The sequence below is a fragment of the Leptodactylus fuscus genome, chromosome 5 (assembly GCF_031893055.1).
Source record: "Leptodactylus fuscus isolate aLepFus1 chromosome 5, aLepFus1.hap2, whole genome shotgun sequence".
Taxonomy (NCBI): Eukaryota; Metazoa; Chordata; class Amphibia; order Anura; family Leptodactylidae; genus Leptodactylus; species Leptodactylus fuscus.
Window position 1 is genome coordinate 129,205,038 of NC_134269.1, and position 106,707 is coordinate 129,311,744.

The 106,707-nt window shown below is 40.4% G+C and overlaps 1 protein-coding gene across 2 annotated transcripts; it reads left to right on the forward strand.

Moving 5' to 3' along the window:
* Positions 1–2,035: 2,035 nt before the first annotated feature.
* TSPAN12 (tetraspanin 12) lies at positions 2,036–93,806 on the forward strand. Of its 2 annotated transcripts, none has more exons than XM_075274282.1 (8): positions 2,036–2,181; positions 11,386–11,526; positions 24,309–24,391; positions 28,983–29,118; positions 58,169–58,243; positions 64,027–64,134; positions 80,876–81,019; positions 88,478–93,806. In XM_075274282.1, exons 2-8 carry the CDS (start codon positions 11,461–11,463, stop codon positions 88,775–88,777), a joined length of 912 nt encoding a protein of 303 aa, XP_075130383.1. In that variant the 5' UTR covers positions 2,036–2,181; positions 11,386–11,460; the 3' UTR covers positions 88,778–93,806. The 2 variants fall into 2 exon arrangements, with proteins under 2 accessions (XP_075130383.1, XP_075130384.1); XM_075274283.1 differs by lacking the exon at positions 2,036–2,181 and adding an exon at positions 3,850–4,077.
* The last annotated feature ends 12,901 nt before the right edge of the window (positions 93,807–106,707 follow it).

A 106,707-nucleotide genomic window follows, 5' to 3' on the forward strand; every position in this document is an offset into this window, starting at 1 on the left:
GTGTCCTCAGGCACATGCGGTTTTATATACCTCTAGAAAGCCGACTGAATTTAGCGCACTGTCAGCTTTCCCGTTATGTGTCCCGGTGGAAGAGCTATCGGTGCATTTACTGATAACTCTTTACTTGTCAGAAGGGCGTTCCTGACAGTCTAACTGGGAACCCCCCTCCTGACAGTACTGTGTGTAACACTATACTGTGAGGGGGCATTCCTTACCGGCCAGCAATGACGCTGAGTGGTGAGGAACGCCCCTCCCCCAGTACTAGTCTATGGACGAGTACTGTCAGTAGGGGGGGTCATTGCTGTCTGGTAAGGAATGCTCCCTCTGACACTATAGGGCTACACACAGTACTATCAGGAGGGGTGTTCCCAGTTAGACTGTCAGGAACGCCCTTCTGACAGTAAAGAGCTATCGGTAAATGCACCGATAGCTCTTCCACCGGGACACATAACGGGAAAGCCGACATTGCACTGAATTCATTGGTGCCCACTCTGTTGTGGGTGATGTCATGGACAGTTAGGTCATGTGACTGTATCATCCAGTGGCCCTATGACTGCCAAGGGTAGGCATGGTCACATAGTTTAAAGTTTTTATCCAAAAAGTCTCTGCATTTTAAAGGGTTACATGAAATGAATACTGCAATAAAGTTTTTCCTATTTTACTCTAAATTACCACTACTTTATAGGTTTCTACTGTAGAATAGTTTTATACTAAACTCTCCCCTCTACAATCTATTCGGAATGCAGCGGCCAGGCTCATCTATCAGTCTAGACGCTACAGCGATGCCTCCGATCTGTGTCAGTCACTGCATTGGCTGCCTATTCATTATAGAATAAAATATAAAGTTATCACTCATCCACAAGGCTCTCCATATTGCCCCACCTCCATACATTTCCTCCCTCATCTCTGTCTACCGCCCAACCCGTACTCTCTGTTTACTCAATGATCTAACACTTACATCCTCTATTATCAGAACGTCCCACGCTCGTATACAAGACTTCTCCCGAGTTGCACCACTTCTCTGGAATGCTCTACCCCGGACAATCAGATTAACTCCCAATTTCTACAGTTTCAAACGCAAACTAAAGACGCATCTTTTCAGACAGGCCTATCACAATGTCTAACGTAAACCCTTCCATACTATAATTATAATCCACAAAATTTAACCCTCCTCTGTCCCCGCTCCCACATTTCCCCACATGATATGATGTCATCTCATGCTAATTTTATAGGTCCAAGCTCCATCCATATGTTAAAGGACACGACTGTTGACGGCTCATAAAGTTTTATGTTTGTGTAATGACAGTAACCTCTATTATAAAAGTGTCTGACCTCTGCATAAGCAACACCGCCCCTGCTACGTCTTGTGTCACCCCCTCTACCTCATAAATTGTAAGCTCTTGCAAGCAGGGCCCTCAGTCCCATTGTGTGAAATGACTTTCTTTGTAATGTATCTTTCTGTCTGTATTTGAACCCTACAAATTGTACAGCGCTGCGGAATATGTTCGCGCTATATAAATAAAATTTATTACTATTTATTATTAAAGTTCCCTTTTTAAGGTAGAAACATAGGTGTTCTATTGTATATATAGAGTAGTCTGGAATCACAGATTGCAACATTATTGGTTATTCTTTACACTACTTGTAATACATTTCTCACCCCGTGTTATTTGGCAGTGTGTATTTTTCCCTATATTTCTTATTAATTTCACAATTCGTAGACATGAATTCATGGCCCAGTGTAGCCACAGCATGATACCCCCGGCAAGAAGAAACTTAACAAATTCATTTCCAGTACCAATTTAGAAAGCTATTCCTGGAAGTCTAGTGTCAGTATTGTGAAACATGTGCATGCATGTGAAAATAGTGCTGTGGGAAAACAGTCCTGTGGCCAGTTAGAGGCATGGATTGTGGGGTGAGTTATTCCTAGCAGTTATCAAATGTCTGACAGGACCCAACAATGATAGTGGGAGGGAAGGCTGCGCTTGCGCACTGCACTTCACTCCCCTGCTAGTTGGGACTTGGCAGAGTTCAGAGCAGCTGAGAGCTCTTCAGCAGAACACAGAGAGCTCTGCTACATACAGGAAGAGATCCTGCGCTTCACATGCTAGACATGTTTCTCTCAGCACATGGGGGAGAAGCTCATAGCTCTTGTGACAGTGTCCTCAGCGCTCTTATAAGGTAAAGCAAGTGGAGTTGTCACATAGAACAAAGTGTCAGTGTGTCAGTCACTGTGTGTACATGGTAGCTTGTATCCCTGCTAGTGCCAGTCACTATGTGTACATGGTGCCTTATATCACTGCAAGTGCCAGTCACTGTGTGTACATGGTGGCTTGTATCACTGCTTGTGCCAGTCACTGTGTGTACATGGTGGCTTGTATCACTGCTAGTGCCAGTCACTGTGTACATGGTGGATTGTAGCACCGCTAGTGCCAGTCACTGTGTGTACATGGTGGCTTGTATCCCTGCTAGTGCCAGTCACTATGTGTACATGGTGCCTTGTATCACCACTAGTGCCAGTCACTGTGTATACATGGTGGCTTGTATCACTGCTAGTGCCAGTCACTGTGTGTACAGGGTGGATTGTATCACCGCTAGTTCCAGTCACTGTGTGTACATGGTGGCTTGTATCACTGCTAATGCCAGTCACTGTGTGTACATGGTGGCTTGTATCACTGCTAGTGCCAGTCACTGTGTACATGGTGGATTGTATCACCGCTAGTGCCAGTCACTGTGTGTACAGGGTGGATTGTATCACCGCTAGTTCCAGTCACTGTGTGTACATGGTGGCTTGTATCACTTCTAGTGCCAGTCACTGTGTACATGATGGCTTGTATCACTGCTAGTGCCAGTCACTGTGTACATGGTGGATTGTATCACCGCTAGTGCCAGTCACTGTGTGTACAGGGTGGATTGTATCACCGCTAGTTCCAGTCACTGTGTGTACATGGTGGCTTGTATCACTGCTAGTGCCAGTCACTGTGTACATGATGGCTTGTATCACTGCTAGTGCCAGTCACTATGTGTACATGGTGCCTTGTATCACTGCTAGTGCCAGTCACTGTGTATATGGTGGATTTTATCACTGCTAGTGCTAGTCACTGTGTACATGATGGCTTGTATCACTGCTAGTGCCAGTCACTATGTGTACATGGTGCCGTGTATCACTGCTAGTGCCAGTCACTATGTGTATATGGTGCCTTGTATCACTGCTAGTGCCAATCACTGTGTGTACATGGTGCCTTGTATCACTGCTAGTGCCAGTCACTATGTGTACATGGTGCCTTGTATCACTGCTAGTGCCAGTGACTGTGTATATGGTGGATTGTATCACTGCTAGTGCCAGTCACTGTGTACATGATGGCTAGTATCACTGCTAGTGCCAGTCACTGTGTGTACATGGTGGATTGTATCACTGCTAGTACCAGCCACTGTGTGTACATGGTGGATTGTATCACTGCTAGTGCCAGTCACTGTGTACATGGTGGATTGTATCACTGCTAGTGCCAGTCACTATGTGTACATGGTGGATTGTATCACTGCTAGTGCCAGTCACTATGTGTACATGGTGGATTGTATCATTGCGACTGCCAGTCACTGTGTGTACATGGTGGATTGTATCACTGCTAGTGCCAGCCACTGTGTGTACATGGTGGATTGTATCACTGCTAGTGCCAGTGATGGCTTGTATCACTGCCAGTGCCAGTCACTATGTGTACATGGTGGATTGTATCATTGCGACTGCCAGTCACTGTGTGTACAGGGTGGATTGTATCACTGCTAGTTCCTAGCTGAGGACATCAGCTTATGAATGAGAGCTCAGTGCACACAGTAGAAGTGTCTGAGCTTGTATTCTGACACAGCTGCACAGACACAAATGGCTGCAGGTCACAGCCCCTGGCTGAAGGATCCAGCATTCCTAAAGTGTGCACAGCCCATCTATTCTCACATTCCCAGCACAGGGCTGGACTGTGACAGCAGCAGAAGTAGCAGTGGGCACTCTGCACAAACACCAAGGTAACATGCTGCACACACCCCTGAGCCTCCAGCTGCCTGGACACTTCTGCTCCACTCCAGGTAACTTTAATATGGCTATCATCTTGTGTGTGCACCAATATCACTGTGTAAAATACTTTCTCATGTCTGCCATGGTTGTCAGTTTGATTTATAGTGAGAAATACTGAAGCTTACATGGTGGGAAATGTGAAAAGGTGCATAAAACATTCAATTCTGACAAAAAAAATTGTTGGATAAGTTGTTTATTATACAATATTCAGAAGACATTTGCAAGCTTTCACTGTTGATGTACAGCCTATTTTTTGTATGTTCTGAGAGATTTTCCATTGGTTGATGGAAAACCCCAACATATCCGCAGCACCCTACAGAGGTCGCTACCATGCACATAAGTTATAAGGGGAGACAGAAAAAAAATAAGTGTGCTGTGACACATCTGCGTATACACGTGCGATACCTCAAGTGTTTCTTGAAACTACATATCTGTTTTGCATTTTTAATCAGTATTAGTCATGTTCATTGGTGTAGGAAAAGCAGTGTATGCATTAGTGTGAATAAAAACAGTAAGTGGAATAGTAGCCTCAAGGCAGTGTTTTCAGGATGTTTTTTATTACTTAAAAACCATGTAGTTTTTGATTGACATAATACATTTCTACTATGCTAGTAAACTGGAGGTCTTTGATCTTATTTGCCATTAGAACACCAAGTATTACTACAATTAAAATTGTTTGCTATTCTTAATAAAACAAACAAACAAACAAAAAAACACAGTGTAACCCTTAGGTTAAGAACACACATTCAAGTTTTTTGATGCAGTTTTTAAAGACAAAACCAGGTGTGGATCAGGAAGGGTGAGAATCTATGAAGGACAGGTGACACTGCTTTTTTTCCATCCATTTCCAGTTTTGTCTCTTAAAAACTGCGTCAAAAATCCTGTACGTGTGTCTTTACACTTACAATTCAGAATATGTCTATATTTAATTCTTCTAAATCTAAGGTAAAGTTTGTGTTACTTTAATGTTATATGTAACTAACTGACCGGATCCTTTACTAATGCAAAAAATGTTGAATTATTTATTTTTCAATTTATCATATAGTTACTTTTTTGTGCACTTTTATATTTATATACTCATATATATTAACATTGTGTTAAAGGTTTATTATGAAAAACTAATGTTTAAAATCTCATGGTTTATTAGATTTTTAAGATGGCCACACATATGTCGACTTATGCATAATTTGGCAATTTGTCCATAGTTGGGCAATAAAGGAAAGCATTGATAAACTCTCTGAGGGTGAGGGAGCCATGAATTTGCTGGCAGTGCCTCTAGTGTAGCATTGGTTGTGACAACAAGATGTCATTAAGTCAGTGTCAGCAAGGCATCTCTCCAAGCCTGGCTTTTTTATTTAGCCGCGCTTAAATACAGGAATGACCATTTTCAACTTTCGTTTGTTTATATGTAGATTGGTCAGGTTGTTTTTTATAGTGGTTGAATAAATGATGATTAATATTTATGGTCTTATCTAACACACTGTTTACATCTGCGCTTGGTGAGTACTTAAGGATTCTGTTCCCCATTCCGCTTTAAAAATGCAGAGAGAAAAGTCCTGCAAGCAGCACTTTTCTCTGCATTTTTCCGCATTGTTCAGGTGGAAACCCGGTGGACTCCACTATAGTCTATGAGGCCGTGGTTTTCTGTGGGTAACTGCTTTTTAAGTGGATTAGGTTTGTTTCATGGGTCCCCAAGCGGACCCCAGGAACGGATAGCCAAAAGAGGTGTGAGCCCAACGTTGGTTCATATTTTAGGATCTACATTTAGTTAGTACTAGAGATGAGCAAACACTGTTCGGATCAGCCGATCCGAACAGCACGCACCCATAGAAATGAATGGAAGCACCTGGCACGGCGACCGGCCACTGGCAAAGTGTACATGCCAGGTGCTTCCATTTATTTCTATGGGTGTCTTGCTGTTCGGATCGGCTGATCCGAACAGTGTTCGCTCATCTCTAGTTAGTACATCCAACTGGTGTATACATCTGTACATGAAAGAAAGGTATCGAGAAATTTATCGTGACCTACCAATAGAATTCTATTGTGGAGTTGTGTCTATTGTGACGTTTGGCAGGTGAGGATTCCTTTTTTAATAGGGAATACATAACGCTTCTCTACTAACAAGCAAATTGACATAGATTTTGCCTCCTTTGCTGTCTGTATTTCTTTTTCTGCAGAATTTTTTTGTACAGGTTCCACTAAATAAAAATACATTAAATCATAAAAATTAACACAGGTAATGCATGAATTATTATATTATTTTCTATATTATTAGTAACAATAATAATATAGAAAATATTTCTGTTACAGATATAGCCTGCCATGAGTTTGTGTCTTTTATTCTGTATTTATGCAATAAGAATATTCAGACGCTGCAGATTTGATGAACAAATGTATGTACCTAACCCAGTTACCTGAAGGAGACTTGCAGGATTTCACGCTCTTACTTCCCAGGCAGCCTTATTCACAGGAATAGAAGTGATTGTTAGATACATAAATTATTGCAGCAAACTTACCACATGTGACTATAGCCTTTGTTAGATTTAGTATATCTGCATATATACAGTGTGTGTCACACTGTGCAACTTGTGCAGTCATGTTGACTTTATGGAGCAGAAAGCTTCAGTAGTGAATCTAAGCCAGTGAACTTTATCTTACATGTACTTCCTGTCAAACATAATGGTCTGCTGCAGTGTTCTCTTATGGCATGCATATTACATTCTGGTTTATTGAAAGATTTAATGACAAAAATGCTTATGGTAAAGATTTTGTGACATTGGTGGTCCATGTTGCTGTTTTATATCTTCTAGAGTGACTAAAATGTTTACAAATTAATCATAAAAAGATTTGTTCACACAGCAGAGACCCGTGTATGGGAACTACAGTTATTCTGCTTTCACATATGCAAAAAAAAAAAACACAGCGTGAATGCATTGTGTTGTATTCCGCAGTCTGTAGAGTTTACCTCTGTGGACTTTCTATCCTTATTATACCTATATGGAAAACGCCAGCATTTCTGTAGGTATAATTGACATGCTGTCATTTACAAGAACGGATATATTTCTGCAATCTGTGGATTGGAATAGTCAGAATCCCACCCATTTTGCAGGTAGTGTAAAACGCTGTGTTTTTTTGCAGCAGCATTTTTGCTACATGGGACCTTCGCCTGAGACACTTTCTGCCATAGTTTCCCTTGTGGGTTTGTATGTGCTGGTAAGCCTCAATAGGGTTCCGACACTGAAGTTACAGGATAGGCTATTCTGAAAAAAGAAGCGTCTGTTACTGCCTTGTTATGAAAACAGTAAGAGACAGAATAGGGGCATTTGTTGGAGCAGATTTTGAAGTGGAAAGTGCTTCAAAATCAGCTCCAAAAATTCAGTGTGAACATACCCTTGGGATTGTTGTAATATCAGAGGCATATAGAGGTACAGTATAGGGCTCATACCCCCCTCTAGCAGCTCTATGATGGTCCTGTATAAAATCTAGCCATAATACAACTGTGTACATGTTCCCTGATAAGGTTAAAATACTGTATAAGGATTTATTTAAAGGGAGTCTGCCAGCAAGAAAATCGGTTATCAAACTAATGACATTAAATAGTAGGGCTTCTTCTACACTTTCCAAAGATGTATTTTCTATGCTGCACTGCAGCTCCATTTTCTTTAAAATTAACATGTTATTCTTATGCAAAATTCTAACGGGTGTTTCTTCTTCTGTATTGCTTCACTCCCAACTTATCTGTGTGCTGTCTGTGTTTCATCCATTATCTACAGATTAGTTATTAGGTGGAGTTGAAAAATTAAGCATTTTTTTTTTTGCAGACAAAAAATGTATGACACACGGTTCAGACACAAATCCATTGCTCCTATATATCTCACAGATATGCTTAACCACTATACTCCTCAAGATGCTAGGGGTATAGGGGCTATGAAATTTTAATTGCTCTGAAGTTAGGTTTTAGTTCTATCCTGGGACAATCTGCAGGCATCTCTAGGTAGCTCAAATTTCAGAACTAAGCTGGATCAGAATAATAATGAAAGAAAAATATAATAATATATGAAAAACATAGGTGTCATTTTAGTTAAAGGGATTGTCCAGAAATTACAGAACTCTGGTGAAAAAAAAAACAACTAAAATCCTATACTCGCTTGTCCCCGGCACTGTGGTCTTTCCCTGCCACTGTTCTCTCAAGTGGAGCCCGAGGAATTGTTCTGATGGAAATCCACGCCACACATGACCATTGAGACCAATCAGTGACCTGTGCAGTCATAAGAAAGTACACAGGATGTAATTTGCATATGTCACTCTGGACGCCTGTGATCACTAATTCCTTCATAACACTTTTAAAAGGGTATTCCCATCCTAAAAATCCTATTTAAACTGCTAGTTTATGTAAATTCAAGAGTTTTCCTAAATGCATTGCTTTAGAAATGCTGTTACGTTTACCTTCTATGGGAAATGACTCCTCCCATTGTTTGCACAAAGTTGTCTAGCACCCAACCTAGTATTTTTCCTTATCTAACATTATAGGATGGATGACAGGACTCACAGCTCTCTGTAGTTGAGGGAGCTGAGTTCTTGAGATTACACTTGTGCTTAGAGCTGTTGTCTTCTGCTGTTAAACCCCAAGCAATCAAGTCAACTAATTGCAATTTGCTGATAAGGGCATGGACAGTGTCGGTTATCTCTGTATGTAAATACAAAGATAACATTGAGTACACTGCAAGTGCATTGTCAGCCTGACAGCATGTACTTTGCGGAAAAGCTGCTTTTTTGTTGCAGATTTCTTTTCAGCCAAGTCAGGAGAAAATTTAGCAGAAGGTAGAAGTATAAATGCTTCCTATATATTTCCCATTCCTGGTAAAGCCATTCTTGGCTTGGTTTAAAAGAAAGATGCAGCAAAATGTGCAACAAATAAAAGCAGTTGAGGCCACAGTTTTGGAAAGCAGCATTTTTTGCTGTTCTGAAGCGCAGCAGAAAAAAAGGCTACCTTTTACAATCGCAGCAAAGTGAATGAGATTTTTTCTCATCCACACATTTTGGGAAAAAAACACTGCAGAAAAGCAGATTTTTAAAAAAACCCAGCATGTTAGTTTTATCTGTGGAGATGCTGTTTACCATAGAATTATATGGGGCAGGGAAGCAAAAATGAAAAAAGTTACAGAATAGCAGTGAAAATCACAAGTGTTTCTGCTGTATTTCTGCAGCATCGTCACAGCTGTGTTTCGCTATTTGTGGCCTTAACCTAATACAGTTACTACCTGTCCTGTGGAGTCTAGGCAGGGGTATGCACAACCCTTGTTGAGGTATTTTTATTCTTCAAATGTACATTTACTTAAAAAATAGAAAGAGCAAGAGAAAATATAACTGTCCTTTTTGACCGAGCCCTCTTCTTTCTTTCTTTCTTTCTTTCTTTCTTTCTTTCTTTCTTTCTTTCTTTCTTTCTTTCTTTCTTTCTTTCGTTCGTTCGTTCGTTCGTTCTTTCTTTCTTTCTTTCTTTCTTTCTTTCTTTCTTTCTTTCTCTTTCTTTCTTTTCTTTTCTTTCTTTTTGCTATGGGACCCCATAATTTCCATACACCCACCTATCACTTAAACATCTACATTAAGATAAATGAAACTGATTTTCAGTCAGAGAAATGCAAGAGATATCATAAAGTTAATTTGGTTATTTTACTTAAAGGGGTTGTCTAGGCAAAAATGGACAAAAAGACTATTTTTTAAATCAGTTGAGGGTGGTAACAGAAAAAAAATAATCATGGGGCAACACGGTGAGTAGAGTGAGTGGAGAGTTCTGGGTTCGAGTCCTGCCAAGGACAAACATCTGCAAGGAGTTTGTATGTTCTCCCTGTGCTTGCGTTGATTTCCTCCCAAATTCCAAAAACATACTGATAGGGAAAAATTAACATTGTGAGCCCTATATGGGGCTCACAATCTACATTAAAGAAAAAAAAATCATACTCTATTTCAAAATTGTCTGACCACTGTATAAGTAATGCTTCCTCCAAAGCCGCCCCTTCTACCGCTTGTGTCACCCCCTCTCTCTCATAGATTATAAGCTCTTGGGAGCAGGGTCCTCAGTCCCATTGTGTGAAGTGACTATTTCTTTGTAATCTATCCTTTTATCTTTAGTTGAACCCTACAAACTGTACAGTGCTTCAGAATATGTTGGCGCTATATAAATAAAATGTATTATTATTATTGGGGTCAATGCACACAGAGTTTTTTGTGAGGATTTTGACGCTGAATCCGCATCAGAAGCCGCCTCCAAAAAAAGCCTCACCATAGAGTTCTATGTATTCCGCAAGCTTTTTTTCTGCTAGTGGAGAAAAAGCGACATGACCTTTCTTCAGGCGGATTCCGCCTGAAAAAACCATCAGGAGTCAATGGGAGGCGGAAAAAACACTTTTCGATGCTGTTTTTTATGTGTTTTTTGCAAAAACCGCATCAAAAAACGCCAACGTTTTTTTTCAAGGTCCATACACTGTGCTGGAGGAAAAAAACATTTCCCAATTCCTGAAGCAGATTTTTTCCTCTCCAAAATCCTCACCAAAAAACTGTGTGTGCATTGACCCTTAGGATCCATTCACAAGGAGGAAAATGGTGCTGAAGTGTTGGTGTGGAATTTCAGTGCTGAAAAAAAAGCCCCCTATTGACTTCAGTGGGTTCCTTTTTCTGCTACCAAATTCCTAACCATTTTCCTCCATGTGAATGGACCCGCACTCAGCTTTCCCTGGTGCTCCAGTGCATCCCCGCGTGGTCCGGTCCTCCTGGTCTGTTGTCTTCTGGCAGAAGTCCCCAGTACACGTGACTAGTCAGCGGCTTGAGCAGAGGAGATCTGGGACATCACAACTGGTGAGCAGATTCATTTTGAGAAGGCGCCGGAGCAGCAGATCCGGACCGTGCTGGGAGGACTCTGGAGCACTGAGGATAGGTGAGTATTATTTTTTTTGTTTTCACCTCCCCTGGCAGATTTTAAAAATGTATTTTTTTGCCATGCCAACCTCTTTAAGTAATGACTAGATAAGAGAGATAAAATAACTTTTTACTTCCTCTGCTTAGGAGTGTGAAGGTATTTCTGTACATTGCCATGCACACTTCTTGGTGATGTACCGTAATGAATACATGTGTGTAGAGCAATATATGTAATTAAGTATAACTATATTGTCCGTGTGAGGTATGCAGATGCATTTACACACTGTTACAGATGAAATGATCTTGTCTTTCAAGTACTACAAGTCATAGCTACAGCCTTTAGTTGGGTTTACTTGTACTAAAACTATTTGCAAGCTGATCTCTTTCCTCCTCTTTCCTTTTTGAAGTGCTGTGAATCTGCGGTAGTCCCTGGAGAGGATGAAGTGGTGAAAGGATGGGGCTTTCTCCTGCAAGATTGCACAATGGCCAGAGAGGACTCTGTGAAGTGCCTACGCTGCCTGCTCTACGCCCTCAATTTGCTTTTTTGGGTGAGTCAAGAGGGGCAGGCAGTTCCAGTCTGTCAAGCAGGTGGCAATGCCTCGACTCGGGTTACAGCTGGCCAAGAGAGAAAGCACCAAAGGGCACAGCTAAGCATGAATTCATTTAGCAGGATTACTATGTATTTTCCAAAGATCTAAGGGTTGTCTTCTATTAGCTCCTTTGATCAACATACACTGCTGCCGCATGTGCCATTTCTCTTGCCAGCTTTTTTCTCCTTTATCAAAGAGAGAGGGTGATAAATAACTGCCCTGGAATTAAAGAAGCAGTGTGTTTCTTTCATCGTGCTCCTAAATGGTGCCAGTCATATGCTGTATAGCCATAGCTAGAATTATTCATTAACTTCTTAAGTGTGAAATGAATATTCAGGCTCTGACCTAGCCCTGGACTGCATTCACTTGAAAGTGATAGAGTAAGACTTTCCATTGGCATGTAACATAGTGAATGTCAGTGGCTGCTTCTGGCAGTGTATGCTGGTGCTTGTAGTTCCAAAACAGCTGATTTAACTATGAGTGACTCTTTTATATTGATAATCGTAGATGACAGGACTCAGTTTTTCCCATCATTGCCATTGGTAGGGAACACATAGACACTGGTTTCATGAGGGAAGTGTATTTGGTGCTTGCAGATTTCCTCTTATCTGCAGTGTGCTTGTTTAACCCTGAACTTGAGACTTTGAGGCCAATAATAATAATATGAAAGTTGTTGCAATGTTCCATGGTAAGATACAATTATTCCAAGAAAAATGTTTTCAATGTAAACAATAGTTCACAAGAGCACATGGTATTTATATGTACTCCGACCTTTCCTTCTTCAGTCTTTATCTTGTATATGCAGAAACACTTACTACATGTCACTGATTTCATGAGGTAATAGATTTTAGAAGAACCATTGTAAAAGAAGAAAAAAAGCAGAAATTCACATTGAGAGATTGAGGTTAAATTCATGTGTCTGCCCAGAAACAAGCTCTTTTACTATTGTTGCATGATCCCATTGGATTACAAGTTTCTGATAGCATTGGAAAAAGATGGCTGCTGCAGATCCTCAGAAATCCTGTACAAATAAATGGAAAGATCTGTACTAGAGATGAGCAAGTACTATTCGAAATGGCAGGTCCGAATAGCACGCTCCCATAGGAATGAATGAACGCAGCCGGCATACAGCCGGGTCCGCCGTCCGGACGCTTAACCCCCTGTGCGCCAGCCGCTCCCCTTCATTCCTATGGGAGCATGCTATTCAAAACTGCCGTTTCGAATAGTACTCACTCATCTCTAAATTCTGTACACGCTCAGCTATCTCTCCATATAGTGAGACTGTGAGATGGGGTCATGCGTCACCTGTTGTTGAGAGTTATGCAGGACCCAGAAGTGGAGCCCTCAGCTATCAACCATTCCTCTGAATATAGCCTTAAATGTGCAGAGGGGAATACCCCTTTAAGTTCTTACATCCCAGACATAAACTGCTGTTCTTTCCTCAAATCTTTCTGTGAGTGCTTTTTCCAATAGGACACTGGTGTGGTCTGTGACTACATTGTGAGTGTTTGGTAGTCTGAGACACCCCTCCTGCATTATCATTGATTTGGACTACAGTTCAGGCATTCTACTGCATGAAGAGCTGATTTTCAGTACAGAAAGGATAGAATAACTATAAAGTACATAAAAATGAACATGATAACTGCTGCATATACTGAATATTAAGAGACATGATCCATGGTTAGGGAGAAACTGGGGTGTGTTTAAAGGGGTATTCCCACGTCGCATACTCACCAGTCTTTACTGCTGTAAAATCTTCTTTCTTCCTGGTTTCTTGCATCATTTGGTGGGCGGGGTTTCACAAGCATCCTGCCATTTAGCTCCACCCCCAAATTTGTGTGTAGCCCCGCCCACCCATATTGGACTATGAAGTACAGGCAGCAGCAACTCCATCCTGTGTTACATACAGAGACTGCCTGTCTCTGCCATAATGAACACAATTGAATTAGCTAGCCTGATAACTGGGAGAACAGAAGAAATGAAAGCAGCTCCTCTCCCCTATCTGAATGCAGGACCTAGGTCACGTGGTGTAGACACAGGAATAGCTAGAAACACAGGCTTGGTCCCGTGCACTTAGCCCCTCCTCCCTCCCCCCTGAGAGCAGGCAGATACATCACTTGACTTTTGAGCAGATAAGTCAGGGCTGTGTAAACAATGAATTGAATAAAGTAAGATAATGGACAAACAAAGCAGTTTTGCTGAAGCAGTGTATTTAGGAAAAGTCTTACATCCACATTAACAAGCAGTATAGATAGGATCCTTGTGATGAGACAACCCCTTTAATGTCCATAAATAAGTGTTCATAAGTGGCCCCTTTATTAGGGCTAGAAGCTGGTTGGATCTCTTTTGATCTTCAGAACCTTAGCAATTCATCGTTGAATATTCAGTGGAATATACAGGCATCAGAGTGCCAAGGGTGTTCCAAAAAAAGACAATCCACCAGACACTATTACCTCACCTCCACCATCTTGAACTGTTGACTCTTGACGGGAAGGGCTCATTGATTCATATTGCTTTTGCCAAATTCTGACCCTCATATTAGCATGGTGTAACAGAAATCTTCCAAGCAGGCAATGTTTATCCACTGCTCAGTGATGCATTTTTGTGTGTTCTTTTGCTCAGTAGAGTCATATCTCTGTTTCCCTTAGACGACAGTGGCTCCTGAATTGGTCATCTGCTATTAGAGATCATCCATGCTAAAGATAGCTAAGTTTTTGGGTATATTACGTGTATGTGGAGGACTAGTGTTGTATTTGGCTGTAATTTGTTAGACTACCCACTGTCTGTTCATCAGAACGTTTCTTGACATCTTCCTCTGACTCCTGCTGTTACCTAGTTGTTCACGTCCACAGAATCCCCTTTCACTGGATGTTTATTCTCAGTCACAGTATTCTAAATATAATCTCCACACCATTACATGAGAAACTCCATTGTGGGTAGTCTATGAAATACTGGCCTGGCTAGTGTAGCACCAATGACTATGCTTGGTTTAAAGTTCAGATCACTTCATTTTTTTTCCATTCTAGCCTTCTGTACATGTACGTAGTGGTTTTTACTGTCTGCAAATACTGATCCACAGTCTACAACATACATGTCCACATGTCATCCACAATCACAGATCAGTAAAAAGACTTGTATGTTTCCTGTTAATTTTCTATATCCTTTAAGTGTTGGTGTGCCATTTTTATTTTTTTTTATTTTTTTATAAACCAACATATTATTATATGTTGTGTTCAGTGTTCTTGGACTGTTTCGCAAATGCGGCCAAAAATATGACATGATTCATAATTTGCAGTTCTTGTGTATGGCATGGACACATGGCTGCAAATTAAATGAATGGGTCTATACTTTTATCCGCAATTGTGGATAAAAACTATGGTCGTTTGCAGGAGGTCTAATGTGGGTTCAAACTAAAGCTGATCCTCAGAAAAAAGGCACACTTCACTTTATGCTGCCCTTCTGGGTCACATGTCTCATTTCCATACAAGGAGGCTCCATTTATGAATGAGTAAATGTGACCATTCAGTCATTCATTTGGTGAAACTCTATAAGCTACAGAGTGTATGGGACCATGCACACTACCTGTTCCCTTCTGTGGGAAATGGCCCATGTTTGAGCAGTAGGACCCAGACTGAACTCATCTATGTGCATAGGAGCAACTGCATCAGGTATGATGTAGTGAGCCCCTAAACAGTCCGATTGCTACAGTTGTGAACTGACATATTGCTATCAATTCATTACTGTAGTGATTGCACCATTAAGGGGCTCACTATTTATTTATTTATTTATTTATTTATTTATTTATTTATTATGCTTACTTATATAGCGCCATCATATTCCGCAGCGCTTTACAGATATTGTCAGTCATTGTCCCATATAGGGCTCACAATCTACATTCCCTATCAGTATGTCTTTGGTGTGTGGAAGGAAACCGGAGTACCCGGAGGAAACACACGCAAACACGGGGAGGACACACAAACTCCTTGCAGATGTTGCCCTTGGCAGGATTTGAACCTAGGACTCAGCAAGGCTGCAGTGCTAACCACTGAGCCACCGTGCTGCCCTCACTACATCATAACTGACTATGATGTAAAGGCTCCTATTCACATGGCAGAGTTCAGTCTGGGTCCTACTACCCACACATTGACCATTTTCCATGGATGGAGCTCGGTCGTGTGCAAGGACCCTATAACTTCAGAGTCACTTGAAGTTTACATTGTATGAAATAGAGGGTTTAGATCTTAGCTATGACCATGCATGCCTTTATCTTGTCACCTAAATATGGTTTTGTTGTAAAAATGGTGGTTTTCTGTTGTAGTTTAGTTGAGACAATCTCTTTAAACTAGTTGATGATTTTCTTATATAATGTGATATGATGTATAGTTCTCAATAATTAAACATACTGTATGGTATTGTGTGGGTGTGCTTTTATAAAGTGTGGCATTTTATTATTTAACTGGTGAACATGTACTGTCAGTTTTAATTACGGTATCTTTGAAAGAGAACAACTATGAAAGTGTTGGTGAGATCGATTGACATAATAGGTTAGTTGGCAGCGCTGAATGCTTGTCCTCACAGGTATAGTGTCATTTTTACTTCTGTTTTGTTAGGATTCAGTTTCTGCTATTTAACACATACCACTTTAGAAATACAGCTGTGAATGAGAGGAACAATAGTATATTCTACTTATGAAAATATTACTTATTGTATGGTTTCAGATAATAAAATTGGAGATGGAAAAAACTAACTTAGAGACTACTGATGTACTTTTATAAGGTATGAGATGTACAGGTGAAAAAAACTACAGTCAGTAATTTTACTCAATGAGTGGTCATATCAATTTATGATGAATTTATATAAATTTTCTTAATTTCTTCTTGCTGAAAATTTTTTAACTAAAAATATTTAACCTCTTAGGGGGCATTCACACTACTGTTGTTAATGTCCGTTGCTGTCTTCCGTCATAGGATGACAGCAACGGACATTAAACAGTTGCAGAGCATGGTCACAGACTGATTCTGTGTCTGTTCCAATTGACACTAATGTAAACAAGATGACAGAAGCTATCTTCCATCATGTTTGTTTACCGGTTTCATAGAAGATAAAGTCCCGCATGCATGCATACATTTTAAGCCCTGTAAAAAAAATCTAAAACGTTGAGGAAAAAAATAAATTCTTAGAGCCACCATATTCTGATTCCCGAAACTTTTTTTCATAGTTTCATGTATGGGGCTGCATGAGTCGTCTTTATTTTGTGAGGCCATATGTACTTTTTACGTTTACCATTCTGGGGAATGTCTTTTTTTTTTTTTTTATGATTTTTATTCACATTTTTAAGAGAGACAAAAATGGTGCTTCAGCTCTTATGATTTTTTTTTCCACCTCCAGCGTTCACCAGGAAGAATAATTTTCTATGTTTGTAGCATCTCTGATGTGGAGAGACATAATTTGTTTGTCTGTTTTTGTTTCTATTTATATGAAATCTAGAGAGGGCGGTGAGTTGAACGTTTTTTTTTTTTAATAGATTTTTAAACCTTTTTTTATTAAATTAAATTAAGGCAATTGTTTTTGTGTTCACTCAGATACTGATTAAAATCTTACGTTTCAAAGGGGTGTACTAATTTATGCTGTGCACTGTATATTAGTTGCTACAAGAAGCATATAATGTTATATAATAGTGTCATACCATAAAATAAAATATCCTCATTGGAATCAGCTTCAATATACATAATTCTATAAATAGGTGTATACATTTATCTTTTGCAGCCCTGTCCCTGGTTATTGTCTGACATCTGACATCGCTTGTAAGACTGTTAGCTTGTGATTTGTCATATATTTACTTAATGTCTAGTCTGCAGAGCTTAATTCGGTCTGTATAGAATGTTCTGTAAACTACAGACAATTCATTGAATTATACAGTAATCCAATTTTTTTCACAGATTTTTTTGTAATATAGTCATCTCAAATATAGCAAAACAGCAGGAAATCTGTGCATTGAGGAGACACTTTTATTTATTTACATTGATTTTACTGAAAGGTATTTGGTTCAGCAGATTCCTGCCAAGTATACAGAATCGCTGGAGCGAGAAAGAAAATACTGTACAGGTTAGTGAAATGCAATGAACGTTGTATAATCTGCAAGAGGCAGAGTGACTGGAGTATCTGTTTAATAAAACCTGTTTAGAGACGAGTTCCTGGTGAGAATGTAGTGTGACCCAATTCATATATAAAACACAGGCCCTTGTATAGTTATTTTGCAGCTATATAAATGTGCCCATGCACAATCTTGCAGAATGGCCAGTGTGGGCCTTCCTACACACTGCAATGTAACCACTTAAGGACTTGGCCATTTTTCGTTTTCACATTTTTGTTTTTGCCAACCCACATTTGAACAGCCCTAACTTTTTAATTTTTAGTTCACAGAGTCAAATCATGGTTTACTGTTTGCAGGACAAATTGTACTTTGTAATGGCATCATTGAATATTCTGTATAGTGTACTAGGAAGCTGGAAAAAAATTCATAATGAAGGGCAATTGGAGAAAAAATGCATTTGTGCCAATTTCATATGGGTTTAGTTTTTACGGTGTTCAATATGTGGTAAAATTGACATGTTACCTGTATTCTGTGGATCAGTACGAACACGGCGATACCAAATTTATATAGTATTTGTAATGTAATGTTTTCATACTTTTAAAAAAAAAAATGAAAAACTTTGCAAAATAGAAAATAAAATTATGTCACCATATTGTGACACCTGTAACTTTTTCATATTTATATCTATGGTTTTTTTTAATAGCACCATTACTGAGTCAGATTCTACATGGATTTTCAATTTCTTGGCATTTGGGGAAACCTCAGCATGCACAGAACTTCATATTTTGTATCTTGTCCATCAAGGACAGTTGTTCATCTTTAAGAACCTTCTCCATACAATACTGACAGACACTTTTTTGCTACATTTTCGAGGGGCTTATTTTTACTTTTTGAGTTGAATCTTTATCTCCTGTAAGCCGATGGCTGGTCAGGTAATGGAGGGGGTGTACATCTCACCCAGACTACTCAGGTGGGTGAGATGAGAAAACTCCAGAAAGGATGTTTCTCAGCAGATAACTATTGTCTGCTAAGGGTTATTTCAAAGTTCTGGTTACTGGGCTGGATTTTTAGGATGGCAGGTAGGATTGGTAGTGGGACCTGTCATTCCACCCCCCTCCAGTCCACACTTTGGGGATGTTCCAGCAGCGACTCAGCTGCAGAGAGTCTCCTCGTCAAGGAGGCTTAAAAAGTTGCTCCAGCAGCAACACTTTGGCAGAGCTTGGCTAGAGAGCAAACAGAGAGGTCATATTTTTGGAGCTGTGTCCTGAATGATTTTACTGGCTTTTGATTTCTGTGATTCTAGGTGAGGTAACCTATTCTATGTTTAGTTAGAGCCTAGTCAGGCAGGTATTTATTTTTGTATTGTTTCCTTTTGTTGCTGCACTGCCTTTTTGAGTGAAAATAAACTCTACCTTTGTTTTTGGACTAAAGAATCTGGACTTGTGTGTCTATGCCACCCTACCTAGCAACCCCAGACCCTGACACTCCATAAAAAAGGGAGGGGAAGGCCCCTAAGATATAACATTAATCTTTCCATAATAACTCTCTACCAGCAGACCACAATCAGCAGAACTGGATTTAGAGCTCTGCCTCTTATAATCCATAGTGGAGCCGATGAAGTTGCCTGCAGGTTGCTCCAGAAGAACAGGGATTTAATCATCCGATGATCGTGTGATTGGGAAGTCTTCTAAGAAGCTCACGTCCCTTCCTGCTTGGTCTTCCGATGTCTTTCTGCATGAAAGACATCATAGATCGGGATCATGGGAGTTGCCATCTTGTGCTTTCGTCATAGTGGCACTGGCATCCACCAGAAGAGACTCACGTTTTATTGATTCTGGTGACCCTAGCCTACATATCTGTATTATTTGTTACCAGTATATTGCTTAATGTACAGTCACAGCTTGGTGTTACCAAATAATTTTGTAGGGCAAATAGAAGCTCTGTATATGAAATGAAAAAGACTTGAAATAACTGAAGATCAGCACAAAAATCAGTAAAGCATTTAAAAGTTACAAAAGTGTAAAATGTGTATTTTTTATTTTCATACTTGACATTTTATTTGAATAGGTTTTTTTTGCGTGTTCAGAGTATAATTTTGTTGCGAAAATGGTTAATCAAATGCACTGACCTTGGATTACACTGCTTAAGAAACAAAGTTTCAGATTGTACATTATGAACAGATGAACACCTCTATCCCGAGAGTCTTTGTAGAACAAATCAGAAAAGCTCTACAGTAATCTGTTTAATGAAAAGAAGTGACAGCATTACGTGTAACATGAGTTTCTAAAGTATTCAACCTCATAACAAGAGAAAAAATCTTTAAAATGATTTGCATTATGACTAAAAATAATTACATAGGAAGAAATTGCATTGGGGATCTTGCAGTTGATCCTCTTTCCCTACAGAGCAGAGATATTTAATAAAGCACCACATCATTCTCCTACTGATGACAACTGTCGAGCTGAAATCCTTAGCCAACACTCTGTTCGTGCTGAGCACAGCTGATCATGCTGGTTACATTATTTCTGAACATGGACCAATTTAAGAGTAAACTCAAGGAAATGCATCTAATTATATGATTTCCTGCAAAGAAAAAAAATAATGTCCACCCTGAAGATTTTCTTCTTCCAAAGTCATACATAAACGTGACATAAAATTGGGATCTCAGAAAGTTAGTATTCTCAGAAAGTTAGATAATTATTTTTTTCTTACTTGTACAGCCTCAACATATTCCACAGTGTGCGCGTATGTTGAGGCTGAAGAGCATATTATAATTTGTGGGCCCACTGTGAAGAATTATACTAGGGGGGCCCTCTGTTGAGCGTAATTTACTGGGGGGCAGTGTGGGGAGCCTATTGTACTGTGTGGGGCCACTGTGATTCGTATTATATATGTGTGGGCTTCTCTGGAGCATATTATACTCTGTGGGGCCAGTGTAGAGCATTATACTTGGGAGGGCAATGCGGGAAGCATATTATACTATTTTTGGCCACTGTGGGGCCATTATACTGGGGAAACTCCTCTGGGGAATGTATTATACTGTGTGGAGGTCATTGTAGAACATGTTATACTGTATGGAGCCACTGTGGAGCATTATACTGGGGGAGATGCTCTGGGGAGCATATTATATTATGTGGGGCCACTGTGGAGCAATATACTGTGGGGGGGGCACTGTGAAGCATTGTACTAGAGGGGCCTTCTGTGTAGCATATTATACTATGGGCCACTGTAGAGATTTATATGTGGGTGGGGAGGGGTAGTGTGGGGAGCCTTTTATACTGGAGGGCACTGTGGAGTGTATTATATTGTGCGGGGCTTCTGGAGAGCATATTATACTCTATGGAGCCACAGTAGAGTATTGGGGGGAGCATTTTATATTGTGTGGAACCTTTGTGGAGCATTATACTGGGTAAACCCTCTAGAGAGCGTATTATACTGTGTGGAGGCCATTGTGGAGCATGATATACTGTGTGGGGCCACTAGCCATATAAAGGGGCTATTATAAAGGGAGGTTATATATGGGAAGCTATTAATAGGGGGAACTATTCTTTATAAGATGAGCTATTATTTATAAGGGAACTATTTATAAGGGGGGGGGGCTATAATTGCTAAGTGGACTTATTTATAAAGGGGGCTATTGGTGATAACGTGGACTGTTATTTATAAGGGTAACTATTATTTATGAGAGGCTCATTATTAATAAGGGGGAACTATTTATAAGGAAGCGGTATTATTTTAAAGAGGTGACTGTTACTGATAAGGGAGAACTAGCACGGGGGAAATATTACTGATACAGGGCATTATTTATAAGGGAGCTATTACTGATAAGGTTGTAATATTTATAAACAGGGAATATTTATAAGGATGCGCTATAATAACTGATGATTGGGTCCAAAAATCTATTAGGTGGTGCAAAGATGCTCATTTTGTATTGTGTGTGGGAGAATGGGAATTGTTATTACCGTTTTGCAGGGAGAAAAGAGGCATTATTGAAGGGGTTGCCACTGGAAGACGATAGTGTTGTTTGTATATCAACATTTGGGGCCCCGCTTTTGATTTTTCCCAGGGCCACACTTTGACTAAATCCAGCCCTGAGGGCGTGTCAACTTAAACTGTAATGTTGAGAATTATTTTGTCATGATATTTTATCTTGTCCTACTCCTTTTAAGTCCCCCTTCGATGTAATGTTTTTCAATGCAGTTAAAAAAGTACCTTGAGACATGAACATAGCTATAAGGGGTGCAGATGTAGCAGTCTGCCCCATAACATATACCACTATTCTTTTTTTTTTTCAACTGTGATTTAAAAAAAAAAAAAAATTAAAAAAAAAGAGAACAAATAACCATATACTAGAATCAACCACTAGAACAACAAAAAACAGTCGAAACAAGCAATAATGCCTTTAAACCACTGGTACGGTAGGGCAAAAGGTCAAAAATAATTGACAGAAACATCAGAGAGAGACAGGGAGACACAGGACTAGAGACAGGAGACAAGGAGGAAAGGGAGGGGGGATGGGAGGGATCAGAGACCACGTATAGAATAGTACGCATCCCATGGTGCCCAAATGATTTGAAATTTCTCCACTGTATTATTCAGAGTGGCAGTAAGAAACTCCAGGCACTTCATATACCACTATTCTAAATGACATATGGTAGGTAGGGCGCCCATTACAGATTTTGCATTGGGGCCCTGTAAATTCAAGATACATCTTTGTTCCAATAAATCTGTTCTGCTATTTGCCACAATTTTTCTGTATAAAAATAGTCCTACAAACAAAATAATTTTTTATACAAGCAGTAAAGATCCTGTAATCTAATTCTGTAGTGTAATAATATACATTGAAACAGTTCATACTATAACATATTTGCATTTAGATATACTAAAAGTGTAATATGTACAGTATAGTACAACATTAAGGATTGCATGGCTGACTTTGTTAGTGATTACTAAAGGCAGTCTGTCACCTGAACCCAGACATATGTATACACTGCCTGGCTCTGTCAAGCAGAGAGAGGGCTGGAGGCTGGCACCGAGCAGTGGGAGTCTTCCCAGCTTGCCTTATTGGAGAAATGAGGGTATTGACGTTGCTCCAAAGTGCTCATTTGCAGATTTACAAAAACTGTAATATCTCAGTAACAAAAGCACCAATTCATAAGGGGAAGACAGCATTTGATTCTGGTGACCCCAACCTATCTATCTGCGGGCCTAGGTTGATATTCTGGGTTCTGGTGACTGTAACCTATCTATCTGCAGGCCTGGGTTGATATGCTGGGTCCTGGTGAAACTAACCTATCTATCTGCGGGGCTGGGTTCTGGAGACCCTAACCTATGTATCTGCGGGCCTGGGTTGATATGCTGGGTTCTGGTGACCGTAACCTATCTATCTGCAGGCCTGGGTTTATATGCTGAGTCCTGGTGACAATAACCTATCTATCTGCGGGGCTGGGTTCTGGTGACCCTAACCTATCTATCTGTGGGCCTGGGTTGATATGCTGGGTTCTGGTGACCCTAACCTATCTATCTGCAGGGCTGGGTTGATATGCTGGGTCCTGGTGACACTAACCTATCTATCTGCGGGGCTGGGTTCTGGTGACCCTAACCTATCTATCTGTGGGGCTGGGTTGATATGCTTGGTCCTGGTGACACTAACCTATCTATCTGTGGGGCTGGGTTGATATGCTTGGTCCTGGTGACACTAACCTATCTATCTGTGGGGCTGGGTTAATATGCTGGGTTCTGGTCACCCTAACCAATCTATCTGTGAGGCTGGGTTGATATGCTGGGTTCTGGTGACCCCAACCTATCTATCTACGGGGCTGGGTTGATATGCTGGGTTCTGGTGACCCTAACCAATCTATCTGTGAGGCTGGGTTGATATGCTGGGTTCTGGTGACACTAACCTATCTATCTGCGGTGCTGGGTTGATATGCTGGATTCTGGTCACCCCAACCTATCTATCTGCGGTGCTGGGTTGATATGCTGGATTCTGGTCACCCCAACCTATCTATCTGCGGTGCTGGGTTGATATGCTGGATTCTGGTCACCCTAACCTATCTATCTGCAGGGCTGCGTTGATATGCTGTGTTCTGGTGACAGAATACCTTTAATTCATAAAGTCTAATGACTGGCATTGCCTTGATTCGTCACCTTTCTTATACTATTTAGCACAAATTGTACCTGAAGATAGATAAATGTAAAATAAATTTAAAGCACCTTATAAATAAATACAGACTAGGTTACAGAGTGGAGCAGTTTAGGTTTGTGTATATTAATTACTTTCTAAATCATGTACTTTATATATAAAATCTGAAAATAACTTGACAAGAAGAATAAAGGACCTCTCTTTGTAATTTGAGTTTATTTATGCTGAACATTTGATCTCAAATGATAAATTGATTTTATGCTAATTTAGCCGTTTTGCTGGGTTTAGTTGCCTGCTGTTTTTTTGTCTACTAGGATAAATGCGTTGTTTATCTCTTAATATTGATGGAGTAGAACATAAAACATAGAAGCAGTGCACAAAATGACAAGTGTTTGCATTCACCGCAGGGACACATCCCTGAGGACAGAGCATGTCTGCACACAGCGGTTTGCCTTTGTATGGCACTGTACATGTTAATAACATCTTTTCTGTTTGTTTTAGCTGATGTCGATATGTGTTTTGGGAGTTTCTGCTTGGATGAGAGACTACATAAATAATGTACTTACACTGACTGCTGAAACAAGGTAAGCGCTTATAATCATCTTTACAAGAAGCATCAAATGAGAAAGGGATGGCAACATCAGGGCAATTCAGATACCCCGGGGGAAGTCTTCTGCTTTTTGGTGCTTCTGTAATTTTGTTAAGCATAGCCAATAGTGTAGTTCAGGCAATTTTTGCATGAAATATTTCCTGCTTAGTATAAACTGTCTTTTGCATTGTATTTAGGAAATGCACTGTGATGGTCCACTTCTTTTGATTGTCTCCCATCATCCATGCAGTTGAAAATTGTTTTCTGTGTACTTTTCGACCATAACGTGCAGACTAATTGACTGTATCTAATTGTAGTTTCTATCACGTACTTTTAGCTTCCAGTTATTTGTGTGCTGCAGTAGGAGAATAACAAGTGCACATTTCAGTATTGGATTTGTATGCGGTCAATAGGGTAATATGGTTAATAGAATACTACACACAAGTAAGTTATTGTTACATTTTAAATAATATCACCATTGATATACTGTAGTGTGTATCGTGCAGGTTAATAAATTAGAAAAGAAGTGGGGTAGGGCTGTGTTTACATCTGTATTGGTTATTTCTGTTATTCTCCTCCATCCCAGGAGCATAGAAATAAAAATAATGAAAACTACCGGGTTCCTGACATGATAAATTCCACCAGGCACCATTGACTATAATGGGATCTGTTAGGTTTCTGTCACAGGGCCTGGTATTTTATTTGATAAAATTCTGTAGTATGCTCTGCTATTTATTGTGACTTTTCTGATGGACTTATTAGAATTTCTGATATTTGAGAATTCAGTGGCATGGTGTGACTTGTAAAAAGGGGAGTGTTTTAAAATATTCATTCATTAATCGTAATCAAGGTATAATGTTCAACTAATCGTGATTTTGATTTTGGTTTATAATTAAAGGGATTGTCCAGGATAAACTGATAATCATCTCCTAAACTAAACCCTCCCCACCTAACTTCTAATTTACTTCAATTTAAGAAAAGTTATAATTCCCCATATCCCATATCATATTATGTGACCACTCCAGGGACACTTTCTGATAATCTGGTGATGTTCCATTTCACCACTTCCGAAAGGGAACGTCACATCACTCTTCCCCCTCCCCTATCTTCTGCAATACTTACCAAGCCTTCCTGTGTCCAGGGAATGGGTCCTCTCCTTCTTCCTGTCTTCTGGTGGTAGGTGGAATAGCTTAGTTAGGGAGACAAGGAAAGTGGGAGGGGCTAGTAATGGACTGTTATGACCCAGTCTCAGCAGTCTCGTCCTGTTATCCTGTTAGGTTCAGGCGTAGTGTCCGGACGGCATTCAGCGCGTGAATCACCTGATGCACGGCAGGGGAATGTTCACACCAGATATGCTGTTTCTGCTCTGGCACTCGGGCGTGGATCACGTGGTGAGTTGCCTGGTGGATCAGTGCCTGGTGTGTCTTGGCCTCTGAAGGGGTTAAGTTCTCTGCAGTGCTGAATACTTGACAGGCCATGGGCGAGGCCTTCTCTTTACTATATAAGGCTGTTGCACATGCTATCTGATGCCAGTCTTAAACTTCTGTACCTGTGCTCCAGTATGGTCTGTTGTCTGAAGCTGCTACCATCTGCATCCCGGCCCATCCAGTTTCTTGCTTCTGTTCACACAGGACTGGTTCGTTAAGTGTTGAGCTCCTACCCAGACATAGTGTTCCGGGCGCAGCGAGCCTTAGGTATTTTTTCTGTTTGGAGGTTTGGAATTTTTTTGATAGGGTTTTTTTTATAGTGTGTGATACTCAGTTCAGTTTTTTCCTATCCCTTGCTTAGTTCAGTTATTCTGTGTTTCACGTTTATTTTCTCCCTATGCTTTGCGTTACTCATGTTCACCGTTAGTCCAAGTCTGGACATCCGTAAGGGGCTTGTTCTGTATCTGCCTCTCCTTCGTAAACGTGAAGCTAGACAGGGGCTCTATTTCCCTTTGTAGGTTAGCTACTTCTCCGGCTGTGCTCGTGCCCATTCAAGCAAATTAGTCGGGCCCACGGCTACTTCTAGTTGTGCGAGGCAGGGTGTAGGAGTATCCACACTAGAAGTCCAAACTGCTCATACTTATTATTGTTTTTTATATATGTTTTCCCTTACCGGACTGAGAAGTATCAGTCAGGGGCCAGTCCGTGGTCAGGGATCCCCAGACCATAATATGGACGGGATTGCTAGTCAGTGAGGGTCGGAGAGGCTAGGCATAGCGAGATAGACAGTTTTGTAATGGAGTGAGAGAGGAGGAGGGGGGCTGAGTGAGAGGGAGTTAGTGCAGGAGCTTACACAGGAAGTCTGGACAGCAGGAAGCTATAGCTTGTAAACAAACTCAGAGGATGCAGCAGCTGCCAGAGACACTCCCAAATCACTCCAATATCTGCTAAAGGTACATGGGTGTATTTATTAAGCCATCACTAGCACTAACACACCTTTATATTAAAAAAGATTTTCTGTGCGGAAAACCCCTATAACCAGCTTTAGCTTAAGGTTATATTCACACTTGCGTTGAATGAATTCCACAACACACACAGTATACACTCACCGGCCACTTTATTAGGTACACCTGTCCAACTGCTCGTTAACACTTAATTTCTAATCAGCCAATCACATGGCGGCAACTCAGTGCATTTAGGCATGTAGACATGGTCAAGACAATCTCCTGCAGTTCAAACCGAGCATCAGTATGGGGAAGAAAGGTGATTTGAGTGCCTTTGAACGTGGCATGGTTGTTGGTGCCAGAAGGGCTGGTTTGAGTATTTCAGAAACTGCTGATCTACTGGGATTTTCACGCACAACCATCTCTAGGGTTTACAGAGAATGGTCCGAAAAAGAAAAAACATCCAGTGAGCGGCAGTTCTGTGGGCGGAAATGCGTTGTTGATGCCAGAGGTCAGAGGAGAATGGCCAGACTGGTTCGAGCTGATAGAAAGGCAACAGTGACTCAAATAGCCACCCGTTACAACCAAGGTAGCCAGAAGAGCATCTCTGAACGCACAGTACGTCGAACTTTGAGGCAGATGGGCTACAGCAGCAGAAGACCACACCGGGTGCCACTCCTTTCAGCTAAGAACAGGAAACTGAGGCTACAATTTGCACAAGCTCATCGACATTGGATAATTGAAGATTGGAAAAACGTTGCCTGGTCTGATGAGTCTCGATTTCTGCTGCGACATTCGGATGGTAGGGTCAGAATTTGGCGTCAACAACATGAAAGCATGGATCCATCCTGCCTTGTATCAACGGTTCAGGCTGGTGGTGGTGGTGTCATGGTGTGGGGAATATTTTCTTGGCACTCTTTGGGCCCCTTGGTACCAATTGAGCATCGTTGCAACGCCAAAGCCTACCTGAGTATTGTTGCTGACCATGTCCATCCCTTTATGACCACAATGTACCCAACATCTGATGGCTACTTTCAGCAGGATAATGCGCCATGTCATAAAGCTGGAATCATCTCAGACTGGTTTCTTGAACATGACAATGAGTTCACTGTACTCCAATGGCCTCCACAGTCACCAGATCTCAATCCAATAGAGCATCTTTGGGATGTGGTGGAACGGGAGATTCGCATCATGGATGTGCAGCCGACAAATCTGCGGCAACTGTGTGATGCCATCATGCCAATATGGACCAAAATCTCTGAGGAATACTTCCAGCACCTTGTTGAATCTATGCCACGAAGAATTGAGGCAGTTCTGAAGGCAAAAGGGGGTCCAACCTGTTACTAGCATGGTGTACCTAATAAAGTGGCCAGTGAGTGTATGCTCTGAGTCTCAGTGAAGATCCTGAGTGGAGTTCAAACCAAAATGGAGTTGGCAGTTTGATGTTTTGTATACTGATTCTTAAGTATAACTGCATATGTGTATGAAGACCGCTTAATGTCTAGTCTTTGTAATATTGCTTATTGACTCTCAATATTTGGCACTTCATAAATTTCCACTGTACTATATGTGCTCAATATGGAAGTAGAAATCCTTAGAAATCCTACTTTCTGTGGAGGTAGCAGAGGATGGAAAGTTGAGACTGTGAGAAGCCTCATGTAGTTATCTCTATTCTTTATGTACATCACATACTGAATATGGAAATAGCTAAGGAACACTCAGTTAAGCTACATGAGATGCTATTTCTAATATAGCCATCAGACGTTATTACCATCCCTTTTCCCTACACATTACACAATGAAATGTCACTTACACTTTAAATGTTTCTGCAGGGACTGTAAATGCAAAAGTCAAGCCGACTTCCCAATAAGTAATGTCTCATCTCTCCCTTCTGTCTTTAACCCAAGATTCATGTCAAGAATGAAAAGACAGACAGAAGGGAGTGTAAATGCAGGATCTCACAGCACAGTGCTTGTTTCACTTATATCTGCATAGGAGCTGTACTATTTGCAAGGGTCATTCATGATTTATTTTAGTGGCACCTGAGCAATAAAAGCTGTATATGAAGGTGTACTAAACCTTTACGTGAGAAAAAAGAACTACACAAAGTTGTAGAAAGTTTAGAATAACCTTAATGTAATAATGTGATTGAAGAAGCATTTCATTCTGAATACATTGCTATATATAACCAGATGTATCCTACATGTAATTCTAGAGTGGAGGATGCAGTTCTTCTCATCTACTTCCCTGTGTTCCACCCAGTGATGGTTGCTGTCTGTTGCTTCCTTATCATTGTGGGCATGCTCGGTTACTGTGGAACTGTGAAGAGCAATCTAATACTACTTGTATGGGTAAGTGAATTTTGACTTTTGTATTGATCTTCTATCAACTAATGTTGCTACAACACAATCCCTCTCATATTGTAATGTTATGACCAGGGATGTGGAGTTGGAGTCAAAACCAGTTTTCCCTGGAGTTGGAAAAGTTACCAACTGCATCCTCAAAATAAAATGATTAATTATTTTAATTCTATTATACAATTATTGATATTGCATTTTTAAATAGTTGTATAGTTTGTTATATATTCACTTTTAGAAGAATTCAGTCACTAGCTTTTTAATGACCATGGTTGTCAGCCTTTTGTGATGGAATCTAGTGTATTTCTGCAGGTCAAGTAAAAACCTAACTATAATGATTTTTATATTTAGGAGGGGGAATAAAAAATATGGATGAAAAATGTCTTTCAATGTTTGAAAAATACCTAGGAGTCATTGGCTCCTGAACAGAAACATTTAGGAGCCAAATTAACTTTTAGTCCAACAATATGATGATCCCAAAAGTCCCCCCCCACACACACACACACACGCACACGCACAGTAGAATGCTCTCTAGTGGCACAAACACACTACAATGCTCCACAATGTCCTCTAAGCAGTCTAATGTTCTGTGCCACACACATAGTATAATGCTCCCTACATAGTGTAATGATTACAAGTAGCACCCTACACTCTGTATAATGCTCCTTGGTGGGCCCCCCACACAATATAATGTTCCCAAGAGGCCCTCACATAGTGTAATACTCTCCAGTGACCACACACAGTAATATTTATCAAGTCTGGTTGCAACAAGAATTCTATATATTGTAGATCTCCAGCTTGTCGCAGCAGGCCAGTGCCAAGCTGCAGGCAGTACTAGTGGCGACTTGAATGGTGGAGAAGCGAGCTAAAAGTCTACTTGCTTCACCATTCCACACCACTCTATCTGGATCCTTAGGTTTGGCATTAACAAACAGGGCTGCATATGCTTCATCCACTTCTCTTTCTTAGAGACAGCATGGTGGCAGGAGCCAAGAGTCTTGGCACCATCTGCAAACTCTTAGTTGTGTTGGCAACCATTTTGGTCACCATATCTGGAGACCTGTCTTATACATATTAAAATTCTTTGTGTTATTTAGCTCAGATCTCAATCTGCAGCATTCAAGTGATATAGTGAAGTACAAGTGCAAGATTATTTTTTTACAATGAACTTGGTACGTTAGCAAAATTAGCTGATTATGACCTAAAGCAAAATTGAACATTTTATCTCGGTTATAATTTATGAACAATTATTTTAGGACTTTCTCCTTTTTACATGCCATGTGTCCTATGTATATGCCACAAAATGCCACTGAATTATGGTTACTCACATATCAGCAATCGTGATTGGATATTATAACGTTAGTGACATATCCGTTAGACAATGGCAGTGTGAGACAGGATGCAAAATAACTGAAATAATTGATTCTATGGAACTGACTTTTAGTTTTATTTATTTTTTGATTCATTTCCCAGCCTAACATGTTAGACACTTTTCTATTTGTTATATTAGCAAAGGGCTTGTAGACATTTATACTAATAATTTGCACCAAGAAGGTTCACACCTTCAATAAATAAGCCTTACCTGGTACTGTACAGTGTATACAGTGAGCTGCAAAGAAAGGGTTCCATACTTTGTATAGTGTCCATGCAGTGTTTATGCTCTGACTGAAGTGAATGGGAGCTGAGCTTCAATGGTGCAGCTTGGCCACTATACAATGTATGGAGTCAGCTTATTCTGGCTCCAGAATCTGTATAGTCCTGAACAAAAGCAGTCCTTAACAATTGGGTGTTTGCCCTCCACCAATCACATATTGATAGCCTATTCTAATGATCATCAAAAAGAAAAAATCCCAGAAAACCCCTTTAAGTAGATATAAATTGGTTCTAACAAACTAATAGATATGTGCATATCGTGTACTCCATTGGCGTGAAATTTGCAACTGAATTCAGGTACATTTCTTGCTAAAGTGATGCATTACATTAGTCTATCTTTTGACTTATAATGAGAATGCTTAAAGAGGACCTTTCATGGTTGGGGGCACAGGCAGTTCTATATACTGCTGGAAAGCCGACAGTGCGCTGAATTTAGCGCACTGTCAGCTTTCCCGATCTGTGCCCCGGGTGAAGAGCTAGCGGTGCCGGTACAGTAGTTCTTTACGGTCAGAAGGGAATTCCTGACAGTCTGTCAGGTACGTCCTTCTCCACAGCAGCACCTATCTCTCTGTACAATTTGAGCGGGGAGGAACGCCCCCTCCCCTCCTTATAATACTCGCCTATGGACAAGCACTGTGAGCAGAGGAAGGGGGGCATTCCTCCCCGCTCACACTGTGCAGCATGATAGGCACTGCTGTGGAGAAGGACTTGCCTGACAGACTGTCAGGAACACCCTTCCGACTGTAAAGAGCCAGCACACTGTTGGCTTTCTAGCAGTATATAGAACTGCCTGTGCCCAAATCAATGAAAGGCCCTCTTTAAGTAAAAAACAGGAAATCTAAACCTGCACAACTAGAGTATCATGTCAGAACAGGGCAGAAGTGTGAACCAATAACAATACAGGGGGTGGATTGTAGACTACCTGAGATTTCTATTAGACAAGGCTGGTTGGCACAACCTGCAAACACTGTGAAGTGAAAAGCAGGCAAGTACTGCATACAAGTAATGCCATTTTCAAGCAGGATATCCAGTTTAGGATTATTATCATTAAATTGGAATGAAAGGGAACATGGGGAACAGAAAAGCAAACCAGTGCCAACATTAGTGTCAAAAGAGATAAAATATGTATCTTGCATAGATTATATGAAGTTTCATGTCATGTCTCAGCCATGCGGAAAAAGCCAGACAACTTGGAACAGAACAGGAGATGGTTATTTTCTGTGCATTACAGTGAGATTAACTGGAGTTTTAGAGTTAGCAAATGTCATCCTGCAGAACAGAGATTAGGCAGCTGTGTTAAGCTTCCTTCACTGGGTTTCTGTGACCTTTGCCCAGACGCATCATTAAATTAGTTTATTGTGAGAAGATAAGAACTCATTTATATTTTGTGTTATCTGGCTTCCTTCTCCTGAAGGAAGGAACGAGGAGCCTTCCTCATCTTGTGTATAAGCCTGTATGAAGTGTTTATGTTCCCTGATGCTCTATAGTTGCTTTATAGATGCCCTGTAGTTCCTAAGATTACAGGTTATTCGATTTCAGTAAATTAACAGATTTACAGCTATTGTTTGTGTATTAGGCTGGAATCACACATGCAGTTTTCAATGCAGTTTCAAGTTTATTTTTGTAAACCAAAGCCAGGAATTGCTTAAAAAAGGGAAATGTAAATGAAAAACTTAATCTTCTTCATTATCATTATAATACTGTGTATATATATATATATATATATATATATATATATATATATATATATATACAGTATTATAATATATATATATTTATCTCTCTCATATATGGAATAATAGGATTAAGCCAGATGAACAAAGTATTACTCGTATTTTAATCCAACATCCCTAAGGCTGGTCTTACACGACAGTAAGTTTAGTCCGCAAATGGTCCGCAATTGTGGGTTCTCGATTGCAGACCATTTACGGACACATTGTATTCAGTACGGCCTCTTACACCACCGGATATTTTACCCATGGTGTGCTGTGCCGTGCCATGACCGAGGTCCACACTGAATAGCGCAGGTCCGCAGAGGCCGTGAATTCACGGCACAGCACGGACTTTCCCATAGAACTCTATGGGCGCGTGCAGCTGGTGTGCTGTGCCGTGCCATGACCGAGGTCCACACTGAATAGCGCAGGTCCGCAGAGGCCGTGAATTCACGGCACAGCACGGACTGTCCCATAGAACTCTATGGGCGCGTGCAGCTGGGCACGGACGTCTGCGGAATGACTTTTTGGAGTGTAATAAAGTGTTGCTGATCAGCAAATTGTGGACCGCAAACATCACTACGGTCGTGTAAGACCAGCCTAACACCTGCTATTGGGGAAAGAACCCAGTGACCCTCATACACATTATATGGGCCAACATTAGATTGCTTGATATTTACCTAATGTAGCTTTTTACTGCCTCCTTATCTTTGTATAGGGAAATCGGACGCCTGCACTCAACTTTCTCTTTGGCTAAGGCCCGGTTCACATCTGCATTCGGTCCGCTTAGGTACCTCCCAAACTGAAACATATCCGCATAAAAAAGCAGTTACCTAAGGAAACCAGCGGACCCAATTATAATGGAGTCCGTGTGGTTTCCACACAATAAAATGTAAGAGGAAAGTGCTTGCAGGACTCTTCTCTCCACATATTTGATGCAGATAGGAGAATGGAATGGCTCTAAAGCAGATGTGAACTGGGCCTTAGTTCCAATGTACGAGCATGTTTTAGCAGGACGTCACACTGTTTATATGGAGTTGTAGTGGAGCTAGCTCCATTGCCTCTTTCTATATACATTGTAGTACAATATTACCAGAGTGAAGTGTGTTACTCTTCTTTCCTTAGACACATGTATATCCTTTTGTCTCATAAGACTCTCACCTAGTTAACATAGATCCATGACAATCTTTATTTTCTGCTTAGATGGGATTTGAGAAGCTTTGAGGCCATATTTTCCATAGGGCAATGAATCTGTTTTGCTGCATATAATTCTTGGTGTCTACAAGCACAACCTGCAGACTTGCCTAGAGATAAACCGGCTTTGCAGGCTTTCCAGTACGTCCTAATCAGAGCATTATAATAAGCTTGTGGTATAATGAAATGAAACCTGTCTCCCTGGGAAATAGAATCTGTATACTGAAGCAAGGACAACACCTGCCTGCATCAAATGCCATTATCCCGGCCTCCCATTCAAATGAAAGAGAAGTGGAACGGACAAACACAATTGCATTTTGAAATAAAAGAAAAAAACAAAACAAAGAAAAAAAAAACATCCAGTGATGAGATTTAGCTAGAATTCTGTTAGTGGATCGGTATTGATCCCCGGCAGGTATAATTAACCATTACTAGCACATTGTATTTTCACTTTATAAACAACACAATTAGCCGTTTTCCACCACATTTAGGTGGATATAACAAGTAGTAATTCTAATGCATTACTGTCTTTTATCTGGTGTCTGCGCTTCCAGGATATCAATTTGTACAGTATACTTTGTGTTCTGACTTATTTTACCAAGCAGTATGTTCAGTTTGTGTTTGCACTTTCAAGGAGTGCTGGAAACCTGGGATAAAAGGCACTGGCAATATTAGTTAAATTGTTGCAGACTTTGCTGCAGTTTTTTGAGCCAAAGCCAGGAATTGATTGAGCAAAATGTAGATGCTTCCTATATATTTCCCATTCTTTTTGTAGCCACTCTTGGCTAAGTCTCAGCAAAATATGCAGCAAAAATTTTTAATTCAGATTTGGAAAAAAAGTTGCTGACTCCCACTCAGGTTTCAAATAAAATGCTGAATTAATTAAAATTATATTGTACAATTATTGGTATTGTATTAATAATTAGATGCAGAGTTTGCTGCACATTTACTTTTATACTGGCTGTATTTCTTTTACTACCATTTTGTGGTACAGGTGACTTTTAGATCGCTTTTCTTCCGTTCTTTTGTGGATGAGGTAAAAAAATGCATTAGTTTCTAAGGAAGGGTCGTTGGACATGACAATACCAAATAATTTTTTTTCTCATTCACTTATTTAAAGGGGTTGCCAGGAATAAGAACAGCCAGAGGAGGTGTAAGATAAAAAAGCATGCTCACCTGTCCCTTGCACTCCATTGTCTGCTGCCATTGTCTGTTCTGGTACATTCCAGGACCTCGTTGCTGTGGGTCCTGTGCCCACTGTGACCGCTGGTCTCAACTATCACATGGAGTATTTATGTATGGATTATAATAATAATAATAATAATATTTTACACCTCCCCTGGCCTCCACAGCGGTTGTTCCAATACTTTTATCCATTTAGTATACATAAATAGACCGATACCTTAGCTTTTGGATGGAATAAGTAAATTAATTCTACTCCGTCGTATAGATGTTCGGAATAATAGACTTTAGTATATTTAGTATCTCAATATGCATATATCAGATCTACAGATGTATCCATATGGGTATATGTACTTCTCTTATATAAGAATTAGAGATGAGCGAACAGTGTTCTATCGAACTCATGTTCGATCGGATATTAGGCTGTTCGGCATGTTCGAATCGAATCGAACACCGCGTGGTAAAGTGCGCCATTACTCGATTCCCCTCCCACCTTCCCTGGCGCCTTTTTTGCTCCAATAACAGCGCAGGGTAGGTGGGACAGGAACTACGACACCGGTGACGTTGAGAAAAGTAGGCAAAACCCATTGGCTGCCGAAAACATGTGACCTCTAATTTAAAAGAACAGCGCCGCCCAGGTTCGCGTCATTCTGAGCTTGCAATTCACCGAGGACGGAGGTTTCCGTCCAGCTAGCTAGGGCTTAGATTCTGGGTAGGCAGGGACAGGCTAGGATAGGAAGGAGAAGACAACCACAACAGCTCTTGTAAGAGCTAAATTCCAGGGAGAAGCTTGTCAGTGTAACGTGGCACTGACGGGCTCAATCGCCGCAACCCAGCTTTCCCAGGATCCTGAATGGAATACACTGTCAGTGTATTCCCGTATACCCGATATATACCCCGATACCCGTTCCAACGGTGTGCCCCCCCACCTTCACCCCAGAAATACCCTGCAAGTCCCCTAGCAATAGAATTGGGGCTATATACACCCACAATTTTTACTACTGGTATACAGTGCCATTGTCTGACTGGGAATTCAAAGAATATATTGGGAATACAAATACCCTCATTTCTTGCTACTGCCATATAGTGCCAGTGTCTGACTGGGAATTCAAAGAATATATTGGGGTTACGTGCACCCACAATTTTTACTACTGGTATACAGTGCCATTGTCTGACTGGGAATTCAAAGAATATATTGGGAATACAAATACCCTCATTTCTTGCTACTGCCATATAGTGCCAGTGTCTGACTGGGAATTCAAAGAATATATTGGGGTTACGTGCACCCACAATTTTTACTACTGGTATACAGTGCCATTGTCTGACTGGGAATTCAAAGAATATATTGGGAATACAAATACCCTCATTTCTTGCTACTGCCATATAGTGCCAGTGTCTGACTGGGAATTCAAAGAATATATTGGAGTTACGTGCACCCACAATTTTTACTACTGGTATACAGTGCCATTGTCTGACTGGGAATTCAAAGAATATATTGGGAATACAAATACCCTCATTTCTTGCTACTGCCATATAGTGCCAGTTTCTGACTGGTAATTCAAAGAATATATTGGGGTTACGTGCACCCACAATTTTTACTACTGGTATACAGTGCCATTGTCTGACTGGGAATTCAAAGAATATATTGGGAATACAAATACCCTCATTTCTTGCTACTGCCATATAGTGCCAGTGTCTGACTGGGAATTCAAAGAATATATTGGGGCTACGTGCACCCACAATTTTTACTACTGGTATACAGTGCCATTGTCTGACTGGGAATTCAAAGAATATATTGGGAATACAAATACCCTCATTTCTTGCTACTGCCATATAGTGCCAGTGTCTGACTGGTAATTCAAAGAATATATTGGGGTTACGTGCACCCACAATTTTTACTACTGGTATACAGTGCCATTGTCTGACTGGGAATTCAAAGAATATATTGGGAATACAAATACCCTCATTTCTTGCTACTGCCATATAGTGCCAGTGTCTGACTGGGAATTCAAAGAATATATTGGGGTTACGTGCACCCACAATTTTTACTACTGGTATACAGTGCCATTGTCTGACTGGGAATTCAAAGAATATATTGGGAATACAAATACCCTCATTTCTTGCTACTGCCATATAGTGCCAGTGTCTGACTGGTAATTCAAAGAATATATTGGGGTTACGTGCACCCACAATTTTTACTACTGGTATACAGTGCCATTGTCTGACTGGGAATTCAAAGAATATATTGGGAATACAAATACCCTCATTTCTTGCTACTGCCATATAGTGCCAGTGTCTGACTGGGAATTCAAAGAATATATTGGGGTTACGTGCACCCACAATTTTTACTACTGGTATACAGTGCCATTGTCTGACTGGGAATTCAAAGAATATATTGGGAATACAAATACCCTCATTTCTTGCTACTGCCATATAGTGCCAGTGTCTGACTGGGAATTCAAAGAATATATTGGGGTTACGTGCACCCACAATTTTTACTACTGGTATACAGTGCCATTGTCTGACTGGGAATTCAAAGAATATATTGGGAATACAAATACCCTCATTTCTTGCTACTGCCATATAGTGCCAGTGTCTGACTGGGAATTCAAAGAATATATTGGGGTTACGTGCACCCACAATTTTTACTACTGGTATACAGTGCCATTGTCTGACTGGGAATTCAAAGAATATATTGGGAATACAAATACCCTCATTTCTTGCTACTGCCATATAGTGCCAGTGTCTGACTGGTAATTCAAAGAATATATTGGGGTTACGTGCACCCACAATTTTTACTACTGGTATACAGTGCCATTGTCTGACTGGGAATTCAAAGAATATATTGGGAATACAAATACCCTCATTTCTTGCTACTGCCATATAGTGCCAGTGTCTGACTGGGAATTCAAAGAATATATTGGGGTTACGTGCACCCACAATTTTTACTACTGGTATACAGTGCCATTGTCTGACTGGGAATTCAAAGAATATATTGGGAATACAAATACCCTCATTTCTTGCTACTGCCATATAGTGCCAGTGTCTGACTGGTAATTCAAAGAATATATTGGGGTTACGTGCACCCACAATTTTTACTACTGGTATACAGTGCCATTGTCTGACTGGGAATTCAAAGAATATATTGGGAATACAAATACCCTCATTTCTTGCTACTGCCATATAGTGCCAGTGTCTGACTGGGAATTCAAAGAATATATTGGGGTTACGTGCACCCACAATTTTTACTACTGGTATACAGTGCCATTGTCTGACTGGGAATTCAAAGAATATATTGGGAATACAAATACCCTCATTTCTTGCTACTGCCATATAGTGCCAGTGTCTGACTGGGAATTCAAAGAATATATTGGGGTTACGTGCACCCACAATTTTTACTACTGGTATACAGTGCCATTGTCTGACTGGGAATTCAAAGAATATATTGGGAATACAAATACCCTCATTTCTTGCTACTGCCATATAGTGCCAGTTTCTGACTGGTAATTCAAAGAATATATTGGGGTTACGTGCACCCACAATTTTTACTACTGGTATACAGTGCCATTGTCTGACTGGGAATTCAAAGAGTATATTGGGAATACAAATACCCTCATTTCTTGCTACTGCCATATAGTGCCAGTGTCTGACTGGGAATTCAAAGAATATATTGGGGTTACGTGCACCCACAATTTTTACTACTGGTATACAGTGCCATTGTCTGACTGGGAATTCAAAGAATATATTGGGGTTATAAATACCCTCATTTCTTGCTACTGCCATATAGTGCCAGTTTCTGACTGGTAATTCAAAGAATATATTGGGGTTACGTGCACCCACAATTTTTACTACTGGTATACAGTGCCATTGTCTGACTGGGAATTCAAAGAGTATATTGGGAATACAAATACCCTCATTTCTTGCTACTGCCATATAGTGCCAGTGTCTGACTGGGAATTCAAAGAATATATTGGGGTTACGTGCACCCACAATTTTTACTACTGGTATACAGTGCCATTGTCTGACTGGGAATTCAAAGAATATATTGGGAATACAAATACCCTCATTTCTTGCTACTGCCATATAGTGCCAGTTTCTGACTGGTAATTCAAAGAATATATTGGGGTTACGTGCACCCACAATTTTTACTACTGGTATACAGTGCCATTGTCTGACTGGGAATTCAAAGAATATATTGGGAATACAAATACCCTCATTTCTTGCTACTGCCATATAATGCCAGTGTCTGACTGGGAATTCAAAGAATATATTGGGGTTACGTGCGCCCACAATTTTTACTACTGGTATACAGTGCCATTGTCTGACTGGGAATTCAAAGAATATATTGGGAATACAAATACCCTCATTTCTTGCTACTGCCATATAGTGCCAGTGTCTGACTGGGAATTCAAAGAATATATTGGGGTTACGTGCACCCACAATTTTTACTACTGGTATACAGTGCCATTGTCTGACTGGGAATTCAAAGAATATATTGGGAATACAAATACCCTCATTTCTTGCTACTGCCATATAGTGCCAGTTTCTGACTGGTAATTCAAAGAATATATTGGGGTTACGTGCACCCATAATTTTTACTACTGGTATACAGTGCCATTGTCTGACTGGGAATTCAAAGAGTATATTGGGAATACAAATACCCTCATTTCTTGCTACTGCCATATAGTGCCAGTGTCTGACTGGGAATTCAAAGAATATATTGGGGTTACGTGCACCCACAATTTTTACTACTGGTATACAGTGCCATTGTCTGACTGGGAATTCAAAGAATATATTGGGGTTATAAATACCCTCATTTCTTGCTACTGCCATATAGTGCCAGTTTCTGACTGGTAATTCAAAGAATATATTGGGGTTACGTGCACCCACAATTTTTACTACTGGTATACAGTGCCATTGTCTGACTGGGAATTCAAAGAGTATATTGGGAATACAAATACCCTCATTTCTTGCTACTGCCATATAGTGCCAGTGTCTGACTGGGAATTCAAAGAATATATTGGGGTTACGTGCACCCACAATTTTTACTACTGGTATACAGTGCCATTGTCTGACTGGGAATTCAAAGAATATATTGGGAATACAAATACCCTCATTTCTTGCTACTGCCATATAGTGCCAGTTTCTGACTGGTAATTCAAAGAATATATTGGGGTTACGTGCACCCACAATTTTTACTACTGGTATACAGTGCCATTGTCTGACTGGGAATTCAAAGAATATATTGGGAATACAAATACCCTCATTTCTTGCTACTGCCATATAGTGCCAGTGTCTGACTGGGAATTCAAAGAATATATTGGGGTTACGTGCACCCACAATTTTTACTACTGGTATACAGTGCCATTGTCTGACTGGGAATTCAAAGAATATATTGGGAATACAAATACCCTCATTTCTTGCTACTGCCATATAGTGCCAGTGTCTGACTGGGAATTCAAAGAATATATTGGGGTTACGTGCACCCACAATTTTTACTACTGGTATACAGTGCCATTGTCTGACTGGGAATTCAAAGAATATATTGGGAATACAAATACCCTCATTTCTTGCTACTGCCATATAGTGCCAGTGTCTGACTGGGAATTCAAAGAATATATTGGGGTTACGTGCACCCACAATTTTTACTACTGGTATACAGTGCCATTGTCTGACTGGGAATTCAAAGAATATATTGGGGTTATAAATACCCTCATTTCTTGCTACTGCCATATAGTGCCAGTTTCTGACTGGTAATTCAAAGAATATATTGGGGTTACGTGCACCCACAATTTTTACTACTGGTATACAGTGCCATTGTCTGACTGGGAATTCAAAGAATATATTGGGAATACAAATACCCTCATTTCTTGCTACTGCCATATAGTGCCAGTTTCTGACTGGTAATTCAAAGAATATATTGTGGTTACGTGCACCGACAATTTTTACTACTGGTATACAGTGCCATTGTCTGACTGGGAATTCAAAGAATATATTGGGAATACAAATACCCTCATTTCTTGCTACTGCCATATAGTGCCAGTGTCTGACTGGGAATTCAAAGAATATATTGGGAATACAAATACCCTCATTTCTTGCTACTGCCATATAGTGCCAGTTTCTGACTGGTAATTCAAAGAATATATTGGGGTTACGTGCACCCACAATTTTTACTACTGGTATACAGTGCCAATTTCTAACTAGGAATTCAAAATGCGCAAGGCTCCCGGAAAGGGACGTGGACGAGGCCGTGGGCGAGGTCGGGGGAATGGTTCTGGGGAGCAAGGTAGCAGTGAAGCCACAGGGCGTCCCGTGCCTACTCCTGTGGGGCAGCAAGCATTGCGCCACTCCACAGTGCCAGGGTTGCTTGCCACATTAACTAAACTGCAGGGTACAAACCTTAGTAGGCCCGAGAACCAGGAACAGGTCTTGCAATGGCTGTCAGAGAACGCTTACAGCACATTGTCCAGCAGCCAGTCAGACTCTGCCTCCTCTCCTCCTATTACCCAACAGTCTTGTCTTCCTTCCTCCCAAAATTCCGAAGCTTTACAGAACAATAACCCAAACTGTCCCTGCTCCCCAGAGCTGTTCTCCGCTCCTTTCATTGTCCCTCAACCTGCCTCTCCACGTCACGATTCCACGAACCTAACAGAGGAGCATCTGTGTCCAGATGCTCAAACACTAGAGTCTCCTCCATCTCCGTTCGATTTGGTGGTGGATGACCAGCAACCCACCCTCATCGACGATGATGTGACGCAGTTGCCGTCAGGGCATCCAGTTGACCGGCGCATTGTGCGGGAGGAGGAGATGAGACAGGAGTTGGAAGAGGAAGTGGTGGATGATGAGGACACTGACCCGACCTGGACAGGGGGGATGTCAAGCGGGGAAAGTAGTGTGGATGTTGAGGCAGGTGCAGCACCAAAAAGGGTAGCTAGAGGCAGAGGCAGAGGTCAGCAGCTTAGGCGAAGCCAGGCCACACCCGGAATCTCCCAAGATGTTCCAGTTCGTACCCAGCCCCGAAAAACTCCCACCTCGAGGGCACGTTTCTCGAAGGTGTGGAGTTTTTTCAAGGAATGCGCCGAGGACAGATATAGTGTTGTCTGCACAATTTGCCTCTCGAAATTGATTAGGGGCTCTGAGAAGAGCAACCTGTCCACCACTTCAATGCGCCGTCATTTGGAATCCAAGCACTGGAATCAGTGGCAGGCAGCAACGGCAGGACAAAGGCCGCCTGCCGTTCACGCCACTGCCACTGCCTCTGCCACTGCCTCTGCCTCTGCCACTGCCACTGCTGACTGTGCTGGCGATGCACTCCAGAGGACGAGCCAGGACACCACTTCATCTGCCTCCGCCACTTTGTTGACTTCTACCTCATCCTCCCCTGGTCCTGTCTTATCTCCTTCTCCTGCACCATCAAAGGCACCATCAGGCGTTTCTTTACAACAACCCACCATCTCTCAGACATTGGAGCGGCGGCAGAAATACACTGCTAACCACCCACACGCGCAAGCCTTGAACGCCAACATCGCTAAACTGCTGGCCCAGGAGATGTTGGCGTTCCGGCTTGTTGAAACTCCCGCCTTCCTGGACCTGATGGCAACTGCGGCACCTCGCTATGCCGTCCCTAGCCGTCACTACTTCTCCCGGTGTGCCGTCCCCGCCTTGCACCAGCACGTGTCACTCAACATCAGGCGGGCCCTTAGTTCCGCGCTTTGCACAAAGGTCCACTTGACCACCGACGTGTGGACAAGTGCATGCGGACAGGGACGCTACATTTCACTGACGGCACACTGGGTGAATGTAGTTGAGGCTGGGACTGCTTCCCAAACTGGCCCGGTGTACCTCGTCTCCCCGCCTAACATTCCTGGCAGGGACACGAGAAGAACACCCCCCTCCTCCTCCTCCTCTACCGCCTCCTCCTCCGCCACCGCCTCCTCCTCCGCCACCGCCTCCTCCTCCGCTGTTAGATTGACCCCAGCTACGAGTTGGAAACGTTGCAGCACTGGCGTTGGTAGACGTCAGCAGGCTGTGCTGAAGCTGATCAGCTTGGGGGACAGACAGCACACTGCCTCCGAGGTGAGGGATGCCCTCCTCGATGAGACGGCAATATGGTTTGAGCCGCTGCACCTGGGCCCAGGCATGGTCGTTTGTGATAACGGCCGGAACCTGGTAGCAGCTCTGGAGCTTGCCGGACTCCAACATGTTCCATGCCTGGCCCACGTCTTCAACCTAGTGGTGCAACGTTTCCTAAAGAGCTACCCCAATGTTCCAGAGCTACTGGTGAAAGTGCGGCGCATGTGCGCCCACTTTCGCAAGTCGACAGTAGCCGCTGCTAGCTTAAAATCTCTCCAGCAACGCCTGCATGTGCCACAACACCGGCTTTTGTGCGACGTCCCCACACGCTGGAACTCAACGTTTCAGATGTTGAATAGAGTGGTTGAGCAGCAGAGACCTTTGATGGAATACCAGCTACAAAACCCTAGGGTGCCACAAAGTCAGCTGCCTCAGTTTCACATCCATGAGTGGCCATGGATGAGAGACCTTTGTGACATCCTACGGGTCTTTGAGGAGTCCACAAGGAGGGTGAGCTCTGAGGATGCGATGGTGAGCCTTACAATCCCGCTCTTGTGTGTTCTGAGAGAATCCCTGATTGACATCAGGGATAACTCAGATCACACAGAGGAGTTAGGGATAGCATCCGATCCGTCACAGCTGGAGAGTAGGTCCACACATCTGTCCGCTTCACTGCGTTTAATGGAGGAGGAGGAGGAGGAGGAGGAGGAGGAGGAGGAAGAAGAGTTGTCCGATGATGTGATGGTGATACAGGAGGCTTCCGGGCAACTTCGAATCGTCCCATTGTTGCAGCGCGGATGGGTAGACATGGAGGATGAGGAGGAAATGGAGATTGAACTTTCCGGTGGGACCAGAGGAGTCATGCCAACTAACACTGTGGCAGACATGGCAGAGTTCATGTTGGGGTGCTTTACAACCGACAAGCGTATTGTCAAAATCATGGAGGACAACCAGTACTGGATCTTTGCTATCCTTGACCCCCGGTATAAAAACAACATCTCGTCTTTTATTCCGGTAGAGGGGAGGGCCAATCGCATCAATGCTTGCCACAGGCAATTGGTGCAGAATATGATGGAGATGTTTCCAGCATGTGACGTTGGCGGCAGGGAGGGCAGTTCCTCCAGTAGGCAACCAAGTTCTCACCGGTCCACACAAACGAGGGGCACACTGTCTAAGGTCTGGGACACCTTGATGGCACCCCCTCGCCAAAGTGCCGCCACGGAGGGTCCTAGTGTCACCAGGCGTGAGAAGTATAGGCGCATGTTGCGGGAATACCTTTCCGACCACAGCCCTGTCCTCTCCGACCCCTCTGCGCCCTACACGTATTGGGTGTCGAAGTTGGACCTGTGGCTTGAACTTGCCCTATATGCCTTGGAGGTGCTGTCCTGTCCTGCCGCCAGCGTCCTATCTGAGAGGGTGTTCAGTGCAGCCGGTGGCATCATCACTGACAAGCGCACCCGTCTGTCAGCTGAGAGTGCCGACCGGCTCACTTTGATAAAAATGAACCACCACTGGGTAGAGCCGTCATTTTTGTGCCCACCTGTGTAAAGCACCCCAACATGAAACTCCATGTCTGTACTCAACCTCTCCAATTCCTCCGCATCCTCATACTCATCCACCATAAGCGTTGCACAATTCTGCTAATACTAGGCTCCCTCCACCCTGATTTCCCCCAACTCTGCTGGTTAGAGGCTCCCTCCACCCTGATTTCCACCAACTCTGCTGGTTAGAGGCTCCCTCCACCATGAATTGGTCCAAACTGGGCTGTTTAGCGGCTCCCTCCACCATGAATTGGTCCAAACTGGGGTTTTTAGAGGCTCCCTCCACCATGAATTGGTCCAAACTGGGGTTTTTAGAGGCTCCCTCCACCATGAATTGGTCCAAACTGGGGGTTTTTAGAGGCTCCCTCCACCATGAATTTGCCCAAACTGGGCTGTTTAGAGGCTCCCTCCACCATGAATTGGTCCAAACTGGGCTGGTTAGAGGCTCCCTCCACCATGAATTGGTCCAAACTGGGTTTTTTAGAGGCTCCCTCCACCATGAAGTGGTCCAAACTTGGCTGTTTAGAGGCTCCCTCCACCATTAATTGGTCCAAACTGGGCTGGTTAGAGGCTCTCTCCACCATGAATTGGTCCAAACTGGGTTTTTTAGAGGCTCCCTCCACCATGAATTTGCCCAAACTGGGCTGGTTAGAGGCTCCCTCCACCATGAATTGGTCCAAACTGGGGTTTTTAGAGGCTCCCTCCACCATGAATTGGTCCAAACTTGGCTGTTTAGAGGCTCCCTCCACCATTAATTGGTCCAAACTGGGCTGGTTAGAGGCTCCCTCCACCATGAATTGGTCCAAACTGGGTTTTTTAGAGGCTCCCTCCACCATGAATTTGCCCAAACTGGGCTGTTTAGAGGCTCCCTCCACCATGAATTGGTCCAAACTGGGCTGTTTAGAGGCTCCCTCCACCATGAATTTGCCCAAACTGGGCTGTTTAGAGGCTCCCTCCACCATGAATTGGTCCAAACTGGGTTTTTTAGAGGCTCCCTCCACCATGAATTGGTCCAAACTGGGCTGTTTAGAGGCTCCCTCCACCATGAATTTGCCCAAACTGGGCTGTTTAGCGGCTCCCTCCACCATTAATTGGTCCAAACTGGGCTGGTTAGAGGCTCCCTCCACCATGAATTTGCCCAAACTGGGCTGTTTAGAGGCTCCCTCCACCATGAATTTGCCCAAACTGGGCTGGTTAGAGGCTCCCTCCACCATGAATTGGTCCAAACTGGGGTTTTTAGAGGCTCCCTCCACCATGAATTGGTCCAAACTTGGCTGTTTAGAGGCTCCCTCCACCATGAATTGGTCCAAACTGGGGTGGTTAGAGGCTCCCTCCACCATTAATTGGTCCAAACTGGGCTGGTTAGAGGCTCCCTCCACCATGAATTGGTCCAAACTGGGTTTTTTAGAGGCTCCCTCCACCATGAATTGGTCCAAACTGGGGTTTTTAGAGGCTCCCTCCACCATGAATTGGTCCAAACTGGGCTGTTTAGCGGCTCCCTCCACCATTAATTGGTCCAAACTGGGCTGGTTAGAGGCTCCCTCCACCATGAATTTGCCCAAACTGGGCTGTTTAGAGGCTCCCTCCACCATGAATTTGCCCAAACTGGGCTGGTTAGAGGCTCCCTCCACCATGAATTGGTCCAAACTGGGGTTTTTAGAGGCTCCCTCCACCATGAATTGGTCCAAACTTGGCTGTTTAGAGGCTCCCTCCACCATTAATTGGTCCAAACTGGGCTGGTTAGAGGCTCCCTCCACCATGAATTGGTCCAAACTGGGTTTTTTAGAGGCTCCCTCCACCATGAATTTGCCCAAACTGGGCTGTTTAGAGGCTCCCTCCACCATGAATTGGTCCAAACTGGGCTGGTTAGAGGCTCCCTCCACCATGAATTTCCCAAAACTTGGCTGTTTAGAGGCTCCCTCCACCATTAATTGGTCCAAACTGGGCTGGTTAGAGGCTCCCTCCACCATGAATTTGCCCAAACTGGGCTGTTTAGAGGCTCCCTCCACCATGAATTGGTCCAAACTGGGCTGTTTAGAGGCTCCCTCCACCATGAATTTGCCCAAACTGGGCTGTTTAGCGGCTCCCTCCACCATTAATTGGTCCAAACTGGGCTGGTTAGAGGCTCCCTCCACCATGAATTTGCCCAAACTGGGCTGTTTAGAGGCTCCCTCCACCATGAATTTGCCCAAACTGGGCTGGTTAGAGGCTCCCTCCACCATGAATTGGTCCAAACTGGGGTTTTTAGAGGCTCCCTCCACCATGAATTGGTCCAAACTTGGCTGTTTAGAGGCTCCCTCCACCATGAATTGGTCCAAACTTGGCTGTTTAGAGGCTCCCTCCACCATGAATTGGTCCAAACTGGGGTGGTTAGAGGCTCCCTCCACCATTAATTGGTCCAAACTGGGCTGGTTAGAGGCTCCCTCCACCATTAATTGGTCCAAACTGGGCTGGTTAGAGGCTCCCTCCACCATTAATTGGTCCAAACTGGGCTGGTTAGAGGCTCCCTCCACCATTAATTGGTCCAAACTGGGCTGGTTAGAGGCTCCCTCCACCATGAATTTGCCCAAACTGGGCTGGTTAGAGGCTCCCTCCACCATGAATTGGTCCAAACTGGGTTTTTTAGAGGCTCCCTCCACCATGAATTTGCCCAAACTGGGCTGGTTAGAGGCTCCCTCCACCATGAATTTGCCCAAACTGGGCTGGTTAGAGGCTCCCTCCACCATGAATTGGTCCAAACTGGGTTTTTTAGAGGCTCCCTCCACCATGAATTTGCCCACACTGGGCTGGTTAGAGGCTCCCTCCACCATGAATTTGCCCAAACTCTGCTGGTTAGAGGCTCAATCCACCCTGATTTTCAAAACAAATGTTGGTGCCAACCTCAACTTACTACAAGGGCCAAATTCACTGCTGGTGACAAGCTCTCCTCACTGCAAGTGCCAAATACACATGTTTCAAGGTGTTTTCCTACTGTCAGAGATGTGGTATTGAGTGTGTAAAGTGTGTAGTTGTTAGGCTGTGATGTTGGGGTAATAGAGGGTCTTTGGTGTGTTAGATGCCCCCAGACATGCTTCCCCTGCTGTCCCAGTGTCATTCCAGAGGTGTTGGCATCATTTCCTGGGGTGTCATAGTGGACTTGGTGACCCTCCAGACACGGATTTGGGTTTCCCCCTTAACGAGTATCTGTTCCCCATAGACTATAATGGGGTTCGAAACCCATTCGAACACACGAACATTGAGCGGCTGTTCGAATCGAATTTCGAACCTCGAACATTTTAGTGTTCGCTCATCTCTAATAAGAATACAACTATTATGTGGCCTTGCGATAATTTCAGAGAGAAAAAACAGCATTTTTCTGATTTCAGTCCTCTAGGCAAATGTAATACTTTATAATGTTGCTCTTTAATATGAATGGTATATATTCAGGGAGATGAGTAAAATTGTTATAAATGAAGCAGTACTGTCATAAAGTCCCCAGAAATAGTTAATTAATACCATGTTGCGTGGTCAATCTTACCATGGGGAGCTTGATAAATTGGTGCCAAAGGAAAATCTGTGTCTTGCTTGGAATTATCTATGTCTCTCTGAGACTGCAATTACAGCTCTGCACATCTTTGAATTCTGAAATGTCATATTGAGTCGAAAGGAGGAAAAGAGCAGAGAAGTGAATCATTGAGTATAGCCTAACAATTTTAATCAATAGTACCCACTGATAACCTTGTCCTGTGGAGACTATTCATATACAAGCATCCTAAATAAGAAGTGATCTGCTTCCACTTAGCAAATGGCATTGCCAAATATGAAACATGGCCTTTACCCTTCTAAGCGCATTTGTTTTCAATAAAGGGGAACCGTCTGTGTGCTGTATATGCCGCACATTAATAATTTAGCTTTCAGCATGTTAGAAAATAATTCACTTTTTAAATAACACCGACTTATTGAAAGGATATGGTGGAGAGAACATTAAGAAAGATGTTAGATGAGGATGCCCATCATGTGATGTAAATGAGGGAGATGAGATAAAATTAAAATGTCATATGCATACCATGTATTATGTATAGCCAGTAACTGCATACAAGTGATTTAACATTGACAAGATACATTAAGACAATAATCTTCAAATTTTTTTTCTGCCATCTGCTCTTAAGTGAGGTCGAAGTCTCCTTTTATTCTTCTACATAAATTAGCTCAGAGTGCAAATGTGCATGTTAAAAATTTCTGTCTTTGCTGACTTCTCTGATTTCTTGTAAAATTGTACATTTTCAAATTCTGCTTTGTTTTCACTGTTGATCTGAGGTTTTGTTTGTGTATAACATCAATGGCAATTCCCTGATAAGAGGATTTGTCTGCTCGGACATGTTTGTTTTAGTAAATACTTTGTATCCCTATGAAATAATAATTCCAAAGCAACTTACTTAGAACTTTGTGTTGTACACACACACACATATATATATATATATATATATATATATATATATATATATATATATATATACTGTCAACATTTGTTGGTTAATGTCAAGGTGTTTAGTAACACTCTGTTGACATACATAAATGGTAACACCCATCTGTCCGTATTAATAGAACCCCAGAAAATCTTTTAATACCCCTCTGAGCTGCAAGAAAAATGTGCATCATCCACAAAATAACTGCATAATAAACACACAATACATAACACATAATAAATACATAAATACAAATATGAACACTTTATGACAGTTATCTGTCATTTTACACATTTTTCACATGTCTGAAAAGGAGGCAGGGCAGGGCTTAAAGAGGACCTTTCACCAATTTGGGCACAGGCAGTTCTATACTGCTGGAAAGCCGACAGTGCGCTGAATTCAGCACACTGTTGGCTTTCCCAATCTGTGGGTAAAGAGCTAGCAGTGCTGGTACCGTAGCTCTTTACAGTCAGAAGGACGTTTCTGACAGTGAGTCAGGAACGTCCTTCTCCACAGCAGCGCCTATTGCGCTGTACTGTGTGAGCGGGGAGGAACGCTCCCCTCCTCTCCTGATAATACTCGTCTATGGATGAGCACTGTGAGCAGAGGGAGGGGGCGTTCCTCCCCACTCACACAGTACAGCGCAATAGGCGCTGCTGTGGAGAAGGACGTTCCTGACTGATTGTCAGGAACGCCCTTCTGACTGTAAAGAGCTACAGTACCAGTACTGATAGCGCTTTACCCGGGGTATAGATCAGGAAAGCCGACAGTGCGCTGAATTCAGCGCACTGTCAGCTTTCCAGCAGTATATAGAACTGCCTGTGCCCAAATCGGTGGAAGGTCCTCTTTAAGATGTAACATTGTGCACGATAATGCTCCAAAATTTTACTTTTTTTTCTTCTGAAACTAAGGCAACACATAGGTGATACAGTTCTCAATAGTTGTCATCCAGCATCATCCACTGTGATAAATTTATTGCAGTTTAAGACTGTCTAGGTTTGTCTATTTGTATAAGTGCATTTGTATTGTCTAACTGCAGTATGACAGAGTTAGTAAATTGGCCAAACAGATTTTGTTTTTTAATTTCATTAAAATATTTTTAGCCAGAAGTTAGCTCTACAAGTTTTGTGTGAGGTTAAGATACCCAGATCAGTGCACTCATTGGTGGCGGAACAACAGCCACAGCAGCTGGAATGGCTGCTATTGAGTTTACGACTTTAGAGTGTCAGGTCATCCCCCTGCTGCTTATATTTTCCAATTCCTGCTCCTGCCTACAGCAACATTTGTCTCCGCTTCATATTCAGCCTCCAGGTGGTCCTGTGTGCCACACTGAACAGTGATGCACGGGACCATTTTGCATTTGGATTACTTAAGTACTGCATATGGCATCATTCATTTTTTTCATAATCAAAATGAATTAATAGATTGATCTGTTCTTGTAATGTATAGAAATCCCTGAATCCTTTAGACTTGACCATCAGAGAAGAACTGGGCTTGGTAAGACAGTTTACACCATGACATAGCTGCTAGACCATAAAATGCTTTTCTCAATGCATTGATCTCTGCAAGCTTAGTTAAATAAAAAGTTTTCCAGAAGTTTTGAACTTGTACCTGTAAGTAAAGTCCAGTGACTGCACCAAATACTTTGCGCCTGTCAGTACATTTACTTTTAAATATGGAGTCCTTCTTTGTGTTTGACTCTGTAGGTCATCATCATTAATATTTTTCCTCTAGCTTTTGTGATGTTATTCTCTAGCTTGATAGATTGTTTCTTGCTGTGTACAGTAGTTTTCCTTTGAAAATTGCTGTATATTTTATGTATTGTTGCCTTGGGATGTGCATGTGAAAATCATTCCATGATATTCTCCATGACTTTTAGTACAAAGCACAGGTATCTAGTGGAAGGCATCCTGTAGTTATAAGAGGTATTTTAATATTTAATGTACATACAACATTAATGGGTACCTGAGTTTTCATGAGAAGTTGAAAAATTGTCAGGGTCCAGCTGGGCATTCTGTTCTATGTCTGTATAAGCCTTTATTCATTAAGTCCTATCACTTTTTCTGCTGGTACGTTTTTCTCTTATTTCTGAGACTGTGGGCGTGTACAATAAGGATGAGACTGTCCTCTTACCCTATCAATTACTGTTACTTTTGGTTTTCTATATTTAATTCTTCCAGGAGTAACTGTACAATAGCAAAATAGCTGAAAATGCCCGATTGTCTATAATATAGAAGATCTGGAAACACTAGACTGCAACTGCAAGGCAAATACATGCAGGCATGCAGCTAAAACACAGGGAAAAAAACCCAAACAATCTATGAACACAATCAAGAAAGATGTTTGCTGTCTGGGAATGATATTCTATCTATAATCCTTCAAGCAGCCAGAATACGAGTACATAGAATAATCTTCTTACATTGTAAATTGTGAAATTTGCAGAATGTTCAGTCCTTTGCACAGAGAAAGCAGTTTACCAATCTGCTGTGAGGAGAATCAACCACCCCATTTCCATTCACTATGTGAACACAGAACAGACCCCCACCCCCTCCACTCACAGTGATCTGTCTTGCATCTATGGTGATGGAACTTTCCTTCCCAACAGAGCGTGAATTTCAAATTATCTAGCAGATAGACACCTAGTGGCTGGAACTTTTGAGAGGTTGTACAGGGGCAGAAAGCAGCACATTTTTAATTAGGGAAAAGTTAGACTAATTTTCCTGAAAGTTAGTGACCATTTAAGTACTGTAAGTAATATAGAAAAGGTAAGGTATCTGGAAAGTAAAGTTTCTGTACCTAAAGACATTAAATAAGCACTGTTGTTTCAACAAAATCTACATAAATGAATAGTTCAGATGATTACAAAAAAATCAAACCCTCAATATATCTTATATAGAAATGCCTCTTTGAGCTCTTATTAGACTGTTTTCCAGCTCCCACTTCCAGAAGGACTTTCACTGTAAAAATCACTGCTCTGTCCATCACAAACCAAACTGCGGTATAGAAATCTATGGAGAGGGAAGGAGTGAGCAGAAGGAGAGAGAGTTAACAGATTGCAGCTGAAGCTGAATAGAAATGCTTAATCACAACCAAAGTAATTTGTACATATCAGTAGAGGTCAGTACTATAGGGTTGAGCGATTGGGATCGGAAAAGATCGGATTCCGTTTGATGAGCGAGTAAATTTCACGATCACAATCAGAATTCCGATCCCGATCTTTTTAGGCGGGATCAAGGTCGGAGGTTATTTCCCACAATGCTTTGCTACTGGCCAAGCATTGTGGGAAAACTAACAATGTTAGCTAGTAGAGACGAGCAAGTACTCTTCGAAACTGCCGTTTCGAATAGCACACTCCCATAGGAATGAATGGATGCAGCCGGCACACAGCCTGTGCCGGCGTCCGGCTGCTTAACCCCCTGTGCGCCGGCTGCGTCCATTCATTCCTACGGTATAGCAGCGAGGAAACAGAAGATAGATAGTATCTACTCTTCTGTTTCCTCTCTGCTTTGCCGTATACTGGACTCTGCCACATCTGCATTACTGTACATTGACATGTCTATCTACTCTTCTGCTTCAGGCACATACGGTGCTCTGCAGACATGCAAAGTAGAAAGAAGTGCAGTGGACAGTAGGGGGGACTTAAGTAGCCGGGGGATTTTTTAATCACTACACAGCGTGGAGTCTAAAAATTAAACCATGCTGTTTAGTGAATAGGATCGTTTTTAAAATCCGATTATTAAAAAAATTCCATTGACTTGCATTAGGATCGGAATTGGGATCAGGTTCGAATGGAAAATGATCAGAAATCGGATTTTAAAAACGATCCTGAAATCTCAAGATCGGCTCAACCCTAGTCGGTACTTCTCTAGATATATATCCTATATGAGCCTTGAGCTGTTTCTGAGTTAGGCTAAGGCCCCACATAGCAAGATACAGCAAAAAAAAAAAAAAAAAAGATGCAGGAAAACCCACATCGGAAACGTATCACATGTTAGCTTAGGCCTGGTTCACATCTGCGTTAGGTATTCCGTTTGGGGAGTCCGCTTGGGACCCCCCCCCCCCCCCGAACAGAATACTGAACGCATTGACAAGCGGTGAGCTTATGAAACAACATGGACCCCATAGACTATAATGAGGTCTGTATGTTTTCTGCGTGGTGTCCGCACGGAACATGCAGAGAAAAAAAGTACTTCATTAACTACTTTCCTCTATGCATGACTCGTGCAGACACCGCACAGAAAACACACGGACCCTATTATAGTCTATGGGGTCCATGTGCTTTCATTGCTCACTGCTTGTCAGAACGTTCAGTATTCTATTCTTCCCCAAGCTGACTACCCGAACGGAACACTGAACGTAGATGCGAACCAGGCTTTATCCTGAAAAGCCATCTGAAGGGATTGGTACACTTTAAAGTTTATATTAACTTTTACCCTACTATAATAGGGAACCTAATGTGACAAAAAATTGGTCTAGAAATGGAAGCAGGTACTCTATTCCATAAGTAAGCTATGCATGTAGAAAATAAAGTTGATATCTATCATTTCCATCATTTCAGAATTGAAATTTAGATGACAGATTAGAAGCACAATGAAAAGTAGATTTAATACAAGTCTAACAGAAACAACAATATATATATCTATATATATTAAGAGATATATATATATATATATATATACAGTCCTATGACAAAGTTTGGGCACCCCTATTAATCTTAATCATTTTTTGTTCTAAATATTTTGGTGTTTGCAACAGCCATTTCAGTTTGATATATCTAATAACTGATGGACACAGTAATATTTCAGGATTGAAATGAGGTTTATTGTACTAACAGAAAATGTGCAATATGCATTAAACCAAAATTTGACCGGTGCAAAAGTATGGGCACCCTTATCATTTTATTGATTTGAATTCCCCTAACTACTTTTTACTGACTTACTGAAGCACAAAATTGGTTTTGTAACCTCAGTGAGCTTTGAACTTCATAGCGAGATGTATCCAATCATAAGAAAAGGTATTTAAGGTGGCCAATTGCAAGTTGATCTCCTATTTGAATCTCCTCTGAAGAGTGGCATCATGGGCTACTCAAAACAACTCTCAAATGATCTGAAAACAAAGATTGTTCAACATAGTTGTTCAGGGGAAGCATACAAAAAGTTGTCTCAGAGATTTAACCTGTCAGTTTCCACTGTGAGGAACATAGTAAGGAAATGGAAGACCACAGGGACAGTTCTTGTTAAGCCCAGAAGTGGCAGGCCAAGAAAAATATCAGAAAGGCAGAGAAGAAGAATGGTGAGAACAGTCAAGGACAATCCACAGACCACCTCCAAAGAGCTGCAGCATCATCTTGCTGCAGATGGTGTCACTGTGCATCGGTCAACTATACAGCGCACTTTGCACAAATAGAAGCTGTATGGGAGAGTGATGAGAAAGAAGCCGTTTCTGCACGTACGCCACAAATAGAGTTGCCTGAGGTATGAAAAAGCACATTTGGACAAGGCAGCTTCATTTTGGAAACAAAAATTGAGTTGTTTGGTTATAAAAAAAGGCGTTATGCATGGCGTCCAAAAAGAAACAGCATTCCAAGAAAAACACATGCTACCCACTGTAAAATTTGGTGGAGGTTCCATCATGCTTTGGGGCTGTGTGGCCAATGCCGGCATCGGGAATCTTGTTAAAGTTGAGAGTCGCATGGATTCCACTCAGTATCAGCAGATTCTTGAGAATAATGTTCAAGAATCAGGGACGAAGTTGAAGTTACGCCGGGGATGGATATTTCAGCAAGACAATGATCCAAAACACCGCTCCAAATCCTCAGGCATTCATGCAGAGGAACAAGTACAATGTTCTGGAATGGCCATCCCAGTCCCCAGACCTGAATATCATTGAACATCTGTGGGATGATTTGAAGCGGGCTGTCCATGCTCGGCGACCATCTAACTTAACTGAACTTGAATTGTTTGTCCAAAATACCTTTATCCAGGATCCAGGAACTGATTAAAAGCTACAGGAAGCGACTAGAGGCTGTTATCTTTGCAAAAGGAGGATCTACTAAATATTAATGTCACTTTTCTGTTGAGGTGCCCATACTTTTGCACCGGTCAAATTTTGGTTTAATGCATATTGCACATTTTCTGTTAGTACAATAAACCTCATTTCAATCCTGAAATATTACTGTGTCCATCAGTTATTAGATATATCAAACTGAAATGGCTGTTATAAACACCAAAATATTTAGAACTAAAAATGATTAAGATTAATAGGGGTGCCCAAACTTTTTCATAGGACTGTATATATATATATATCAGGTGGAAAGAAAGGTCATTGGGCAAGCTGGGATCATACAGTCTTTATGTGCCTTATCCTTTACCTTAAATTGAGCCATACAGTTTTATGTTTATATTTGTCCACTTTTATATTAGACCAGATAAATCGTCCAGACTTCTTGCCTTTTTTTCAGGCCTGAGTTATCCAGTTCACACATGGTTGTAAAATATATTTCAGTGGATTATTCTACAATTAATTATTTTAGCAGTTTGGTAATGTGCTACACCATATTAAGGTATTGTATTTGGTTGTGCAGCCATTATGCTTCTTAGATAGTACATTCCATAATTTCAGTCAGTATATCAATGTTCTAGAAAACAAAGCCATAAATATCCAATATTTATAGCTAAGGACCACACAGTTGCTCTAGAGCTTTATCCAGATTTCTGGAATTCACTTTGTATTTTACTTGTTTTATATCCCATCCAGTTTGTAAAGTAATAAATAAATTGACAGCTATAAATTCACTCCTGCATCTGTGATGTTGCTGGTCTGAACACTGCACAAGCTGGAATTTATCACCTGCTTACCAGGTTGTAGTTTGTTTATTTAATGTAACCTTGCGAGATACTAAATGTGGCCACACACAACACTTTTATGTTTCCCAAAAGTTTTATGACATTGTGGCACAACTAGATCAAAACACAATAAAGCATATATAAAGCATGCTAAAGTGCCATTGCTAACAAATAGTCATTCCACATCTGATTCAGAAATGGTTTCTGGACTTTTTAGATGTTACACATTTGATTTACTGTAACAGGTAAAAGGATTCAATGTATTTGTGGTGTGGGGAATCTATACATATGATCTACTTCCGTGTTCCTCAGCATTAATAAACTATGCACTACATTTCTGTAAATTATCTGCAATACTGTATATATACAGTGTAAGCGTACTCCCTAGCGACACAACAGGTACTATCTGGGGTACATGTACTACTGCTTGAACTCATACAGTAGATGCTTCTTTGTACGGCGGGATAATATAATGCCATGTATGACTAAGACATAACATAATTGGTTTATATCTATTTATCCTGTTCTGCTATCTCTCTGCTTCATCATGTTGTGATGCTCTGTCATTTTAGGTTTATAGCTTATGGAGACAGCAAGCTGATAGCTTTTGTTAGGTTATTTTAGGTTATTAGGACATATAAAGTATCCAGCATTGTAGTTTTTCCACTTTACTATTTTGAATTGTATTCTTAGTAGTTTTGGTATACTGATGTTTGTTTTTTTTGTGTAAAGAGAATGTATTGTTATTTTAGTATCTTGTATTATTTAAGCTGCTATAGATGGAAAAGGTAAAAAATAAAGAAGTCCTTTTTCCTTGATATTTACTGCTAATGGGATGCTATGGACATATTGAAAGAGAACATATCGAAACAATTACAGTAACTTTAGAATTCCAAAAGTGTGGAAAAGAACTTAAAGGGGTTTTCCCATCTTCTCGTTTCAGCAGTCTGCCTGCAGTTTCTTCTTCTCACTTTCTGTATTCCCCCATTCCCCCTTGCTGATTGGGACACACAATACTTATGCAGATCAGATAATATGCATATGCTTGTACAGAATGGACTCAGTGTTATCTGTATTTTTACATAGAGAAATAACTGCTTTATCAGCAAACTGCAATTAGCTGAGCTGATTCTCCTGCTGGCACTTCAATGCCGTCACTTGTCCTATCTCATGGATTCATAATTATAGCAACACTATGTAAACAATGAGAGGAATAAGTTCACATAGCAGGCAAACAAAGCAACATTTCTAAAACAATATATTTAGGAAAAGCCTTCAATTTCTTAAATTACCAGTATGGATAGGATCTTTGAGATGGGACAACCCCTTTAAACGGGTATTATCACAATCCACGTTTATCACCTATCAACCAAATAGGCGATAAATGTCTAATTGTTTGGGACCAATAGTTGGAACTCTAACCGAATGCCCCATTCCTCCTCATTACACAAACACAGTATGGACTCCCAGTGTCTATGAGACTCACAAAGATATGAGTACTGTGCTCAGCTATGTTCATCAGTACTATAGAGTTTCAATGGAGGGGCACCATGCATAATTGACTTCTACTCCATTTCAATGTCTCTCCACCATGATTGTGCAGTGATCACTCTAGTAATCTGTTGGGGTCCCAGTATTGCGGTCCCCAGTGATCACACATTAGACCCCTGTCATGTACTCTAGTAATAAATGGGAATTGTGGAATACACCTTTTAAAGGTGTTGCGCCATCGAGGAGATAGTTTGCAGATTGGGTCCAACTGCTCAGACCCCCACCAATCAGAAGAATGGGGGATTTCTGTCCCCCTGAGTCGAACAGCATGGTGGTTAGGGGAGCACCAGAGAAAGCTGCAAGTTATTTTGTGGATTTGTGACAATTTGCTGAGATGGCAAAACCTCTTTAAGCATTTGGTTGTGGCATATAATTTAGAGCACTTGCCATGTTGTTTGGAAAGACATTATTCTGCCAATCTATGGGTGGTCCAGTGGTTGAACTCTCATGAATCACACAGTTTATCCTAAGGAGGACTATATGTAGTTCTGGAAAATCTCTTTTAAATACTGTTGTACTTTTGCACAGTTTTACATTTTATAACAAACGTGCATAAAATGAAGAATAATTATGAGTTACTTTTTCAGATTTCATATTTACACAAATACTCTCATGATATCATAGCTGATCTTCTACAATCAGATTACTGTAATGTGATGTAATAAGGACACTAGCCTTACTAGAATGCAAATGATAGAGCAAGATCTGTGCGGATATTGAACCAGCATAAATCTGGATGAGAGCTGAATGAATTGAACTTAGTACAAGAAAAGTATTTACAAAGTTTCTTTATATATGTATATTGCATGTAAATGGTGATGATCACAATCATGATTCTTCTTTTGCAGTATTTTGGGAGCTTGTTAGTAATATTCTGCATTGAGTTGGCATGTGGAGTATGGACGTATGAGCAGGAAATTACGGTATGTTGAAAATAAAATGCAAATTCTGGTTCAATGATTAAAAGGCCTTTCTGACCCTAAATCGAATTTTCATACTAATGACCTTTCTACAATGGCGCTGGAGATCACTAGAACCACCGCTGTTCAGTGGACAGAGCTAATAGGAGCAGTGCTGCACGCGCCCTTCCCCCACTAGGAACTTCCAGCACACAGAAACTGCTGAAATTAAGGATTTGCGAAGGGTCTCTAGGTGTCAGAGCCCCACAGATAACATATACATGACCCATCTTGTGCATAGGTTATCAGTAAGAAAATTCGATTTGGGGCCATTAAAACACTAGTAAATACAAATGTCAAAAGTAATATTTAATTCATATTGTTAATGTCAAAGTTTTTAATATATATTTTATTACTGAATGGCACACTGACATTAGCTGTGAAGTCATATTCTCCTTTATTCCTTCCAGTTATAAGCTGGCCATACATTAGCGACTTTTCAATGTCTTTATATCTATGGCACCAACAACATCAGTATCAATATAACATAACAGATGATGATGATATCTTTCATCATTTAGTATTTGTAATGCTTGTATGCGTTATGTGATGGAACAAGTGGTCTGCAAAAACTGGAGTGAACCTGTCTTTTCAGGCACCCCAAAATCTCTAGTAGCTACTGAGTCTCTGAATATCTGGGAGATCATATACATTATGGACTGTTGTTTCAGTGTCCTTTCAATGAGGGGGCTCAGTGTCAGTGTGGTCAAGGTTGGGAAATTTATCTTCTGGTAGAAAATGGTAGTGGCGGCCACAGGTGCGAATATGGAAAGGGAGATGTGGAGCATTTGCTTCAGAATGGGAAGATAGTTAGGTGCAATATTCTGTGTGATCCACCTGGGCAGAGTTTAGCAATGGATGAAAAAAGACCTTAGCTTCCCGCTAATGTCAGGTAACATGGGATTCAAGTTATGATGGGTAAAATGTTTACAGCTGGTTCTATATCCCAAGAGCTCGTAGCTGACTTGGTGCCTAACTGAACAGCCATTGAATCTAGTGGCAGAGAAAATACTCCCCTCTGCCAGGACTGTGGTGTAGTGGTCAGGAAAAACTGACTTTGCCTTACGTACAAGAGATAGAAAAATTGACCATCAACCAGTTTTGGATGTACCTAAAAAAAAAAGAGAGAGGGTGCAAGCATATCAACTATAAATCACCCAGGTGAAATCTTCACCCTCTAAGATAATAGCCATACATAAAATGTAGAGCAACAGTATTCAATGACTGATGCACACAACAGTTAGAACAATATCTGCTTTATCACAACATAGTAGATGACTACAGTCTATAACAAGATGCTGTATGATCCATCTGGCTGGAGTTTAGCAAGGGGAGATAAAAGGCCCTGAATAGGTTAGTTTTACTCTTTCAATCATATTAAATATTTTTTATATAATTTTAAGTTATCAAAATGTACAAAGAAGTTCCATCCGTCAATGCAACAAGAATTACTGGTTAGTTAGTCAATATGATATAAACCCACATATGCAATGTCAGCTATATTATTCTTCTCTAAGATGTTTTCCCACCATGCAATTTTATGAGATGTTACCTTGATTCTAAGAATAATTTTTCTCTTAAGACATAAGCAACACCACTTTTTTGCATATACAGTACCATATATAGATTATACCTACAGTTGTATTTAACGCTGTAGATGAGTATTATGTTTGTGTTTTGTAATACCAGTGCACAGAGCTGAAAATATCGAGCATGTTAGAAGGTTTACAGATCAGTGTCATAGTGAATGCCCCTTACATTGCATTGTATAATAAAGGCTTTCATTTCGATGTAGTGTTGTTGTAAAACCTTTACTTTATGAGTGGCACCCCCAAATTACAATAATAGGGCACAATCTGAAGACTTCTGAGCCAGGCATTATACTCCAGCAAATAACAGACCTCTGTTACAGAAGGGCGTGTTTATACTTTGTATACACTGCATTTATGTTTTTGTCACTTTAGTGTAAATTTCCTTGTACCATTCTAAACTTGTCAAAACATACCTGATCTTTATGATGTGTGACCGCAGACCTATTTATTTACATTACCAAGGTATCCCAAACAGTTTGTGTAGGATTTTATCTATACTTTACAGACCATAACATGTCTTGTAAAACACTAGTCTGTTTCCAGTCTTTCATTTGTATTAGTTGCAGTGCCAAGTCAAACAATATTTGCTTACATAGTTAGTCATACAAGGCTGATAGGGAAGTGTCTGGAAACAGCAACAAAATATGTTCTTTTATAAGCCACACAAAGGACATGACACTTTTCCCCTATTATTGAACAGATTTGAAGCAAATAATAAAGACATTTTTTTTCATGTAGATCTTCTCTATAGTACTTTGATGCTTTAATACATTACAGTTTCTAAAGCTAGCCATACACGTAAGATAATGAATGGCCGCAATGTGGTCAGAACCCAACAGCAACACAAGAGACTAAATGCCAACTAGGCAAGTGATCAGCCAAATGCAACCATTCATGCCATGCACATGCCATTCTGGATAATCGCACAAGAATATTTCCATGTTGTCTGATCTCAACAGTCACATTTGTTTTTCAAAAAGTGGTTTTCTATTGCTGTTGCGTTTCACTTCTATTTACGAGCAGCTTAAGGCTAAGGCCCTATGTAGCAAGCCACAGTCAAAAAGTGCTAAGACCCCATGTAGCGAAAAACAGGTAAAAACCGATGCAGGAAAAATAACGCAGCGGAAACGTGTTGTCATTAAGGAAATCTGTGTCCTTTTCTACTTGTCAGGCTGCATTCACATGGAGTAAACGCTGGCGTTTTTTGTGTGTTTTTTGCACATAGCGCCGCGTTTACGCCGCGTAGCGTCGCGTTAACGCCGCGTATACGCCGCGTTAACGCCGGGCAACGCCACCGCTAAATAGCGCGGCGTTAACGCGGCGTATACGCGGCGTTAACGCTACGCGGCGTAAACGCGGCGCTATGTGCAAAAAACACACAAAAAACGCCAGCGTTTACTCCATGTGAATGCAGCCTTAGACTGCTCCTCTATATCTCCTTATCAGACGGTTTGTTTACTTACAATCCATAGCCATGTCCTACTTATACACAGGGCTCTATGGGGATGGGATACTTTAAGGGTAACTTGGAGCTGTGTGAAACAAAAGCTCTTCCACTACCTTGCCAAATGACATCACCTATTTTCAGGTATTAAATAACTGGGAAATATTTTTCAGTTATTTTTAGAGAAAAAAATGCAACATATAATCATACCCTATGGGTATATTCACAGGAAACAGATTCATTAGTAAAGTTTCTGCACCTGAGAATCTGTTTCATTTGCATGAATGGGTTTGTTTCTGCAGCATTCGTCTGGATTTCTGCAAACGTCATTCAAAATAATAAGACAGCTGCCAAACTTTCTGCAAAAAATCTGCTGCATGTGAATACACCCCAAAAGGTAAATAACCACTACCATTGCACAGATAGCATTAGGTTATAAAATGATTCAGTTCTCTTCAATGAATTACTAAAAGGATTTAACAATAATCCTATCTCTAATATAGAACTTATGTCCACTACATTAAAAACTCAAACTAAAATTCTAAATCTGATCAAATCCATACAGTGATCAGACTACATGGTTTAGGCTAGCCTAAGACCCCATTCACGCAACCATATCTTTTGTCTGTGTGCTATGCGTTTTCTTAACTGATAACACAGTGTGGCTCATTCATTTCTATGGACCCATGCACATGACTGTTTTTTTGCAGTTCTCTGTGTGAGCCTTGGCCCTGGCCACAAAACTCAGCACAGGTTCCATTCCTGCCTGTTTGCATTCATTAAAGTCTATGGGACTGTGAAAACCATGGACCGCATCTGTTTGTTCACAGACCTGTACATGGACAGATGTAGCACTTTGTACCAGGTTTTGAGAGTTTTTTTCATACTCTGGCCTCGTTCACATCAGCGTCAGTAATCCGTTCAGTGGAGTCCGCAAGGAGACTCCCCCCTCCCCCCCCGCCCCCACGGACTACCGAACGCATTGGCAAGCGGTGTGCAGTGAAAGCGCACGGACCCCATAGACTATAATATAATGAGGTCTGTGTGCTTTCCGCATGGTCTCCACACGAGTCATGTGGACAGGAAAGTAGATTGTGAACTACTTTTCTGTCCGCATGTTCTGTGTGGAGACCGTACGGGAAGTACACAGACCCCATTATAGTCTATGGGGTCCATGTGCTTTCACTGTACACCGCTTGCGGAAAGCACACAGACCCCATTATAGTCTATGGGGTCCATGTGCTTTCACTGTACACCGCTTGCGGAAAGCACACAGACCCCATTATAGTCTATGGGGTCCATGTGCTTTCACTGTACACCACTTGCCAAAGTCCATTCGTGAAGGGGGGGTCCCCATGTGGGCTCCACTGAATGGTTTACCAACACAGATGTGAACGAGGCCTTAGAATCGGATATGATTCTTTGGACAGAAAAAAATGCAAACCTGTGATAATATGTCAGTGGGTCATAGCAATCCGATTCAATATGGATCATGGAAAAACGTGAGCTATGATGCTAGCATACACAGGTTTTAAGTACTGTTACCAATGCACAATCTTACAAAATCATACTAAACAAGAATATATATTCTATCATTTCATAAACTGCTTTATACCCCATAGAAATTCTATTCTAATAAGAATCTATTACACAAGTTATATAATTGCTGGTACATTTTCACAGCTTGTGTATTATATGTCTTCCTATAGTAATGGCACCTTTAATAAATATCTTTCTGCATGTAGATCTGGAACATTATGTTAGGCAGGTGTGAAAACTTTCCTATTGTCCTCCTTTTGTATTTATGGGGCACAGGAAAGCCTGAATGAACATATCAAGTGTCTTCCTTTAACAGGTGCAAGAAAATGTATTGATTTAATGTATGTTAACTGTATATTCCAAGCCTTACAGTACAATACCTGTATTTATGTCACAATTCCACTGCGGAGCCTAGAGTACTTATCTCAGTTATAATCTCCAGCACTATACAATTACAGATCCCATGAGCTTTCACTCACAATAGTGTTTGCTCTTTGTGATCCTTCATTGGTAGTTTTCCATAGCTTTTGCCACCTTGGTAGTGGTTGAATAGGAATTGTATTGCCCTGTCTACAACAATATAGAAATAAAGGTGGAATAAAAGAGTGTAGTATGTAGTGTAGTAGCTCTGTGATATTGCCTTCATTACAAGCTAGTCCCTGGACACAGATCTTCACGAGGTATGACAGTAAATAGGTGTGATGTTTATACAGAGATCTATGACTTCCTTACAAAGTAATTGTGAGATAAGAATTATCCTTATGCACTCTGGTATAATGTATACTATGTACTACTACTGTACTATGTGTAAAGAGTATGCTGTATCTTAAATATTGTTGTCATGAATATTATATCAGTGGATCTCCTACTCTTGGGAATGAAGGGACCCTTCATTGTTTACTCATTGCACATCACTATACTTACAGAAAATAGCTTTAGTTGTAAATATCTGGAGAGAAAAAAAAAGTTCAATACATGAATAATATTGCCCATGCTTCCCATTCTGATAGAATATGCTGAACAGTCTTAGAAAGTCTAAATGTTACCCATAAATGTGTTAGTTTTGGAAATTTGCAATCATTGGAAAGGATGTAGAATAGGATTTATTGTATAGTTATATACATGTATCTATATCTGTTGAATATCTCATTTTGGATATTTTGGTATTCTAGGCTGTAATTCAGTGGTCGGATATGATTAGTTTAAAATCAAGAATGCCAAACTATGGTTTACCCCGATATCAGTGGCTGACTAATGCATGGAATTTCTTTCAACGGGAGGTAAGAATTGATGTGTTTTCTTAATTTTTATTTATAGTAAAGATATACTTACTTTCTACTGTATTTTACTTAGATGTTTGTCTGTCTCATTTCTTACTGTTGGCACAGTATTGTATGGTATGCTGTGTAAACTCAAGAGTGTAACTATAGAGTAGTTGGCAAGATACATATTATGGGAGGTTCAGGTTTATTTTTTTTTATATATATATATATATTGTGGGGAATCGTTCAGGTAGATGCTTGTAGCAGTGCAGGAAACAGGGACACAGACACTGGGTTGCGCACAAGTGCAGGCTTTATTCACTTGTAGTGCATTCACTGCCTTTGCAAAGGCACAAAATAACCAAAAACAAAAACCTTCTTGGCTGAGAACTCATTTAAACATAAGGAACTGAACTGTACAGGAACCAGTCTACCTGGCTACCAGACTCCCATCTTGGCAACAAAAACGGGTGGCACAGTACCTGCTCTGTAGATTTGGTCTGGACAGGTCAGCTCTGTCAGTGTGGTGCCACACACCTAGTCCTCACACACAGACTATTATCAGGCCTTGATTAGTCAGCTGACCTCCCTGGTGTGGGTCTTTACCACACACCCTTTAGGTGCCTGGCTGGAATATACCTGTTGTCCCAGACCATACCCTTCACTCACTCACTCACTCTCTCTCTCTCTCTCTCTCTCTCTCTCTCTCTCTCTCTCTCTCTCTCTCTATATATATATATATATATATATATATATAAAATCTATCTTTTACCTACAGTTTCATTTTCGACATATTTCTGTGACTAGCTATACACCTTCTGTGTACTGTGGTTAGATTTATAACCAATTTGCTGCCGGCAGACTCCCTCTAGATACCAGTACAAAGTATATAACCTTCTTTGTATTATTTGTTGCAATACCCAGAGCTTTAGATCATTAATACATCCATTGTATCCCATCCATTATATCAGAAATATTGCGGAGATGTAGCCAGCTCTTAGAAGTCGTGCTATCTGTCCTATTAAGATGAAGGACATGGGAATTTTTAAGTAGCTGCTGTAGTTATCTTTCCAAGGACAGCTCATATTTGTTATATGCATCACCACCGCTACTATGCAAGGAAGTGCACAAAGGAAAGATGTCAGGACTCAAATATATGCCGTAGCACCGGAAACAAAGAACTATGCTGTGTCTATCAGTCTGCTGGCCTTGTCATGGTGTTAAAGAAATCCATTGTTTTACAGATTTCCTGTTAATTTAAGCATTTCCTGCTTCTTCATTGATTTGTCTGGATTTGGCGACCATCAGCTGACAGGAATGCGAATTTACCTGATTTGTAACATGTTAATTCCTCTTATGATTTTTCATTTATAGTATGAGATAGAAATAATTCAGGTCTAATAATATGGCTATTATTAATAAGTACAAAATCAATTGCTCATATGTTATTATTGATAAAAACAGATATCATGGGACTAGATTGTTACTTTAGTTTCACAGGAATTTATTGAATGGAAAAAATACAATCATAATATGCAAAAATATAGCAGAGGGCAAATAATCAGAAAACAGTGTACAAGGAACTTTATATAAAGAGTCCAGGAGTCCAGACACTGATGTTGTATGGAAACTGGGAAAATACATGCTAGAGATATATATTATGTATGAGGGCATAGTATATACGTAAACAACAGAACCAACTATACAACTTACAATGTTAACATATCTAAGCATAATATAAAACTGTTTACATTAAATCAGGATTTACAGGGGACAAAAAGGCGCTGTCTTTGATCGAAAAGGCCTCATGCACAGTGGGGGTCAAAAAGATTGATCATCGTATCCTTGGGTTATAATTACAAGCAATATGACAAGCCTGGGACATTTAATCTATTTGTCCAGGGCGACCACATCTTGTCACTTAGGACATCTTTTCAAACAACATAATTGTATCAACATGCAGAATCATTTCACAAACCAATAGACTGGGCGTCCTCCATTTAGATGCTATGTGAATTTTAGCTGACATCAATATATATTGAAGCAATTTATAAGGTGACCTAGCAGAAAAACAAGAGCCATAAAGGATACCAATGGTCCCAAAAGATGCTGAATTAGGCAATGGATAGTCAGCCAATAAAGGCCTACCATTGGGCATATCCACCAGGTATGTAGGGTGTCGTCATTGCTATGGAAACCTCAAAAGCATAGGGGAAAGAACTCACAATATATATGATGTAATATAGTTGGGAGCAAATAGGTCCTGTTTAATATTCTCATGGATGGTTCCATGATAGTAATTTGCCAGCTGCCCTTGGTAAACTGTGCTCAACAAGGTCTCTCTCCCACGCTGTCATGAAGTCCTGCTTTGCAGTGGTTGGTGGGGCATTTAGTTTGCTATAAATGTAGGTGAGAAAACCTCTGACAGTGGACCTGAATAAGCATAATCTTTCAAAATTAGTAGTCTGGACAGTGGTTATAGTCAGAGTAATAGCATGCGATCATGTTACTTTAAACTACTGTATATCACCCTTAAAATGATCAGCCAAAATTGTAGCAGCTAATATACTGTACACACAAGTGATATTGAAATCCATGAAAGGAAAATATAATTTAATAGGATGTTCCTATATGTAATATACTAATGTGTTATAGTTTAAATATTTCAGATAAATCTATAAGGAAATGTTTTAATATTAACTGCTGTAATTCTTTGGAGATTAAGAAAGCAGAGAGCAGATACATATTTTTACAGTCTATAGATGTATATATTAACTCCAAAGAAATCATATAATAGTAATATTCTGAAGATAATCTCTGAGCTGGTGACCTCCTTTTGAAGATAATTGATGTATGATATTTATGGTAGCACGCAATTTATGCTGCCTGTGGTGAAATGGCATACACAGGATCTAGAAATGGGTTCCAAAACTAGAAACTGTAGTATTCTTTATTTGCTACTTTTGCATTTTCCCTGGCTGAAAGTATATTTATAATTTTTTTTAAAATGTGTAGTACATGGCTATACACAGAATGTACTGAAATCACATAACATTACTGTGAATATTGGTGTCATTTACAATTGAGAAACAGAAAAAAACGTATCTCTCAGGATCAGGAAGACCCATACAACACCCATGTTTCCTACTGCTTCTATATGTAGTGGGCTGGATAAGAGTGGAGGTGCTCTATTTACTGTTACCTCTCTTTAGGGGATTCTATCAGAATTCCTTTTTCTACAAAGACCACGTCAGAATAGCCTTTAGAAAGGCTATTCTTCTCTTGGCTTTCTTTTCTGACCCACGCCGACGTTCCAGATAATTTTCTTTTTGATTTCCTTATGTCAGTTCCCCCTGTCTCTGTCTTCTACTGCCGAAGCCTCTCCGCTGCATCATCAGCTGGCTGAGCCGACTGCACAATTCGTCCATTTTCCTGTGGTTGAATCGACCCTTGTGTAAGAGGCCACAGGAAAATGGCCGAACGGACAAGTGCAGTCAACTCTGCTGGCTGATGACATGGCTGATGGTGCGGAGGAGAGGTGTCGTCAGAAGACAATAATGTGCCCTTTTCCCCAGTATCTAAAATGGTTAATAATGTCTTATTCACATGACAGTAAAAAACAGATGTGTACTGGCCATTTTTAATACCATGAAAGTCTGTGGGTGTATTCACATGAAAAGAACTGACATACTCTGTTGTTGTTTAATGGATTAAAGGATGAACATGTAAATAGATCCATAGTCATTCAAGGGTTTTAAAACAGCTGTGTGATTGTTGTTTTAAAATAAATGGCACTGTCGTGTAACTAAGGCCTAAACCATATACGCCAGGTTTTTGTTTTTTTAAGTGACTCAATGTTTATAAAACACTGCCATGTATAATTTACATTGTCAATGTGTGTATGTACATCTATCTATCTATCTATCTATCTATCTATCTATCTATCTATCTTTATTTATTTTTTTGTCTTCATATTTCAAGTTTAGGAAGTACTTTACAGGAACAGCATCTTGTGTATGTTGACATTGAACCTCTCTCAGTGATGGTAAAATATTCAGTGTTCACCGTTAGTCCCAGACTACGTCTATTGAAGCGAGCAATAATTCTTGCATTTTATTTTTGTATTTTCTTTCTACCATACTGTGACTCACTAAAGCCACCATATAGTCACTAAAAAATACCATTATACTGTGAAGAGTAGATGAATAATGTCTCCACAACTGAATGGCAGGGCGGCTCTAGCGAGTTCTGCGGACTGTTATGGGATGATTTTAGTGCAGTAGGATCAAGCTGTTAAGTTGCTTCACTTCCAGGACCTTTTCCACTAACACATTGTAAGCAGACAGGTGCACATCTGAATAACAAGCACATAAGGAAATTTGGAAAGGCTTTATGGTTTCTCAGCCAGGCACTACATTAAAAAAGAAAAATACATTCAAGTAACAATTTAATGCAAATGGTGAAGACAAAATAATTCTTCACATTGACCATTTAGTTCTCATGGCAACTGCAGATGATGTTCTAGCAAATGAAAGACTATGGCTCCACACAACCAGCAGGTATACAAGAATTCTTCCGGAAAGTTCCTTGTGTCTGCAGGATGTTGATACAAGTCATGAATTGATAGGAGATTGAGCGTTCATGTATGCTGCCAGCACTTGGATCCATCAGCTATAGAAACTATAAGCACTTTATCATTGCAATACTGTTTAAAACCAAAACTTTCACATCTGTAGATTGGTATGGAAACCTATTCTATCATTACATCTCGGGAACTGATCTGTCGAGGGAATGTACCTGTAATGGCTTTGAAAGACCCGCATTGTGACCCTTTTCGAGAAATAGTTAACAATATTGAAAATGAGCTAATGGCAACCATCGGGAATGCATAAGTTTAGGTATCAGATACAGAGTACAAAGAATATTTTGGGAAACAAAAAAGCTGTAAAGTGTGAGTAGGAGAGAGGGTGGGGTGTATGGGTCAGTGTGGGGGTCTCAAACTGAGCCAGGCAAATTGGCCATATATAGAAAAAAATTGAAGTTGATGGACCAAATTCCTTACAAATTCTATACAATATAAATTTCTTCTTAAACAACCCCAGCAGTGGTCTTATACAGTTTAATGTCCCACAACAGTGGTCCTATATTGTTTAATGAGAATATAAAAAGGGAGAGAGAACACTGAGCGTGTTTATAGTGTAGATCAGTTTGCAATGGATGTTGGAAAAAAAATATCCAGAAAAATTGACCAGTTGGTCCCTCAACTTCAGGAAGCATAGAGGCTGAGGTGGCTGCAGAATCCACAGACTGGTCAATGAGAACCAGACGGTAATGGAAGGAAGGAGGCCAGCGGCTAGAGATGGACGTTTGTCACACATCTGACCTCACCTGGCAAGTTCTAAGTAATTGTGTACCTGAAGAAGAGCTTGTAGAGCTCGAAACGCGTTATGAAGTACGTTTTTGTCCAATAAAGGTCATATATTTTATTCACCTTGTCGACACTCCAATCTGTGGACCAGAGAGCGCAGACGTCCATCTCTAGCCGCTGGCCTCCTTCCTTATATTGTTTAATGATCTCACAAAAATGACTGCCCCCCTCCTCAGAAGTGGCCCCACACAGGTTAGCAGTTTACAAGCTTGGGAAGCAAAACCCAGCAAAAAAAGCTGCGAAAAAAGCCACAGCGGAAACCCATCACTTTTTTTTTCAGCATGTTTTGCATTGAGTTTTTTTCTGAACACTTTCTGCCCATATTATATCATTGCATATTTTTTTCTGTAATATTTGGATGGGATTAGCCAAAATCCCATTCACTTTGCAGGTATTGTACAACACTGCGTTTTCGTGGGGCTTCAGCATTAGACACAGGATGGGGGCCAAGGGATTTTACAAATGAGTTTTGATATTCATGAGACTTTTTGCATGGAAGAAAAAGCCTCACATGCAGGACATTTTTGTGTCTCAAATGTAACTAAAGATGACACAAGAAAGCTTCCATCATGTTTTTTTTTTTTTTGTACTGGAGTAAATTCAGACCTTTTCATTTGTTGCTTATATCCTATGTCGGAATGGCAGCAGTAGACCGTAACAATGGAAATGTGAACTTAACATAGCTAGATTTCAAAAAATAAAAAATTCTGAGCATGTTGAGATGGGTATGTTGGTGAGACCTTGCATTGCCGTTACTGGTGTGAGCCATCCTTTTATTTTTCATGTATAATTTACAGATAATACCCTTATTTTCTTATTGGAAAAAAGACTAAATCCAGTTATATTTTCTCAGCCAACATTCAGGAATTCCAACTAGCTTTAGTCTCACTGACAGTCTAGTAAATAGACATTTGGAAAATCTGATGTTAACAATCAACATGCATTCACTTCTACATACTGCCCAGCTGGACTGCAAGCAGTCATAGGGGGCAGGGGGTGCAAGTTTCGCCATGTAATTTGTCATTACATTTTTCATTGGAATATTCCTACAGTCTTATAAACCCTGTATAATATTACTGTTAGTAAGCAGCATTGAATAGCACTGTATATATTACACCTTGTGAAGAAAGCATAATGTAAATGTATTTGTATGCATGATCAGTTGCTGGTGCCAACCAGTTAGCAGTACATCCATTCACCTGAAGGTGGCACTGTTGTACATACAATATATAACATTCTTACATGTACTCTCCAACCAAAATGTGCAACCTTTCTTGAACTGTTAGGTTCCACCTGTATACAGCGGTATCATGCAGCTTCATTTCCACATAGACTATGAAATCAATAGGTATATAGATTTACCATGATGTAACCAGTCTGAGCAGATATGGAAATCTGCTTCACACAAAGGCATAAGTTGTAAGCTTCATATATCTGCCTTTATAGCAAAGAGACCAGTGTGTCAGGTACAGTGAATCCTTTTTGAAATGCCCAAACAAAATTGCATTGAAATGAGGTTTTCTAGGTGGGTGGTCTTCTCAAAGCAGATTATCAGTATGCATAATATGTGGTGGAAATGAAAATCTGGTGTGGATAAGTGAGTTGTCTTCTCAAAGAGGTGTCTATTGGAGAGATTATACTGTATATTTCTCCGTCCATGGTAATACTAAAAAAATAGCCACATTCTTCTGGATGCAGTTCCAAAATGTTGCACCCCCCCTCCAATTTTGTGGAAACGCAGCAGAAAAAAATGTTGTGTATTACAAAACGAACAGTGAATGAGATTTCATTAATGTCATCTACACATTGTATGAAAAACGCAGCAAATAATGAAAAACACTGGAAAAAACACAATGCGTTGTGGCTGCATTTTTTCCTGCAACATTTTTTTTAACTGTATTTTGCTCCATGGGACTTAGCCTAAAGCTGGCCAAAGACCATCTGCCAAAATGAAATATTGTAACTGGGTATTTTTTTGTTGAAATGGAATTGTAAGACCTGGCCTGGGTTCATTTCAGCTTATTGTTGGGAGTTCTGACACTGGACACATGAGGTTCCACTTGACACTAGAACGCGATTTGCCATAATGACAAAACCAGGGGCTGATTTACCCATAATGCAACCCACACAACTGTATGGGGATCAAGGGGTCCCTCATGGCATATGGGTTGCATTATGTCTCATGTTTTGTTGTTTTTTTGCTTTTTTTTTTTTTTTTTTTTAAATCAGCCATTGCCTATTGGATTATTCGGTATTAGTGTAGCATGTCTCCACACGTTTTTGCTCTAGTGTAGCATGTCTCCACATTCGAAAAACGCGTTTTACTTAAAAAATATTGGATGAATTTGCTAAAAAAAAACCTCATAGTAAAGGGCAGTGGCATAACTAGGAATGGCGGGGCCCCATGGCGAACTTTTGACATGGGCCCCCCCCCCCACACACCAAAGATCTCGACCGAGTCCCTCCTACGCATTCCTGTACGCTCTATTATGACCAATAGTGGACCCTGCACACAGTATTATGCCCCATAGTGGCCCCTGTATACAGTATTATACCCAATAGTGGCCACTGCACACAGTATTATGTCCCATAGTGGCCCCTACAGGACTAAATACACGTCACGTCACCCGCTGAGCGCTATACCAGGACAATTGTGGATAAAAAATCTGGTCATGTGCATTACAATTTAGCAACTCCTTGTGCCTCATATTAATAGAAGTTAACCCCATCATGTCCCTCACATTAACCCCTGTGTACCTCACATAAGAGTTACTGATATGTGAGAGACATGATGGTAATAATAAAGTATCTTCATTATTATTACCCCCATATGTCTCACATATTAGTATCTCTTATGGTGAGGCACACAAGGGTTAATGTGAGGGACATGATAGGGTTAACTGCTATTAATATGAGGCACATGGAGTTACTAAAACAAAAGTAATCACCCCAAATGCCTGATATTAATAAGTATAGTAACCCCAGTATGTACCTGTGTATCTTCAGTTTCATTTTCCTGGAGCAGCTTCTTCTTCCCCTCCTCTTGAGTGCAGGACGGCAGGAGCTCGGCAGGGATAAGCCCCGCCTCCTGGGCTCTCCTCAGCCCTCTCATTGGTGGGCAGAGGACAGGCAGAGAAAGGGAGGGGGGGGGAGCGTCCTGAAGCGCTGAGAGGAGCCAGACCTGCAGCTCCTGTGTCTCAGCCGTTGCTGCAGCTTAGGGGCCCCCTGTTGGTGGAAAGTATTCCACCAACAGGGAGCCCCGATCATTATACTTTGGGGTCCGAAAAAACCTCCGAGAATAATGATAGCAGCGGTAGCAGCTGTCACCAGGCCCCTAATGTCCCGGGCCCTGTGGCAGCTGCTTCTGCTGCTATGGTGGTAGTTACGCCACTGGTAAAGGGAACTGACGAGCAATTTCAGCAATGATATTGCAAAACGGAGTCTCTCGAGGTATTAGTGTAGCATGTCTCCACACGTTTTTGCTCTAGTGTAGCATGTCTCCATATTCGAAAAACGCATTATACTTAAAAAATATCGGATGATTTTGCTCAAAAAAACTCATAGTAAAGGGAACTGACGAGCAATTTCAGAAATGATGTTGCGAAACAGAGTCTCTCGAAGCTGCAGTCTCCACCAGTATTCGTAAATCTTTGGATCCAAAGCCATGTATCGTGTTGTTACTAAGCCTGATATTTATACCTACTCTGCACTTTCGCGATGTGGAGAATGACAATGGACCCCCAAAGCAGGCTTGCATGGCTTGCATGGTACCCCAAAATGTGTGGTAAATTAATAAAATATTCTTTTTCTCCTCAGGTTCACTCAGGGAAGTAAAGACAGTGTAAGCTGTGCACTGTAATTCAAATTTCCCGCCTTTTTTCACTTACCTCAACTGATGTGTAGTTCAGGGTCAAAGGTCATCACTAGGCAGATTTCACTGGTTCTTCTGGAAGATGTGGAGACATACTGCACTACGGTACACATTATGTGGAGACGCGTCTCATCATTTTTGCGCGCTTTCGTGATGTGGAGAATGTGGAGATGCGTCTAATGTGGAGACATGCTACACTAATACCAGATTATACCAACATGTAACAGCCAATATTTATTACTCACTGATCCCCGCTTCTGCATAGGCTCGCGATCACTTTAGCTCCTGGGTCTACCGAAGGCTTAATTCGGGTAATGAACAACGTCCAGAAATCATGTCGTATTATGCAATGACAAAGTCAGGAATGGGAATGTGCAGGGATTGGTGAGTAGTAAATATACTGTGGGAGAGGGACAAAAAAAGAGGGCTATATATTGTGTGGACAATTTAATGTGCTTGGACATAAAAAGGGGACAGTATATTGTGGGGGTGAGTGCACAATATACTGTGTGGAAGTCAGAAAGGAGACCATACACTGTGGGGGCCAGTAAAGGGAGCATTACACTGTGTGAAACAATCTTGTGTAAAATATGGAGAGGTGCAGCATGGGAGCCTGGCATTTACTGGACAAGATAGTTCTTGTAAAGATAATAGACATGATCTGACTTCCGGCCAATGAAATACAAAGTCTACCCCTGGACACGGCTGTATAAGAGTTATGGTATTATGACTGATTGTGGTCCATCTTTCATTAAGTCATACTGTCATCACTTGCCCTGCCTCTAGGGGTGCTGTTTATGTTTTATCTGATGATGTATAAGCATTTCCATATTATAATAAATGTGACTTGGAGTATTAGGCAAAAGGGCCACACATATGGCAGCATAACTGTTATACAGTATTTCCATGTTTCCACAACTGTTACAATTCCTTGCAAGTTCCCAGATTTATGGAGTTATAAAAAGCAGCCATAGAAGCATGATGTTAACGCATACAGTATGTTTCTGCAATCCCCCTCACCCATCACACCCAAGACCTATTTTCTTGGCATTTTAACAGCTACTATACTTAAGGAGATTGCTGGAGTATTACCATTGCATATGGAACCACTGTACAGCTAAAGTTAAAGGGTTTGTATGAAATTAGAAAACATATCTGCTTTTTTTCAGAAACTGTTCCACCCTTGTCTATTTAACTGTATGCGATATTGCAGCACATTGTCATTCAAGTGAATGGAGCTTGGCTGCAGTTTTGCACACAACCTATGGACAAGTGGGGCACACTATCTTAAAGAAAAAACTTCTCTTATTAGTCTCATACAACTATGGAATAACAGTCAGACTAAGAGTCGAGCAGCTATATAAATCTTTAAAAAGCAACTTTGATAGTAAGTAATGAAAGTGTAAGTCCTAGTGCACTGTGCAAATAGAAGTAGATCTTGGAAGAATAATGTATAACTAATCTAACAAAACCTATGATGTCCAATATCAGTCAAATGGAGCAGGGGAGGGAAATGACCCAAAAAGGCCAGCAGGATATAAAATGACCCCACACGTATTACACGTATCACAGTTTCTTCAGGCATAGAGGAATTCATCTGCTACAGGCACTGACTCTCAGTGACACTAACTACACAAACCGAAATAACCGACTTAGACATGTCTGATATAGGAATTGACAGTGTATTACATCAGGTGAGCATGTGATGCCAGGACCCCCAGGCCTGAATAGATACTAATTAACTATTTGTGCAGATGCTTCATGACCAGCAGGTTTCCAGTGTGGCTGTCATGGCAAGTCCAGATAGAGAGGGCTACAGTATAATACGAGATGAAGTCTGATCATCTCAGATAATCTAAGCAGAGGTTGAGACGCTGCACACCTGTAGAGTCCGTGTCCCCACTCCATAAAGCCCCCATAGCAGTACTGACCATAAAACATATAAGAATACTACTACATTGTACGCATACACTCATAGACTGCAATATATTATGTTATATAAGTCTAAATATCAGATAATATCTAATTGCTGAATGTTCTGATTTCCTCTCTCATAGAATTCATCTTAACTTTCTGATATTGCTCTTTTATGTTAATGCAATTTCACTTTGAATTATCAGAATAGAAGAAAGAGAAATAATCGTTGGTTTTATGGGAAGCATAATTAAAGAAATGAATATAAATTGTTTGTATTTTAAAGATATAATGGGATTTGCATTTTTCCTAGCTACACACAGCTGAGTAAATGACTGCCCTGTAAATCATAGCTTGGTGCCCATATACAAGTCACCAGGCTGGAGTGAATGTTTTATACACGAGGCATGCTTAATAAATGGTATGCAGAGATCCAATTGTTCCACCAGCCTCTTCCCTGATGTATGTTGGGAGATGAATTTGAGTCATAAAACAATGAGATACAGATTTTCAATTATAGCATGAAGAGAGTGAGGGCTGGGTACGAGAAGCAGATTAATCTACTTACTTTCAAAGGTTTTAAAGTTTGGAGGCATTTCCTGTAATTATAGTAAATTAAACATCAGATTCGGGACATTGACAAATGAAGACATGCTCTATAAGTGTGACTTTGAAGAAGATTTATCGGGCTTGCATGCAAATAAATTTCAGCTCCGCATAATGATTAAATGTGCCACATTGACACTTGGGCACTATTCATCGTCTGCATCAGCAGATGCCCACGGCATTAGTTCGTTTTTCCAAAATGAAAACAAAAAAAACTGTTTTGCCATGAATACTATTTTCGGTGTACTGTAGTATTGTAGTCATTGGATGATTTATGTTTCATAGGTCAAGTAGAAGGATAGATTTCTAGTGGGGATAGATCCTAAAAAGAGATGAACCCAGGGATAAATCTTTATACGGCAATATATAAAATCACTATAGTTATTTGTTTCATATAGAGTGACGCACTATCCGCTAAAAATTATACAGGTTATTTTTCATTAATCTTCGTTCTTTTACATACAGGATTTTATGCAATTGATCTTATGTATTGTATTATATTTTATTATTTAATAGTAAGATAAGAGGCCCATGAATTTCATCTAGTAACAAGCTCTAGATATGTGATTATTATAACTCTCAGTGGAGCAATAACCAAATGTTATTGTCGGCCATAAATATTTGTATTGCTTTTCAAGGTTAAATGAAAGAACAGGAGACAAACTCTTTGTAACTACAAGAGACGATATGGTGCGATACAAAACAACATAAGGTTATGAGATATATCAGTATATGGGAGGAAACTGGAGTACCCAAAGGAAACCTATGCAAAGACAGGAAGAACATACCAACTATATATTGTTTAAAAGGGTTTGATGAGTTTTTTTTTTTATTGACCATAAATATCAATTTTACTAGAAATAAAATATGTTTGTAATCTATCTTTATTAAACATATTGCTCCCTTTATTGCTGTCTACTTGCCCTCTTGGCTGTAGCTGGGTCTTTGTACCTCTCGTCCCTGTACATTGTATATAGCAGCGGCAGTTCTATAGCATGGCTCTACTGTGTAGAATGTATGAATAGATTCTTTATATATGAGCTGACCCATAGCTGCAATGTTTAAATGTGAATATACATGCGAACTTTTAAAGAGTAATAAAGATACATTTTAAGTTTACTTTATTTGATGACTTATATTTGACGTGTATTTCATTTATAGGGCATTCAAATAGTACAGTGATCCCAGACAAATCATTAAACATGAAATCAATGTTAGTAAAAACATATAAATTTTGGCTTTCACTATAAATATTTAGTAATAATAAATTATTTTCCTGTGGATTCTGCCTTGTGATGCCTATTGAAATGAATGGGAGGCAGAAAAAAAAAAAACGCTGCAAGAAAACAGCTACAGTTTGTTTTTTTGCCTCCCATCCATTTCAGTGGGGCTTGCAAGGAGGAATCCAACTTAAAGAGGACCTTTCATCAGATCGGGCACATGCAGTTCTATATACTGCTGGAAAGCTGACAGTGCGCTGAATTCAGCGCACTGTCGGCTTTCCCGATCTGTGCCCGGTGTAAAGCGCTATCGGTCCCGGTACCATAGGGCTTTACAGTCAGAAGGGCGTTTCTGACACTTAGCCAGGGACGCCCTTCTGCCCAGCAGCGCCTATCGCTCTGTGCTCTAAGACTGGGGAGGAACGCCCCCTCCTCTCCTGATAATATTCGTCTATGGACGAGCTGTCTGAGCAGAGGGAGGGGGCGTTCCTCCCCGCTCACGCAGTACAGCGTGATAGGCGCTGCTGGGCAGAAGGGCGTTCCTGGCTAAGTGACAGAAACGCCCTTCTGACTGTAAAGCCCTACGGTACCAGGACCGATAGCGCTTTACACTGAATTCAGCGCACTGTCAGCTTTCCAGCAGTATATAGAACTGCATGTGTCCGATCTGATGAAAGGTCCTCTTTAAGATAAGTCATGACACTTCCTTTTGTCTTTACCTGAAAAATCAGAAGGCCATGGCTGAATTCAGTATAACCAGACCTGGGCAATGTACGGCCCGCGGGCCATATCCAGCCCCCTGATTCAGTCTGGCTCGCATAGCTTGACCACAGAGGCGTGTCTACGGAGGTATGTCTTAGTGCCGGCAGGACAGTGCAAGAAGATGAATACGTGTGGTGTGTGTCCTAAGGTACTGAGGGGGGATGTGAGATGCAGGGTGGAGTGTGTGTGTGTGTGTGTGTCTGTCTGTCTGTGTGTGTCTGTGTCTCAGTAACCTAGAGGCAGAGATGGAAGGGGAATGTTATACTGGGGCAGAGATGGAAGGGGAATGTTATACTGGGGGCAGATATGGAGGGGGAATGTTATACTGGGGCAGCAATGGAGGGGGGACATGAAACTGGGGGAGAGATGGAGGGGGGACATGAAATGGGGCAGATGAAGGGGGATATGAAACTGGTAGAGAAATGGAGGGGGGACCTGAAACTGTGGGTAGGTGAAGGGGGCACTTAAACTGGGGGAACATTAAACTGGGGACAACTGGAGGGAACATTAAACCGTGGAGGAAGCTGTAGGGGGACCTGTCTGCCTCTAGTTTCCCCCAGTTTAATGTCACCCTCCAGCAACCACTACGGTTTGTTTCTTTCGGCTGCCCGAGTTTAATGGCCCCCTCTAGTTTCCACCATTTTAACTGGAGCACCAGGAGAGGGACTTAATACTGTGGGGCAGTTGGAAGGGAACATTATAATGTGGGGGCATATAATGTACGGGTGACTGTAGGAGGATTATACTTTGTGGGAGCACATGAACAGATGATTGAGAATGAGTGGAGTCAACATAGAAGTTGATGGAGCTAAATTTGCCGTGGCGTGCATGGCCCTCTAGAATAGTTTCAATTTGTTATGCGGCCCCATGGGAAAATCAATTGCCCACCCCTGGGTATTACAAATCTAGAGAAAAAAGGGTTTCTCCATCAGCACTGACAATGCGTCTTTACCATAGTAACAGTGAAGTTATGCAACGCTACTGTATCAGGATCTGATGGTTCACTATACAAGAGCACTAGTGGCCCAGATGCCTTCTTCAAATTAAATATCTTACAGATTATGGTTACTAGATTTCATTTGATGATACGTTGATCCAGGAATTTAATATGATTTCCAGATGTGGAGTTGGGGGGATTTTTCTGTTAATGTAGAACAATTGGCATCTACTTCTTTGGGTTTATTTTTCCTTTCTCTGAAGGGACCATAGGTTACATTTCAGGGACTTATGTTTTTTTTTTTTCAACTTTATCAACTATGTTACTGGGTCGCTTTAAGGGAGCCTGCACACTGAGTTTACGCTCGCTAATTCTGTATGTAAAACTCATTCAGAGTGAGCGGCGTAAAAAAAAGATCCCATTGACTTGAATGGATGTCGGCATACACGCGCTCCCCATTGAAATCAATGGGAGGCTTTTTTTTACCTATTGCTTTCAATGTGATACGCGCGTATTGTGAAATGAATTAATATCTTGGCAATAAATGCATGAATTTTCCTAAGGAAAAGGTTTAATATGCTTCACCCTAGTGATGGACTCTCTTTAAGTTCTGCACTGCCATGAATTGCACCTTTGCCATATTAGTGCTAGACCTGCCTTGGTCACCTGTAAGGGTAAGGTCACATTTTTTATTTTTTTTTATTGGAACCTGAAGCGGAGGCCGCCTCAGGTTCCGATCCTAAATCAGATAGCTGCGACTGAAAGCCGGTGAACTGCACCAGTGTCCAGCCAAGCACTCCACTCCGGATTATGCCCAATGAATGAGCCTAGTCCAAAGGAGGGTTTGTCTTCAGGCCGAATTGCGAGGTGACTCGGCCTGAAGAATGAGCATCTCGCTTCTTTTTTACCGGGAGCTGCTCCCATTAATTTCAAAGAAAGCCGTCTTTTTGGTTAGGGTTTTGAGCCAGATACAGCCTCAAAACCCTGACCAAAAAAACTCAGTGTGAACCCTAAGGGCTATTGTTTTGAGCTTTTAGCAGTAGCAACAATTCAGCCATGAAGCCGTAGCCCAGAAAAGATTGACGGCGCAGGATCACAGAGTGTTGAAGTGCAAAAATTTGTCTGTTTGCTGTTGCGTTACTCAGTACAGAGTTCTGTGGAAGCGACATCAATACTAGAAGTGTTTGTCCAGAGGTTTGTGAAATATGTTTCCATGGTCAAGTAACTGCACACAGCATAGGGTCACCAGCACAATGCCAAGTGTTGCCTGTTGTGGTAAAAAGTATGTCCCCACTGGACGTATGGCAATATGGCTTTCTGATGGATAATTCTGGCTATAATGACTGAATATGATCACCAAGATTTAGAGAGAAGGAGAAAAGTGCCTAAAACCACAGGTCAGACATAATTTATGCCAGTACTACATTTATTCTACGACTATAATTGCCTAAACGCAATGACTTATTGTGATTTTATAAGTATACTTTACAATTACAGTGATACATTCAGAAACTTACAAATGAAAGTAGACCTACATGTATTTGTATATTTGTTATGCTGTATAGCTCTATTGTAAGTACAAAGCTGAACGGCGAGGGAGACCTTTAATTGTACCATGAATCATTGTATAATTCATTATTCTTCCAGCTCAGAGGTATAATGTTTCACTTTTCACACTTGGTCAACAATAACTTCAATAGCTATCAGTCCTGTGTAAAGGATGATGTGCCATGTATCATTAATCATGCCTCAATTTTTATATAAATAATAAAGCAAATAAGGTGTGATGAAGCCACTGCCAGGATCTGCTCGCGGAGTTAGAGGAAAGATGTGCCTAATTTATGGCTGCATATGTGCATGCATTACTTAAGAATAAAACGCTACCATTATGCATAATGGCTTTGTCAATACATAGAAAGCTTGTGCCTTTTGGAGATTCGGGATTGCTTGCAGTTCATCTCTTATGGTCCGTGAAAGAATTACATGAGAGATTAATGATGGCTTGCTTTTGTTTTAAAAAGTTCAGGTGCTGTGGAGTGGTATACCTAACAGACTGGCTGGAGATGACAGAGATGGATTGGCCCCCTGATTCCTGCTGTGTGAGAGAATACCCGGGTTGCTCCAAACAAGCACATCATGGAGATCTCAGTGATTTGTATCAAGAAGTATGAATTTATTTGACTTTTATTACGTTTGACTATTTATTTATTTATTTTATTGACCATACAGGTGTATAACGGATACGCAAAAGCTCATAAAGATTATTATGTGTTAATAATTAGAGATGAGCGAGTAGTACTCAATCGAGTAGGTATTCGATCGAATACTACGGTATTCAAAATACTCGTACTCGATCGAGTACTACTAGCTGTTCGAAGTTAAGATTCGATGCAGAACCAGCGTTGATTGGCAGAATGCTATACATTGCCAATCAACGCTGGTTCTTCTCTTACCTTTAGAAGTCTTCTCCCTTCGCAGCTTCCCCGCAGCGTCTTCCGGCTCTGCATTCACTCTGCCAGGCATCGGGCCTAGGCAGAGCCGACTGCGCATGTCCGCTTGTAGTGCGGGCATGCGCAGTCGGCTCTGCCCAGGCCCGATGCCTAGCAGAGTGAATTCAAGGCCGGAAGAGGACATGGGGACGCTGCGCAGGGAGAAGAATCCAGCCCGACCCTCACTCATGGATTTGGTAAATAGAATTTGATCGAATGTTGCGTACCCCTGAAACGAGCATTTCCCCCCATAAACTATAATGGGGTTCGAAACCCGTTCGAACAGTCGAATAGTGTGCGGCTGTTCGAATCGGATTTCGAACCCCGAACATTTTAGTGTTTGCTCATCTCTATTAATAATCATTAAAATGGTAAAATGACAGGTATTTCAAGAGTTAATCACATCTGCGTTGGAGTCTCTGTAGGAGATCCTGGGCAGAGAGAAAAGTCCTGTGGGTGTCCACGGGTAACTGTTTTTTAAGCAGACAGGCTCCCCGTTTTTCTGGTCCCTATGCAAACCCAAACGCTATTGTGAATATACGATAACTTAGACTAGTATTTGCTTTGCTCATACATTGTCCTGCACCAGAAAATGGCCTATTGTATTATTTAAGCTTTCTAAATGTCATTCTTTTACAATTTTGTTTTTTGCAAAAATCACCCCTGAGAAATCCCAGAAAAATAGCAAAGGAGAAACTCAGGAAAGAAGGCTGTCCCTAGAATTATGTACAAATAATAAAAAGTTTCCAATCAGAAAATTAATCTATAGACACAGATATGTTTCAGTAAAAACCTATGCAAGTCTTACATTACCTTTAAGAAAAAGAATTTAGACTGTAAAACAGCTAGTACTTAAAGGGGTTTTCCCACCTCAGTGTTTAAACAGGCTGCCTGCAGTGTCTTTTGCTCACTTCCTGTATTTCTCTCCCCATCTCCTCCCTCTGGCTGAACGGGACATAGAATACTAATACAGGTCAGATAATATGCCCAAGCTTGTGCAGAAATTGAGTCAGTGTTATCTGTGTATTTACATAGAGAGATAACAGACCAGGCTTTATCAGCAAACTGCAATTAGCTGAATGATTGTCCTGCTGATACTGATTAAGTGACTTCACTTGTCCTATAGATCCGTGGTTATATCAACGCTGTGTAAACAATGGGAGGAATAAGTTCACATAGCAGGCAAACAAAGCAGAATTTCTAAAGCAATGTATTTAGGAAAAGTCTTCAATTTATATAAGCTGCCAGTATAGATAGGCTCCTTGAGATGGGACAACCCCTTTAAGTATTTTATAAATCCAGTCTTAAGAGACATTCTTGGTATTATTGGAGACATTCTTGATATATATATATATATATATATATATATATATATATATATATATATATAGAGGTTAAATGCTACTGATGTTGTATTTACTGTATGTAAATGTAGTAGCACCTATTCATACACTTTTATTATATACAGTGTATGATGTTTCCTTGGTATCTTTATTATACATCTCTTTACATTATTATATGATAGTGGTTGTTATTATACTCTGTCTTAGTTCACAATGTCATGTTGGTCTCAGTGCAATAGGTCTGAAGCAGAAGGAAAATGTTAGTCTACGTTAGAATTGGATTCTTGGCGCATAATTTGTGGCTTTCACTTTTTATCTTTTTCACTTAATTTGCATTTTTGGTGACCCAAAATGCTGAAATATTGTATATCAGTGACAGTTTCACCCATCACACTGTTTACTTACAGCATCTCCTTATAGATGAGACCTATTCTTACTTAGTGTGGAGTTTAGTAAAAATGTAATCATGCTGCCAGAGCCTGGTGTTGGGAAACAGTATAAAAATAGCAGTATTCCCTTAAGGCACAAAACTACAAAGCAAATAATGGACACCAATACTAAGCAGGCTCCTGATAACTCCCTTGGGATTAGTGTTCAGTTCTGCTGCAATTCATCAAATTCCCACTGTGTTCCAAGGGTTGAAAACCTAAACGAGATAGAAGCTGTATTGCTGAGCTGTCTTAGCAGAGACTGCTGTATGATGCAGCCTAGTCGGAGACGAAAAACACAAATGACTAAGCTCGATAATAATTAAGTATGCCAAGTTATTCCTATCTACCTGTTTTACATGTTGTGTCTTGGTAACTTGATTAGTAATTTGCAAATATTAGGATTCATGTTGCTCATTAAAGTGTTTCCTTTCACTTTTTTTTTTAAACTAATGTAGATGGAGGTGTTTGTGTGGCACACAGTGGTTTTGCTCCATATGATATGCCACATCAGATGTTATGCAGATGAAGGTCTTTGAGACCGAAACGTTCGGACTTTGACATCAAATATCCAGATAATCTATTTTTTGATTGGCTGTGTGTTTATTTTTTTTATATGAAGATTATGGAATAAAGTTTTTTCATACATTGAAATTGGTGTGCTGAAGTATTATACTACAATTTGTGACAGGACTTCCCAAAAACTTTTAGGCACCCATTTACGAAAATAATTGGTTCCCTTGTAAGGAGTGCATATCTTTTGCATATATTTGGAGTTCAAAACAATGACCCAGTGGGCCATGACAACTATGTATTGTCCCTGCCTATAATTGCAGCTCTAGGCATAGGAGGTGGGATGCACTTTTCCACACATGGATGTTTTACAGGAATAACTCCACATGGCAATATTAAGCAGGGACAACTTTTCTCGAGAGGTAATGGTGGCTACATATTCATCATGGAGATTGTATGTTGACATCAGTTGTCAAAATGCAGTGGATTCCACTAAGTGGCAAGGCAGCAACTGCACCACCAATAACTTGGCCAGGTGGGAGTTAAAGTTGCAGACCAGCCAAATGACTGGGTGTAGAATGCTGTCTACTGGATACACGTTCCTTTATAGATGTTGGCTGACGTTGACATGGAGGAGAGGCAGATGGCAATGATAATAATGATGGCAATTTGCTATGTGTGAAATGGATCTGGCCTGTTTATAAAGGTGATAATGGGAAAAAGAAATAGAACGGTCTTTCCTACTTGTTGCAACTGCCAGTTCCATTTTACCGAAAGGAACTGGCAGTTACAATAATACATTTTTCATAAGAAAACAGGGTAAGTACACAGTACAGAATACAGGCAATGGTACGAACATCATAACAACGCTTGTGCAAATGGATATATATGTCCAAAACAGGCAAGAAAAGTGCAAAACAGGGTTAAGAGAAAGAGGAAAGGGGGAGACAATAAAAAACAAAACACTGGGGAAAACACAGACATCAAAGGAGGAAACGAAAGGAGAAGGCAGAGGTTGCCATGGCTTGGATTGCAATTTGGTAATTTTTTGTCTCTCCGGTTTAACCTTGGCTTGCTGACTCCTCTTCTGTGTTGTGCTGTGTTATCCTGTTCTGTATATCACATATCTAGAGTAGGGTTTGTTGTCCCTGTCATTAGGACAGTTGCGGCAAATAGGTAGGGACATGAGGTGGCCTAGGTTTATGGCTTACTGTCTCTGTCTTCCCTTCCTCTAGCAGCCGTTATTGGGAATTGCCTTTGTGTAATTCTAATAGTGTCTTTGCATTTGTAGAAACAATCCTGTACATTTTTGCCTTTGTAACTGTGACTTTATTAGCAATTCTAGATACACTTGAGGATAGAAGAAATGATGCTACATATAGTAGACTCATTGGAGAATTTTCAGATCTAATTATAGATAGGATAACAAAAGTCCTGCGTGTATTATGATGGAAGAAACGTGATACTACAAGACAATGCAGATTAACCACACTTATGTGTTTATATACTACAAACAAATAGGTGACACACTTAAATTTATAATACAATAAGGTATCTAGATTCCTTGCAGCGCAGACTTTATAGGATAATAGAATAATGGAAGTAATATAGAAAATCCATTCCTGGCAGAAGTCTGCAAGCTTAGGTCTTACTGCTTGTTCAGAAACAAGATTTTGCAGGCTTGAATTTAATATTCGAATTGTTGCAGTGATATCCCTTATGGCTTTTTACAGCTCAGTATTCATAAACGGAGATAATTCAGTGTTTATTGTTTTTCTCCAAATATTGAAATAAAATTGCCCTGTAGTTTCTATGATGTATTCTGCTCAGTGCTTAATCTGCACTTATTATGCTATTTAATTATTTTATTTTGTGTATTTCTTAATATGAGATATATATATATATATATATATATATATTTAAATTATGTATACTTGTAAGCCGTGTACCGAGGTGGGCTCCCCAGGATACAGCGAAGTCACGAACAAAGGAAGTGAGTCCAATTCAATTTAACCAAGATAGGACTTTACTTAGTTTAGATAACCCCTTTTGTCCAAAAGAACACTCCCAGGTATTACATTTACACAGCCTAGAGGCTGGGACCCTGGTGTTATACAGCACGGTGCCCACTAGTGTGGCCTTCAATATACTCCAAGCTTTTACCTACCTGCAGGCTGCGCCTGTGCAGCTGCCTGTTACCTGTTATTACCCTATTACACAGGAACAATTCAGTGTGTGTGACACAGGCATCCGGTGGTGTAACACCAGGGTTTACAATCTTATCACAATACTACTAAATTCCCCCCAAACCAAGTACAACTAAGCAAGTATAATGGTTAGTTAGCTTGCAAGCCAAACAGTGTAAAGTTAAACTAAATGTTGCTCCCAGACTTCCTTACAAGTCCCTCTCTGGGAGATATAACTCTGTAGAAATCCTCTGTGACTTAGTCCTTTTACCAGACAGGTAGATAGTTCACCAGTATTGCAGCCTGGGGTGATGATTATACCTAACTAACTACAGGCTTTTTACTCAGTCCCAGCAATATGGTGCAAAACTTGCAGTGTGGTGCGTGCACGCTTACTTCTGTTGGGTACCTTTTAGTCTCTGTTAGCATCAGGGTGAAGAGGAGCTCCTCGGACAGCATGTGGTCTCACTGACAGTCTCACTTCTCAGCCAAGTCTCTGACAGTAATCTTCTCCTTAGGATGGTGTCTGGACAGACTCTGAAAGTCTCAAATCCTCAGCTATTCTTGCTGTGGCTTCTCCCTCCAAGGACCCTCTCTGCACAGAGATGTCTCCACAGCTCTCTCTTCTCCTCTAGAGTCCAGCACACTCTGACTCAAAATGGCTCCTAGAACCTTCCTCCAACGATCAGGGTTTCCACATCAATCTTCCAGGGGCATGCAGCCTTTTTCCTTTTACTTGTTATCTCGCAACAGCGACCTCTTGTGGTCAAACAACAAAATGTCAGGTTATGAAAACACCAACTCAATTACACATTGCACATTCACTACACAGGGGCTGTTTCACCCTCTTACATACTGCTGGAAGATTAATCATGTATTACAGGTCTGGGCAACTTTGGCCCTTGGGTTACAGCTACATGACACATTTTACTATGCAATTGGATATTTGGTCCTATTAACACAGCTGCCTATGCATTGCATCAATACAGAAATGGCCACAGTGGAGCATTTTCACTTCCAGCATGACCACCTCCACTTCTGTTTCACTGAAGCACTATTTGGAAGGCTATACTTTGTAACACAGCCTTTTAAATATTAGGGCATTTAGATTATTAGCCCTACTAGGGACAGTGATCTGTGAAGTGATGCAGAATAGACTGGCATTCTATGGACAAGTGAAATAAATAAAATTAGTATACAACATGGGTGGCATCATAATAAATACATAAAAGGAAGATTCAGTTTATCCCCAGTTTAAGTTATTTTTTTTACAGTTCAATCTTCTTTTGGAGGTATATGTCAGTAGGATCTATAGACATGTACAGTAACTCTGTTAGAAGGACGCAAAGTGTGCTCTGTATGTAGCCAATAGGGTGCCATGTGAACCCCCCCCCCCCAAAAAAAAAAAAAAAAAATATATATATATATATATATATATATATATATATATATACATACACTGTGCTGTTTATACTATACAAGGCTAGGTTCACATCTGCATTGGAGTCTCCGTAGGATGGATTCTGATTCCACCGCAGACTCCATCTACAATCTTGGACTTAGACTTTTCTGTCTGCCGGTTTCAGTAAAAACCTCATTATACTCTATGAGGTCCGCGATAACTGCTTTTTTAGCAGATGGGCTCTCTGTCTTTTGGGTCCCCTGCTGGGACGAGAGCCAAATTTTAATGTGTACCTAGCGTAAAGCACATGGATAGCATAGTCTACTACCTTCTCCAGTTTCACATGGTTTTTGCAGAGACAGGATATAGAATTCCCTGTGTGTTCATCCCGTGTGGCCCCAGCCTAAGAAAGAAGCATAAAAAATATTATTTATTTTTCAGTCTTTCTCATGCAAGAAGATATTTGGATTTTACTACTGCTGCATCTGTTGGCTTTTTCTCACCACCCTTAAGCCCCTTGCAAGATCGATGTGCCATCTGTGTTTTTCTCGGATAGCACACTGACCCATTCATTTCTATGGGCCTGTACACATGACCGTGATTTCCACTGATCAGTGTGTGAGCTGTCAGTCCGCACCACATGATATAGAATAGGTCTATGGACTCACCCATAGAAGCCTAAAAACCACGGACAGCACACTGATCCTCAGTGTGTCATCAGTGTGCCATTCATTTTTGTGGACAAGCTGAGGACATCATTAGATGTCTCCTGTGTTTTTTTTGTTTTTTTTTTTGTGTTGCCTCAACCTAAAAATTTTACTACATTGCCACCAGTACAATTAGATAAGACATCACCAGATGTATGCGCAATGCTACTAGTTCTCATTATGTAAAACTACTGTGTAACCATTATAGATGTATACCATCATATATAGACTTGAGCCATAGTATAAATTTTGATTTAGATATGCTGTCTCCAACATATATACTTGTTGGGGGAGAGGGGCAACACATGTTTTGGGGCTTGTGTGACTAATCCTTTAAGAGCCATCAAGGAACCTGGCTGCTATTGTGGCATCAAGGAGTCATTTGACATGCTGCTGAGTTATGGATGAGCTGTGGTTGGGGGCCATAAGGGCTGAATTTTTTCATTGAGGCCAGTGAGTCCATAGCAATGGCCCTGTTTCTGTTGTCAATGTCCATTCTGTTAAATAAGCTATTTATCGTAATTTTAACAACCGATTGTCTTCATTTTATTGCAGGGCTGTAGCAGAAAGATGTACAGCTTCCTGAGAGGAACCAAACAATTGCAAGTGTTAAGGTTCCTTGGAATTGCCATTGGTGTTACCCAGATTTTAGCTATGATCCTCACCATCACCCTGTTGTGGGCTTTGTACTATGATAAGAAGGATCCCAGAACAGAATCAATCCTACCTCTGAGCCAAGAAGATGCCCAGCACTGCCACCCCGTGGAGATAATACCTATAAGCCAAGCAAGGATTTCAGATAAAAGAACTACTGTTAATGGATTTAACACTTACCTAGAAATGGATGAATTGTGACTGGCTGCCATATGTGGAGCAGAATAATGTGTACTCCGTCTAAGCAGTAAATAGGTACACTGTGTAAGAAACAATACCCTGTTACTGCTGAGCACACTTACGGTGTACTACCTACAAGACTGACACGTGTTTTCAAGAAAGATGGTTGTCATATACATCTATACAGTGGTTTCTGGATGGACTTCCACTTAGTTAATTCTTCATTTGTGTTACTACAGATTGTATTGATTACGGAAAAAAATATCCCAAATCTGCCTTATTTAGGTAAATTTGTTTGACAGGAATTTATTATAAGACCGAGGCCCCAAACAACCCTTTAAGTTGAGCTGCATTCATGGATAGCTGGATGAAGATACCCTTCTAATACCTCATGATAATTGTTACTATTTATGTGCCATACTGTATTACACAGCAGAAAATAGATGTAGGAAATAACATCCTTAACATAAGGCAGTATACTGGGTAAATGTCTCCCATGTGGGAAAACAAATCTTAAATCCTGCCAAATTCTGACAGATTTTAAATGAGATACATAAGTCTGCCATGAGATAAGGCCAGAGTTTTTTTTTGGACTATTTATGTGTATTTCTGTAAAGCCCCCACCATCAATGTAGCTTTTCTAGAATCTGTGAATGAATGTATGTAGTACTACTGATTTATGGCTATATAATAGAAACTAGCTACTGTATGTAACCTGAATGTATCTCTAGTCTGTGGGTATAGATAGATATGCATATTTGCTATAGTTACCTTTTTATGAACTAGAGAGTTGTCCACTTTTTGATAAATGTGTCCCTAGGAATAGAAAGGAGTAAACACTGTCTACCAATAAGTATTTCGACACCCATGCAAAAGAAGAAATCTCCGGTCGGGATGTACGTCACACCTTCCACCGTTAAATAGGAAACCGCATTAGCATTAGGTGAATGGTATTGTTGGAATGTGCCCCGAGTTGGCAAACCCCCGAAACTGGGAGATTGAGACCGACGAGTGCTGGCCAGAGAAACCGCACCCAACTGATGGCTCACATGCACCAGGAGTTTCAACAAGCATCCGGGAGTATTGTGTCGATCAATACCATCCATAAGGAAGCATCTGCTGGGGTCTACCAACTATTCAATATGAATACATGTTGTTTTTCTATTCTACCACAAGTGTCCAAATACTTATTGGTAGACAGTGTACAGAACGTATTCCAGGGGAACATCTGAAGGCGAGCATTCAGTTCTTCTGCAGTATAATTGCAGGGAAAGAAAGCATTACAAAGTTTTCATTTGAAATATTCATCTAACAGTGAACATTTTCAAAATCCATTTAAGAAAAATGCTGTAAATAACAACATTCTATCTTTGCTTCCTCTAAAGCACAATGACTGAAAAAAACCTGGAAAATGGACATGTTTTTATTATATATCTATTTTTATAGAATGCGGATCCTGAATGTTTTAAAGAGATTTAGGCTCAACATTGATTATATTGTCCTCCTGGAACTCTTTACACATGTTCTCTATTAAAACATATTAATGCCTCATTTCCATTCTCGATTCTCAGCCTTTGATACATGTGGGAAAAATAAGTATTTGATACACTGACGATTTTTCCCACCTACAAAGAATGGGAAGGTCTGTAATTTGTAACATAGGTACACTTCAACTGTGAGAGACAAAATCTAAAAAAAAAAAAAAAATCCAGAAGATCACATTGTATGAAATATGTATTTAATCACCTACCAACTGTTGGCGTAATTTTTAGAAAATGGAAGTAACACAAGATGGCTCATCTTCCATGCAAGATCTCACCTTGTGGAGTAAGGATGATTCTGAAAAGGTCAGGTATCAGTACAAAGCTGCAACTACAGTCTCCAAGATTACCTTAGTGATATACTATGCCATATTGGATTCAAATCCTGCAGGGCACGCAAGGTCCCCCTGCTCAATCCAGCACATGTCCATGCCAGTTTGAAGTTCGCCATTGACCATCTGGATGATCGAGAGGAGACATGGGAGAAGGTCATGTAGTCAGATGAAACCAAAATAGAATTTTTTTTTTGGTATCAACTCCGCTCACCATGTTTGGAGGAAGAAGGATGAGTACAACCCCAAGAACACCGTTGCAACCGTAAAACATGTGGGTGGAAACCTCATGCTTTGGGGGTGCTTTTCTGCAAAGGTGACAGGATGACTGCAGAGTATTGAAGGGAAGATGGATGGGGCCATGTATCATGAGATTTTGGCCAACATCCTATTTCCCTCAGTAAGAGCATTGAAGTTGGGTCGTGGCTGGATCTTCCAACACGGCAATGACCTTAAACACACAGCCAGGGCAACTAAGGAGTGGCTCCATAAGAAGCCTTTCAAGGTCCTGGAGTGGCTTAGTCAGTCTCCAGACCTGAACCCAATTGAAAATCTTTGGAAGGGGCTGAAACTCAGTGTAGCTCGGTGAAAGTCCAAAACCTGAAAGATCTGGAGAAGATCTGTATGGAGTAGTGGGCCAATATCCCCACTGCAGTGTGATCAAGAAGTAAAGGAAATGACTGACCTCTGCAATTGCAAACAAAGGTTTCTATACCGAATATTAAGTTACCATTATCTATTTAATGATATACTTATTTCATGCAATAGAATACACATTATTTAAAAATCATACAATCTCTTACAGGTGAAGTGTACCTACAATAAAAATTACAGACCTCTCCATTCTTTGTAAGTGGGAAAACGTGCAAAATCATCAGTTTATCAAATACTTATTTTCCCCACTGTATGTGCTACATGGTTGGCCGTATCTGTGGTTCCATACAGAACACCCTGGAGCTGTGCTTTGAGTACATTGCCAAGCACTAGACTACAGTCATGTATAGCTACAGTATTATGTTTCCTAGGTTGAGAAATGCGTCCAGAGAGTTAGAATAATGCATTTCAGTAAGGAGACAGTTTATGTTATTGAATATGGTGTACCTTGTAGCCTCTTTTTCTACCTCAGTGATGAGCTAGTAATGACTTACCATGTCATATTTAACTCTAAAAATGGTAGTTTGTCATGCACAATGCAAGACTTATAGTAAAAGAATTAGGACATGAGAAATTTGGGGAACTATTATGCAGTGCACATATAAGGAGAGCTAGTACTTAGGCATACTGTACTGTAAACTTAGAAGACACTATAACACACAGTTCACACAGTAGATATTTGATAACTGTATCTTAAAAACATTTTAAAAAAATCACTTCTCTGCTTTGATTCAGTAATTGGTTTGGTCTTAGAAAGCCATACCAAATCTGCAATGCATGTAATAAGGCTTCACCCATACAGATGTGTGCATTCATAGATGTAGCAGAGCTAAATTAGTCATTTGTCACTTTAAGACTTTGGAGAAAGTGCTCTGCTGTTCTTGTATACTGTACTTAGATATGTTATTTACCTGGTAAATGGTAACGTCAGTGCTAGAGGTATATACATGTTTCTACCAATGAGTAGTTCAGGTGGATCATGTCAGTATTTCAGCCATTCATATACACACGATCATAAAATGTACATTACAGCTGAAGGACTAGTGTATAGGGGACTGGTTACTGACCACTTATTAATTTAATAATGTCATTTATTGATATAAAAAGCAGGTATGAGACTCACTTAAACATCAATGCATCACATACATACTTACAGCAGATAAACACGTCATAGAGATACAATAGCTGTGGAAAAACCTGAAAATAACTGAAAATTTTAGTAGTTTTATTAAAAAAAATGTCAAACAGATGTCCCCTTATTTGTCACATTGAATTGTTGCTGTTCTTTATAATATAAGGCAAAAACAAAGTATATAAATACACAGCACAGTTTCTTCATGTTACTCCATTTACAGAACAAAATAATCCAACACCCATATAAAAGTAACTTATATTGCTATTAAGGAATTTTTTGGAGGGAGAGATTTATCAAAAGTAAAGCAGTCGACTATTTACCGATCAGAGTGAACATTTCATTCTCAGACGCCCTTTTATGATTATGGTGGACGTGATCGATCAGGCCAGAAGTTCCTTTATCTTCTAAGTCTTCTGGAGTTCTGTGCGCTTAATGCAGTTTACATGTTACATATGCGAGAACACTGCTGTGAACATATACTATGTGTTAGGATAGAACTACAGCCTGGATTGGATGTGTCATCCAGCAATTGTTTGTACATGTTGTTGCTCTGACCTTTTGCAGTGTCTCAGAAGACCCCCAGTGCATTTGTCAATATATCCATAGTGTATTTACCCAGATTGCCCTATGGACTTCATCTGAAGTTGGGAGGGGATAAAGATATGATGATGGTAAACGTGTAAATTAAGAAAGAAATAACTTTCATGTCATTGTAATCTTTATGTAGCACATTTGTGATTTTGGGATAGAGAAAGGGCTACTACTATTCTCTTTATTATAGACAATGGAATTTATATTTATATTATAGTTACAGAGGGAAACTGACCAGATATTCTGGGAGTAGCATCAACCAGGGATGTGCTGAGTAGTCTTTGGGGCATTGTGGTCATAGCTGTCATAAATCTTTTAGCGTGACAAATAAATACTAAAAAGGCAGCTGAAAAGGGATGGGGGGGGGGGTGAATACTTTATTAGAGAACTGTATATATTACAGACGTGTAAGCCCAGGGATACATCTAAAGTTCCATAAGCTTCTACCTTCACGTACTTTCTTGGGGGCATAAGAACAGGGACATTTCTAGTGGACTACAATATTTTTATGCTTGGAGTATTTCTGGAGTATTTCGCATGAGGATTCGGTTTCCTGCATGGAATCATTGTATGTATAAGTATATGTATATTGAGGGTAGCAAAAAAGAATTCTATTCTAAACATTTATTAATCTTTGGCGATGATATTTTATAATAAAAGATGTTATTTTTTTATGGTGTCAATAATGTGTAAACGTAATGCCATTCACTATCTCAGTGTGAAAGTTTAGTTGTGTTTGTAAAAGGCACATCAGTAACAAATATTTCTTGAAATCGTGTATAAAAGAATGTAATAAACTGGAATTAAATGACTTATCTTTTGTTGTTCTAATTAATATATGGCATTAAATGCAAGATTTAATTTGTATTAAATTTGTTTTAATACTACACAGTCCAGTCACAATAATGTGACCACCTGTCAAAATCCAGAATAACCACCTTTTGCAGAGCAGACCGCTGCGAGATGTGCAGGAAGAGAGGGGATGTTGTGATGATGTTCACTGGGATGTTGAGCCATGCCTACTTCAGTGCTGTGGCCAGCTGTGCTAGGTTACGCGGTTGAGCAACTATGGCGCGAACAAACTGATCGAGGTGGTCCAACAGATTCTCAACTGGGGTTCAAGTCCGAGGAATTTGCTGGCCAAGGGAGTATGGTAAACTCATCCTGGTGCTCCTCGAACCACGCATGACACGCCGCATTGTCCTGCTGGTAGATGTCATCATCCTGAGAAACAATTCGCATGTAGGGATGAGCATGGTCGGCAAGGATAGATGCATACTTGTGTTGATCCATTGTGCCTACCACAATGATGAGTGCACCCAGATGGCTGATAACACGTGCCTTCTGCGATTGGTTATTTAACGTTGATGTCAAAAGTAGGCGGTGGTCACATTAATATGACTGGACTGTGTATATTGGCACAATACTTGGTACTGGTAACTCTGCATAGAATACTTTGTGGTATAACATTAAAGGGGTTGTGCAGGACCTTGAAAACATGGCAGCTTTCTTCTCAGGAAGTGACATTACATCCTTTGGTCATATGGCCATGCTGCAGCTCAGTCCAATTCATTTTAATGGGATGTAGTTGTGTTTTTAAGAACTGCACAACCCCTTTAAAGGGATACCAATATAAACTGCATCAAGGCAACTCCTGTCCTTGTTCCCTATAAGGGAAAATCTATTCACACTGCTAAGTGTGAGCTTCCCCAAGTATTATGACTGACCCAGTGTGCACCTTTCATGTTGCGGGCCGACTCCTGACCTCCAATCGACTCCGTCCTGTTCCTCTGACAGCCAGGAGCCCTATGACCAGATTCAATAGTAATGTAGTGAATCTCCCATAGACTAATGACATGGTAATAAAAACATTTTGTAATGTCAACCTGAGTGTTCTCAATCATTTGTACATAGCGACTGCCATAAAACTTTTCAGAACCTCATAACCGTCTGTCAGTGAAGCTTTGTGAGAACTGAGGCTGGGAGAACGTTCAGCTGCCTACATCTTGTTAATGTAGGACTCATGCTTGTAGTAAATATTGATACGAGTATTGTATTAAGGGTCCATTCACACGGAGGAAAATGGTGAGAAATTTGGTATGGAATTTTCCACGCTGAAAAAGGGATTTTCCAAGCAAATGATATTAATATTAAAGAGGACCTTTCACCATTTGCACATGCGGTTTTATATACTGATAGAAAGCTGACACCTCTCTCTAATGATATTAAAGAGGACCTTTCACCTCCTAGGACACATGTGGTGTAATACACCGCTAGAAAGCCGACAGTGCACTGAATTCAATCAGCTTCATTTTCTGTGCCCCGGGTGAAGAGCTATTGGTGCCAAAACTGTAGATCTTCACCGTCAGTCAGGAACACCCTTCCTCACAGTAGTGCCTATAGCGCTTGTACTGTGAGAGTGACGAGGTACTATTGTCTATAGACTAGGTCTATGGACAAGTACTATTAGGAGGGGAGGGGGCGCTATAGGCACAACTGTGAGGAAGGGCGTTCCTGACTGACTGTCAGAAACGCCCTTCTGACGGTGAAGAGCTACGGTAACGGCACCTATAGCTCTTCACCCAGGGCACAGAACATGAAAGCTGATAGTGCGCTGAATTCAGCGCAATATCGGCTTTCTAGCGGTGTATTACACCGCATGTGCCCCAGGAGGTGAAAGATGCTCTTTAATATCATTAGAGAGAAGTGACCACTCTAATATTGACCTATTTTTGATAAACTATATCATTTGCTCAGAAAACCCCTTCCAAAAAAGTTTGGAAGTTCTGTTGCATTTTTTGCTGATATAAGTCTTTGCGTCTTTTAAAATCGAGGCTTCTCCTTTAGGCTAATTTTGCTTAAAATATCTCATAAAAAGAATATATTTTGTAATTTTATTTTAACATTCGCTTAGTTTTTACAGTATCTTGGCTTTTTTCCCCTGGCCCTTGTGAAGTAGGGGAATAATAATGAGAAGTGTTTTTTATTTTTGTAAGTTTTATTAGTTTAATATGCTATAAAAACACAAATGACCAGTGTATGAAGAGGGCCGCTCACCACTTATTCCCTATAAAATAAGTGTTATGAGGCATATTTTCTTAGAACTCTGTGTTATGCCCAGCCTTTGTTATTTCTTATAGTAATTTATTAATTACTTGACAAGTGGGTGTTAGTCAATGGGGCGTGTCCATACACAGTCTGATACTGTCAGCACTGATCGGACAATGGCCGACTGTGTTGGCAAGGCCAAGCTGTTGGTTCATTCATAAATTTATAGTAGGAATACAATAGAAAAGGCATAACAAAGATTTATGGGAAAACATGCATTAGGACTAATATATTGCACCCTTTTACACACATGCTTGTATTTCTACAAACACACAACCTCTCTTTTACACTCTAATACTCCTGTATGGACACTTAAATCAATAATGCCTTGGTTAATAATGCCCCCTGTGCCTCCTAATTAATAATTCTCCTGTATACCACCTTAGGCTGAGGCCCCACGGGCCGGGAACTCCACGGTTTTTGCATCGGGAAAAATCGCAGTGATTTACAGTAACTGCAATGTGGATGGGATTCTTGTGAATCCCATGCCCCCTTTGTGGTAAAAACTGCAGTGCAGACACGCTGCGATTTCCAAAACCGGTGCTGTTTTGGAAATCGCAGCATGTCAATTATATCTACGAAAACGCCGGTGGCTTCCCCATATATGTAATTGGAACATAAAGTCTGCGGAAAACTCTGTGAACTTTCTGTTTGAAGTGCTGTGGGAAGAACCATGATGTGTTCCTGCCGCGGGTTTTCCTGCAGCGCTTTATAGCTGCAAGTCGTCCCGTGGGGCCTTAGCCTTAAAGGGGTTGTCCAGGAAATATAGAACTGGGGCAGAAGGCTGGAGGAGGTGAAAAATAATTTTAAAAACATACTCGCCTCTGTGTCCCCCATTGCTGTCAAGTCCAGCATCACCCAAGGCTTGTCCTGGTGGAAGTCATTGCCGTGCGTGACCGCTGGGACCAATCAGTGGCCTCAGCAGTCACAGGAAAGGACATGGGATGCCATCGGTGACATATGAAAGCGACCTATCTGTGACTGATCTAAGTATAAAAAGAAAGACTTGTGTATTTTCCTCCTGTGCTTGCGCTAAGTGGCAGGATTTTTTTTATATAAGCTCTTTATTTATTAGCAAAAAAAAAGCAAACAAATACACAGGAAGTTAAAACCATATAAAGCCATTCTCCATACAAACAGGAGACGGTACAGCACATTAAAGAGGGTCAATAACAAACAAAAGGACAATGTGTGAGGCTCTCTCAGTAAAACACATGAGAGGTAAATGTAGAAGCAGAAGGTAGAGTGAGAATAGAGCGTGGCAGGATTGTTTTGTGTATTCCTGACTTTAGAAACCTCACTTTCCCTGTTTTTATATATCTCGCCATACTGATAAGAGAGTCCATACTTCTCAAATCTTTCTTTTGAAGATTTTTTTAAGCAATACAATAGAGCTGAAACAATTGGCAGTGCGTTTTATCTAGATGGAAGGAGAAAAATAACTATCATCAGAAAAAGAAAATAAGAAAGAGTTTCTGACAACTGCAGTGATGGAAAGGAAGATTCTTATTGTTGTGAGAAGAAAGATCTCTTGAAAGTGGAAAGGCTTCTGCTACACCTTCTATAAATAGTCAACCCTTAACATGACAGCGGAAATTATTTCCATTTAGTAAGTAAAATGGAGAGTTATTTGGAGAACTTTAAATTTCAAGCTATATTTAGACTTAAGATTGAAGATACAGCTGCTTCCTCTGGAAGAGAAATAATGGATGTGGTCAATATATTTCTGTATTTATTACTTAGCTAGCATGTGAAGTTAAATATAACATATTTGCTTTAAGATAATGGAAAATGTGCCTGGAAAAAGCTTCAAAAACTGTGTGAATAAAGTATAATGTCATTGTCTGTAAAGCGCTGCACAATATGATGGTGCTATACAAATAAGCATAAAATAAACATAAACAAATAAATATAATATTCTGCTCAGTCATTTTTATCTCAGTATTTGTAAACCGAATGCAGGATTTCATGTACAACGTGGAAGAAGTTCCACAATCCCCTTGTGTTTATGTCCCCCCAACTCCTCCTGCTTTGGGTTCCTGTTTAATCATGTCTTAGAAACTTTGCTCTGCTTTCAAGCTTTAGTCTGCCATTCGATTCATGCCAGTATTTTTTTTTTTAACAAGCAAAGGTCATATTATATTTTTTCCTAGAATACAGTATATTACTGCTTTACAAGAAACAATACCAAGGTTGATACTATATACCGCAAAACTTTAGCTTGTTTACTTCAACTTCTTTATCCTTGCTTTAAATTCACGAAAACACGTTCATTATTTGCTCTCAGTACTGCAAAATGAGAACTAAGTATATCATAATTCATTGATATGATACTCCGTAATGACTAGCTAACAGATATAATATATTTCAGTTAGAGACAATTTACAGATTTACTATAATACATGACAGAAAACTGGCTAGTGTTAGGATGAGGCCCCAGATTGCAAAAACACTGCTTTTACGGGGTTTTTTGGTCAGGGTTTTGAGGTCATATCCGCTCCAAAACCCTGACCAAAAAGACTGCTCCCATTGAAATCAATGGGAGCCGCTTAGGTCTTTTTTCCGGGAGCCGGTTCTTCCGCCTCCCAGAAAAAAGAAGCGAGATGCTCATTCTTCAGGCTGAGTCGCCTCGCAATTTGGCCTGAAGAAACTCTCTCCTCCGGACTAGGCCCAGAGTGCGCGGCTGGCAGTGAAGGCTACCCGGTTTTTGGATCGGAACCTGAGGAGGCCTCCACCTCAGGTTCCGTTTCAAAAAACCCTGTGTGTACTTACCCTAAATCTCATTATGGGGGGGGGGGGGGGGTAAAGGCTGAAATTCTGCCACTTATACAAAACCTTAAACTATATTCACATGACATTAAATAATGGCTGCGTAACATCTCTTTTTTTTAAATAGACGTCACAAAGTAGCATTAAATTCATTACAAGTCAATGAGAGCTAATCAAATGACTGTTATTTTGTTGGCTCATGTCCTAATTTTTTTTGTTTTCACAGACACCTCCATATATTGAAATGTATGTGGTATCCATGAAAAGGGCTGCCCCTGGCGTACAAGACAGCCATGAATAATGAACGTTTTTCACAGTAATTTTGCACCTTGGTCCTTGGTACCTTTGTGTGAATGTAGCCAAGTTATTTTAGTACCATCGTAGATCCACTCCTGCTGTGTTACAGTATATAATATACATAATAATAAGTTATAATTAGAATTATTCAGCTCAGTACTATGTCTCCATTCATACGTATATGTTCATTCATCAGGTAGTTTCTAATACAAACCAGTGATGTGTTCAGAACTTTTTTATTGCAAAATTATTCTCCGGGTAAAACTTTAATCATAAATTTCTCTTTGACAAATGAAACATTCATTTTCTTTAAAATGATACAAATGTTAAGCAATGAATGTGAATGTACAGTATTCAGCGGCAGAAGCTTTTTATCCCTTTTTACATGCATGTTCTATTAAATGTTCTTCAACGTCTATTCAGTCAGCATTATGCTCACTTTCCACATTTGGATATCAAAGGAAAAATTCACAAAACAATAGGCTTTGTTGCTGCAGATGAAACACAGATGAAAATACATGGAATTTACATTTTATTAATGTACAATCGTCATCCGTCATTCACTACTAAAACACTGAAAGCTGAAAGACCCAAAAATAGGAAATACAACCCCCACACAAATGATCAGTCAAACATTATTACAAGTGGTGCGGACCCATTATATAGAAAAATCTGGATGTTTCAGAGATAGCCTCTAATTCTGTATGTACGTACTACTAATACACAGGTTTGTCATATCCATTGTTTGCCTCCAATATAAAGCCATTCAAACAAAGAGGCACTAAAGAAAGAAAAAATACTAAAGCTAAAGAATGTATGATAGAAAACACATACAACACATGATGTGCGAGGAAAACAGCATTTGTACAATTGAAGTTATGGGGCCCATGATAGGTCAAGATGATAAGGTTTAACATGATACAGATAAAACATGTCAGCATATTCATCTTTTGCTGAAAAGAAATTAAGATTATTTTATTACTGTTTTACAGAATTTCTTGATAATCTGGTGCCCAAACCCACATTCAGCAGCTTGTACAGAGGGTCTGACTTTGGGGTTCCCTTACTACAGAGTCTCATGCAGTAGTTTTACTAGATTGCTCTATGCAACAACACAATCAGGTTCCATTATTTTTAATGGGGGTTTCATAGCAGTATTTTAGACAACCACAAAAAAACCCCTTCAGATTATGACATTTGTAGCGCCACCGGCCCACTGACTTTGTTTTATGTAAGTACTGTGATTTTATTTTTATAGACAAAAAAACAACAAAACAAACATTTTTCTGGTTAGTTTTGATAAGGTAACATTTATGCAAGAGTTCTTTACAGATAGATGCGTCCCAACTCTCCTATTCATTTCAATGGGAGTCAGATGTTTTTCTTCTAGTGGATTTTTTTGCTAGATTAAAACAGAAGCGTCATGACTTATCTTCAGACGGGTTCCGCCTTGCAAAACCCATTAAATGAGTATAAGGCATAAAAAAAAATGCCACCTTTTTTGTAGCAGTTTTTGGAGCTTTTTTTTTCTTAAAAAACTGCTCTAAAAAATGCTTGTGCTTTTTTCTGCCTCCCATCCATTTCAGTGGGGTTTTCATGTGAAGATAGATCATGACGCTTTTTTTTTTTTTTTTTAAATCTGCTCCAGACTCTTTGAAGGGAGTGGGAGAGTTTGAGGGCACTTTTTGAGACAGATTTTAAGGTCTCCTTAAAAATCCACCTGCAAACTACATATAAACTTACCCTCAGAATGCCCACGTAATATGTCCTTTGCTGGTGGGAATAAGCTGCTCCTAGCATGCTGATTCTTATCGGCTGACCTGTATAAATCACTCTACCACCTCTGTACAAGTTGCAGTTGGTGCTTCTGAGCATGTGCGTTCACCTTCCTTGGACACATTAGATGAATTTTCTGACAGTAAACTAGAACAACTCCAGAGGCCACCATGTATGTAACAGCAACCTCTAGATACAAAAATATTTGTCTGATATTTTTCCAACTAAAATGTTCTGTCTTACATAATTTAATATTTAAAGGGATTGTCCCATCACAAGGATGTGATGTTAATGTGGATGTAAGACTTTTCCTAAATACATTGCTTCAGTAAAACTGCTTTGTTTGTCCACTATCTTACTTTATTCAATTCTTTGTGGTCACAGCCCTGACTTATCTGCTCAAAAGTCAAGTGATGTATCTGCCTGCTCTCAGGGGGGGAGGGAGGAGGGGCTAAGTGCAGGGAGCGAGCCTGTGTTTCTAGCTATTCCTGTGTCTACACCACACATGTGACCTAGCTTCCTGCTATCAGATAGGAGAGAGGAGCTGCTTTCATTTCTTCTGTTCTCCCAGTTATCAGGCTAGCTAATTCAATTGTGTTCATTATGGCAGAGACAGGCAGTCTCTGTATGTAACACAGAATGGAGTTGCTGCTGCCTGTACTTCATAGTCCAATATGGCTGGGCGGAGCTACACTCGAATTTGGGGGCGGAGCTAAATGGCAGGTTGCATGTGAAACCCTGCCCACCAAATGATGCAAGAAACCAGGAAGAAAGAAGATTTTACAGCAGTAAAGACTGGTGAGTATGTGACGTGGAAATACCCCTTTAATCATCAGTCAGCCATTTTACTAGCATTGCAACAACCAAATGTATTATGTAGCCCCAGCTTTATCTAGTAGAAGTGGTTCCGGGCACAGAGTTGCCTATAAAAACATAAATGAATGAATGAGTTATTTAGAAACTTCAAGCTTTATTATAAAAGTGGTATCAATATTCAGACACGAAAAAGGTACAAATACATTTATATCATGAAAATGAGCTAAAGTTTTAATGCAACAGAATGTATTAATATGATGGGCACCACCAAGTGACGCTATAGTAGCTGCTGACACATGGACAGTGCCAATTATCACCTTTACACTTTAGATGAATAATATTTATTCCATTTCATGTATGAGGGGAGGGCAATAATATACATAAGATATAAGAAAGCGAAAAATCCTTCTCAGGAAAATCTGACCTATTTCAGGTGTGTTGTTGTCTTGAATAGGGTGGTCTTCTGGGGAGGTTTTATTGCATATATAAAACAGAATGTGCATATACTACATACTGGTTAATGTGGCAAATAGATGTAAAAGAGTAAGAGGAGAAGGAAAAAGTGTGATATGATTGTAAAGGTATATAAATATATAGTCATATGTTCAGGATGATGAAGGGGTTAATAGTGGTGGTCTAGAGATGGGAACTGTACATATTGTATGCTGTAATTTACATATTGTAGGGATTTGGCATATTTCCTTTCCACAGCTCAAAATCTCCTCCTTCACGTCATAAAACCATTTGGAGAAGTGATAAAATCTTGTCTGCATGCAGACACCACTAGAGGGAGCTCACTTGTTCAGGCAGCTCCCATTGACGTTGTGTGGATAATTTTTTTCTTGTTTGTTTTTAGTTCGAGACCCCAAGTTGTAATAAATGCCACAAATTACACTACCTGCAAAGTGGATGGGATTCTGACTAATCACAGAAAAAAATCTGCAGCAGAAATACTGCGATTTCCAAAACAGTTACATTCTTGTAAATCGCAGCACGTCAATTATACCTATATATTATAAACATTGGCGTTTTCCATATAGGTATAATAGGGACAGGAAGTCTGCAGAGGAATATTCTGGCTGCGTTTTGCAACCTGCAGCCTTAGCTTTAATGGGTTTTCTATCTATGTCATATTGTGGATAGTGGCACCCTCACATATTAGCTAATGGAAGGGGCCCAGCATGCCTTCATTGTTTCGTGGACACACACTTTTACATGTGGTAAAGTCTCTAGCATTTCACACAGGTAAATGGGATGAGATACAGTATTCTGCAATTCTGTACACAGCCACTACCACATATACAGAGCTGTCCCTGGAAACAATGAAGGGAAGCCAAGTGAGTGCTGCAGACCTTTCAGCCAGCCGGTCAGTGGGTGCTATGGACTTACTATGTACCAGCAACACTGTGTAAACAGCATAGAAACAAGGAAAATAAATACATTGTAGAATAGTTTTGTCTTTGTCCATCTCAGTATCTGTATATTTCTGTCTCATACCGAGAGGGGCGTATGAAAATATGCATTGGCTGATCTTGCAAACTGCCATTCACAAAGAGACAAGATAAAAGGTCTGGGAAACCTCATATGCAAATCCCTTAGAGCACCATATATGCACCAGTGAGCAAAACAAAGAATAACTATTATCTGGATTTGTAGATGGCTTTATCCATTGTTATGCTGCTGACAAATGAACAAACTCAATTTACAATAAAATCATAATAATAATAATAATAATAATAAGAATAATAGGTAATTCAGACTACCATTTCAGCGGGTTAAGTCATTGCTAAAGCTATTGAGATCTCATTTCCAGGCCAGGTAGCAGAGTGCCCATCCTATGTAAATGAGTGTTCTTAGTCATTATGTATATGTGCAACATTAGATTTAATGATTGCTTGTTCAGTCATTTAGGACAATGTCTATACATAACAAATAGCTACAGTTATTAGCACCACAGAATAGATCAGCGCCGCTATCACACACCACATGCTCTATTGAAATGTATAGTCATTATGGGAGAGTCAGAGCGCTCAAGCACTTTTCACTTCAATAGAGTATATCCTTGAAAAGACGGTTTCAATTGTGGAGCACAACCTGCCTCAGCCTATTTCATGAGTGGTTAGGATCCTGGCGTCTGATCCCTGGGAATCATGGTATAAGGACTAACATCTTAATGCATTAACACTCTGTACACTCAGTATTGTAGTGAGACAAAGATTCAGCTACCTACAATAAATGTTTGACATTTAGGCTTGGACTCCACAGTATGGCCTAAGAGTTACAATAAAATTGTGTCATTGTGGCAACAATTAAAAAATCGTTTGACCTGCCAGGTATCTTGGACAGTCTTGGTGTGGCTTAAGGAAATGGTTACACAGTTATAATACTCAGTGTCTTTCTTTTACGGCTCGTTCACATCTGCGCCCGATCTCCAGATGTCAGGTTTCCGTCTTCTGCAAGACAAAAGACGGAAACCCGACAGACATTGTCCGGCTGTGAGCGCTGGGGAGTGTTTCGTGCTCTCCGCAGCAAAACCGTTTTTTTTTTTAAACTGGACACAAAGTCCTGCATGTCCGACTTTGTGTCCTGTTAAAAAAAAACGGTTTCGCCACTGAGAGCACAAAACGCTCACAGGCGCTCACGGCTGGACACTTTCAAAACCCATTTGAATGTGTTTGAAAAATGACTGCAGGTTTCCGTCTCCTGTCCAGTTTCGGGCAGGAAACAGAAACCTGCATAACGGAGGCTGGGGCTCAGTTGTGAACCTGGCCTAATCTGTTCATTCACACGGCCATTTTTAAGGTGGATCCTGTCTTGAAAACAAAGGGCGGCAGAGATCTTGGTGCAGTGTGAGGTATCTCGTGGCGACCGGATGGCTGGAAAATGAAGACAAATCTCAGGTGGATGTCCACCTCAAATTCCTCTTCATTTTCAGTGGTATAAATAGCCCATTAGTCTCCTCTTTAATTCTATAAAATGACCGCATGTTTCCTAAACTGTATTCATACTGGTGCAGATTTACTAACTGGACTGCACCAAGGAAGTGGCCAAAACTGTACCCCATTTTCCACTTTACAGTTGGTGGAGAGGGAAGGAACCTAACTGGGCTAAAGCAGGAATGTCCCATTCTATCAGAAAACTGGCATGAGTAATACCCAAGATCAGATACACAGGACCTCCTGACATGCACAATGAAGAGGCAAGGACCTCTCTAACATGTCTAGTGCCTGAGTAGGAATGAATTAAGAATGGTGTAGGAAATGCCACCCCTTACTGTGTATTGGTAGTCTGAGACATTCCCCATGGTCTTGGATGAAGCAGGTGGACCATAGCACTGCATTAACTGTGTATTCACTCTTTATGAGCCGTGTGTTTCACGTATTGATGCTCAGAGTTGCAACTAGACTGTCTTTTATCCATAGAAAATACCATTATCTGTCCATGTGCTTGTAAGAGAGGAGAACCTTGTTGGTGCCCCGTCTGGCACCATAACATGTCCCTCCACACACTTCCCTCAGCTACTGTAAGTCATTTCTAATACTGGAATACTATTCTGAATTTCTCAATTACAAAGTTATAACATGGAGATGTAAATCTTCAGTCTGTAAGCGAATAGAATATGTGTGGGTGTTTTTCGCTATATTTTTTTAGACCAAGCATATTGCATTTCTTAAGCAGGAATGATGAGTTTTCTTCTCTTTCCAGCTGTGATTTCTCCCATAGTTTGGTCGGTAGCGGGGACATAGCTAATAGAGTTCTGCAAACATAAGAAACTAATTCATGGTCAATGAGGAGAAACACGAGATACATTTTTGCAGATAAATGAATAATTTCCTACAAAAGTAACCATCATATATTTAATCTTGTCATATGTTTGTAAAATAATTGTCAAGGAAATATTAACCGCAAATGTGTAAATGTAACGTACAAGCATTTCACACTTCCTTCCATATTTATCTCTGAGCACAGGATTGTCATGTTACTTTTCATGTACATACAGAGAAGAGATATTGTCTCAGGATAGTACATACAAATGCAAGCAAAATATACAAATTTAATTCAATTTATTTCATAAGATTAGACACTTAAAAATTGAGAACTGGAAAATTTGGAAATGTAAAGTCTTACCAGCTGGACATTTACAAAAATGACACAATAAAATCGGAACGTCATTTTAGTTACTTCAAGGTTTAATAAATAGGAAATATTAATTTTACCTACATCATGATAAAGCCTAATGTCACTCAAATGTGACCAAAATTATTCCCAATATCCCACTACTTTATGACACACTTGCATGAATCCAAGTAGCAGAGATATGAGATGTTTGCTTAGATTTTAATGTAAAGTCATTTTTTGCTGCCTATAAAATACCACATAGACATTATCATGTAAATACAATATGGTCTTCCTAGGAATATTACTGTACATAATAGGCCATTTTGTGATACCACAGCATAGTTAGACAACATTACTATCAATGTGTGAAAAATAACACCATGAAATGCTGCAATGTTGCCAGTCTTTAGCAATTCAGTTAAGTTTATGACATTACAGGAGCATGATAATATTTATACAATTTTTCATGTTGCTATTTGCATGGAAAATATGTATACAATGAAAACCAGTACCTTGTAGAAGTGACTGTCCTGTTTCCAAACATGCCAGGCTTTGCCAGTTCTCAAGCCCCATTTGCATGTAGGAACACTGCTAACATTGAAAGCCAGGGGAGGCAGTTTTGGAGAGTGGAGAGGGGCAGAGCATAGAAAAGGGAAGCAAGAGCGGAGACCAAAGCATGGACAAACTAAAGCATGGCCCCAAAGAAAATGTGGTGTCAGAGTTGGATCAGCCTGGCATATTTAGAACAGGAGAATCACTTGTACAAGATACGTGACTTATTTGTATACACATTTTCCTATTGATAGATCTCCA

What these genes read in the sequence shown, in the direction of transcription:
- TSPAN12 (XM_075274282.1), top strand. Translation starts at nt 11,461, where the DNA reads ATGGCCAGAGAGGACTCTGTGAAGTGCCTACGCTGCCTGCTCTACGCC. An exon ending in ACACTGACTGCTGAAACAAG is followed by an intron (nt 24,392 to 28,982) that starts GTAAGCGCTTAT and finishes ATGTAATTCTAG; the next exon opens with AGTGGAGGATGCAGTTCTTC. An exon ending in ATCTAATACTACTTGTATGG is followed by an intron (nt 29,119 to 58,168) that starts GTAAGTGAATTT and finishes CTTCTTTTGCAG; the next exon opens with TATTTTGGGAGCTTGTTAGT.